The 141,553-nt window shown below is 40.1% G+C and overlaps 10 protein-coding genes and 2 long non-coding RNA genes across 20 annotated transcripts in view; 6 read left to right on the top strand and 6 right to left on the bottom strand.

Moving 5' to 3' along the window:
- Nucleotides 1–321, top strand: part of unc119a (unc-119 homolog a (C. elegans)) — a 19,508-nt gene extending 19,187 nt beyond the window's left edge. For both annotated transcript variants that reach the window (XM_031297308.2, XM_031297307.2), the window contains exon 5: nt 1–321. This exon is cut by the window's left edge and continues 670 nt beyond it. The gene's annotated coding sequence lies outside the window, so the exon portion shown is untranslated.
- Nucleotides 322–1,364: 1,043 nt separating this feature from the next.
- On the bottom strand, nt 1,365–18,222 carry foxn1 (forkhead box N1). 4 transcript variants are annotated; one of them, XM_036001393.1, is made up of 9 exons: nt 18,000–18,222; nt 12,062–12,200; nt 10,778–11,104; nt 7,658–7,753; nt 7,247–7,377; nt 7,016–7,112; nt 4,225–4,432; nt 3,552–4,004; nt 1,365–2,216 (listed from the first exon to the last, which is right to left on the bottom strand). In XM_036001393.1, the coding sequence occupies exons 2-9, from the start codon at nt 12,179–12,181 to the stop codon at nt 1,903–1,905; spliced, it is 1,746 nt and encodes a 581-aa protein (XP_035857286.1). In that variant the 5' UTR covers nt 12,182–12,200; nt 18,000–18,222; the 3' UTR covers nt 1,365–1,902. The 4 variants fall into 4 exon arrangements, with proteins under 4 accessions (XP_035857286.1, XP_035857288.1, XP_035857285.1 ...); XM_036001395.1 differs by having other exon boundaries at nt 10,778–11,071; nt 18,000–18,219; XM_036001392.1 differs by lacking the exon at nt 18,000–18,222 and adding an exon at nt 17,236–17,496.
- Nucleotides 3,569–10,945, top strand: LOC116048302. Of its 2 annotated transcripts, none has more exons than XR_004104604.2 (4): nt 3,569–3,755; nt 4,216–5,520; nt 5,801–5,879; nt 10,806–10,945. It is a non-coding gene; the product is annotated as an uncharacterized LOC116048302 (long non-coding RNA). The 2 variants fall into 2 exon arrangements; XR_004104606.2 differs by having other exon boundaries at nt 4,216–5,533.
- A 36,696-nt stretch (nt 18,223–54,918) lies between the features above and the next one.
- Nucleotides 54,919–56,175, top strand: LOC118495171. Its single transcript, XR_004897498.1, has 2 exons — nt 54,919–55,007; nt 55,870–56,175. It is a non-coding gene; the product is annotated as an uncharacterized LOC118495171 (long non-coding RNA).
- A 3,510-nt stretch (nt 56,176–59,685) lies between these two features.
- Nucleotides 59,686–68,586, top strand: slc46a1 (solute carrier family 46 member 1). The gene is made up of 6 exons (XM_031297312.2): nt 59,686–60,395; nt 64,149–64,540; nt 64,663–65,141; nt 65,881–65,964; nt 66,258–66,414; nt 66,583–68,586. Exons 1-6 carry the CDS (start codon nt 60,078–60,080, stop codon nt 66,635–66,637), a joined length of 1,485 nt encoding a protein of 494 aa, XP_031153172.1. The 5' UTR covers nt 59,686–60,077; the 3' UTR covers nt 66,638–68,586.
- A 553-nt stretch (nt 68,587–69,139) lies between these two features.
- On the bottom strand, nt 69,140–87,055 carry sarm1 (sterile alpha and TIR motif containing 1). The gene is made up of 9 exons (XM_031297310.2): nt 87,044–87,055; nt 74,236–75,327; nt 72,069–72,687; nt 71,759–71,971; nt 71,552–71,643; nt 71,146–71,472; nt 70,820–71,009; nt 70,372–70,493; nt 69,140–70,039 (listed from the first exon to the last, which is right to left on the bottom strand). Exons 2-9 carry the CDS (start codon nt 74,709–74,711, stop codon nt 69,928–69,930), a joined length of 2,151 nt encoding a protein of 716 aa, XP_031153170.1. The 5' UTR covers nt 74,712–75,327; nt 87,044–87,055; the 3' UTR covers nt 69,140–69,927.
- Nucleotides 76,251–83,412, top strand: vtna (vitronectin a). 2 transcript variants are annotated; one of them, XM_036001218.1, is made up of 9 exons: nt 76,251–76,514; nt 79,422–79,541; nt 79,629–79,945; nt 79,979–80,081; nt 80,189–80,328; nt 80,431–80,587; nt 80,728–80,880; nt 80,976–81,491; nt 82,087–83,412. In XM_036001218.1, exons 1-9 carry the CDS (start codon nt 76,457–76,459, stop codon nt 82,203–82,205), a joined length of 1,683 nt encoding a protein of 560 aa, XP_035857111.1. In that variant the 5' UTR covers nt 76,251–76,456; the 3' UTR covers nt 82,206–83,412. The 2 variants fall into 2 exon arrangements, with proteins under 2 accessions (XP_035857111.1, XP_031153174.1); XM_031297314.2 differs by having other exon boundaries at nt 79,629–80,081.
- Nucleotides 83,229–91,118, bottom strand: scarf1 (scavenger receptor class F, member 1). Its single transcript, XM_031297313.2, has 11 exons — nt 90,714–91,118; nt 90,336–90,397; nt 90,123–90,224; nt 89,174–89,714; nt 88,870–89,088; nt 88,406–88,534; nt 87,578–87,684; nt 87,292–87,403; nt 86,786–86,910; nt 85,779–85,916; nt 83,229–84,868 (listed from the first exon to the last, which is right to left on the bottom strand). Exons 1-11 carry the CDS (start codon nt 90,809–90,811, stop codon nt 83,748–83,750), a joined length of 2,754 nt encoding a protein of 917 aa, XP_031153173.1. The 5' UTR covers nt 90,812–91,118; the 3' UTR covers nt 83,229–83,747.
- A 1,136-nt stretch (nt 91,119–92,254) lies between these two features.
- Nucleotides 92,255–101,914, bottom strand: LOC116048307 (Rab interacting lysosomal protein). 2 transcript variants are annotated; one of them, XM_031297315.2, is made up of 8 exons: nt 101,301–101,914; nt 98,193–98,319; nt 96,171–96,292; nt 94,855–95,040; nt 94,340–94,509; nt 94,022–94,147; nt 93,841–93,939; nt 92,255–92,845 (listed from the first exon to the last, which is right to left on the bottom strand). In XM_031297315.2, the coding sequence occupies exons 1-8, from the start codon at nt 101,637–101,639 to the stop codon at nt 92,719–92,721; spliced, it is 1,296 nt and encodes a 431-aa protein (XP_031153175.1). In that variant the 5' UTR covers nt 101,640–101,914; the 3' UTR covers nt 92,255–92,718. The 2 variants fall into 2 exon arrangements, with proteins under 2 accessions (XP_031153175.1, XP_031153176.1); XM_031297316.2 differs by having other exon boundaries at nt 98,193–98,316.
- Nucleotides 101,915–102,513: 599 nt separating this feature from the next.
- Nucleotides 102,514–120,155, bottom strand: prpf8 (pre-mRNA processing factor 8). 2 transcript variants are annotated; one of them, XM_031297318.2, is made up of 43 exons: nt 119,912–120,155; nt 119,107–119,227; nt 118,817–118,985; nt 118,397–118,561; nt 118,028–118,246; nt 117,710–117,922; nt 117,316–117,441; nt 117,034–117,139; nt 116,447–116,637; nt 116,161–116,280; nt 115,850–116,039; nt 115,500–115,619; nt 115,097–115,231; nt 114,805–114,934; nt 114,479–114,675; nt 113,759–113,965; nt 112,827–112,990; nt 112,584–112,710; nt 111,986–112,178; nt 111,616–111,803; nt 111,194–111,432; nt 110,811–110,957; nt 110,467–110,677; nt 110,125–110,241; nt 109,767–110,014; nt 109,487–109,666; nt 109,207–109,342; nt 108,867–109,036; nt 108,554–108,683; nt 108,294–108,440; nt 107,979–108,139; nt 107,616–107,807; nt 106,840–107,077; nt 106,535–106,663; nt 106,101–106,214; nt 105,796–105,969; nt 105,438–105,631; nt 105,055–105,294; nt 104,749–104,890; nt 104,441–104,581; nt 104,154–104,293; nt 103,572–103,774; nt 102,514–103,185 (listed from the first exon to the last, which is right to left on the bottom strand). In XM_031297318.2, the coding sequence occupies exons 2-43, from the start codon at nt 119,213–119,215 to the stop codon at nt 103,031–103,033; spliced, it is 7,017 nt and encodes a 2,338-aa protein (XP_031153178.1). In that variant the 5' UTR covers nt 119,216–119,227; nt 119,912–120,155; the 3' UTR covers nt 102,514–103,030. The 2 variants fall into 2 exon arrangements, with proteins under 2 accessions (XP_031153178.1, XP_031153177.1); XM_031297317.2 differs by having other exon boundaries at nt 119,107–119,224; nt 119,912–120,152.
- A 1,452-nt stretch (nt 120,156–121,607) lies between these two features.
- Nucleotides 121,608–125,700, top strand: zgc:153372 (uncharacterized protein LOC767695 homolog). The gene is made up of 10 exons (XM_031297321.2): nt 121,608–121,877; nt 122,755–122,888; nt 123,511–123,661; nt 123,738–123,874; nt 123,986–124,055; nt 124,152–124,233; nt 124,323–124,454; nt 124,537–124,679; nt 124,894–125,016; nt 125,266–125,700. The coding sequence occupies exons 1-10, from the start codon at nt 121,842–121,844 to the stop codon at nt 125,341–125,343; spliced, it is 1,086 nt and encodes a 361-aa protein (XP_031153181.1). The 5' UTR covers nt 121,608–121,841; the 3' UTR covers nt 125,344–125,700.
- A 169-nt stretch (nt 125,701–125,869) lies between these two features.
- On the bottom strand, nt 125,870–140,846 carry aifm4 (apoptosis inducing factor mitochondria associated 4). The gene is made up of 19 exons (XM_031297319.2): nt 140,683–140,846; nt 132,810–132,888; nt 132,585–132,694; nt 132,372–132,481; nt 131,564–131,608; nt 131,226–131,307; nt 130,900–131,012; nt 130,681–130,767; nt 130,484–130,575; nt 130,201–130,331; nt 129,853–129,968; nt 129,661–129,732; nt 129,049–129,112; nt 128,868–128,944; nt 128,463–128,580; nt 128,199–128,297; nt 128,018–128,093; nt 127,830–127,934; nt 125,870–127,142 (listed from the first exon to the last, which is right to left on the bottom strand). The coding sequence occupies exons 2-19, from the start codon at nt 132,884–132,886 to the stop codon at nt 127,112–127,114; spliced, it is 1,605 nt and encodes a 534-aa protein (XP_031153179.1). The 5' UTR covers nt 132,887–132,888; nt 140,683–140,846; the 3' UTR covers nt 125,870–127,111.
- Nucleotides 140,847–141,553: the final 707 nt, after the last annotated feature.

The following is a 141,553-nucleotide window of genomic DNA, read 5'->3' as shown; positions in this document are numbered from 1 at the left end:
AATGATTCATTCTGTCGTCGTTTATTTGAACGACAAACAGAAATGTGTACTTTGTCCATGTGAACGTGTCATTTGTTTTGTTTGTATGTTTTCATGTAGTACTACAACTACTTCAGGAGTATTTTAAATAACTATCCACTTTGAAGTGTCAGAAAACCTATAGGCCTACCATACCAATTTTGATATCCAGTACGTTCTCTGTAGTACTGAACTCTGTGTATACTTTAGTTATGATAAATGTTTTAAGTATAAAATGAAAAGTATGTAAAGTTTTGACAGCTGAAATTCCATCACTGCAATAAATATGGGTTTTTATCGGAATCTTGATATCCATTTGGGTTTTTTTCCACAAAAGATGAAACTGAACAAAGTACTTTGTATGTAAACATTAACAGTAAAAAAAAAGATTGAGTAGACAATTACCAAAACAGTGACACTTACAAAGAATCAGAATTAGTACAAACTGAAGAGACAAAATAAAAGGCATGAAAACTAAAATAAATATAACCCAGAGGTAGTATAACTGTATTGTGTTCTTGTATATAATAAGATTTCTTTTGTCAGCCTTGTTTCCCTGAATTGTATTGGTGAGATGGAAAAGATGTATTCCAAAATGACGATGTTACCTGATTCACCAGTTTAAAACGGTATCTTCTTCTCTACAGTATTATTGATTTTCAGATTTTTAGGTGTGGAAATTAACCATACTCCAACACTTTAAGAGCACTGATAAAAAGAACCTTTCCAGACAAGATTTAAGGTGTGTCGGGTAAGGCTTTTCCACAAAAAAAAGTTACCAGTTACCTAGTTCAAAATTTATTTAAATATAACACTCTTTAATCAGTTTATGACAATGCTTTTACATAAACAGTAATTGTTGAAACTCAGTAACCCAAAGTGCTAAAATAATGCCGGTAAATAAAGTTTGCAGGTGGTCTATACTGTATTTTCCATATGTTTATCAGGCTACATAATGTAGAAAACAACTGAAATAGGAACAGGAAGTAAAATATGTGACTTACACAAGCTGCAGGTCATAAAGTATCTTTGCTGCCATCTTCTGTGATAACAGTCTTACTGCATTGTTGCCATGACACCACCTATCATCATCCATCAGGAAAGCATTGTTATTAGATGTCAGTGTAAACAGCTTTTCTTATGCTGAGCCAGTATCACAGTGGAGCTTATGACTGTAAAATATATAATACGCTATCTCACAGGTTGGTGTTTTTTTTTGTTTTGTTTTTTTAACCATAAAACACATTCAATAGTTGGAAAAGTAGCCAGAACTGAAAAGCACTAATTAACAGTGTGTGAGGTAACAGGCTCATTTTAGATCCACTTTAGTCAAAATAGAACAAAAACAGAGTTAAGTGAATTTTAATCAGTTCACATAAAACGGCAGGATAATCCAGGCAACTGTACATGTGTTTCAGGTTGCAGCCAGTTTAATGTAAGGTGCTGAAGCAGAGGACATCCTCCAACAATGTGTGTTTATATGTTTTACTCTCTAATATGGAGAAACCTAACCCTTGGATACTGAATAAAGCAATTCATCATCTGGTATTAACTGACTAAAATAACTGAAATGGCAAGAATGCACAAATATATTAATGCATCAATAAAATGAACAACTTATATATGTTTTATATTATACTTTTTATAACAGGAGCTCTTGCAAATAAATAAATGGTGGGAAAGACATGTGTATTGAAACAGCCAAAAAGGATATAACTGTTTCCACCACAGTTTGTCACACTATGGTAAACAGAGGATTTGAAGGGGAAAATAACCACCAAGCTAATAATGTGGCATGATGCTGCTTGCAACAATATTCCCCATTCAGGTTAATATATTACATTAATGGTCAGGGAGTGTGAAAGAGCCCAAACAGTCAGGTATTTACATTAAGGAGATGGATTTGGTACAGGAGGTCAGATACCCAGCTAGACTCTCCATCCCCGAATAAGCCACAGGATGCAGTCCATTTAAACAGCCATGCTGCTCAAAGTTTCTGCCTGCGTTCTCGTCCTCATACTCAGCTTTTCGTCGACCAACGGCAGTCACCTCTGACGTCTGACCGACAGGGGGCGTGGCCTGAAGGCAGCTGGTCTGGACGCTGTGGTCCTGCAGGGCAGAGGTCGTGGATGGGGTTGTGGTGGTAAATTGTGGATCAGACAGCAGGCTGTCCTCTTGTAACTCCTCCCACAAGTGACCTGAGGAAAAATGAAGACATATCTGTAACTCCATGATTAAAGAACAGACCTTTGGACATGTCACAGCAAGAAAAGCACAGGCGTAAATAATAAAAATAATGATGGCTGAATTTCTATTTACCTGCTTCAGTTTCTGGGTCCTGGTACTGTTCATGGTGGCTCACTGTCACACTGTCACGACCACTAGTTGGCTTTTTGTCAGTACTAGTTGAACACTTGTTTGTACTAGTTGGATATTTTGTCTTATAAGTTGAACAAAATGTTGTATTTGTCACTTTTTTTCAGCAACTGGTGGAACATTTGTCTAACTAGTTACAGCAGAAGCCTTATTAATGACGCCGGGCAGCGTACTAGTAGCACCAAAGTCCAAACTTTGACGCACTAGTGGTCTTGTGGACCGAACTAGTAACACTAAAAGCCCTACTAGTTAACTAGTGAGCTGCAAAAATGTTGACTAGTTAACACGTTGAATGTTGTCCAAAATTGCTTACTAGTTAACTAGTTAAGGCAAAAATGTTTACTAGTTAACATGTTGAAGCCTCTTTTTCTGTCTTACTAGTTAACCTCAAAATATTTACTAGTTAACAAGTGATGTCAAAAAACTAGTGAGATACATTTTGACTTTACTAGTTAACTAGTTGGGTCCAAAATGTTTATTAGTTAACTAGTGAAAGCCAAAATGCTTACTTGTCAACTAGTAGCACACAATGCTAATGAGGAGGTGGGGACAAGGGGCTTTAAGGCTTTCTATTGGCTCTCCAGTAAGAACGCCCTCTAGCCAAAGTTTAACCCTCAAAAGCCTGAAGAGCTTTCTGTGTTAATACCGCTCCTTAATACACTATCCAGAGGAAAACATGATTCTTTTTTATATTAACCACAATGAAAAAAACATAGAACATTGTTGCTCTGCTTGATACATTTTTTCACAGTAAAACACAAATAAATATATGCAATATTTTTTATTTAAAATCATGATCATGAATTATAGCATTAGGACAAAAATATCAAGAGTACCTCAAATTACTTCATTTTACCTCAAACTGCTTTTGTTTGGTTGTTTTGAAATGAATATGCTTATGCTGATATTGGCATGGCTCTTAAGAGCAACATTGACAAATGCAGACTTTGTACTCAAACAATATGATGCTACATTTTGACATCCAAGTTACAAAATGTGTGTGTGTGTGTGTGTGTGTGTGTGTGTGTGTGTGTGTGTGTGTGTGTGTGTGTGTGTGCGTGCGTGCGTGCGTGTGTGCGTGCGTGCGTGCGTGTCATTGATTCAGAACTTTCTCTCTTTGCACAGTAAAAAAAAAAAAACATGCCTGACTCTCGTACCTTGCAGCTGCAGGTCAGTCAGACTGGGGTTGAGCGTGTCGATGTCATAACTGGCGTCTCCCTCCAACAGCAAGTCCTGCATGTTCCTGGAGCTGAACTCAGCCTGTAGGGCGATGCTGTAAACAGGTGGCATCTTACCAGTCATGGGGGAGTGCAAGCTTCCAGTGGCTGATGGGACGCCAGCTGCAGGCAGCTGTCCACATGGTGAGTACAGGGCAAATGAGTTGCTGGGGTGAGCAGCGGCAGGGGGAAGGAAATGGGGCTGCTGAGGTTGAACTTGGGCATACTGTGGACGCTGAACGGGTAGGTAGGGTGGTTGGAGCTGGACTGGGGTGCAAGATGACGAGGTGGTGCCGTAGATATTGGCCACTCTGGATAAAAAAGCTGCGTTGGTGTAAAGTGGCACAGACCTGAACTTGTCCGGTCTCTCTCCCAGAAGCCGATCAAGGTCTTCTGTAGAAAAAGTGTGCATCAAATAAAGTTTGAATCAAATATATAGCCTACTAAAATTAAAAAGTACAGGTCAGATCAGCAAGAACTGATTAAAAGGGCAAATGTCTGTACAGTACATCTTTGACCTTTTAATCTCTTACTGTAATGAATCCATTCTAAAAATCAATCTTCTGTAAAAACATTATTTCCCACTTGATTTCCTCCCATTTAGGGGACCCACCTGGCTTCGCCATGCTCCTGCGAACAGTGACAGGGTCCTTGCGACGCCACTTGTGCAACTCCTCCTGCATTTTCTCCACCTTGGCTGGATTGAGAGCCCAAAGACAGCCTTTACGGGACGAGTTCCCATTTTTGTTCTCCACCTTCTCAAAGCACTTGTTCAGGGAGAGGTTGTGACGCACAGAGTTCTTCCATCCATCAGGAGCTGACTGACAACAGAGAGTGGTAGATAAATGCAGATGGAAAATAAAAGGTTTAAAGCAGCTGTTCTGTTCTCTCTCAGAGTGGTACAGGAAGAAAAGTACTGAGCACACTATTAGAGCTGCAACATCCTATCCACTGTGCTACCAGGATACTTCTTATCATTTTCTATATAAAATGCCAGAAAATTGTAAAATATTATCTTCCAGTGACGTCTTCAGATAGCTTGTTTTGTCTGACCAATGATATATGACATTCTATTACATAAGCCAAAGACAAGCAGCAAATGTTTACAAGATGGTACCAGTGAATGTTGACAAATGACAATGAAATCAAAAGTAGTTGGCAAATTATTTTATGTCAATCGACTGAATGATTAATCGACACATTTTCAGCTCTGTTACGCACTGTGTTTAGTTCCTTTGGAAAGTGATAAATAGCCCAGGATAATTCAACAAGAGTCTACAGCCACACCAGCAGCTCTGTGAGTCTGTCCTTAGGCACAGCAGTGCCTTGAGCTAAATGCTAACATGCTGATGTTAAGCAGTTATGTATTTACCATGTTCACCATCTTAGTTTAGCATGTCAGCATGCGGATATTTGCTAATTAGCACATAGCTCAAAGTACAGCTGAGGCTGATAGAAATGTCATGAGTTTTGCAGGTATGTAGTCATAAACCAAAGAATTGAACAAATACACATTTTGACCTGTTGATGGCGCTTAATGAAATGTTAAGGGACCACCAAAGTTATTACAATTCATCCTAAGGGGGACATGAATGTTTGTACAAAATGTCATGGCAATCCATCAAAGAGACAGTTTGAAGTTTATTTTGTCACATGCTCAACATATTTTTCCATCGTACAATGAAATGCTTTCTTGCCGCGCTTCAAATAAAAATACAATACCTGTCACCATGTTATGATGTATTTCTGAGTTTTAGGTGCAATCGTTTCCCAAAAGACAATGAGACTTTTACTGAAGTGCCCCCTGGAATATGTTCCCACATTCAAGACCTCTTTGACAGAGAGAGCCTTCCTCTATCCTCTATCTCTCTGTCATTCTGCCTCGCCCTCCAGGCCAGGGTTGTTCAAGGTATAGCAACAGAGTAAGGCTGCAACTGCTTAATCCTGGTTGGTTGATTGATTGATTGTTCAAATATATATCAATATCAAATATTATTATTATTATTATTATTATTATTATTATTATTATTATTATTATTATTATATATATATATATATATTATTGTCAACTTTATTATAGTATTTTAAAAATCACAGTTTTTGCAAAAATACTTTGACTTTCTGTGGAGTATCATTTATCATCTGCCTCATGTGTATTCTGGCCCTGCAGCCTGTGTTTAATGTTACAGGCAGCTGTTTGGAAAGCAGCCATCTATAAGGTCCCTTCTTGAATATAAATGGCAGCAAGTCTTTGAGCTCTTTCCAGAGGTGAGTCTGAACTTATTTGATTTGTAGATACCTGCAAACCTTTGAAGAATGTACAGTATTTGTGACGAACCAGGGTTCAAACAGAGGTCCAATCCTGCAGCTGCCTCACTTTATTAATATTAAAGAATATTTGAATTTATCAAGTACATATAATTATGATATCTCTTTGGTTTTACTTATTAGATTTGATTTACTGAATGGTGAAACAGTCCCTGCAATATCCTCTCACACGCACGCACACATGCACACACGCACACGCACACGCACACACACACACACACACACACACACACACACACACACACACACACACACACACACACACACACACACACACACACATAATCTCCTCATTAAACTGCCCATGCCAGCCTCGTGCCTCAACATGTTACCCCAGCTGGTCCAGGGCCACCAAGCTGCAGGTGTAACACATTGATTTTTTTTAGGGAGTAATTAAAGCTGGGGTGGCAGATTTCTGGAAAAGGCACAAACAAAAATCAGAATTTGAAAATACAGCCCTCCTCCTGCAGCTCTCCCCTCTCTGTCCAGAGCCCCTCCCACCAGACAAGCATGGGCATATGCACACGCTCAGTAATCTGTACCAGTACCAGTCATCTCTTTCAATCATCCTGCAATTCTATGATGATTACTGTCCTGCTTTCTTTTTAAAGCCCTTTGCGATGACATACTGTGATTCAAGGCTCTAGCTAGTTAGAGCCGCAGCAACATTTTTCTCCATCTCTGAAACGCTTTGCCGATATTGATGCATGTTTCAAACTCTCTTTTAGACTCTTTTTGAAGTCCATCTACCTTTTTGCTTTCAGTGTAGGCAGTTGTTGCCAATGATAGAATAGCAACTTTTTCTGCCATTGAATCAGGCTTTAACCATCTGAAGGGACGTGCACAACAAAACACTGGGTAAAAACCTGAAGGTGAATCCTTAAGCTACTAATCTACTACTGAAAGACTATCGATTGATCTATAGAGACTGCTGGAGCAGAATATTTGTATAGGTTGTTAAAGTGTACTTCACAGCGTCATTTTGTTTTTCAGTTCTGCTTGTGCTTCTGATGAACCTGGGGTTTTTTCAGTTGGCTAAAATCAGCATTTAATAGAGAAAACATTAATCCTGGTACCTTGAAATAGGGAAAGTGTTCAGTCATGAAGCTGTAGATCTCACTGACTGGCAGGCTTCCTGTTTTACTGTTCTTCAGAGCCAAGAAGATCAAGATGCTGCCGTCATGAAGGAAACATTTTTACATTGGAATTGTGGAATTCTGCACATTGTTGCTTTACATATGACTATGTAAAGGTAGACATAAATATGGATGTTGGCAAATACATGTTGAAATGTGATGCAATGTTACCTGTATGAGTAAATGGGCTTAGGGAAGTGGGACTGTGTGGTGCTCTCCTGGTATGATTGATTGGAGAGACTTTGGAGACAATATTTTGAGCTGTTGGACTGATCATTATTAGGATACAGTCTAGATGAGACCTGTAGAAGACACACACACACACACACACACACACACACACACACACACACACACACACACACACACACACACACACACACACACTTTATGACCTTTTATTTTATTTGTTTTGGCTGAGTCATATGTGCTGCCTGCTGCTTTTGAAACAAAGTGGGTAGCATTATCTTGGCTCGTATAGATTATTGTGGTACCCTCAAACCTAAATATTTCTCACTCACGTTTTGAATCATCACATACATCAAATCTTCTACAGTATTCCTTGATGGCTCACTCACTCACCTGTTGTAGAGGGCTCGATGAGCTGTAGGATGGATAGCTTTGAGACAGGAAGCAGGAGGGCTTTGCTGGTAGAGTTGGTAGTTTTGGGTAGGAACTCTGCAAAAATGAGGAAGTTGTTTGGAAAAGCCATCTAGACTGTATTCATTTGTAATAAACATAAACATGCCTATACATGCACTAATGGAGGGATGTCAGAGTGTCTAAAATTGACGTTAAGGCCTAATTTGACACCTTTAAACCAGCAATAACAGCAATTCTGTCTGATCACAATGTGCTGATAACCACATTCCATTGTGATATGTTAGGAGAAAGATCTAGAAGGTGGCAATTCAATAACTCCCTTCTCCAGAACACAGCTTTTGATACAGAGTTTAGAACCAAACTGGCTGAGTTTATATCAATCAATACTAACTCTGTTGTGGACCCGGCGTACATTTGGCAAGCAACTAAAGGATTTATTAGAGATTTCACATCTTCCTTTACGGTCAATTTGAAGAGAAAAAGAGAGGCAAGGATTGCGGAGTTGGAAGAACGTTGTAAATCCCTGGAGCCGTCTCTAAAGACGTATTTTTCTAAATCTACACATCTCTTCTAGTCACAAGTCGAGCAGAGCTAAATGATTTGCTAAGAAGGAGAGCTGAATTCATAATGCACAGAGTGAGGCAAAATTACTATTTTAATGGTTGTAAACCAAGCAAATTGCTGGCTCTGAAATTAAAACAAAGCGAGTCCAGAGCTGCTATCAACAGCATCCGCACGGACCCCATTCCCCATCGAACGGGGCTCGCGACAGGGATGCCCACTCTCTCCCATGCTATTTGCGATCTCTCTTGAACCATTAGCCCAAGCCATAAGGCAAAATAAAATATGTAATGTCCAGATTAAATCCAATAACAACTCAATATCGTTATTTGCACATTATATTTTGCTGTACTACTCTGACCTTGAGGACTCTGTTCCAAAACTTCTTAAGATCTTCAACGAATTTGGCTCAATCTCCGGCTATAAAATGAATTGGAATAAATATAATCTTCTTCTATTGAACAACAGACAGGTGACATCAGCTATTAATGGTACAATACCAACCCAAAGCAAAATTACATATTTGGGCATCACCATACAGACATTACTACTACAGTGAGTTGTCCAGGACAACTATGAAACTATATTAAGTAGTGTTCAAAGGGATCTGGCCAATTGGTCTGTGCTGCCAGCATCGCTACGGTCCAGGATTGCTGTCGTTAAAATGAACATAGTTCCTCGCGTGAATTTCTTAAGTACAATGATCCCCTTACCCCCACCAATACATTTCTGGAAGAAACTTGATACCGTAATTCGGCAGTATATTTGGAATAATAAACAACCTAGACTAAAATACTCTACCCTGCAACGTACCACAAACGTGGGAGGCCTGGCCCTCCCCAACCTTAAAGTGTATCATAGAGCCTTTCAGCTATGGGCCCTCAGAGTGTGGATGGACCCCTCATCTACAGTTCCATGGAGAGAATTAGAGCAAAACCTCACTGGAAGTCTAAGACTGCAAGACCTTGCCTTTGCAGGTGTGTGTCCAAAAAAATGTATGTAAGCCTATGGCCCTATTATCACCAACACACTGACCAACTTTAAACAGGTAGAGGAGCAACTACGCTATACCAATAAGTAGCATTTGAATACCCCAATATGGCACAACATACACTTAATGTCTGGAAACAAACCCTTTGCTTTTAACCAGTGGAGTTACAGAGGTATTTATACTTTAGACCAGCTATGCAATGAGAAAGGTATGTTGAGTTTTGAGGACCTGAGAGCTAGTTTTAAGGTCCCCAGGACATCTTTCTACCTTTATCTTCACTTAAGATCAGCCCTAAAATGCTATGGAGTGCCATGGGGAAACAGTCTTGAGGCGCACCCAATCATTAAATGGTTTGTTGATTTTCCTGTGAGAGGATTGGTGTCCAGGATTTATGCTAAACTGATGCAAGTATCTATAGGATAACTCCCAATAGTAAAGAAATGGGAGCGAGAGCTGAGCCCTGAGGGGAACGCAATTAATTTGGAGACAGTTTGGGACAACATTTTCCACTGTTCCAAGAACCCAAATCACCAGCAGATCCACTTCAACATATGCCATAGAACATATTGGACTCCTCAGAAGAGATATGTCTCTAAAGTCATTCCCACGCCCTATTGCACGTTCTGTCAACCTATACAAACTGGAACTTTCCTGCATATGGTCTGGGAGTGTGAACAGGTGCATGAGTTCTGGAATAAAACAACATCAATAATATCTGATGTGATAGGATGTCAAATTCCTACTGACCCGATTGTTTTGTTACTTAATGACGACTCTAAATTACACCTGCTTGGGAGACAGAGGAAAATTTGGCTAGCCGGCTCAACTGCAACTAAGAAAATTATAGCTCAACGCTGGCTCCCCCCCCCATTCACTTTGTATAAAACAGTGGTTGGCGTATTTTCTGGACATAGTTATGCTTGAGCTCTCTACAGCAAGGATTAACAAAGCCAAATCATTGACTATCAACCTATGGAAAAGTGCAGCAGCACAAATATCAGACCTAATGACCTCAGCGCCACAAGAACTAGAGGAGAGTGATTAGGCAAGGTGTGATTTCTGTTTGTTTGTTTGTTTGTTTTGTTTTCCTCGAGACCGCAGAGGGTGGGAGAGGGTTTGTGTTCCTGTTCAATTTGTGTTTCTTTTTTCTGTATGTTAAAGTTAAAAAAACAATAAAAAATTGATCTTAATAAAAACAACAAAAAAAAAAAACAGCAATAACAAGCCACAAGTTCAGCTGCAGATTCAGGTGATAATTCTCTGTAGATTTATCACTACGAGCGACCCCTTTCACATTGTCAGATGATACATCGTTACTATAAATATATTGATTATAGCCGCTTTTTGCATTCAAATGAACTCTCCTATGTTATTAATGAATACCAATGAGTTGATCACTGTGTGCAGGCATCTGTGCAATAGTCCTAACGTGAGGAACAAAGTGTAGTGCATCTTTAACACATTTCTGGTCATCAACTTGTTGTTTTGGATTGCACAAACTGAAAGAATAGGTGAGGATAAAATAAGTGTAACATAAATCTAGAAACCTGAACACTGCCGTTGTACTGGTCCCAGGATGTTGGTGCCTCGCTGCTTGACCTGTGTGAAAGAGTGTCAGAGCTGCACACCTCCTGCAGACAGCTGAAGGAAGACGAGCACTGTTGGAGGCAACCCGCAGCCGTCACTGCTCCATCGCTGAACTGTCGACGGTATGGGTGGAAACGGTCAGAGTCAACGGGACCTCGTCCCGGTGCTGATCCTGACCCTAAACCGATGGTCCCATCAGCGCTGTGCCTCCTGTTCAAAGCCGCGGTCCTCAAGCTGAAAGTGTTGCTGTCTTTCTGGGCGAAGCAGACATCCCTGCCAACTTTAGTCTGTGGTGTGATCAACATCACAGTGGATACAGATTATTAAAAATGCAAATCACAATAAATCTATACTAACTGTTGATAAACCCATCAGGGCTGGGTTCAATATTTGAATCATGTCTCCACTCCCATTTCTGGGCCAAGAAGTTGCCAAGATGCTTACTGGGAATCCCCTGAGGCCATTGCTAGAAAACTTCCTCTCTCATAGTATAAATAACCCACATGAACCAGAACAGCCTTTTAACCTGAATAAACATGTTTGCATACTTACATCTTGAGTTATTTTATTTCTTAACTTTCTGAAACTGTCTGACAGATTAAAGGAGTGGTTCAACATTTTGGGAAATATGCTTTTTAACTTTATTGCTGAGAATTAGACGCTACAGCAAGCAGCTGGTTAGCTTAGCTTAGCATGAAGACTGGAAACAATGGGAAAGGGCTAGCCTGGCCTCACAGCACAACTCACTGCACCCGGCCAAGAAATAGTGTGGCACATAACCCCCTATAAAATATTTTTTGTACAGGTTATACAAACAACATATAACATGTTATTTTTTTTTACTTTTAAGGTGCTAATAAACTGATTTCCTTTTACCGTTGGACAGAACCAGGTTAGCCTTTTCCCCTTGATTCCAGTCATTATGCTAAGCTAAGCTCATTGGCTGGTGGTTGTAGTTTCATACTTACCGACATGAGAGTGGTCTCAATCTAACTCTCTGTGAGAATGTCAATAAGCGTATTTCCCAAAATGTCAAACTAATCCTTAACAATTTGGTCTTAAATACTTTATGTCCCCCAGATGTAAATAATTTGCTTTAAAAACAATAGTCCTTGGAAAGCCCATGGAAAGCAAAGGCCTATTTGTCCATGTACTGTACAAGCAGGGTCACATTTTATATTTCCAGTGTTACACAGAAGAAGCTGTTTTGGGTTAAAACAGGAAGGCCTGAGGTGGCTCAGTACCTGTGATTCTGCCATCTGCTGGCAGCAAGTCCCACTGGGCTCACAAGTGTGTAGGCTGGCCTGAGGGGTTGATGTTTGAGACTTTGCCCTGGTGTGGGAAAATGTAGGGGAGTCTGACATTCTGCACCAAAATCTGCTCCTGTGAAGAGATGGAAAACTTAATTTGAGATGGGAGTCATCTATCTTTAGTCAGTTGCATTTTCTGGGGAATCTGCATAGTTTGCGATGGATGACCTGTTTCAGTTTTTAGAATTGTCATTTGCACACTTTGTTCACACAAATATTATGCTCTTAAAGAAATAGTTTTTTTTAATGTTGGGAAAATGTGATTGTTCACTTTGTTGCCAAGAGTCAGATCAGAAGATTGATACCACTCTCATGTACAGAAACACCAAACTCTAAATATGAAGCTATCACAAGCAGCTGTTTAGCTTAGCTTAGCATAAAGACTAGAAATAGGAGCAAGCATACAGAAAGCCGTGGCCGGGTTTATGGCTCAATGTACTGAGAGGTTTATGCCTCGACGCAGAGGTCCAGGGTGCGAATCTGCTCTGTGACGATTTCCTGCATGTCTTCTCCCTCTCTCTCTCCCCTTTCTCACCTAGCTGTCCTGTCAAAAATTAAAGGCAGAAAAGCCCAAAAAATAATCTTAAAAAAAAAAAAAAAAAGCATACAGAAATCCTGGCTCTGTCCACTGGTAAAAACATATGCAAACATCTCAGAGGTGCATTTTGTTACCTTCAGCTGCTGCCACCATATTTACAATAAGACATGAGAGTGGTAGCCTATTACAGTTTTTTTTTTTTTTCGATTGCTAAACGACAGTCCTGTTAAACGACTTGAGCCACATGTGCCAAACTAACTACAGTCTGCACAGCAGCAGTTCATGTGGACCAAACTCAAGTTTGTTTTTTATTGCTTGAACAGTTTTCAAAACTCTCCACACGTATCCCATGGCTTTGACCACAACCTGCACAACACAGTGGATTTACAGCACTTTGTTCAAATGCACTTTGTTCGAGTCTTGTTTTAGACTTGTTAGTGTAGTGAACACATACTGTGTATATATATATATATATAGCTCAGAAAGCCTGGTTTTGTAAATAAAGAAACACCAAATAAAAATGAAGCTGTTATTCACTGTACAGTTCAAGAGAAACAGTGAACAGGTAAAAGAACAAAGATACCAATATGTCCAGGTAAGATGTCTGAGGTTACATACACAGCTGTAAAAAAGCTGAAAAAAACACTACCTTTACTAGTAAAACTGCACACTTATTGTTGATGAAAATGTGTGGCCTGATGCTGGAGAGAGGCAGGATTAGCCCCAAAATTCTCTGTTACTATTACCAGGGCTTAATTTGAGCCGGAACACGCCGGAACATGTTCCGGCACCTCCGACGTTGGATCCGGAACCTTTTTTATTGGATCCAGCACCTTCTGTGTCACTATGAAAAATGAATGCCTAAATGAAAAAAAATAAACTACTGTTTGTGTAGTGTTCAATGTTATCTGTCTTGTTAGTCTTTATTCCCCATTGGAGTTCCACAAAAGTCTTGTGTTTGCATTTTCGATGCGTTTTGAGGTACATTTTCAGGGTAATACGGAGGGGGCAGAGGGACGGAGGGAGGGGAGGCAGAGGGGGGAGAGGGACGGAGGGAGGGGAGGCAGAGGGGGGAGAGGGACGGAGGGAGGGGAGGCAGAGGGGGGAGAGGGACGGAGGGAGGGGATGGCACTTCAACAGCGCGGCGCTGCACTTGAAGTGACACAGGCGGTTGTGCTGGTTGAGATTGCTGTTAGCCTCGTTTCACTCAGGGGAAAAATGTCAAAAAGACAACAAAGTTTGCTTAACTTTTTCAAATACGCTGGCCAGTCAGATCCCAAACAAGCAAAAATCGTTTCTGCTGATCAAGAATGTGGAGACCACGGTGGGTTTTTTGTTTTAATTGTCCGATGGATAATTGCTGCTTGTGAAAACGATCGTTGCAGTGTATCTATTTTTAATTTTTTTTTTACATTTCGCACCGATGCAGTGCACGTTCTGAAATAAAAAATAAACATTGCCCTGATGTACACACAGCGTTGTTTAGGCTTTTTTAGTCAGAGTCAGAGAAGCTACGTAGGCAGTGTAATATTTGTTTTTGGTTCCATTACCTCCAACCCCCGTTTTGAGTCGCCGGATCCACCCCCCCCTCTGCGCTCCGGGACCTCGCACTTTACAAATTAAGCACTGACTATTACATGTATACCTTTACTTTGTAACTTTTGTTCTAGTTATTACGTAAATTACTACAGACAAAATAAATATATACATAGTGAAGCAAACTGCTGATTTGAATTCCTTCTTGTTTGCCTTAAAAAAAATGGTATGTTATAAAATAAAAAAAGATTCATGTGGAAGTATGTCACTCTTCTTTAAATAAAATATTAATTGGTTTTAAGTCACTCAAATTATTGAAACTGTAAAGATGAAAAGTTTAAAATTCCTGTATTGGTGTTTGATGCTAGTGTTTTTACTCTCAGTGTGTTCTGAGTGACGGTGTGTGTTGTCTTGATGAGGATTGTTCAAAGTGTTTGGCTGCACTGAGCCTGTTTTGAGACGTGTGAAGGTGACTGTTGGTAATGCAGACTGTAGTTAGAGTTTTGCACATGTGGCTCCAGTTGTGCCCACTGTCGTTTAGCAATCCAAAAAAACCTGTAATCGCTTAGCTTAGTAAACACTTTAGCAAGAAAGCAAGTAGGCGTATTTCCCAAAACATCAGACTACTCCTTTGAATTTTGGATCAAATAAGATCAGATAAGATGGATCAGATAGGAGAGGAACATGCAAGTGGCAAACAAAGCAAGCTGTTTGTTTTTCTGACAGGAAGCGTATGTCAAGTGTTTTGACAAAGCACTTCTTGTCATTGATCCTTTGAGATCATATCTACTGAGTCATTATTCTACTGTAAATCTGCGAGATACACTATACTGTGTCCTCTGACAGTATGAGTGCAGGCGTTAGAAGAGTTCATTTTCAGTGTCAGTTTATTAAAACACCAAAGCTTGACATATGTGGATGTACATGGGGTAGGTTTATCCGGCTAAGTGTAAAGAAGTGTTATCTGATCCCAGCGGAGGTGACAGACACGTGGCCCAAGTTCCAGTAAAGGTAACCTCAACCCCCAACATAAACCAAGCTCATTAAAACTGCCAACAAACCATGGCTGTTAGGTCACGTAAAGCCAAATAATGCTGAGGCAGAGAGCTGTGTGTGTGTGTGTGTGTGTGCGTGTGTGTGTGTGTGCGTGTGTGTGTGCGTGCGTGCGTGCGTGCGTGCGTGCGTGCGCGTGCGTGTGTGTGTGTGTCAGAGAGAGAGAAGTAGCAATCAGGGCTTCTTTCTCTCTACATCAAAGTAGGCTAAAGTGTCAAGGTGAAAGTTGAGAGATTGCCTTTTAACAACTGTGGCACTAAATCCTCTCATCTGCTTGACAGACATGCTGCCACCAGCCAGAACGGATGCACTTATAGAAAGAGAAGTAGAAACTTTGCGTGCGTGCGTGAATAGGTTTAACATGTGCAGATTTAGCCCCAGTTTGGGTGCCTCTCTATTTGAGTCAATCATCAGTTTTTCCCGAAAATGATTACATGGCGATCTTTTAAAAAACTTAAGTCAATTTATATATTTTATTGTATTGCTACAGTAAATTAAGCCTACATGTTAATGAATCAATAATAATAATGACATTATCATATAATATATGATAATGTAACACTGACAGGGGCCATTCTCCTGGCTAATAATTACTCTTACCTTTGATTCGTAAGTTCATTTTGCTGATTATACTTTTACTTTTGAATTCAGGATCTTTACTTGAAATTGAGTATTTTTACTTTAGTGTTGTTGATCTGTATAATTTTTCCATACACTACTCCAAAAACCTCAATGAATATTTGGCTCTGTCAAATATCTCCAAAAATCAAATTTAACCTGTATTTAGCGTTTTTTAATCTTTGCTCAATTTTGTTCTTTAAACATGCAATGTTTTATTTACTTTAATCATTTAGTCCCATTTGAAGTGGTCTAGAACTAGATCTAGAACTAGTTTTTTTTATATACATATATTTATTCATAGAGCTCTATTTTATGACCTTGTTTTTAAAGGAGCCATGCACGTAATTTCATTCGTGCTTTACATATTTCTGTGTTTTGCTGAATGACAAAAGGAAACTCGAATCTTAAATTTTCAACTGCCACTGTGTATGAATAAAGAAAAGCTGGGTGTTGGGCCTGTATGATAATGTTTAATTACAGTACAGTATCAGCTGTGTCATGAATCACCTGCATTGGTGTCATGTGAGAATAGTTTTGCTGTGGTTCAGTAAATCTCTTATAAAACTCTTTATTTTCTATATTATCTATATTATGCAGTGAACCAGGGACAATGCATCCCATTACATTTATTACGTTACCTTATTTTGAATGAACTATTATGCTATATCAAAATATAATAGAGTTATATTTCAATTTACTTCTAAACTGTTTTCAAAGATGTCTAAAAAGTGTAAAAAAGGTTCGGAGAGCACACACATCTCATTAGTGACAATCAGTGGTGGAAGAAGTATTCAGATCCTTGACTTAATATAATATACCACACTGTGAAAATACTCCACTACAAGCAAAAGTACTGCATTCAAAACTTTCCTTAAGTAAAAGTATGCATTATTAGCGAAATTTGTGAGAAATGTAGTGGAGTATAAAGTACAGTATTTGCCTCTGAGATGTAGTGGAGTACAAATATAAAGTTGCATAAATAACTCAAATAAAATACAAGTACCTCAAATTTGCCCAAACTTTCACAAACTTTACACAAATGCTCATAATGTAGGGTTCTTTCGTGTCTATAGTAATAATAAATAAGACAAGAACCGGTACATCTGTTCGTCTAATTGTCAGGATTATATACTGACAGTGTTTTGTCAGCAGTCTTGACATGACAAGGCCGCCGCTCAAAGTTCACAGCGGTGAACCAGCTTTCAGCACCTACAGCGGAGCAAACAGCATCAGTGGAGTACTATGTTCTCTCTTAGTTACTACATAAACATGGAGGTAAAAAGAGTAAATCAAAGCAAAAAGAGCAAAATTGTTGCAGCAGTTTATATAAACACCAATTGGAAAACTGTCATTAACTCACCTAGCCTTCGCAAACAGTAACTGCGCCCTCTCTTCTTTGTCAATTTGTAGTTTCAGTCAGATTTTCTCACTCAGACCCTCTGTCGACATCTGAGCCCATTAACCCCTGAAGGATCTGTACACCTCACGTCCCCTCTTCCCTCTGAAGCACTTCGATTAGATTGACTGTCTACATATGTATGGAAATGGTTGATGGGCTGGTTTCAGATTGTGTGTGTGTGTGTGTGTGTGTGTGTGTGTGTGTGTGTGTGTGTGTGTGTGTGTGTGTGTGTGTGTGTGTGTGTGTGTGTGTGTGTGTGTGTGTCACCCGTCCAGGCTAGCCCAGCCGTAAGATGTACAGAAAGAAAAACCTGCTGCAACAGGTTCCAAAATGTCAGTCATTGGCAGCTGGCAGCACATTCTCTTCCTCCTTCCATCAGTCTTTCTTTGACTGACTAAATAGTTACTTGTCCAAACGGGACATAAGATACACTACTGATCACAGCCTATGGCAGAGAGTGGGCACAGTGCCCTGGTTTCTGAGCTCACCCATGGCAAAGGCTGTCTTAAATTTGATCCAGTTCTACTTGACTGTTGCGCTTTCAAACCAATGTGTGCAAGTAAATGCAGGCAGAATCATTTGTGCATTTGAAGCATGCAAGAACACACGCAAAGTTGCAGCTGTAGAGCAAAACCAAAAGCACTGGCTTCTCTGAAAAACAGAAGCAGTCAAACTGGAAATTTCTGTTTCTGAAAATGACACACATGATGAATGGACGTACCCACCAATCAGGCTCTTGTGGTCTGCAGGATGTGAAATCAAACTAACCATCAGGCATCTCTTACGCACGTTTTAAGATGCTCCCCAGGGACGTCTTCTCATTTTCCTTGAGAAATTTAAACTGGAGTTCCTCTCAGAAACTTTTGCAGTGGCAGTATGAGGCTCAAATAGTACTTGAGGCAGAGAAAAGAAGGAGAAAGTAAGAGAGGGAGGGGTAGGATTAGGGAGTAGAGGTATAACAATGCAGGTAGATTCCTATTCTATCCTCCTAATGAACCAGGAAAGCAGTTGCAAGCTTAGTGCGTTGCATGGGTGTCGGTCATATGAGAACATAATTTCCCACCCACCTTTTTAAATTATTAGTTTCGACCCCCCCACTTTTACCATGTTTTTGTTGAAAACACATCAAGAACTTTAGGTCCTGGTTAATCTTAGTAGTTGTAGAAATGACTGAAAGATAAATGTAGTGTATTTTGGAGAATGTATAGGGACAGTTTGACTTGTCCTTTCCTATTCACTCATTGTTATAACATTAAATTGATTAATTTAACAGAAATTGCAATTGCATGCAAGCATAAACTACAGTGGCCGACAGGGGCAAACGCCCTACAACTTAAGAAAACACATGCAAATAGACAAAACACAAGCAAATTAAGAAAATAACTTCATTAAAACACATGTGCAACATTTAGCAAACGCGCTGCAAATGCACACAACACAACCAAATACATAAACGCGCTGCAAATAAAAAACGATGCAAAAAGAAAAGCACACAAACCCTGAAAACAAATGCAACAAAAAAACGCTGCATCCAGATTATACAACGGAAGTTCCCCAGGCCTCTAGAGGGAGCAGCTAGTGGAACATCTTGATTTTCAACCCCACGGGGAGAGAGCGCTCTGCCTTTTTATTAAGAGTCGCGTATGGCTGCAGCCTGGAGACCTCCCGTCTCTTGCCTCCCGTCCATAGACTCAGGGCTGGACTGGGACAAAAAATCGGCCCTGGCATTTTTGGCCCAGGCGGCCCACACCCACCGTGATTGGTCAGACACATTCCCTGCAGACAGTCCTCTTAAAATATCGTACCGTGCATTCTCTGATATGGGTTGCCTAGTGTTTTGCGTTCATGTGATCGTTTTGGATCCTTCAAGAGGGCTCTCAAGACTTATCTGTTGATCTTACCCTTAAATAATTCATTCATTCTTAGAGTTATGATTTGTATATTTATGGTATTTTTATAATTTTTTATTATTGATATTTGATATTGTATTGCCATCATTGTTATTATTACTATTTTGCTTAATATTGGCTTAACAACTTTAAAAAACAGTTTACTGTTAATTTTAACTATTATAAAAAGTGTCTGCTAAATACAATAACCATAACCCTTCCCAAAAGCTACAATAAAGCTGAGAGTAGTATGCCCTGGAAAAGGGCACCAATACAAGAGAAGCTAATTAAGCAATTCAAGGAACACTGATGCTTGTATCAACACTGATTTTATAGAAAGTAAGCTTAAACCGTTAGGTTACCTGACAGCCACTAACTTTAACTGCTTGTTGTCGTTATGACGTGAGGCGCACATAACGCGCACACACAGCCTCACTCCCTTCCTGAGAGTCCCTGTTAATTTGCCTACTCCTCCACATCGTCATCTACTCTCTCTTTCATCTTTGCCTCACTCGCTCCCCTGGCCCTGTCATGGTCACTCTCCTCCTCCTCGGCTTCTTCCCTGTCATGATGTTGTTTCTGCTTCTCTGTATAGCCAGCCACCTCTCCTCCTCCTCGGCGTCAGGTAATGCTGATGTTGAAGCAGCTACTACAGCCGCAAACATGTCAGAAATGTTGGCACATTTTGAGGAATCCGCCTGTAGATTCTTAATCTTTTTCTCCCGTAATTTCTCTGCACCTCCCTTGCGCTTTGGTGGTCGTTTGTCAATTTTAACGTGGATGCTAAACTTCCAGCATAACTATTACAGCTTGTGTCTCAGGGCCGGGAGGCGTGGCCATAGTGGGATTCGTAAATTTGCGGCCCGGAGTGGGAAGGGGGTTCCTGGATTTGATTGGGTCAGGCCAGTGCCAATAAAGAAAATTAACCAATGGGCCGCTATGCATTCTAGGTCTATTTATATCGGCGATTCGGCCCAAAAGTGCGTCGGCCCCATCGCCGTCCCCGAGCTTCGACTTTTCAAAATAAAAGCTTGCGTCTGGTCCCTATGTCTTCGTAGCCTACTTTGGTGTTTTGGATGTTTTTGAACTAAACAGTACGGTAATCATGCTAATGAATACAATATTTTTTTCAGCAGATGTCTTACTTACAACACGATGGAGTTAGCAAAGCAGTTTTGTGTTTATATGTGCAGGCGGGGTTTATTCAGTTTGATAAATCCCACGCTGGTTTACTAAACAGGGATGGACTATAAATCCTGTCTGTTTTTTTGTATTTCGAGAGCGAATTGCTCCACAATATGAATACAGATTGATCACTTATTTTGTTGGTAACCGTTGTTGTATAATCACAATATTACACCTGAGAAGGCCTACACTTCAGTGATGCGCCTTTCGGACCTTAAAATTAAACCCTCTCATGTGGCTTAAACAAACGTCAACGTTAAACGCTGATGCAGTTTTAAATGTTTTATCACCACGAGTTTACAGACGTCTCTGCTGATTGAGTATCACCTGACCTGAGCCGAGGCACACCCACCAAACGAGAGAAAACATAACTCAAACATAGACTCAATATTTACTATCTATGATCTCAAAGCAGTTGCACACTGTTTCACAACGGTGCACACCGTTCTGAGATGGAACGTGTCCCGCCGGCTCTCTCTCGCTCTCTCACTCTCTCACTCACTCTCTCTGGATTGAAGGCACCCCTTCATTTGTACTTTTAGCTTTTTATATATATTAAAATATGTGATCTGGGGTCGGCCACTTCCTTTGTGAAATTAAGGTGAAACTACAAAATGTTATATTTTTCTCATGCTAGAATAGCCAGATAAAAGTATCAAACCACCTGTTAAAAAGCACCAGAATACAGAAAATTATATCTGCTCTGTTTTCTGGGGGAGGCCCTCTAGACTCTCTGTTAAGATTGTCCCACCCACATTTTCTAATGCTTATCCTTGAACAAACCCTGGCCTCAGAGAGAGGGTGAGGCAGAATGATATGAGACATGAAATAGAGGATTAATTACAGATTGAATAAACTCTTGTGTTACAGTGCAAGGCCTCTGCTGAGCGAAGCTACTGCCGAAGGGTCTTTCTGCCAAAGATGGAGTTCTTAAATGTGGGAACAGATTCCAGGGGGAACTTCAGTGAAAGTCTCATTGTCTAGGAAAGAATTGCTCCAGTGCTGGGTGTTCTCAGTTTCAATATCATGTTTTGCAGAGCTAGAATGTAATAATGTATAATGTTATTTACCTCTTTATAATCTTAAAAGAATAAAGCTGTGTTTGTTTATACTGCTCTAATCATCACCTGGCTGTCAATATGATTAAGCATCAGTCAAAGTTTTTATAATCCCAGATATTTTAATAATTTGATTCTTGATGACTGATGTTTTTATTTGTCATGGATGAAAATACAAGTAAAAACAGACAAGTTGTAAACATGCAATAAAATGTTACTCACTCTGAATCAGTAACATAGTACGTTGTGTCAAACTGTCAAAAAACAATTTTCAACAAGGGGATAATGTAGAGTGAGCCAGTCATTATTGCGAATTGAACCCCTTCAGGCTGATTTAAGAAGACACATCACCCTATCGAGGTTCTTCTCTTAATACATCCAGCATAGTTCTAATCCACAATAATGACCAGCTCGCTCTACATTATTCCTTAATTATTACACAACTTTGTTGAAAACTTGATTCTGATTGGTCAATCACGACATTCTACGGTCTGTTAAATCTGTACAACAGACCCTGATAATAGACTCTGGAGGACCATTTTTTAATCAGTAAAATTGTTTTTGAATCAATATTTGGGAAACAGGGATCGCTAACAGCACTTTGGCAAAAATGCAAACAGAGTATTAGTTTAGTAGATCTGGCTTTCGCCAGAGAACTGTGCTCATCAGTGGAAAAGTTAAAAATTGGGCAGGACTTCTCCCACCCTCATATAACGGCTCAGACGCCCATGGAGTGGACAAATAAATGACAGCATTTCATTACGACATAGCACCTGGATTGAAGTGTGTTGATTAGTTGTTCTTCTGAGCCACACCTGTGCAGTACTTTGACAACTTATTTTACCATTATCAGTCCAAGTGTTGGCGTAAGGGATAATGTAGGTTGAGCCGGTTATTATTGAGAATTATTAGATGGCTTGATGATTGGTCAATCACGGCATTCTGCAGTCTTTTTTCATCACACTTTAGATGAAAATACGGCCACTTAAGCCTGGACAGCTACGTTTGTTCAAAGAATGTACGGTTTATCAGACCAAAGTTTAGACTGAAGTAGTGGGACTGAGCGAATTTTGCCATTTTATTTAGCTAATTTAATGGTCTGCCTCAGAAGAACCCTAATCCTACCCTAACCCTAGGTCAGTCGTCTCTGCCACAGATTGCTGGGCTATCAGAAGCCAGTTGGAAAATGTAAACATATCGCCCAACCCAGTCCCTACCTAGCTCACCCCGCCTTCTACTACTACTTCACTGGAAGGAGAGCTGATGGCAGCTCCTCCAAAGATGGATATGCTAACGTTGGGGCTGGCTAGTTAGCTAGATGGCTTATTAGTCTCTGAAATCAGCACCATCTGCTGTTCACCAGTCGGCTGTTTGGCTCATTTTCTAAAAGCAGTGTAGCATTAAAACATGGAGGAATAAGCAAGCTAGCTAAGTAACTACCCTGTTATCCCCATGGATGCATTATAAGAAGGTCGTCCCCGAAATGTATGTATTGTGATAAACAGTATTCATTATTGTGCCGGCTGTTTTTCTGCCACCACAATGTGTGCGCAACTGCAGTGACGTAACATTCACCTTGTCTCACTTCACCAGCAACAGAAATGTTTAGTTTAATGTGAATTAAGTTCTAACGCTAAGTAGGCTATAGAGTTTACGTTTCTATGGACGCAGTGTTCCAACCGTAGAGACGGAACAGATTATTTTCTTTAGCGGAAGCAATACAACCATTTTTTAATCAATAAAATCATTTTTAAATTAATATTTTGTGTCAAAAATATTGATTTATTTGGTAAGTAGCCGTGTAATAAGCAGGATCATGTATAGCGAGCCGGTCATTATAGCGAATACAACCCCTCAGGCTGATTGTATCAATTTAAAAATGGTCTGCCAGAATCTATGATCAGAACTCTGTCCATGGCAACGGTCTGTTGTACTTAGCAATGGTCTGTAGCATACCGCAGAATGCTCACCAATCAGAATCAAGTATTCAACCAAGCTGTGTAATAATTTATGATAGCTCTTAAAGAAACCCTCGCTGTAACCTGTCTGTCCTAGCACATTAAAAGCATGAAGCAACATGTTTGTCGCTGCAGCGAGTTTTATCACTGAATAGTTCACTTTTTGGCTTCAGGGTGAGGTTATATAAATTCAGCAATGACTTTGCCTGTCCCAGGGAAACTTTGTAATAAAATGTGCAGCTGTCTCCCCAAAATGACTGTTCTCAGTATGTGATATTCACAATTTCCATTTTATTACCCACGCAGGAACCTTATTAATAAACAGGTTCATAAATGCTAAGTACAGTCAAGTGGTAGTAATAGTAACCTGAGACTTATACCAAATACTAACAATTCACCTGAGCTTTTACAAAGAAAATGTACTGCAGTATTATACATCCTGTATGCCCTTTTATCTATGGTATGTCACAACACACATACTGGGACTGGCTTACATTGGATCGTGATTGGGAAAAGACCAAAAGTTATCAAAATAAGAAAAGACAAGATATCATGAGAAAAAGATGTTGTCTTACCTCTGATAAAAGACATCCATCGCACCTTGATTAACTTCCATTCTGTGAGAACCAATTCAACAAGAGTGATAGTTTCCCTTTAAATGTTGCCGTCTTTCAGTCTTTACCAAACAAATGGTCACTAGATTAAAAAACAATCTTTTGGATTCCATAACTGCTTACTCATCTGACCTCTGTGTGCTGTAGTTTCACCATTTTTAAATCCCTTTTGCTCTTCACATACAGCAGATATACGGAGCACTGTCAGAGTTCAAAGAAATGTTTTCAATCAAGTGCCTACAATTGATTTCTCTTATCTTCAATCATTTATTTCTCCCACAATGACCCTTTGAAGGGATTTGCCTTCTATCCTCTTGACTCTATTTAAATCAATTGGAGGACCAAGTGGCCCTACTCCTATAGATGGTAATGAGATTTGATCCCAATCATTACATTTAACAGTCCCAAAAACAACAGTGAGCCCTTGATCCTCCAGCATCTCTATTCCAAAGATTTTTTTTTCTTGAAAGCTGAATATTCTGTTGTTGACAGACAACACAAAATAGTTTGAGTAACTACAGCATTTTCAAACTTTGCATGGATTACAGTGTGTATAATTTGCAGTAACTGAGAAAGTTATCATGATTATGGTTCTCTATATGTCAAGACTCTATCCACTCAGACAACCATGGTTATCAGGGCTCCAGACTAACTTTTTTTTACTAGGAGCATTGTAGCCCCTAACTACAAAATTTTAGGGGCATAGGCAGAAAATTTAGGGGCGCACACACCCCATTTTAACCGTTTTACTGATAATGCTTTGGGGATAAATACAGAAACTACAATGTGCTGTTTTATTTGAGTTCACAGTCACATTTTAATTGAATGGTGTTTAACAAATGCACATTCAGAGATGTAAACAAAGTATTATTATTGTCAATGTACTGTATTATTGCCTCAGCCTCATACAGGCTCCCCCTCCCACCTTTCTTTTTTGTTTGGACTGAAATAACAATCTAAGGTGATTCAACTTTCATGGAAAGGGGAGTATTTAACTATAACACCCAGTGTGGGGAATATTGAGTGATGAGGGAGCCCGAGAGAGAGAGGAGCTCATGAATACTCACACAATAACTATTTGTTTTTACCTGGTAAATAGTTACATATTTAGCAGCCTATATGTATTTTTGTTTTTATAGAAGCAGTGTCCGTTCTCTGGTGTCACATACCGTACCTCTCTCTAACCCAAGTGAGGGAGCTGTACCGCGGCGTGTAGCAAATGTTGGAGCTGACATTAGTATTGATGTAAAAATCCCATCCTTTTTGTCTGATACAGAGACAACACTGAGTAGAAATGCGGTTGATTTTGTGACGAGGCTGAATACTACAGCACTGCCGAGGTCTATCAACACAGCTCTACCAACCGAAAGTGCACCAAGCCAGTTGAGACCGTAAACAAAGAGAGGAGGGTTAGGCTAAGGCTGACTCCTTAGCCTAAGTTAACGTTAGCAAAATGCGTCCATCTGTTTGCAGTCTGGAGCCCTTGATACACATGCACTATGTTTTATAAGAACACTTCATGTACCTGAGTGAAATAGTAAAATACATAATGATACATTAGTATGCGAATATAAAACAAAACCATTGGTCTTTTCTTTATGTTGGTCATAGGCGCGGGAAGTGGTGGCGAAGCTTTAAAACTGTGATGACAATAAAATGATAGCTTATAAATATCTCTGGTTGTTGTTTCTGTTCCACAACATTTTGTATGTCATGTTTGGGGTGTTTGTGGCACTTAGGCCTTTTTTTGGCCGTTATGTGGTTTATAAACACTTAATCTACTTGTGGTTGTTTTAAAATAAAAATACATTGTCATCTAGAAAACCAATCGTGGTGCATTGAGCTCCTCGTTTTAACAGACATTTTGATAATGCATGTATTGCTAATAATATATAATTTACATTGGTTGCACTATATAAATAACATTTTAGTTTATATGCATGCATTCACACTGATATTTAGATAGGCATACTTTTTTCATCGCTGATTTTTGAAGTTCGCTGTGCAGTAGGCCCTATGGTGGGATATAGTTTTGTACACACCGTCAGCTCAGCTGTGCTTCGTGGAGGGGAGGGGCGAGTTTTAAAGGAGACTGTGTAACATAGTATCTTTAGACTCTACGTGGACGTGGACCCCCCCCCCCCCCATGCTTTAATTATTTCTTCAGGAACAACAGTTTATTTGTCCGCCCTTGGTTGTCTGGCAACCTCACAGTTACGTCAAGACTCCAGGAAGTCACTGAACCCTAGGCTATCATTTGGGAATGAGCATATTTCCCAAAATGTCAAACTTTTCCTTTAAAGATTGAGTGAGCATTATGTCCTGTCTCACCTTGTAGGCCAATATTGGCAGAAAGTGGGTGGTTGCCGGAGCATTCGGGGAACATGGCCACCAGCAGACACAGCAGGATGGAGATGGCAATCGAAGGGCTGCTCTGCAGCGGTGTGAACATCCTCCAGGCCACAAAGAAAGTCCAGATTTCTTTGTGCAAGGTTGGAAAAGATAAATCAGCGTCCAAACACTAATAAAAAGGATTATCTTCAGAAAGAAGAGGACTTGATGATCAACTGCATTACCTCACTTCCGTGTGCCAATGCTAAACCTCCACCCAGAAGCAAAAGAAGGTTCCAAGGCATCTTTTAATGGATGATGGCCCAACTAAGCAGGGGCCCCTGTTAGAATAAGGACACAAAGTAGACAAAGGAATCTTTAGAGCTGACAGTTTATTTTCCACTAATGGTTAGGACAGTCATAAATAATGATATATCCAACCTAACTATAGAAAAGACAAGTTTTTTGTCTACAGATAAGATGCTGTGACCATAAATGTGCTCCATAAAAATAAAGGTAAGCCATCAAAATCATAAATAAAATGTGGTGTTGTAGCTGGATTTATTCTTTTAAACTCGTTTGTTCTCTTTCCCATGGTGAGAAATGGACTTTGGTACCTTAAAGTACCTTTTAAACCAAGAGTGTGTGTGTAAATCATTGTGTCACTCTTCTGTGTACAAAACACAGGACAAGAGCAGGACATGCGTAACTTAAGTTACCAAGAGAGAAAAAAAAGCATTCAGTGATACAAAAGTGATCTGTCTAAGGGACAGCACAGCACGTACTATTGTACAGGCTTGACCTTGGGGCTATCAGGCTACAACTCGGGATAAGGTTTATTAGAAAGTACTGAATCAGCAGGATAAGTTGTCAAACTCGCAATAAAAATTGACTATATCTTTGTCCGTTATAGTACACAGATAGAGAGGACAGATAGGACATAAAAATGCACTACCATCTTCATGTGACAAACTTGCCGCAAACATAAAATGTGATGCAACAGTGAATGAACTCTTCCCATTGTGCTGTCCAGACGTGCACAGATAGAGCCGAAAAAGAGATCAAGTTGCTGCCTTCTTGCTTCAACATATATAGTCTTATTCCTCTTAAAACGTGGTAATTTATGTAGTTTTCATCACAATTTTATCAACATTGCTAAACAAATTGAGAGCATATATGTAAAAATAGAGGTATACTACTTAAAATGGGAACCACGGTCTTGTGAGTTATAAGACATAAGCAAGCCCTTTTATGTCATTGTTGAGATTCTCAAAAAAGTGCACAGTCAATTTGTGTATACATCTTTTTTATATTAAGATATCTTAATCATCTGTCGCACAAACAAAATTATCAGAAACATGCCAGCTGACCTGCTCTCTTTGTTGCACATGTTAATATCTCTGCCGTAAACGTAGTTAAACTTAACATGCATTGGCATTGTTTCCTTACACTACTTTCAGATGGTTCCATTTTAAAGATAATTTAAACTTCCTTCATATAGGCCTACTCCTTTTAATAATATTCAAGTAGTTCTATTTCGTATAGGCTTCGCTCTCTAAGAGCTATTGCTATTGGGTTAATCCCTTCGTGCATGCGCAGTCGTGAAGATTTCTTTCGCGCCCTGTGCCCCGCACGGGCCTCTCTTAGGTCCGCAGATACTGTATATTACAGTGGCGCGACCAGAGATTTGCTCCCATTTTTTCTTCAGCGACAAGCAGTTTGAAGACTTCAAAGAACAGCGGTGTCCGCCGTGTACCGACCACCGACCACCGACCGGCTACATCCTGCTGCCGGCCCGCTGGCACCCCGCCGGCCACCGGCAGTTCTGCGGTCGCTTAGTGTCGGAGGAACTGAAGCGGCAGACGATGGCAGCCGAGCGGATAGTTGAGTAAGGTAAGGTTACCGCCTGCGGCGCCACCCAGACGGTCGGGAAGGGCACCTCTTTGGCGGGCACGAGTCCGCTGACTTGATCCCCTGAAGACGGTTCCCTTGCCAACTCTCCCTCCTCCCTGCTGGGAGGACTGGAGCTCGTAACGGCGGAGGAGTCCCGCTACAGCGACTGTCTCCGTCCCAGGAGAGGAGCACCACACTGGCGGCTCTCTCCTCTTTCTCTCCTCCGCAGTGGGCGGGCTCCCTGCCCACCGCTAAGGTTCTTATTCTTGACCTGTGTGAATGCCAAGTAGCATTCCCCTAACCCGGGAAATGGACGGCGGTCCCACCACGGTGGCAAAGCCTGGCCTCCATCCCGCTTCCAACGGCCCCTTTTTTCGGCCGACGGAAGCCCACACCACCGTCTCCCAGAAACTAGGTCCATGCTCGCTTCACTGACCGTGCGTACCAGTGTACCGCCTAGGTGGCCGCGGTGCTGAACAATACCGTTTTTTTCTTCAGCATGACCGCTAGCTCTGCTGTCTTCACCATGACCGCTAAGCTTGGCTGTTCCCCACTGAGGCTGGGGCAGCCACGGGTTGTAGGTAGTGGAGGGGATGCGGTAACACACCTCCTAGAGAGCGGCGCTTCGGCCACAACAGTTGCACCGAGGTGTCGGCTCAAGGAGATGGCGCCCCACGGGCTGCGGTCTGCGCCTCTCCAAGCCCCGACTCCAGCTCCACCTACGGCGGCGCGGCCATGAGGCCCGGCATGCAGCACCCACCTTGCCGTTCCGCAACGGCGGCGGCGGCAGTGACGGTGACGGGGCACCAGGAACGCATGACTCACTCCAGCTAGAGTTGGAAACATAACGGCGTTTTTAAAGGCCACACAGTTCCCTTAAAAAGCAGGTTTTCCCTCTCAGTTAGTCCGCCTTGTCCCCCCTGGGCATCTTGCGCCTGCTGGACCTCATGTTTCACCTCACACACATGTAGACAGGCTGCCACGCCCATGGGCAGTATGCGGTCGGAGCCAGCCACACTGTGTCAGAATTGACAGGTTCACACATAGCCACTCAGAGTGCGTGTTTATAGCCTACTCAGTTTTTTTCTCCACCTCCCAGCTGATTACTCGGAATGGTGAGAGTGTTGAGAGAACGGCTTGTGAGAATCGAACTACCACCTTTTCGCAGCGGCGGGGAGGCGTGATACTCACTGCTGTGTCAACAGCCGACACTCGCCAGCCTTTCCCCAGCTCTTACCGGCGTGGTGCTAAGCCTGTACATTAAAACAGTTGACAGCAACAACAACAAAAAAACAACCACCATGTACTGAGGAAGTTAATCAGCTGATTGATGGGCGATAGTGGAGGTAAAAGCCTGTGTCGCGCTAATACATTTTGAAAGGGCAATGGCCAATGGGAAAAGACCAACACTCAACGACATCACACTCACTCTGACAAATGGTGGAACTTCATCACTTGGTGACAGGGCAACAGAGTTTTGAAGACCTAGGGCTGGTCCTTGCAGTCCAGCCAAAAAAATGGTGATTATTAAAAAGGCCTACCACCAACACATTACCACTATTTCACACCTACGGGTACTTGTGGAAAGAATAAAGCTTAACCACTGGTTGTCAAAGTGAGCAGGACCCATTACACAAATTTATGAAATGGCTTATGTCTTAAGATGTTTAACCCCAAAATAAACCAAATAAAATCATAACCCCTAAAATGGGCGATTTTAGACCCTTTTTAGGGGGCTCAATTTTTTGTTTTAATCAATTTTGGTGCTTCAAGTGAGAGTTTGCAAACTTGTCTGTTAGTGACAGAGGACAAACAATTACAGGTTCAAAGGGCTTGAAACAGGTTTAATATCCTGTGTCGCTGTCGCCAATGCTACGCACCTGTAACCCAGTCAAGGAAAAAGTTAACAGAAACGTAGAGTTGGCCAATCGGAGGTGGTTGTGACAGACTCCTGCCGTTGGCTGCTACTGTCACATTCTCATTAGGAGCTGAGCCCCCCTAAAGCTCTGATCCTAGAATTGCCCCTGACCCCTAACAATGCCTGATAGGAACAACGGAGTGCAATCTGAATTTTCAGCCCAACCAATGTTACATACCCTATTAGGAGACCTTAAGGAACAGTGTGAAATACCCTATATAATCATTCTATCACCCCTTTAACAAGCTCTGCTGGCCTAGAAATTGATTTACAAACATTATTTTTCACCAACCAATTACTACATTTGGAATAACAAGAATATAAATCAATATAAAAACAAATCTCTGTATTATGGAACAACTTCTTAATGCTGATGGGCAGTTACTAACGTACAATGAACTCCTCTCCAAATTCCACTTAACAGTCATGCCAAGAGAATATGCAATAACTTTTGGTGTTGTGCCAAGGGAGGTTCAGTAATTTAAATTTCAATGATCAATCCATTTAATAGTGGTATATTCCTTGAGTTGACATTACCAAGAATAAATTCTGTAAAAAAAAAAAAAAAGGTTCCACTAGATAACAGGGTTAATTGTAGCCTGGGTAAACCCTGACGAACTTCCGGCAAATTTGAGATTTGCTCTGCAAGTCAGTCTGCGAAGGGCCCATTTAAACCCATTTCCAATGTCCACCAATCACAACCGCTGAGGCGGGCTTTACACCAATCACAACCGCTGAGGCGGGCTTTACACCAATCACAACCGTTGAGGTGGGCTTTACTTTGGAAATTAACTGTCAATGAACCTTCCCCAGACCCACTCTCAGTTACAACTGAGAAGGGTCTGGTGTCAACCAGGCTAGGTTAATTGTATTGTAAACAAGTTGTGTGGGCGTTTCATGGTTGTGATTCCTTGGAAGAGCCTGCCACAAAGACTGACATGTAGACAAACTAGATCATCCTCCCACTGTGTGCATAGGTTTAAAAGGTTTTGAAAGAGAGTGATGATGATCATGATTTATGTTTTATCGCTTGAGGCAACCCTGAGTTTGTATTGCTTTACCGTAAAAGTCCCTGCCAGTTACTACACAGGAACTTACTTAATAAACATTTAGAGATTCAGAAAAAAAGAAATGAGAAAAAAAAAAGACTTTGAGGGCTTACCAAAATAGTTATACAAAGTAATTGAAACCAGTGTTTAAAATTCCTCAATTAGTGGTCATTAATTTAAAATGCCAGCCCAGTTTTTCATGTCCTGCCCATAGGGGCTGCCTAAGCAAGCACAGGGCCGTAGATCCTAAATCGGATCTGCTAGAACGATCGACGTAGTTAGGTTTAGGCATGGGGAGTGGGGATTGGTTAGGGTTAGAAGAAATGGTGGTCTAGAAGTATTCAGTTTAGAAAACCTTAAATAACACTTTCAAAGTGAAATGGTTAACTAATTTGATTAGAGCAGCATTTGGAATACTTTCTCTAAATGGGTAGAGTTAAATTTATGCTAAAATGTGATTGCAAAATTGATAGATTACCTTTAAAGTTATCAAGTTTTCATTAAAGGGGTGATACAATGCAAAACCGATTTTACCTTGTCATAGTTGAATAACGACAGTTCAGTGGGTAAATAGGACATACATAGAAGCTCAAAATCCCATTGATACCCTTTTCCTCTGCAAATCTCACATTTTGAAACTGCCGCTGAAAATGGGCGAATCTCAACAAAGCTGGAAGTTGACGTAAGCATCCCAACTCCTAGTCTTTGTCACGCCCCAACATTTGCATAGGCTACACCACTGACCTGAGGTCAGCTTAGTCTTCTGAATCTAGCTAGGTCATGCAGATCTCCAGAGGTCCGCTATTTAATTACTAAATTCACTTCTGAGACTTTTTTATGCGAGAAATCAACTATGTAGAGGTCAAATATGGGCAGTTTTACGAAAATTGATGGCTAATTGCAAATTTTGTCCGACTGTGTGTCGCAGTTCAGCAGGAGCTCAGCAGGCTACGTGACAGCGGCCGGTGCTGCCTCGCCGCCCGGCGTGTCCTACTTCATAGACTCCAGCTCGCTGTGAGCTAGCTGGATCTCCGTCACGAAGGGAAGCCAGCAGCGCTCCATACCCGCGCAAAGTCACCGGTTCTGGGTTACTGGACTACAAAATGCCGAGGCCCTGATGGAGCTCCAGGGCCTGCAGCTAGCCGCGATCTTTACCCATAGGATTGAAGGGACAGTAGCAGCTAACGAAATCCCTAATGTTCACAAAAATGCATTAAATTGAAATCGGACACCATTGTTAGCTTTATAAGACCTTGGGATATATGTTATATAAGTGGCGTGACGAAATTCAAACTAAATATACTCTAGTTATGCCGGCAGCTGGCAGCCAGCCAGCTCCGCGGAGCGCCTTAGAGCCCCGAGCCCCAGTAGTCCAGTAGTCGAGAAACGGTGACTTTCACTGGGTATGGAGGTTGCTGTTTTCTCGTCTGACTGTGTGGAGCTCCTAAAGTCCGACACGTCTTACCAAATTTGCAATTAGCCATCAATTTTCGTAAAACGGCCCATATTTGAGCTTTGTATAGTTGATTTCTCACTTAAAAAAGTCTCAGAAGTGAATTTAATAACAAAATAGCCTGACAAACAACGTATAACTTTGCAGTATCAGAAATATGAGACCTGCTGTCTCGTCTCCAATGTGTTTCTATGGGGTTCGCTCAAACCAATCAGCGCGCAGCTCATCTAAATATTCATGAGCATACCATATTTGGAAGAAAAGCTCTCGTTCCAAATAGGGCCATATTCACAGGGTAGTTAAGGGCCTAATAAAATAGCATTCGGGCAATTTTCAGCCCAACCAATGTTACATACCCTATTAGGAGACCTTAAGGAACAGTGTGAAATACCCTATATAATCATTCTATCACCCCTTTAACAAGCTCTGCTGGCCTAGAAATTGATTTACAAACAATATTTTTCACCAACCAATTACTACATTTGGAATAACAAGAATATAAATCAATATAAAAACAAATCTCTGTATTATGGAACAACTCCTTAATGCTGATGGGCAGTTACTAACGTACAATGAACTCCTCTCCAAATTCCACTTAACAGTCATGCCAAGAGAATATGCAATAGCTTTTGGTGTTGTGCCAAGGAATGTGCTGCAGCTCCTTGGAGGTTCAGTAATTTAAATTTCAATGATCATTGTAAACAAGATGCAACTCTGCCCTCAGGAAGATTCTTTTGGGCTTCACTTTATGGAGAAATGAATTGGTAAAAAATCTGGTTAACTGGAGACAAATTATGTCTTAATAACAAAGTTAAAGAAGTTTCCTTTAAAATATTGCATACAATATATCCAGCAAAAAAGACATTAGAGAGATTGAAACTTGATACTGAATATTCTTGCACTTTTTGTGAACTAGAAGAAGAAACAATCTGCCATTTGATCTTTCACTGTATGTATACTAGAATATTTTGGGTTGCTGTTCAACATCTTATAAGAAGGAAAACTGGGTAACCAATTCAATTTTAGGATAAAGACATTATTTGTTTTAAAGGCAATAAGATTGATAATTAATTTAATGTTGTTGTTGGGAAAATTCCACATTCACAAGAAGAAATGGGCGGACTCCAAACCAAACTTTGAACACTTTTTGTAAGAACTGCACCAATATGGCAACACTATAAGAGACTAAGAGATTAAGAAGAAGAAGATAATTATCGACTGTTAGCCTACTTTTATTTATTTATTTTTTTATTTTTTACATATGCACGTCTGGTATTGACTTTTTGTGTATATACATAGGCCTACTGACGATGTACCTATGTTCTTTAAATAAAAAGATAGTATAGGATACCAAGCAGTAAGAACTTGAGTCTCTTAAATTCCTGTGAAATGAGAAATGTTCGCTGATAAAAGGTGGTGCCTCTCCTGGGCTCATGGAGTGACCTTCCAGGGCGCAGACCTGTCCTTATCCTCGCCAACCTAGGCCTGGCCCTCCAAGCTGTGGTTTACCTAGTGGTGATGTACCTGAAGCTGCCTGTGGTCTACATTTTAGTAGGCAGGCTGCTTAGTGGCCTTTCAGGTGATTTCAACGCCATCCTGGCAGGCTGCTTTGCATATGTGGCTGATACCAGCGACAGAAGGTCCCGCACCTTCAGGGTGGCAGTCTTGGAGGCTTGTCTGGGCCTTTCAGGGATGCTAGCCAGCATCATCGGAGGGCAGTGGCGGCGGGCACAAGGGTAAGAAATGTGGCTTATTGCACAGTCACATGGCTAGAAAAGTGTTACCAAAGAATTTCTAATATGGGAAGAAGTTCCACTCTCTCGTTACTTCCGGCTTCTGAACTGGTTGCAGTTCCACCAGAGTTCCAAATAGGGGGCGCTCACAGGCCAGTGCAAAATGAATGGGACTCTATGGAGCTATACCCCTCAAAATCCACTTTTCTCAGGATATCATTTTTTGTCTAGTAATTTGAATGTTGCATTTGAAAGGGGAGGCTAAGAAAATACACACTGCTGGGTGTTAGATTTTTTTAAAGTGGCTTTTTTGTTCTAAAAAGCCTTTTAAAATGTCAATGACGTCATACACATATACGGCCAGAGATTCTGCTTTACGGCAAGCTCTGAGTCGCTTCCTTTTTTCTCTCGAGGCATCGACAACACAGCTGACAGGTTAGACTCTCCCTGTCAATACACGTGCTAGAAAGAGGTTTGTTAATGTTTTAAAGACCACGCCGAAATATTCACTCTGGCATTCTGGTTCTGCTTCGGATGCCGTCAAGCGGGATCTCCGATCGTAATCTGTCCTTCACTGACCAATCAGCATTCATTAGCAGAATGCTAGCGTGTTATGGGCAACAACGACTCAACCTGTAACAAATCGAAAGGGCATAAGTACTCGTTCATTCAACTTTCGACCTATAATCCATGTTGAACTTGCAAAAACTACAATCAAATCTGAGATTTCTCATCGACAATCAGGCGAAAGAGACAAATTTAGCCGTCTAGCTCCATAGGGTCCCATTCATTTTGCACTGGACCGTGATCACCCCCAGTGGAACTCTGGTGGAACTGCAACCAAAGTAGGTACAATGGGGCTTAATAGCGAGTGGAACGGCTTTCCGTAGACGGGCTTTGGTGTTACTCAAAATATTGCTATCTGTGGCCGGGTTGGATCAGTGGGTAGAGCAGGCGCACATATACTGAGAGGTTTATGCCTCGATGCAGAGGTCCAGGAAAAAAAATCTAAAAATATATATATATATATATATATATATATATATATATATATATATATATATTGCTATCCGTGTCACATTCGAGAGGGAGTTAGATTTTTAAGTATAATGTGACACGTGCCAGTGGCATGTACTTCCGTATGCCAATATTACGTGCCATATGCCATATCAGACTGATGTCATGAAGTGGCGTGTGTACGGTATGACACGCCAATTCATATGCCATTATCAAGACGCATACTTGTTTTTCAGCGTGTTTATCAACACCGTGTGGCCTCCATTGACTTACATTACCTTGCGATTGCGTGTGAATTGATGCCGTAGCGAGTAGCCTAGTATGAAAGGGCAAAAATACGCATAGGGAAAATTGTCGGGGTGGAGGATGGGTAAAACACAGGACTTTCACCCAGGAGAGTGGAGATTGCATCCAGCGAGTGATGTTTCCTTTCCACATTTGTTGCTTTCCTAAACCCAACCAGTTGTTCTTTTCCTAAACCCAACCCCGTTCTCCTTTTCCTAATCCCAACCGTTTCTTCTTTTCCTGAACCCAACCCGCGTGTGACGTAGCCTTGCAATAACACGCCACTTGGCTTTAGGAAAGTGGCACATGCCAGTGTAACGGTGTTAAAAATGCACTTTATTAATTCTAATTTCCAATTTATGTTTAATTTAATTTTAATCATATTTTAATAATTATTTAATGATTTGTTGGGTATTTGTGAATTTTATCTTATTGAGTTTAATTTATTTATCATATTGCTATTGTTTCCGGCGGAGATGTTGTTGCCACACTGTGCCTCTATTGTACCTCCTAAATTGCCGTAGCTTCCGTTTCCTCCTCACAATACCGTCTTGTATTGCTGAGGTAAGCTGCGTGTAAAATGCTGTTGCGCTATTTTATGTTTATGTTATGTTTTCTTTGAAAATTGTGTTGTGACCCTTCACTATTTAATGCATCAAAGCTAATACGATACTAACTAGAGTCTGTTTAGTGCCATTTTTTAAGGTTAAATATAAGTTTTAATGATGCTTTGTTTGACTCTTTTTCTTTTCGTGCCATTTTCGCGCTGTTTCTGTGCAGTGTGAATAACGGAGGCTCTGCAGCCCAGTTTGAGTGTGTAAATTCTGTTATTTAATGTTTAGGAGCAGAGGTGCAGATACAGAGGAAACAGTAGACCAGAAGCCAATTAATGTAATATTGTCTTCTGCAGGTATGTGTATTTCTTTGTTAGACGTTATACTCTTTTTGTTATCTGTGCAGTCACCCAAACCCACGTACTGTTTAACTTTGCCCACTGAAACTGTTACAAAAATATAAAACGTTGGTTCTCATGTTTGTCACATAGACTATTGTTATAATTCAAGTAAGGTTTTCCCAGAATATTCTAATTACTCCTGTTGGCTAGCAATGTGCATACTAACAGTTGAGTGAGATGCTATACTGTGATGGATTTTTGTGTATGTATGGTAGAAAATGAGATCACCCAGGCAATACCGTCTTGTATCGCTGAGGAGCAGAGGTGCAGATACAGAAGAAACAGTAGACCAGAAGCCAATTCATGTAATATTGTCTTCTGCAGAGAAAATAAAATTTGGGAAAACCGTCAGCTGAGGTTGTCTGTCTTCACACCCTAACCACATCGGTTACACCAGGACATGCCACTTCCGACTGCCACATGTCACTTAAAAATCGAACTGCTACTGTCACATTCTCATTAGGAGCTGAGCCCCCCTAAAGCTCTGATCCTAGAATCGCCCCTGACCCCTAACAATGATGGGGGAACAACGGAGTGCAATCTGTAAAGTAAAAAAAAAAAGTTTCCACTAGATAACAGGGTTAATTGCATTGTACACAAGTTGTGTGGGCGTTTCATGGTTGTGATTCCTTGGAAGAGCCTGCCACAAAGGCTGACATGTAGTCAAACCAGATCATCCTCCCACTGTGTGCAAGGGTTTAAAAGGTTTTGAAATAGAAAGTGATGATGATCATGATTTATGTTTTATTGCTTGAGGCAACCCTGAGTTTGCATTGATTTACCGTAAAAGAGTTAAAAAACAAAAACAAAAAAACAAGCAAATTTAAGTTGTGACTGTTACTTAATAATCATTTAGAGATTCAGAAAAAAAGACTTTGAGGGCTTACCAAAATAGTTATACAAAGTAATTGAAACCAGTATCATAACCATTTTTTTTTTTAAATGTGTAAATGTGATTAAAACAAAAATAAGAAAAGGATGTTTACTTGGGTGGGTTTGTGGGTTGTGACATATACAGAGAATATAGAGAATAGACCAAGTGACGGATCATTTATGCAGTATCTATTATCAACGAGAACTAACTATTATGATGATAATATTGTATTTTGGTTGATGTCTAATTGTTTCTCTGGTATATCCTCCACGGGACAATCTGTGCACATTATTTAAAGGAAATATCTTACATGACACACATCGTCTATTTATAAGATATGCTGTTTTATTCTATTTCTAGGGTGCCATTTTAAAACATCTAGCCAAGGACTACAGATATAAAAAAATAAAATGAAAACAATTCTAGGCCAACTTTGGCTGGTTGATGAGCATCAGATAAATCAATAAAAATCAACTTTTACCCCTACGTCTGTTTACACAATTAGAGCTTACAAGCACCTTCAAAGGATCAACTCATATATAAAGTCCAGATATTTTAAAGAGCCCCTATTATGCTTTTTTGGATTTTCAGTTATATAGTTTTTGTGTAAGTAATTATAGTAAAGTATTAAAAAAAACATACATTTCACTCCAAATTGAGCTTTCTTTCCCACAGACAGCACTTTTTCTCAACTGTTTAAAAACAGCTCGCCCACATTCCTGTTTAAAACTCCTCAATTAGTGATGTCATCAATTTAAAATGCCAGCCCAGTTTTTCATATGTCCTGCCTAAGCAAGCACAGGGCCGTAGATCCTAAATCGGATCTGCTAGAACGGTCGACGTAGTTAGGTTTAGGAATGGGGAGTGGGGATTGGTTAAGGTTAGAAGAAATGGTGGTCTACAAGTATTAAGTGAAATGGTTAAATAATTTGATTAGAGAAAAGGGCAGCATTTGGAATACTTTCTCTAAATATATATTTGGTTTAATGGGTGGAGTTAAATTTCTGCCTAAATGTGATTACAAAATATGTATATAAAATGTAAATTTATCAAGTTTTCATTAACAAGCTCTGCTGGCCTAGAAATTGATTTTCACCAACCAATTACTACATTTGGAATAACAAGAATATAAATCAATATAAAAACAAATCTCTGTATTATGGAAAGTGGGTTGATATTGGTATTGGATTGGTAAAACAACTCCTTAATGCTGAAGGGCAGTTACTAACGTACGATGAACTCCTCTCCAAATTCCGCTTACCAGTCACGCCAAAGATATGCAATAGCTTTTGGTGCTATGCCAAGGAATGTGCTGCAGCTCATTGGAGGTTCAGTAATTTAAATTTCAATGATCAATCCATTTAATAGTGGTATATTTCAGGTTGACATTACCAAAAACAAATTCTCAAATAAACACATAAGGAATTGTAAACAAGATGCAACTCTGCCCTCAGGAAGATTCTTTTGGGCTTCACTTTATGGAGAAATGAATTGGTAAAAAATCTGGTTAATTGGAGACAAATTTGTCTTAATAACAAAGTTAAAGAAGTTTCCTTTAAAATATTGCATACAATATATCCAGCAAAAAAGACATTAGAGAGATTGAAACTTGATATTGAATATTCTTGCACTTTCTGTGAACTAGAAGAAGAAACAATCTGCCATTTGTTCTTTCACTCTATGTATACTAGAATATTTTGGGTTGGGCTCCAAACCAAACTTTGAACATAAGAACTGCACCAATACGGCAACACTATAAGAGACATTAAGAAGAAGAAGACGATTATCAACTATTAGCCTACTTTTATTTTTTACATATGCACGTCTGGTATTGACTTTTTGTGTATGTACATTGCCTACTGGCGATGTACATATGTTCTTTAAATACAAAAATAAAAATTAAAACTTATAAATAAATAATATTTCATAAGCATATTTATGTATGTGTTTATTAATTTATCTAATATTGAATAGTGCGACAAAGAAGTGAGAGAGATGGCTGCAGACGGAAGAGGTCTCTACTTGGCATTTGTTTGCATTCTACCACTGGGCACATTTTACAACAACGAGGGCACGGTTTAAAAAAACTGTCCGCACATATCTTATTTTAACAGTCTAAGGCACAGATTTATGGAATGCCGTTTTATTCAATATTAAATAAATTACTAAATACATAAATAAATAAATAAATATTCCTTTGAAATACGTCATAAAATAAATAAATGAGGTAATAAATACATAAATAATCAAATAAATGTAAATATTCATATACAAATTAATCAATTAGTTAAATAAATATATTAAAAGGATTTACTTTTAATTATTTCATGGTACTCTTATTTAATAAATCCACAATTATTTATTTCTGTGGACTTTTATTTCCTAATGCCACATTTATTTATTTCCCTCTCTATTTAGTTCCAATTCTTATATGCAAATCAGGGGGCGTGGCTATCTCTCACATTCAGAACAGAGCCGTGTGCATGACCGCAGCAGCGGTGCTCTGTACCAAAGTGCATCTCGCTGCAGCCTGCGGGAAGGAAGGAACTGACATCAAAATCAGCCATTTCTCTTTGCTTATCATTCCCCATATGCTTGAACGGACCAAGACAACCTGGTAGCATTTTTTACTATGAAGGAAATTATTTGGATAAATGCTATGTTTTCATTTTGAATCTTTTAATTTTATTTGGAAAATTTTATATCCATTAATGCAAATGGTCTGAAAGACATGAAATTATATTTTTGAACTTTAAAAAGGACTGAGCATTTACAATGGCTTACAACCTCTTTAATGTAAATTTCATGCGCCCCTTTTTCGTGTTTGTATGTATGCATTTCATTTTTTCAATGTGTTCATGTATCTGTACTTGAATAATAAAGTTTTTTGAAGACAAAAAAAAAAGACAGCCTGGTCGCCAAGCTGATATAGCCTCTTGTTTCACATTTAGATGATAGAAACTGATGATGTAGGCTAAACACAAACGACATTTCATGTAGTTACTGTAAATGAGGCCGGTGTACTTTTTCGTTCATTTGATTTCCGATTTTGAAACGATATCCAAATTTGAAAAATGGGTCATTTTAAAGCTTGATGACAATGTGTTCAAACGAAAAATTTGCCATATTTCATTTAATTTAGCCCAAAAGTAGAATGGTGTGTTGTTTCGTTATGGACTTTCATTGTTATGTTGCAGGGAATAATTGGACCCAATTGCAGAGAGCAGGCAGGCAGGCAGGAGAAAGTGGAGTTGAGGATTTATTAGACCAAAACACAAAAATGAACCAAGGGAGTCCTGAGAACTGCAGCAGGCAAAAAACTAATTCCAGAATGAAGAAAAAGGAATCCAAAAACAAAGGAAAATACAAAAATAGGAAAATATAAGAAGCACAGAAACTGACTAGCTGACACGGAGAAACACAACAGGAACTAACACAAACACACACAATGATCTGACACGGGACAAGGGGAGCACAAAGACTAAATACAGAGGGTAACGAGGTAACAAGAGGCAGGTGACACAAGAGCTGGGAAACAGATGGAAAACATCAGGCAATCACAAGAGCAGGAAAACACAAGACATGAAGTAAAACCAGACAAGACAAGACATAAAACCAGGCTACCAAAATATGACCGGACGAAACACCAAAACCATAACATTCATATTAACAGCAAGAATTCAGTCTCCATTACAACCAAATGTACAAAGGGGCGATTTTGCTTTATTTACAGGTGAACCAGAAGCATACGGTGAAACTCGTGAATATCGTGCAAAAGTTCATTTAATTCAGTAATTCAACTTAAAGGTAAAACTAATATATTATATAGACTTATTACATGCAAAGCGAGATATTTTAAGCCTGTATTTGTTATAATTTTGATGGCTTACAGTTTATGAAAACCCTCAGAAAATTAGAATATTGTGAAAAGGTTCAATATTGTAGGCTCAAAGTGTCACACTCTAATCAGCTAATTAATCCAAAACACCTGCAAAGGGTTCCTGAGCCTTTAAATGGTCTCTCTGTCTGGTTCAGTAGAACTCTCAATCATGCGAGATGCTCCTCGGATATTCGGCTTCACTCAATGACTTGCACAGTAACGCACCTAATATAATGTAAGTATTTCAAAAGGTCGAACATACATACAGATGTTTATACAGTAAAATCGCTACATGATTACAGTTATATCCGAGGGTTGAAGTTGCATTTTAACGGGGCAGTGCAAGTTGCGGCTGTGGTTTAGCTGAAGCTAACGCCGCTTGAGCTTTCACATTACAATATAAAGGGTGTTGACCAGTCCTTCCAGAGTTTTTTGTGATTGTTGCGGGCAAAAATCCTTGATTATGCGGCACGTTTTCTTAAAAAATGCGATGGAATATGCGGGATATTTATGCAATTTTATGCGATGAAATTGCGGGAACTTGCAAAAACTGCGGTTTCATCATGGCTTCATCGCGGGGTTTGCAGCTTTTCAATGATGTTCACGTCGCGCAATTGCGTCACTTTGTAACGTTCCCATGGCAACAGGGGAAAATGGCTGCTCTTGTGTGAAGTAAACGCAACATTTTGTAACTTTCTGCTAAGATGTGACTTTTTTTGCAACAAAAATGCGGGGATTATGAAATCATGCAAGCCCCGCATATTTTGAGCGGAAATCGGCAATTTATGCGGCGAAAGTGTGGCGTATTTGAAAAAATGCGGCCCCCGCATAAATATGTGGACTTTGGCTGATTATGCATTGAATTGTGCAATTGCATAATCACGTTTTTCTGGAGGGACTGGTTGACCGTTGAATTAGCTAGCACGCAAACAGGTAATTTACATGTCTACGAGCATGTTAGCAAACTACACCAAGAGACAAATACCGAGGAATATTGATAGAAAGCAGGGGAAACTAGTACTTTCATACTTTTTAGCATTGGCTAATTAGCAACCTGCCTGCCATTAGATGTTAGCTTCCAAGCTAATTAGCAGCTAGCCCCAGAAGCGCATGAAAACAAGGCTTTCACCGGAGCAGTCTTACGTTATTTCCAAACCACTCTTTCAAAATGTTAGTGTTATGTTTCAAAATCGGAAATCAAATGAACGAAAAAGTACACTGGCCCAATTACAGTTCACTGTTGGTGCATGAAATGTTGTTTGTGTTTAGCCTACATCAGTTTCTATCATCTAATGTGAAACAAGAGGCTATATCAGCTTCGCTACCAGGCTGTCTTGGGCTATGTTTAGACGGAAACGATCTGAAGAGAAAACGCAAAAGTGGCGTTGCGTTCTCACTTTTTATTCCGCGTTTAGACGAGAGTTTTGGGGGGGAGATCTGCGTGCATATGGAGACGCAAAAGTGTGTGAAATTCGATGTAGTATGCACGCCAGGCGGCTAGGTGGCACTGCCACACAACACCACCAAGGCTGCACGCCTACGTAGAACATTCTTTCCACTTCTCTCCTTAGTAGCGCGAAACCAAAACAACAAAGCTTGTCTGGAAAAGACAAGGAGGTGGAGTTGCATGTTTGTCTGATGATGACTGGCACAGTCGACCGTGATAAGCCACAGCACAGCACCCACGGGAGCACTACCAATATCCTGAGCCTCGCAGCCCTTCAGCCGCTGCTTGAGAGCGAGAGGCAGCGGGCAGAGGAGGCTGAAGCAGACCCTCCTCTGCCCGCTGCCACTCACTCTCTCTCTTTCTCTTCATCCGCAACATTGTAGCCTACTCTGGCTCAAATGAATAGCCTACATATGGTCACCGAACTATAACAACCTTTTCCACATTGTCAAAATCACTTAAATATTGAGCCATTACATTGAAAATCTGGTAACACTTTACAATAAGGCTACATCAATTAGCATTACTTAATGCATTAATTAACAATTAATTACAGTGTCTATTAAACATTTATTAACAATGCTTATTTTTGTTCATGTTAACTAAGGTATTAATTCATGCATTATTTACCATTAGTTAATGCCTTAACTAACTGTTAATCTCAGTTAACAGGACTCCAGACTGCGACCAAAAAGTCGCATTTTGCTATCAAAATTTGAGAGTGTGCGACTGAATTTTACATCCAGTCGCACATGTGCGACCAGTAAATTTGCCCCCTTTTTTACACGTTAAACATCGAAATTTCGGTACCTGAGAGCATGTAAGCTCAAGCTTATCTGTCCTCTCTGAAAATTGACAGAGAGCGGAGCTCTGACACAAACACACACACTCGCATAGCTGCGGACGGTGCAAACTACGTCGGCTCTGCAGTATTGTTGAAGTCACAGTGAGTCACGGAAATGCCGATAAAGTGGTTTCAAGTGTGGTTACAGTTTTTCAAAACTTCACGCAGACAGCGTTTGCTGCGATATGATATAATGGAGAGCCGAAAGCGGTCGCGGTGCTGTTGACGTTACACTTCCTAAGCAGGCACAACAGTGGTTTCTGTGCCCTGGGGACTGACTGACAGGCTGAGGTTGTAAGGCAAAGCAACTTTATTTCTACAGCACCTTTCAGCAACAAGGCAATTCAAAGTGCTTTACATGAAACATTAAAGAGCAATTAAAAACGGTCATGAAAATAAAACAGGCTAAAAAAGAATATACAAATACAAGAATAAAAGTTACAGTGAGTAAGAAATGAATAATTATTCAATAGGTTGTAAGGATGGGTTTGGGAGGAGAGAGGGAGGGGTTTTATTTTTTTATTTTTGTTTAATTTATTTAGAGTGTAACATATTCTAATAAAATAACATAATGTTCTAAGTACATAGGATAAATAGGTTTGACAATATTTTTTACAACTGAAATAATTTTTTTTTTCATGACAACGATGGTGCTGTCGATTAACCTATGTTGCATCTTCAAAAGTGACACTAAATTTGAAACAGCACATTGTAATTTCTGCATCTGTTATAAAAGTATTTATTAGTAATACAGTGGAAATTTGTAGAAATGTGAATATTTGGTTAGCATGTTGATTTACGGTGTGTGCCCCTAAATTTTCTGGTTGCGCCCCTAAAATTTTCAGTTGGGGGCCACTGTGCTCCTAGTGAAAAAAGTTAGTCTGGAGCCTTAACTAAGGTGTCTATTTTACCATTAGTTAATGCATTAAGAAGGCTTGACTAACTGTTAACAGTTAATTAAGGTGTCAATTATATCATTAGTAAATGCAATATTAAGCATTGACTAACAGTTAACGACAATAAACTAAGGCGTCTATTTACCATTAGTAAATGCCTTGACTGTTAATAACAGTTAACTAAGGTGTCTATTTTACCATTAGTTAATGCAGTAATAAGCCTTGACTGTTAATAATAGTTAACTAAGGTGTCTATTTTACCATTATTTGATGCAGTAAAAAGCCCTAACTATTAATAACAGTTAACTAAGGTGTCTATTTTACCATTAGTTAATGCAGTAACAAGCATCACTTGCCAGTTAATCATACAATATTGAACATTAGGTAAATGTTAACAATAGTCTATTAATAACAAGTAAACCCTTATTTTATGTTAACTAAGGTGTATTTCATAATATTACTAGGTGGGTGATAATTATGTTTGATAGCATGCATGTCTTAAGGTTCACAGCCAAGCCATCTCATTATGAGAAAACTGTTTTTATTGTTTATTTAAGGGTTATGGTTGTCCACATACCTTTGTCCACTATATGTGTCCATCCTCCAACATATGACTTACTTTTGGTAGAGGGTGAGATCAGGGAAAAGACTCCATAGTCTCCATGCAGAGGTTTGCTTGTTCCTTTGTCTTCATGTAAAGCCCAACCTATATACATTATTGTGCATGCTATATAATCATTACTTAACCATAACTGTTCACTTGATTAATGTATAATGATACTGAATAAGCCTTACTAAACCATAATTAAACAGTTATTAATTCTCTTTGGTAGACTTATTGTAACGTTGAGAACATATGCACCTTAACTAACACTTAATTTAGTATTTAACAATACTGAACAAGCCTTACTAAACCATAACTAAACAGTTATTAATGCTCCTTGGTAGACTTATTGTAAAGTAGAGACCATATGCACCTTAACTAACACTTAATTAAGTATTTACCAATACTGAACAAGCCTTACTAAACCATAACTAAACAGTTATTAATGCTCTTTGGTAGACTTATTGTTAAGTAGAGAACATATGCACCTTAACTAACACTTAATTTAGTATTTAACAATACTGAACAAGCCTTACTAAACCATAACTAAACAGTTATTAATGCTCCTTGGTAGACTTAAAGTAGAGACCATATGCACCTTAACTCATACTTAATTAAGTAGGCCTATTTAACAATACTGAACAAGCCTTACTAAACCATAACTTTACCATTATGAATGCTCTTTGGTAGACTTATTGTAAAGTAGAGAACATATGCACCTTAAATAACACTTAATTAATGTATAACAATACGGAATAAGCATTACTAAACCATAACTAAACAATTATTAATGCTCTTTGGTAGACTTATTGTAAAGTTGAGAACATATGCACCTTAACTAATAATTAATGTATAACAAAACGGAATAAGCATTACTAAACCATAACTAAACAGTTATTAATGCTCTTTGGTAGACTTATTGTAAAGTTAAGAACATATGCACCTTAACTTACACTTGATAAATGCATAAGAGTGCTGAATAAGCATTACTAAAAAATGATTCATAGTTTATTAATACTCTTTGACTTAAACATTCACACAGCTTTTAAACATTAAACACTGTCAATGTGAAATCCAATCTTCATGACAACCTTCTGTTATGCACACATATTCAAAATGTTGTGGTATATTTCAGTTGCAGCACTGTGTTGCCATTGTATGGAGAAGGAACTTCGCAGACACTGCTCTTAGTATAAAAAGATTTATTACATCAGAGTTTTCAGCATCATTTTACAGACCCATGGATATCTGGAGAGACGACCGACCCAATCTTCAAAATTTGTCGCTCTGACTTTTCTTTGTGTGGACAACGTATATATCTCAATGCATTGTATCAACATAGGACGTAATTTTGTAAGTATATCATTGGACGGATAACTATCCAATCAATGCCTGTTATCTGGCACAACTCCAAAAAAGGTCTCTTCTGTCTTGGGGGGACCCCTACTCATGTTAACAATTTCCAGATGTTCTCAGTAAATGTAGAGTAAAGTTCATGCATCCTCCTTATACCAAAAACTTAGATCACAATGGTAAATAGTCAGATACCACAATGTAAACAAGGTTTTCATTTGATTCTTAGTTTTTAACTCAGTTCTCATCTTTCTTTCCACTGAGACTCAGATTACACCGGATATTTTCCCGCTCTTGTCATCTTCACCAGTGGCGCAAAAAGTGGGTATGCACTATATGCGGTGCATAGGGTAAAAAAATAAAATAAATATATATATATATATATATATATATATATATATATATATATATATATATATTTATTTTTTTTTGGGGGTATTTTCTATATGTAGCTGCTGTTGCACGTTTCTAAATCATTTCTGCATTTCCTCAATGTTATATAACATTTTAGAGGACTAACAGGCGCCCTAAGTAGGCGCCCTGTCTCATAAGATTCCATCATAGAATGTTGACATAGAGGGGAGCGGGTGGGCGCAGAGCAAGTAGGTACGAGCGTATGAGTAGTGAGTTGTCGGGGGCTAAAAATAGAAAAAGAAAGAGGGAAAAGCAGTTGGCATGATAAGGGATGCGACAGCAATTAAATAAGTGGATGATGAAAGGTAACAGGTAGGATTTAAAGTGTGACGTCTGTGCTTGGAGGCTTGCAAATATTCATGTTAACAGACTAGCTAGCGTTTGCTAACACTGGGAATGTAGCAGCCAAATGGGGGTTTACCATGGAATCATGAATTAATTTGCTACCAAACTTGGAGGCTTGCAAATATTCATGTTAACAGACTGTTGTCAGACCAGCTAGTGTTTGCTAACACTAGCAGCTAAAGTGGGGTTTACGGCTAGCTTAATGCAAACCAGTGTTGCTGATAGCTACGTTTAGATTTTGGTTAAACCCTATGGTACCAATCAGGGGCGCAACTACCCAGTGTCAGAGGGGTATGCAGCAACAATTTTGCTCCCAAAAAATTTCCCCCCCCAAAAAAAAAATAAAGTGTGCCAGACATCACCATGTATGGGCTTTAAATAATAAAGGTTTATTTTAAAGTATATCAGCAACATTAACGGTTGCCCGGGTGCCCTTGGCAACTAAATTGTGACAATTGGCAACCTAATCATCACTCCTGGTTGATGTGATTTGAGTGGTGAGTGGCTTTCCTTCTCACTATTTGTCCTTTTATTTTTACTTTTACTTTTGAATAGGTTGGTCAACAGAACTTCAAACCATACTGGACATTTAGTTTTGTGTGGTCTAACTAATAGAACTCCTACCTGATGTCATCACTGGTCTCATCTCTACTTGATGCCATCGCCGACCTCATGTCTGTCTCATTGACTCCTTGCCTGTCTTCTTCTCCACTAAGTAGAGTTTAGATTCTCGGCCCAAGCCCGAGCCCGACACGAGCCCGACACGACCTCGTTATTTTATCCTCGGGCCGGGCCGGGCCTGGGCCGGACCCTTGATCAAGCATTTTTTTTTTTTTTTTTTATCCATTACCTATTTAGCCTAATTGGGTGGGGAGAAAGCTATGCCATAATCAGAAATATTATAAATATGTATATATAATCTATATAAAAGTAACAAATGTGTACAAAATTTAGGCTGCAGTTACAAAATGCAGCACTTCATGCGCGGAGTCTCCTCCTCTCGCACGCATCACACCAGGCCTGCTGTGCTGTATTGTGTATCTTAAGTGCAACATGGAGCTTGAAGATGTAAAGAAAAAAAGAAAAACAGGAGAATTACATTTGAGCAAGTGTGGAGGAAAGTCGGAGGTATGGAAGCAGTTTAAACAAGTCGTGGGCAGTGACAACAATATGTTGTTCATCATTGTTTCTTTTTTTTACGTTTCTTCATTCAGATCCATTTGCCATCCGTTCCATTCTGAATAAACAAACAGCGCAGTTGACATGCTTCGTCCTTGTTGTATTATTCTAAACAGATTTCTGCATTTCAAACAACTCTGAATTGTAGTTGAACGTCAGTTATAACGGCCCACGTATTAAAAAAGTGTCGGGTTTAAATCGGGCTCGGGCTCATAATTACAGTTAATGTGTCGGGCCAGGCCGGTCTCGGACGCAACGTGCTCGGGCTCGGGTAGGTTCGGGCTTGATTTTTTGGGCCGATCTAAGCTCTACCACTAAGACATAATGTCAAACAAACATTATGTAATAGATTTTTCATTAGTTTTTCCATATTAATAATATTAAGAAATGAATCTGTTGGTATCAAGTGGCTCCCCCTACATTTCCACCTAATGTTAGACCTACCTGTTGCCTTTCCCCTGTCTTTCCTGATCCACCATCCTCACACCTAAATGAAATGAACTCACTGTTAAATATAGCAGATCTAAATTAAATTCTTAAATCAGCCTAGTGATGGCATCAGATAAGACAACTATTATGCAGTAAGGTTGTGCTGCTGTTGAAATTACATTCACATTTTGTATTTTAAATATATATTTTTTTTTTAAATATTTATTTATTTTTCTTGTCATTTATTGTGCATGCTACCTTATATTTACCAGTTGTTATTTGACCTTAATAAAATTGAGATATGTCATGCATGGGATTGGTACCATAGGGTTTAACCAAAATCTAAATGTAGCTATCAGCAACATTGGTTTGCATTAAGTTAGCAAACACTAGCCAGTCTGTTAACATGGATATTTGCAAGGCCCCAAGTTTGGTAGCAAATCTATGCATGATTCCATGGTAAACCAGTGTTATTGCATTAGTTATGTTTTCCAGATTCTTGTCATTTATTGTACATGCTACCTTATCTACCTTATATTTATCAGTTTTCAGCTCAGCAACCTTGGTTTTGCATATTCTAAGCTAGCTGTAAACCCCCATTTGGCTGCTACATTCCCAGTGTTAGCAAACACTAGCTAGTCTGTTAACATGAATATTTGCAAGCCTGCAAGCACAGACGTCACACTTTAAATCCTACCTGTTGCCTCTCACCATCCACTTATTTAACTGCTGTCACATCCCTTACCATGCCATCTCCTTTTCTCTCTTTCTTTTTCTATTTTAAGCCCCCGACAACTGTTTTGCTTTATACATCTTTTTCCATAGACGACAACTCACTACTGTACCTGCTCACTCTGCGCTCACGGCGTTCAACCGCTCTCCGCCCCTCCCCCCTCTTCTATGTCAACATTCTATGATAGAATCTTATGAGACAGGGCGCCTACTCTAGCCTGTTAGTCTTCTAAAATATTATATAATAACATTGAGGAAATGCTGAAATGATTTAGAAACGCACAACTGCAGCTATATAGAAAATACCAAAAAAACATCGCTTTGGCGCCCCCCCATAGTGCTGCGCCCCTATGCGCGAGGAGCATCTCGCTGCAGTCTGCGGGAAGCGGGGCTTGACATCAAGCCCCGCCCACATCCAAGTCAGTCATTTTTTTTTTTTTTTTTTTTTTACCTACGTCGTCTCCCCATACGCTCGAACGGACCAAGACGGTAGCAAACCTCATATCCTCTTGTTTCACATTAGATGACAGAAACTGATGTAAGCTAAACACAAACGACATTTCATGCAACAACAATGAACTGTAATTGGGCCCGTGTACTTTTTCGTTCATTTGATTTCCGACTTTGAAACGAAAAGAGTGGTTCGGAAATAACGTAAGACTGCTCCGGTGAAAGCCTTGTTTTCATGAGCTTCTGGGGCTAGCTGCTAGCTAGCTCGGAAGCTACATCTGATGGAAGGCAGGTTGCTAATTAGCCAATGCTAAAAAGTATGGAAGTAGCCTACTAGTTTCCCCTGCTTTCTATCAATATTCCTCAGTATTTGTCTTTTGGTGTAGTTTGCTAACATGCTCGTAGACATGTAAATGAACTGTTTGCGTGCTAGCTAAGTCAACGGTCAACACCTTTTATATTGTAACGTGAAAGCTCAGGCTGCGTTAGCTTCAGCTAAACCACAGCAGCAACTTGCACTGCCCCGTTAAAATGCAACTTCAACCCTCGGATATAACTGTAATCACGTAGCGATTTTACTGTATCTAAACATCTGTATGTGTGTTCGACCTTTTGAAATACTTAGATTAGGTGTGTTACTGTGCAGGTAATATCCGAGGAGCATCTGGCATGATTGTGAATTCTACTGAAACAGACAATTTAAAGACTCAGGAACCCTTTGCAGGTGTTTTGGATTAATTAGCTGATTAGAGTGGGACACTTTGAGCCTAAAATATTGAACCTTTTCACAATATTCAAATTTTCTGAGGGTTTTCATAAACTGTAAGCCATAGTCATCAAAATGATAACAAATACAGGCTTGAAATATCTCGCTTTGCATGTAATAAGTCTATATAATTAGTTTTACCTTTTAAGTTGAATTACTGAAATAAGTTAACTTTTGCACAATATTCTAATTTTTCGAGTTTCACCTGTATGCTTCTGGTTCACCTGTTAATTGTTAAAGCAAAATCGCCCCTTTGTACATTTGGTTGTGACTGAATTCTTGCTGTTAATATGAAAGTCCATAACGAAACAACACACCATTATACTTTTGAGGGCTAAATTAAATGAAATATGGCTCGTTTTCCGTTTGAACACATTGTCATCAATATTAACAAGGTTTAAAATGACCCATTTTTCAAATTTGGATATCATTTCAAAATCAGAAATCAGTAGTAACTACATGAAAACTTCACTGTTGCATGAAATATCGTTTGTTTAGCCTACATCATCAGTTTCTATCTAATGTGAATCAAGAGGCTATATCAGCTTCGCTACCAGGCTGTCTTTTTTTTTTTTTTTTTTTTTTTTTTGTCTTCAAAAAACTTTATTATTCAAGTACAGATCCATAAAGACATTGAAAACATTAAATGCATACATACATACACGAAAAAGGGGCGCATTAAATTTACATTAAAGAGGTTGTAAGGCATTGTAAATGTTCAGAGTCCGGATGGCTTTCTTATTTGTCAGTCCTTTTTTAAGGTTTTAAAATATAATTTCATGTCATTTTTAAATTGGTGACTAGCCTATTCGGTTTTCTTTCAGATCATTTACATTTATAGATATAACATTTTCAAATAAAATTAAAAGATTCAAAATAAAAAACATGTCATTTATCCAAATAATTTTCTTCATAGTAAAAAAATTCTACCAGGCTGTCTTGGTCATGGATGTATTAAGAGAACGGTCTTGGTCCGTTAGAGCGTATGGGGAATGACGTAAATAAAAAAAAAAAAAAGACTGACTTGGATGTGGGCGGGGCTTGATGTCAAGCCCCGCCTTCCCGCAGACTGCAGCGAGATGTACTTGCTATGCGCCGCATATAGCACATACCCACTTTTTGCGCCACTGGTATCAATCCCATGCATGACATATCTCAATTTTATTAATGTAAAATATCAACTGGTAAATATAAGGTAGCATGCACAATAAATGACAAGAAGCTGGAAAACATAACTTATACAATAACTCTGGTTTACCATGGAATCATTAATAGATTTAGTTTTCCCATTAACTGTTCATGTTAGCTGTGCTGTCAGACATACAGGCTATACATCTGTTGGGTGACATGGACGCTGTAATTACAGGGTCACATCTCTCTCTTTAAAGGTCTATGCTAAGTGGCTCTCCATATTTGTACTTTTTAAAATCCAAAATGTGACTGTAATTTCAACAGCAGCACAACACATAACACATAATAGTTGTCTTATCTGATACCATCACTAGGCTGATTTAAGAATTTAATTTAGATCTGCTATATTTAACAGTGAGTTCATTTCATTCAGGTGTGAGGATGGTGGATCAGGAAAGACAGGGGAAGGCAACAGGTAGGTCTAACATTAGGTGGAAGTATAGGGGGAGCCACTTGATACCAACAGATTCATTTCTTAATATTATTAATATGGAAAAACTAATGAAAAATCTATTACATAATGTTTGTTTGACATTATGTCTTAGTGGAGAAGAACACAGGCAAAGGAGTGAATGAGACAGACATGAGGTCGGCGGTGGCATCAAGTAGAGATGAGACCAGTGATGACATCAGGTAGGAGTTCTATTAGACCACACAAAACTAAATGTCCAGTTCAAGTTCCGAGGATTACTCTAATGCCAAATCAAAATAATTTAACATGTTTTGTTATATGCTATTAGGCTAATCTTGCCATTGTGAATGAAAAATGCATTTCTGTATCAAAACCCGGCACATGTGGGAAATATAACAATTAGCCTATGTCTGACAGCGGGGACGTAGTAAACAAATCAGAACGCATATGCTCGAATGCCATCAATGATGATTTATTTATTGTAATGAAAATAAAGTACATAAAGTGTGTGTGTGTGTGTGTGTGTGTGTGTGTATATATATATATATATATATCTCTCACTCATACAATTATTTATAATTATGCTAGACCTACAGTGGCTGATATACTTTAAAATAAACCTTTATTATTTAAATCCCATACATGACGATGTCTGTCACACTTATTTATTTACTTGTTGTTGTTGTTGTTGTTTGTTTTGGGGGGGGGCGCCAAAATTGTTGCTGCATACACCTCTGACATTGGGTGGTTGCGCCCCTGATCTTCACTGTCATGTCTTCTGGAGAGTTTTCCTCTCTTGAAACCTAACAAACCAAGTGGGATATATCAATTTATTTTTAAATGCATGCAAAAGCTAAGGATGCAAGAATTGATCGTTCACTAGATCAACGTCAAATCTTTACACATTTTGTACACTCAAATGACAACAAAACATAATAGGGCAGCCTTAATGGTACACACTCTACCTAGTGAGTGGTGAGCTACCTTGACGATCATGATTATCCATTCTCTAGATAGTGTCCAGAATATGAATGCATTGATGCATCTGACAGCCAGCAATCACAGCATTCAAATGTTTGTTTGTATAGATCACAGTATACTATGGACCATAAATAATCATTATCATATGGCGTTTTTCCATTACATGGTACCTGCTCGACTCGCCTCGACTCTACTCGCCTCGCCTCGACTCGGCACACTGTGCGTCCGTTTTCCATTGCAGATTTTAGTACCGCCTCAGCGTGGCTGGTCGTATGCCGGCTCGACGCACACACCAGCGCACAAGTATAAACATCAGGCCACTTGAGCTTGTTTTACAGTTCTGCGGAGGCTCCACGCAGAGCTCTCGCCGTAGCCTATGTAATATGTGGCCTGATGTATACATTTGTCAGCTGGTGTGTGCGTCGAGCCAGCATGTGTGTGTGTATGTAGGATACAGCGAAAGCTCTGCCTGGACTGGAGCCTCCGCAGAACTGAAACAAGCGGCGCCGCAGTAAACTGCCGTGACCTAACACAGAACGTGGAAGGTGTGTTGTTGTTGCCACAGCCAGAAGACACATTTTGTTTCAGAAGAAGCTGGAGGCAGCAACAAAAAACACAGCTGGCTAAACTGTTTAAAAATAGCGGGTTTGTTCAGGACACCCCGTCTGTCGCTTTCACGTCACCTTTTCGGCTTGCCTCGGCTCGCCTCAGCTCGCTTGGAACCTCGACTGAGGAGGTACTAAAAAAAGTACCTGTTAGCAGGTACCAGGTACTTTTTTTCGTAATGGAAAACCAAAAAAGGCGAGTAGAGTCGAGTCGAGCAGGTACCGTGTAATGGAAAAGCGCCAATAGTGTAGCCTTCCCGGCTGAAAGATGGTCTTCATGGTTGGGTAGTTTATTCACTCTCTATGCAGAAATCAACCTAAATTAAAAGCCTAATACAATATTAAATATAAAATGATTCTCCTTTGAACCTTCTGTCACATCCAATATACCGTAGTAATTGCATTTCTATCTCTCAAGTTACACCGTTTCATGTAGCTAAACAGGCTCATTAGCCTGGTAATTAACTGCAGGCTAAAATATGTTGACATGCTAGCTTTACTTGCAAATACTTATCTCCAAGTCCGTAAAACTATTAAACGGCATATCATAAAGTGACTGACAATACAAACGATATTAGAGTAAACACTGACACACCTTGTTCCTTTATCAGCCAGATGATAAACAAGATAAGCATACAACATGCTTTCTTTGGCAGAGTATCAGCAGCACATGTTGCCCGCGGCCTCAGCCCGCTTATAATACTTCCGGTTTCGAGCAAGTTAGCTAGCTTTAGGTAACCAAAATGACCCTGTTCTCTGGCAGATTTTTCTGCGATTAACTTATGTTAGAGCTAACTCAACAGCCAAGCTAGCCCTAAGTGACCCACATATTATTTTGTTTCAGTCATTTAATAATCTATAGCAGTTTCCAGTGTTAGCGTAGATCGAACCGGAAGTACATAGTTGTTCCCACAAGCGGGCAAAGTGTGCAGCTCATACAAGCAAAAAGTTTTATGTTTAACTTGTTTAGCACCTCGTTGATAAGGGGATAAGGTTGGCCATTGTTTCCTCTAATATTGTTTGTATTTTGAGTCACTTTATGATATGCTGTTTACGAGTTTTACGGACTTGGAGATGAGTAAGTAAAGCTAGCATGTCAACATATTAGCCTGCAGTTAATATTACCAGGCTAATGAGCCTGTTTACATAAAAGGGTGTAACTTCAGAGATAGAAATGCAATTACTACAGTATATTGGATGTGACAGAGGGTTCAAAGGAGAACCATTTTATATTTAATTGAATATTTAATTATAATTAAGGTTGATTTCTGAAAAACAAGTGAATAAGAATGGGAAGTAACACTCAATTTAAGCACTCAAAGGGTCATTTACAATAATATGTGTAAAAGGGGTTAAAATAAAAAAAATGGATATATTTAAACTAAAAGTATTTAGTTTTCTTTGTTTTCTCAGCTCTTACAGTGGTTAGATGCAGTGTGTTCAAGGCATGTTTGAAACTGCAAAGGAAAAATGAAGTCTTGGTGAACCATTAGTTAAAGAGAGCCAGACCATCTTTCAGCCGGGGAGGCTACACTATGATAATGATTATTTATGGTTCATAGTATACTGTGATTTATAAACAAACATGTGAATGCTGTGATTGCTGGCTGTCAGATGCATCAATGCATTAATATTCTGGACACAATCTAGATAATGGTTAATCATGATCGTCAAGGTAGCTCACCACTCACCAGGTAGAGTGTGTACCATTAAGGCTGCTCTATCAAGTTTTGTTGTCATTTGAGTGTACAATATGTGTAAAGATTTGACGGTGATCTAGTTAACGATCAATCCTTGCATACGTAGCTTTTGCATGCATTTAAAATAAATTGATATATCCCACTTGGTTTGTTAGGTTTCAAGAGAGGAAAACTATCCAGAAGACAGGACAGTGAAGATGACAAGAGCGGGAAAACATCCAGTGTAATCTCCATACAGGACTCAAACTATTATAGCGCTGAGTCTTCAGTGGAAAGAAAGATGAGAACCGACTGAGTCAAACTCAGAATCAAATGAAAACATTGTTTACATTTTGAATATGTGTGCATAACAGAAGGTTGTCATGAAGATTTGATTTCACATTGACAATGTTTCACTAATGTTTAAAAGCTGTGTTAATGTTTAAGTCAAAGAGTACTAATAAACTATGAATCATTGTTTAGTAATGCTTATTCAGCACTCTTATGCATTTATCAAGTGTAAGTTAAGGTGCATATGTTCTTAACTTTACAATGAGTCTATCAAAGAGCATTCATAACTGTTATATTATGGTTTAGTCTTATTCAGTATTGTTATACATTAATTAATTGTTAGTTAAGGTGCATATGTTCTCTACTTTACAATAAGTCTACCAAAGAGCATTAATAACTGTAAAGTTATGGTTTAGTAAGGCTTCTTCAGTATTGTTACACATTAATTAAGTATTAGTTAAGGTGCATATGTTCTCAACTTTACAATAAGTCTACCAAAAAGCATTAATAACGGTTTAGTTATGGTTTAGTAAGGCTTATTCAGTATTGTTATACATATAGCATGCACAATAATTTATATAGGTTGGGCTTAAAGTTAATGTCTACATGAAGTCAAAGGAAGAAGCAAACCTCTGCATGGAGACTATGGAGTCTTTTCCCTGATCTCACCCTCTACCAAAAGTAAGTCATATGTTGGAGGATGGACAAATATAGTGGATAAAGGTATGTGGACAACCATAACCCGTAAATAAACGATAAAAAAAGTTTTCTCATAATGACATGGCTTGGCTGTGAACCTTAAGACATACATGCTATCAAACATCTTTATCAACCACCTAGTAATATTAGGAAATACCTTCATCAACATCAACTAAGGGTTTACTTAGACACTTTAGTTAGCTTTTATTTCCAGTTTAGGCTTTTTAGTACATTACCTAATGTTAAAATATACACCTTAGTTAACTGTGATTACAAGTTAGTCAAGGCTTGTTACTGCATTAGCTAATAGTAAAATAGACACCTTAGTTAACGGTTATAAACAGTCAAGGCTTGTTACTACATTAACTAATGGTTAAATAGACACATTATTTAACTGTTATTAACAGTCAAGGCTTATTATTGCATTTACTAATGATATAATAGACACCTTAATTAACTGTTTTTAATAGTCAAGGCTTATTACTGCATTAACTAATGGTAAAATAGACACCTTAGTTAATTGTGATTAACAGTTAAGGCATCAACTAATGGTAAATAATGCATCAATTAATACCTTAGTTAACATGAGCATTGTTAATAAATGTTTATTAGACAATTTATTCAACTCTTAATAACGGTTAGTTAATGCTTATTAATGCATTAACTAATGCTAATTAATGTACCCTTATTGTAAAGTGTTACCAAAAATCTTTTAGATAACAGTAGCCTATAATTTCTGTAGCCTACTCCATAACAACAGACTACCTGGACGCCTTTTTCTCGTCTCTCTCCACACTGCTGTCTTCAGACTTTTGTGTTTTTACCCTTTTAGATGGTAACGCAACGGTGGAGCGTTTTTAAGATTTCCACTCTGGAGAGTGGTTTCACTTTTTTGCATTTTTAAGCCCCAAAAACGCCGTCGCCGTATAAACGAAAGGCACATCCGATAAAATATTTTTTCGTTTTCACCCGCGAGCGTCATTGTGTAAACAGGGCCTTGGTCCATTCGAGCGTATGGGGAGTGACGTAGGCAAAAAAAAATGCCTGACTTGGATGTGGGCCTTACTAACTGGACTGGATGCCTTCCCGCAGGCTGCAGCGAGAGGCTCCTCTCTGTACCCAGCACACAGTCACCTGTTCTGGTGGTAACTGAACCACCAATTACGTTAGCTAGTCGGGTATAGCTACAGCCTGGAAACCTCCCGTCTCATGCCTCCCGTCTCATGCCGTCCTGGCTGGTGCTGTCCCCGAGCTTCAACTTTCAAAATAAAAGCTTGCGTCTGGTCCGCTATGTTTTCGTACTTTGGTGTTTTGGAGGTTTTTGAACTAAACAGTATGGCAATCATGTTCATGAATTCCATTACTTTTTCAGCAGATGTCTTAGTTACAATACGATGGAGCAAGGAAAGCAGTTTTGTGTTTATATGTGCAGGCGGGATTTATTCAGTTTGGGAAATTCCACGTCTCAAATTGGCTGGCTGACTAAACAGGGAGGGACTAGAAATCCTGTTTGGTTTTTTTTTGTATTTCAAGAGGGAATTGTTCCACAATATGAATACAGATTGATTATCACTTATTTTGTTGGTAACCGTTCATAATCACAATATTACACTTGAGGAGGCATACACTTCAGTGATGCGCCTTTCGGACCTCGAAATTAAACCCTCTCATGTAATATGGCTTAAATAACCGTCAACGTTAAACACCGATGCAGTTTTAAATGTTTTATGATTTCAGAAAGGAGGAGGTTAACCAATATTTTATATTAATCCTAATTTTTGTTGTCAAATTTAAATTAAATATTGGTTAACCTCTTCTTATCTAAATTTTAGATATTAGATCCCCCTCTAATGGGAGGCATGAAAACCTTTTTATTGTAGCCTACTCTTCTGTGTTCTCATATGTTATAATTGTAAAAGAGTATTCATTTTAGTATTATGTGGGTGGCTTCATTGTTGAGCTATATGTATTTTTTACTGTTATGAATTTGCAAATAAAGCATTAATAAAAAAAATGTAAAGTCATCGCAGGTTTCATCAAAAAAACAACAAAACAACATTAACATCCACAAATCTGCCAACTATAGGCTATGTATGGCTATGTTAATTTAAGAGTTTAAACGGCATTCAATTAATTGCATCATGTTCACTAACTTAACTGTGACTTCATTTAGAAAATAAATCAATAATAATTGTATTCTGAATTTACCGTCATATTCTGAATATCTGAATTTACCACACGCCTAGGCATGAGACAGGAGTAGCGTGAGACAGGAGGTCTCCAGGCTGCAGCCATACACTCTTGACTGCAGCGGCTGTGCAAGAAGGAAACGAGATGAATGAGGACAGAAAAGGCATAAATAGCCGGTGTGGAGCTTGGTCAGGTCAGCGGTAGTTGGTGGTTCAGTTACGGCAGAATAGGTGACTGGGCATAGGGTACAGAGCCCCGAAAGCTGCTGGTCGTGGTGCTCCGTCAGTTGAGCAATAGTTGGTGGTCTAGTTAGCCCCAGAATAGGTGACTGTGTGCTGGGTACAGAGCACTGCTGCTGCCGTAGTGGTGCACACAGCTCTGTAGTGTTCTGAATGTGAGAGATAGCCGCACCCCCTGATTTGCATATAAGAACGGGAAATAAATGGAGAGGGAAATAAATAAATGTGGCATTAGGAAATAAAAGTCCACGGAAATAAATAAATGTGGATTTATGAAATAAAAGTCTCTTGAAATAAATAAACGTGGACTTATGAAATAAAAGTACCATGAAATAATTAAAAGTAAAACCTTTTAATATATTTATTTAACTAATTGATTCATTTTTATATGAATATTTACATTTATTTAATTATGTATTTATTGCCTCATTTATTTATTTCATGATGTATTTCAAAGGAATATTTATTTATTTGCTCATGTATTTATTAATTTATTTATGTATTTATTCATTTATTTAATATTGAATAAAACGGCATTCCATACAGATTTACCCATTGCAGCCCGACTTTGCTTGAGGTGGTCGGTTGACAGTCTTAGCAAAAATATGCAGTTCACCTCTTCGTCCAGATGGGGTTGCTGAGTTCACGCTTGTTAAACCCATAGACTGTTGTTAAACCTCAGCAGAGACAGTTTAGCTAGATCTTTGGCCTCAGTATCGCTTCCTTTATTCAGCTGATTTGATAGATAAAATGCTACCTTCAAGCTCGTTTTACTTCGCCTAGCAAACAAAAATACCAGCAGCGTAAACGAACTCCATAAGCTAGCTAGCTAGTTAGTTAGTTAGCTAACGTTAGCCTATGGAGCAACTTGACGTGTGTTCAGATCATAGACTGTGGTTCAGATACTGTTAAAGTAAAGTAAGTTACGTTACCACTGTTAGTGTTTACAGTTAAGTCAGTTCGACATGGACGAGCTGGACACCGCAGCGATCCTTCCCGGCGATGTGTTCAACGCCACATCCACTGACGGTGAAACCAACGACTCGTGTGTTCACAAAGGGGAGGCTGTTGTACCGACCACCCGCTCCGGACGACCCCCGTTTACATGCTGTCTGCCGGTTTCCGTGGAGCCAGTGTTGTTTCTCTCCATGTTTTCTCTGGCCTTGCAGTCGCCTCTTTCCACTCAGTATCTGTGGGACCGCATCAGCGAGGACCTCGGCTACAACGGATCCAAGAGCTCGGAGTGCAACAACGGCTCTGTGCCCCCTGATCCTCTTCAAACGGTAGTCAACGTCTTTTAATAGTTACTTCAAAAATACTCACGTCACAGTCATATTTTTCTGTTATATTCTGTATAAGTTAGCAGCAGGTTTGATATTCGCCGGATATTCGTTTTCGACTTACCCCCGATTCAGTTTCTTCAATAAAATTCCACTACATTACGAGTGTAGTATGTTGAGGACAGTTTAGGACACTGTATCAAAAAAAATGACAATGGTATTTCTCGTTGCTACCGATTTACGAGCGAAAACAGCGCTTCAATCTACGTTCCGGCTGTTGGCTGAGTTAGGGACCGTCTACCAAATTACAGTGCTCAGGCTGGTGACATATAGACTTATGGCATTCTTTCAGGAAAGAAATCACCAAAAATCATCTTTTGTAATTCTGATTACTGTAGTAGTAGCCAATGGTGGTCTGCTAGTTACTACAGGTCATATTTTTGTCATATGTCACATTATAGTGAAACAGGATGGAATTAAAAGTTTAAAATATTCACCAAAAATCAACAAAAGTACATTTCCTCATTCTGATTGCTGTAGTAGTTGCCAAAGGCAGGGTGCTACGTAATACACGTCATATTTTTGTCATATGTCACATTACAGTGAAACAGTATGCAATTAAAAGATTAAAATATTCACAATTCACAATTGTCTACTAATAAATTACGTTCTGTAGTAGAAGATAGAAGACTGGGAAAGAGAAAATCCGTGACGATGTAAAACTTTTGTGGGGCAAGGTTAGAGGAAAAGTCAACGTGAAAGATTCATTATTATATTATTTATTATGTTTATTTTTATTTATCTTTTCTGCCTCTTATTTATTATTACAGTATTTTTTATTTTTATTTAAGTGTCGCTGCCTATTATTTATTACTTTATTTATATCTTTATTTAAGTGTTGCTTATTATTATAAATATTATGTTATTTATATTTCTTATTTATGTTTTGTTAAGAAATACAAGTCTCTTAGCTATAGGCTATTCATGACAGATTTTGTTCTATGTTGTTTATTCTACAAAGTGAGATCATTTTGGGGTCATATTGCCCTATAGGGGTTGAATAACAAAAGTATAGTGAATAAGAAAATTAAGCTCCACAAAATGAAAGAGGAAAAAAATACTAATTAAGGGGATCTTATTCAACAAACAAGGAAATGAGGTAACCAAAACAGGAAAATGTCTATTCCATCAACTCCTTTTGATAAATGATCTGATAATGTCATCTGACCTGTAATAAGACATACTCTGGCAACTACATCCAAGAGAATAAGAACATGTATTTTTATTCATCACTGGGCTTTGTTTTTGTTTAAGAACCATGCCTACATCCACCCTTCTTTACTACTCTGTAATTAAAAAATGACTTGTTAACAATGCCTTTGGTGTGTTTTTTTTATAATTATTCCCGTCCTGTTACACTAAAAAATCCACCTACATTAAGTAGCAGCCTAGCAACAAGCCCATTACATCAAACAGAATGTGAAAATGTCTTTTCATTGAATTTTAAACAATTAATTCCATCCTGTTTCACTGTAATGTGACATATGACAAAAATATGACCTGTAGTACGTAGCGCCCTGCCTTTGGCAACTACTACAGCAATCAGAATGAGGAAATGTACTTTTGTTGATTTTTGGTGAATATTTTAATCTTTTAATTGTATACTGTTTCACTGTAATGTGACATATGACAAAAATATGACCTGTAGTACGTAGCGCCCTGCCTTTGGCAACTACTACAGCAATCAGAATGAGGAAATGTACTTTTGTTGATTTTTGGTGAATATTTTAATCTTTTAATTGTATACTGTTTCACTGTAATGTGACATATGACAAAAATATGACCTGTAGTACGTAGCGCCCTGCCTTTGGCAACTACTACAGCAATCAGAATGAGGAAATGTACTTTTGTTGATTTTTGGTGAATATTTTAATCTTTTAATTGTATACTGTTTCACTGTAATGTGACATATGACAAAAATATGACCTGTAGTACGTAGCACCCTGCCTTTGGCAACTACTACAGCAATCAGAATGAGGAAATGTACTTTTGTTGATTTTTGGTGAATATTTTAATCTTTTAATTGCATACTGTTTCACTGTAATGTGACATATGACAAAAATATGACCTGTAGTACGTAGCGCCCTGCCTTTGGCAACTACTACAGCAATCAGAATGAGGAAATGTACTTTTGTTGATTTTTGGTGAATATTTTAATCTTTTAATTGCATACTGTTTCACTGTAATGTGACATATGACAAAATATGACCTGTAGTACGTAGCACCCTGCCTTTGGCAACTACTACAGCAATCAGAATGAGGAAATGTACTTTTGTTGATTTTTGGTGAATATTTTAAACTTTTAATTCCATCCTGTTTCACTATAATGTGACATATGACAAAAATATGACCTGTAGTAACTAGCAGACCACCATTGGCTAATACTACAGTAATCAGAATTACAAAAGATGATTTTTGGTGATTTCTTTCCTGAAAGAATCCCATAAGTCTATATGTCACCAGCCTGAGCACTGTAATTTGGTAGACGGTCCCTAACTCAGCCAACAGCCGGAACGTAGATTGAAGCGCTGTTTTCGCTCGTAAATCGGTAGCAACGAGAAATACCATTGCCATTTTTTTTTATACACTGTCCTAAACTGTCCTCAACATACTACACTCGTAATGTAGTGGGATTTTATTGAAGAAACTGAATCGGGGGTAAGTCGAAAACGAATATCCGGCGAATATCAAACCTGCTGCTAACTTATACCCGCTAGTTTTCACTTGCAAGGAATTTGCCTTCGTGTATGGTACATACAATAAACATTAGAAAAGTAATAAATAATAAGGCAAAGTAACGTTATTGCTACAGTCAAGAACATAAATACAGAACAGATGTATTACAATAAAAGTATGTAAAAAGAAACTATGACAAAATAAGAAGCTATTTACAACTGTTTAGGGGGTCTTAATGTTTAAAGGCACCTTCGTAGTAGCTAGCTGTCAGCTGTTTACTCTCATTTATCTAACCTGCCGAACAGCCATTTTAACGGTTTTGTTGGTTAGCAAGGTAGTTAAGACAAATCCTGTTATCTCTCCTGATAGCTAACGTTAGCTATGTGGATCATTAACTCTCAGAGAGAAGAAAAAAAAGCCTCATAATAAAGTGTCCTAGTTACAGGGGCTGTAGACAAAATGATGTAAGCACCTCGTAAAATGGACTTAAGTCTGAAGTAAAGGATAACAAACACTACAACTGTAGTCCAATAGGCTGGATTTCATTTATTGGGTTGTTAAGAGGAACAGCGTCAAAATGTCTCAGGACAGGTGTTACATAGTCACCCTTTTAAAATAATCGTCTGTGCCTAAAATGCAGGTGCATAGACTAAAATAAGAACTGCAATGCTGTTTGAGCAATTTTGACAAAGAGGAACAGCAGTCACAAGTTGAAACTAAGCAACAGTGAAATGGTGAATATGCACAATTTAAATGGGTTAACTGACGCTTTAAATGAGAACCTTTAGAAGTGGTTAGTTGGAGAGATAGATCAGCAGTTTTCATTCCTGTTCACCAGATCCCTGACATATTTGTTGTACACATGTAGTTAGGGACAAAATAACACCTAGGATGCAAGGTAAATGTCATTATAGGTAGGATAGGATACCAAGCAGTAAGAACTTTAGTCTCTTAAACTCCTGATGTTCGCTGATAAATGTGGCTAACCAGGTTACACTCCACTTTTTGTTGTTGTTGCAGGAGGTGGAAACCTTGACAGCCCACTGGAACCTTTACATCAGTCTTGGGGGCTTTTCTGTAGGCCTGTTGGTGGTGCCTCTCCTGGGCTCATGGAGTGACCTTGCAGGGCGCAGACCTGTCCTTATCCTCGCCAACCTAGGCCTGGCCCTCCAAGCTGTGGTTTACCTAGTGGTGATGTACCTGAAGCTGCCTGTGGTCTACTTTTTAGTAGGCAGGCTGCTTAGTGGCCTTTCAGGTGATTTCAACGCCATCCTGGCAGGCTGCTTTGCATATGTGGCTGATACCAGCGACAGAAGGTCCCGCACCTTCAGGGTGGCAGTCTTGGAGGCTTGTCTGGGCCTTTCAGGGATGCTAGCCAGCATCATCGGAGGGCAGTGGCGGCGGGCACAAGGGTAAGAAATGTGGCTTATTGCACAGTCACATGACTAGAAAAGTGTCATTCACACCACTTCACTCAAAATATTGCTATCTGAATTGGTCATCATTACCATTATATTTGTTTGCTTGTATTTAGGTACATCAACCCATTCTGGCTGGTCCTGGCGACTAACTTGGCTTCGGCTCTGTACGCTTACCTGTTTGTCCGTGAGTCTGTCCTGCCAGACCCAAGTGCCAAGCTCCTCACCTCTCGCCACTATAAAGCCGTCTGGCGCCTCTTCGCAACAGGAGGGAGTAACAGTGAGGCAGATAGAAGATTTCACAGATGCAAGCTGTGCTTGTACACACTGTGTTTCTTTCTGGTGGTGACTGTACACTTCGGCAGCAGGGAGTTGTATGTGTTGTATGAGCTGAGCTCACCGCTGTGCTGGGGGCCGGCCCTCATTGGCTACGGATCAGCCGCTCAGCACCTGGCCTACCTTAGCAGTCTGCTGGGGCTGAAGATCATGCAGCGCTGCCTGGAAGACTCCTGGGTGGCTCTCGTGGGTCTGGCTTCCAATATCATCGGGCTGGTTGTCTTCTCTGTAGCTGACACCATCCAGCTCATGTTCACAGGTGAGAGAATCTGGAGTGATTTAGTGACCCCCCCCAGATGTTTTGTTTTTGACAGATGTATTTTTAAAATGATTTGAGTGGTTAATACTATGGTTTTCTGTCTAAAATATTTCTATTCATAAACAAAAGTAAAGTCAATACAACTGAGATGACTATATCTATGATTTAACTACGTATGTGTATATCAATTAATTATCCATTTAATGGCATTACACTGAAATTGAATATGCCCTTTTTACTTTCATTATCGGCCTTTATTTGTGCTTTCTCCGCTCTACCGAAAGGTTTTGAAAACATTCACGCTTCTTTTAGCCACAGGTGAAATGAATTTCGCACTATCAGGCAGATGCTGTGATGCTGTCATGAGTCCAGATCAGCAAGTGACATACTGGACAGACTATGTGTGAACAGGCAACCTTGGATACAAGGCAATAAAAAACTCAGTACTTCCTTTGCATGTAGCCTGTAGGAAAAATTAGCATCATCCCCAAAAGTTTAACGGTGCAGTGTAGTGAGGATTTTTAGATTGTACAGTAGTTGTACAATAATGTATGTGACATCTTATGACAGAACAAGAACAAATGCAGGAACATCATTTAAAATAATAGCAATGGTTACTATATTTTAATGTGGCGTCACTGTTTCACAATGTACAGTACAACACATTAGCTGATACTTAACCTGCTCGAGCTCTTCTTTGTGTATCAGAGGTCAAATTTGTTAATTTGTTTGTCACCAGGTTATGGTCTGTGTTTCCTCTTCATGGCTGCAACGCCTGTGCTCAGGTCAAAACTTTCCAAGTTGGTGGGCCCATCAGACCAAGGTCAGTTACTGAACATGCACAAATCCTACTCATGTTTTAAACAGATTGTTTTTAACACAGCAAACTGTGCAATGTTTTTAAGATGTGAGGATTGTATTTGTACCAAATGGTCAGAATACATCTTGAAATGAGAGCTAGCTCTGTGTGTCAGCTGTGTAGTCAATGAATTTGAATTGTTATACTTAGGGCAGTATTATAATGCTACGGTGCAGTTGCACATGTGCCTTTGTCACGAGGGACTGCTTGTGTCCTGCAGGTTGTATACATAATTGTGTGTTTGTACTTTCTCCCAGGTGCCCTGTTTGCGTCTGTTGCCTGTGTGGAGAGCTTATGTTTTCTGGTTGGCAGTGGCATCTTCAACTCCCTCTACCCAGCCACACTGCACTTTATGAAGGGCTTCCCCTTCCTCTTTGCTGCCATCATCCTCTTCATCCCCGCTGGAATAATTGGGTTAGTGTTGCTCTTGCCTCATTGGCGTAATCAAACTTTTGTTGTTGTTTTCTTATTAGTTAATTCTAGTTACAAAAGCAAGACATTTCCAATAAGCACATTACAAAAAATCAATATCCACACCTTTTAAGATGAGCTGAATAATTGATTTCATGTTTGTCTTTCTAGGACCCTGCAATGTTTAGACCAGAGAAGAGACCACAGAGACTCCACAGCATCCTGACCTGCTGAGAGGTCAGAGGGCAGGAACCTGTCAGAGAGTTAAAGTGCATCCTGGTGTCTATGAGGGGAGCAGCACTGACACAAAGACAGCCATCATGTCCATGTGTGGTGCTGGGAAAGACCTTTTGATCTTAGCACAGTTATGGCACAGCTGACTGTTGTTAACTAGCTCAGCAATAGAATTCTTCCTAGTCACACCAAAGTAATCAAGACCAGAGGATGAAGAATCAACGTCCTGACTGACATGACAGTTAAACCTTTTTTTTTGTCTTAATAATTAGATAATGGAGACTTGGGCTTTGTCAAATCTACGCTGGCCCTAAAAACTCACCACAAGCTCGGATGTTTCATCACGACATTCATACAAATGGTGTAACAAACAAGGTTCGATAACATGCTTTCCTTTTTTTGAGTTAAAACATTTTCAATACAGCGTATTGAGTGCCAAAGAACGTACCTTACATTTACACTTTGAATGTATTAATTTCAATAGCTCTAATGGCACACTACATGTTAAGGTGCTAACCATAAGAGGAAATCCACAAACTCCTCAGTTGTTCCAAAACATATCAAGCATGGGTGCAACATAATGTGTTCACAGAGGGTCAAAAAGGGAGGTGAGAGATATAACCTAGTTTTGATTTGAGAAATTTTCTACAAATATCATTCATTGATATTTCACATGATCACAATGAACCATCCTAAACTTATTACTTTTTTGGAACAAAAACAAATTGGGAACCATATCTGTGTCAGGTAAATTGGTATACAACAGTATACAAGATCAGTCTATTTTCAGCCACCACACCCTTATCCTATCTATTCACTTCTGTGCAGTCTTTAAAATTTCTTTTACTGTATTACAATTCAGAGGCAAATATTGTATTTTTTACTAATTGTTTACATAAGTTACTAATTAAATTGTGTTTAGTGTGTTTTTTTTTTTTTATAGGTTCAGATTAGATAAGACTTACTCTAACCCCATGGGGAAATTCACAGGCTACCGAACAGTACGTAAAGTAGTTAAACATTTCTGTGAGTGATTTGTATGTATGTGAGATATATGTGTGTATGTGTGTTTGTTGTGTCATGGTTGTCTAAGCTCCTGGATGCCTAAAATTTCCCTTGGGATGAATAAAGTATCTATCTAGCTATCTAAAATGAGCCCCACCTTTACCAGCTGCAGCATAAAAGGGATGTACACTGTAATGCGTCTATTTTTAATCCAATAACATAAGTACATTTACTTTTGGTATTTTAAGTATGTTTGTACTTTTACTAGAGTAACATTTTAACTTTAACATTGGTACTGCTACTTTAGGTAAACATTTTAAGTACTTCTTCCACTACTGTCTGTTCGCAGGGCTATCCTAAATCTGTTAGTGGAAGTTACGTAGAAACCCTCAAACCATGAATTTAGTATCTGAGATTCATGGTATCACACTATGCAGAAATATCATCTGTTCCAAACATGTCCAAACACAACTATCAGTAATCCACAGCAGAGAGTGAAACTGTAGTGGCAGCCAGGGACTACCGAGTTACACCTCGACCCTCCTCCTGCCATAGCCTAAACTCCCTGAGGAGTCCCCACTCCCACCACCACAAACAACAGTGGATAGTCCCAGAACAGAGACCACAGCCAACATACACACCGGGGTCAGGTCCTAGATCTGCAGTGAGGGAAGAGCTGCCAAATCAGATTTAAAATGCACAAAGGGAAGTTTAGAGGTTAAATGAAGTATTAACTCAGTTTCTATGAATTGATCAGCAGATTACTTTCTAAAAGCCATTCTTCAAAGGTTTTGTGTAACAAATCCTGACCCACTGTCCATTCTTCGTCATCATCAGTTGTGCAATATTTATGAGTTGCAATCATTTTTATTTATTGGATTACAACTGGATCGTTTTGGATAGTTTGTTATGAAGATGATGGTTCAATTTGTTTCTGTTTACATGTCACATGTGATTAAGTGAAGTTCAGACAAAGGATTTCACTGTTAAATTCTTTACATTCTTACATTTCACCATGTTTCAAAGAAAAGGGACTAAACTATGTTTGTTTTACACTGAATACATTAAAAAAACATGATAAAAATGAAATCCTGTGTTACTATTTGAAATTTGAAAGTTGATGTCAATTACACATTTTAATAAATGTTATGAGGTTATTAGAGGCAAACAATATGAAGGCAAGATCAGCTAAAACCCCTGCAGAACAGCGGTTGCATTCAGGCTTTAGTAATATAAATGTATAGAATAATATGTGAGCCAATGCATCTTTTGATTGAATTTTGAATTTACACGTTTAAACGTGATCTGTCACTTTTCTTTTATAGTTTCACAAGCCTCTGTGTGTCTTGTATATTGCTGGATATCTTTTTGCTTTTACTTTACTGCTTCTATTAAAATACACTGAAGGAACAAGGATCAAATATCCATTGCAAAGCGAACAAATAATTGCTTATCAGACTTAATACTGTGGTCAATGAAACCTCAAGTCAACAGTATAAAATGAAAGTTTAATGTATTACACTATGTTATAACAGCAGTCTTAAAGACTTTTTTTTGACTATGGTAAATTCATACGTGTAAATTAATTATACAGAAGGAAGGAAACGTTTGATACTACATGGGTGTTTTTAGTTGCTTGTATACTCCTTTGACCTGTATTTGGTTAAATTAGGGGTGCAGTTATACAGCATGTAGCATTTATTTCTGTACAATATGTCATGCCTTCAGCTTAGATTATGCCCACTGTGGATACTCTCATTATGAACAATGAATGCATCTGCTAGGATAGATTTCTTTTCCAAACATAAAAAACACAAATGTCAGTAAGATCAGAGATCTGCTTTGGTCATATGTACAGTATATGAACAGAAAAGATGATTGCATATCATTTTTGGGATTAGTGGATCTTCAGAAATTGCTATTGATGATTTTGCTGGGGTGCCAATAACGGCTGATCTATCACAGTTATTTTCCTGAGAGACAGAAGGCGTATACTGTACCTGATTACAAATATACAGCAGTATGAGGGTACTATCATTAAAGGCTTACAGTTTATTATATACAATCTAAAATCCCCTTTTAATTTTAATTTATTGTTTGCAATATATTAGGTCAATTTATATTAGGTCTTCGTGTGAGCATGTAAGCTAAACATAATCAAATTCACTTCATATGTATTTGGACAGAGCAGGGAAAGCTGCCGGCCTGTTCACCATATGCCATGTAGAATTGGCATAATTTAAAGTTATCATAGCTGAGATCAAACTGTTTGTCAGTTTATTTCTTTTTCTGCCCTTTGGAGGCGTCTGGGCCGTCAATTTGGTCTTGGTGTCCATTCAGAAAGCGTAGGATCTTCTCAATCGTGGCTTCCTGATATTCATGGGACCATCTGTGTCAAGAAAAAGGCAACAGACATACGATGACGTGCATTATGAGCACATCAGTTGTCTCTAATGGATGTTTTACAGATCTCCTAAACACAAATCACAAATGATAAAAAGTTTACCCTTATATTCATAAATTATTCATTACAGAAATAAAAGAGGGTTTTAAAAGATTAATAATGTTAGCATTAAATTTTACTGTATGTACACCACACAACCATGTGGTGAATGATGTGAAAACGTCCTGCCCCAATTACACAGATGTGCTAATCAAAAATAACATGGTTTTTCACAGCAAAGCCTGGTTTATTTGAGTTTACAGTATACAGTTACTCACTTGATGCCATTGAAGTTAAGAATTGCTCTCATGTCCTCCGGCATAGACGTGGGGTCGGGCCACATAAAGTTATCTGTGACAGGAATTATGTTCTTCTTACCAGCCAAGGCTGTGACTATCTCCTGGAAGATTAACAAGACTTCTTTTGAGTCTATGAAATATTAGAAATGTCCAGACACAAAAAGTAAAAGCACAGATGTAAAACATCATCTGACCCCTCGTTTTAGCTGCAATAAGTACATGACACATAATTTTAACTGATAGCTCAGACAGGGAATATGAATGTGACAGGACTAATAACATTCCACAAGCAGCTGCTGTATCGATATAAATGTAGAATATCTTGATAAGGGTATAAGGTGCAGTGGAGTGAAAGTCTTAAGCAAAAAGTGAGACATAACATTTCAACATGAAGTCCCTCACATGCAGAGAATGGAAAACCTCCGACCTTATGCACCCAATCCTTCATGTCAGTGTCACCCATGCACTTGTCGAGCGCATTGGCAGACAGGACCAGGATGAAGTTACGCGCCCGCTGTACGCTCTGGATCAGTTTGTCCTGGAATTTACCAGCCTCCAGCTTCTCCACATCTATGAAGACGCTGTATCCTCGAACCTGCAGGTGCACCTTCAGAAGGCTTGAGACAGGGAATGAAACGAGAAAGTCTGTGAAAAATGTAGTTTTAGTACACATGCCTAATGCCCTTGCCCTGGTTCTAATTTAACGTATTTCTTCTTCCTGAATTCTTCCACTTATCCTGTTTCAGTTCTGACCTGGCCAGCTGGGAGCCGGTAGTCCGACGGTAGCTGATGAACACGTCGGGCCCTGCAGGCTGGGCATCTGTGTGGCACGGTTTTAAGGCCCTGTGGTTGGCAGAGAGTATCTTGGCTCTGTGGACTCCATTGTCTATGTGGCAGTCATTCTGGAGCTGCAGATCGGTCAAGCTCTGGACATTGTTGCTATCCACTCCTGACTGGACAAGGCCATAGGTGTACTGACGGAAACGAGGGTCCACCTCAACTAACCAGTCAGCCATATTGTTTGGGTCACATGTGGAGTAGTTGGCATAAGTCTTCAACACACGTAAGTCTCTCAAAAACCTGCAGGATGAGACAGAACAGAGGTATTTGTTAGACTGGTGTTACATTGCTCATGTGTTGAAAGGTTTGTACCACTTGCCTCTTGCGAGTGAGGCCTGCGGTCATGCCCAGATCAGCGCTCAGTTCCTGGTCTGTGATGTTCAGCAGGAGGTCTCCATCCACCTGGAGCTCCTATACAGCAAGATAGTTAGAAATGTAAGACATAGCCTACTGTATAATAGGTAGATCCTTGTGCCTGTATGTATATGCTCTGTGCTTTGTTGAGTAATAACAATGTTAAACATACCTGGAAACGGTCACAATAGGCACTAAAGCCAATCTGCTGCAGCCAGGTCTGCACTTCAGAGGTTTTCCAGTTGGGCACACATGACAGGATACGTTTCGGCACTTCTTCTCCCATCATGCTCAGAGCCCGCTTGGCAAGGGCACAGGCTGTGCCATTACTGGAGTACATGACCATTCTTTTTAGGCTCTGCACCGCTCCGATCTCTTGAAATATCTTGAAAGCAGCACAAATTAAAACTCAGTCACAACAAAGCTACCAGACTGTATTAGCTAAAATGTTTAACTACATGGAAATTGGACAGTGATTGTACCTTAGTGTTGCGCTGACGAGACTTGATGCTGGTCTCTACACAAAGGTAAAAGGCTGCAATGCACTTTCCCTCCACTCTTGTGCCATCCAGTAATGGCAAAAGATGCTGAAGATCAGCTGCTGTCTTACCCTGCATGCAGTCTGCACTGTCCAATAAACTGCGGGCAAAGTCATCTGGATCCAAAGATGCAATGAATGGCTCCACCAGCTCCAGGGTTCCAGATTTCACCACCTCTTTCTCAATTTCTCGGTTTGCAGCTAACACAGTCACAGCCAGACATGCGTGGAAGCGAATGAGTTCATCCTCTTTAGAAAAAGCCAGTGGGAAAAGCCACTCAGCTGCCTGTTTCTCAATCATCCATCGCTGGCAGCGGTGGCCTCCGTACATGGCACAGTTTGCTAGTGCCACAGCACAGTGACGCAGCACAGTGGGATCTGTACCCCGGCACCAGAAGAGGAGGGCATCAAGGGCACCGTTAGAGATGAGGTGGACAGACGTCTCCTCTGTGTGTTTGAACATGTGCTCCAGGATCCCCGAGACACTGCGAGCCAGCTGTGCGTCTTCCTGATGTCGAGTCAGGTTGAGGATGACCCCCAGACCCATTCGTGCTACATAATCTCTGTCAACAGAAGTTTGTAAATAAAAAAACTTGACTCATGCAATCAGATAGCTAGACTGACTGCAATTCAAACGTGAACAGTAAACAGGTAGGCTTCTGAACAAGTGAGGCACAAACAGGTGTGTTTGGTAACACAAAGTTATTAATCAACTAGGGCTAAAACAATTAGACAATTAGTTGATTAACAGAATTAGTTGATCAATGTAATGGACAGTTTTGACTATTGATTAATCATTTAAGTCATTCATCAAGCAAAATTACTAAACAGTTTTCGGTACCAGATTCTCATATGTAAGGATGAGATGTCACCGTAAATTAAATATGTTTTAGTTTAGTATTATAGATATATATATACAGTCATGCGAAAAAATTAGGACACCCATGCTAAAGTTGACTAAAAAGAGGAATAAAAAAAAATCATCTTTTGCAAATTGATCTTAATGCCTTAATTAAAAAAAATGAGGAAAAATCCAATCTTTAAGGACACCAATTTTCTTTGTGAATGAATAATGTATCATAACTAAATAAATGTTCTTCCTTAAAACACAGGGGGCATAAGTAAGTCCACCCCTATGTTAAATTCCCATAGAGGCAGGCAGATTTTTATTTTTAAAGGCCAGTTATTTCATGGATCCAGGATACTATGCATCCTGATGAAGTTCCCTTGGCCTTTGGAATTAAAATAGCCGCACATCATCACATACCCTTCACCATACCTAGAGATTGGCATGGGGTACTTTCCATAAAATCATCTCTCAATGCAAATCAAACCAGCTATTAGGCTAACTGAAATAAAACCATGCCAATCTCTAGGTATGGTGAACGGTATGTGATGATGTGGGGCTATTTTAATTCCAAAGGCCAAGGGAACTTTATCAGGATGCATAGTATCCTGGATCCATGAAATAACTGGCCTTTAAAAATAAAAATCTGCCTGCCTCTATGGGAATTTAACATAGGGGTGTACTTACGTATGCCCCCTGTATTTTAAGGAAGAACATTTATTTATTTACGATACATTATTCATTAACAAACAAAATTGGTGTCCTTTTTTTAATTAAGGCATTAAGATCAATTTCCAAAAGATGATTTTTTTATTCCACTTTTTAGTCAACTTTAGCATGGGTGTCCTATTTTTTTCACATGACTATATATATAATCAGAGTAATCAGAAATATACCCTAAAATCAACATAAGGAGTGGACACATTTACAAGCCAATAAAAACAGCTCTGATATAACCTTAGTTGTAATGAGTAGTTGATCATATGGCAGAAACACTTTGTATTTAATTGTATTGCATGATTTTGTAAGTTGCTCATGTTTTTTTTGTCTATCCCTGTACAAAAACAAACTGCAATGTGATGCAATTAAGGACAAACAAAGTAAGGCCTCGAACCCACATGAGAATAATAAACACTCAATTTCAACAGGAATTGAACACTTTAAAATCTTCAATAGGGGGACAATTTTGTTTGTTGCAGAGCTGCTGTCTGTATCTACTGTACAAGTGTCCACGTTATTTTGTCCACCCCCGTACACACTGTACCTGTTCTCTGAGATCAGTATCTGCTCCAGCAGTTTTGCAGACTCATAGGTGATCTCCACGGCAGGTGTCTGTTGAAGCTGCAGCAGCAGCTCCAGACCTCCATCCAGCCGGATCCGGTTGCAGATCTCTTCGGCCACCTGACGGCCTACAGTGGGCAAAACCCAGGCCTCCTCCACCAGCTGAAAGAGCTCTGCGATGGCACTGCGGGTCTCATCGGAATCAGAGGTCTCCTTCGATGACTTTAGCCTCCTGATGGCGGAGCGCAGGGCGGGGATTGAGATGTCCAGAACCGCCTGGACGTCCGCACTGACGCCCGGAGAGACAGCTTTGGGGTCGGAGACGGAGACGGAGCCGGAGCCGCTCCTCCCTCTCTGCAGCCGGCTGACATATTCCGGGACTGTAAGCCTGTCTGAGCTGAACATGATGAAGAATTGTCGGTAGAGCCTCCACAGGAAGAGCGTCAGAGACAATAGCATCTACCGGCAGAGACTCGTCAGCGTCTGTGGATGTTGAAATGTGTGTGTTTACAAAGGCCTCTCTTATCCCTCTCAGAGATGTCCAGCCTGATGCCTACAGATGCGCCAAGCAAGGCCTATCAGTTGTTAATTAAAAGTGACAGCTTTCACCAAATTGCATCACCTCTCTCTAGTCGATGTCCTCCCTGACATTAAGCCCATAAAGACTCATAAGCAGATCTTGAGCAGGTCACAGTATGTCTGCCATAGTCAACAGCTGCTGCTTTGTCTCTTTTATCCCACCGACCAATAGATGACTTAATGTCTGAACAGAATCTGTTTGCTGAAGTGTCCTTAAAGAGGCAAAGTCTCAGCACACAGGGCCTCAAACTGAAAGAGTAGAGAGCAAATCCACTTGTTTTCCGGACAAGAAAACAGACTGTTGTTGTCTGTGTTTTGGAGACAAAGAAGATCTTTGTCGACTCACACTCCTTATCTGACGCACTGTAGCGGTTCGTCTCCCTGCAGAAATACAAAATATGATACCGCTCTCCAATATCAGCCTCCCGAGCTATTGCATCCTTTGGTCAGCATCCGCAGGCTCTCTGTATCTTCAGGGGTCTGCACCGCCCACCGGCTCCGCCCCCCCCTCCTGTCTTTCGTCCCTGCATCATCACAGCCGGTCAGAGCTCATCATGCTCAGGGATAGTTGTAAACACAACACTGCATGCCCTCTGCTGGAGGAAGAGGAGAAAAACCGCTGAGCAACACCATCAATGTTTCTTAAAATGTGTTGTATACAATGTATGTGAAAACTGTTAGCATATATAATGAATGTATTAAGGGGGAAATCTATGCAAACTCCACCCATGTATTTTGATCATGTGAAATGTAAATATCATAGTGTATTGGTGTTAACCCATTTAAAGGGGAAATAAAAAGCATTGGGAAATTTTCAGTTGATCCAGATTTATTTTTTATTGTAATGCCTCATGGAATAATGAATAAAAGGGATAATATTTAGCTTACAATATTAAAAATAACTTCTAAAAAAACTAGTGTAGCAAATATTGTTTAGACTTGTTTTGACAAAGACTGTTTTGAAACAAGATGTGTAGCAAACTCGTGGTAGGTATTTCAAATGCTGATTCCAGTATTTTTACACTCAATATATTTAAATGTGACTGCCTTAAGTCAGCAGACAAACAAATATTTTATGGATTCAATATAACTCCTCCAAAATGTTTCTTCATTGCAGTGTGAAGTTTTTTTTTGGGGTGGGTGACATATTTGACATATTTGTCTTCATGTCTTTTCTGCAGTTGTAAAATCTTTTCTAACGCGTACCCGTTGTGTTAAACTGTTTTATTAGACGACACAGCAGGCCGCTCCTTCACAATGACTCAAGGTTACAGGTTACATCCAGGTCTAGTCTTGTCCTGAATTAAACAATACATGATGATGCTGTCGATCAAGTAGCATTACTCAATCTGCAGATAAAACCATTGCCCTGGGATCACTAAATGATCTTTAGACTGCAGTAAAATTGCAAAAGCAACATGGTCTGAGGTCAACAGATGGACACAAACTTTTGTTTCCTATCGATCTCTTTCCGTGCGTCTGTTTTTTTGCTCAAGTAGAAAGAGGTTTGCAAATAAGGTTAAAGTAAACAAGGAAGCAGGGTGACTGACACATGTTTCCAATGATTGTGAGCACACGCTCCGTCATTAGTTTTTCAGTCTGTCCTCTCACACTACAGAGGCAACATGAGGCTGTGGGCTGTCCTGCTGCTCGCTCTGCTCGCTCAGACTTTTGCTGTAGATGGTAAGTACAACATTTAAAAATCACTTTTAAAGTTCAGAAAAGTATTTGTATAGTGAGCAAATAGAGTGTTGCTAGTTCTTGTTAATCCTTCAGTATAGTGTAATAGTGTTTCAGTAAAGACTTGATAATGGGCCTACTTTGTGTCAAATGTACGATGTCCTGCTTACCACATAAAGCCATTAACATTTAATAACATATACTTTCATTTCATTCTTCATTTATTTAACCAATCAGAGGTATCAACTCTGGTTGCCCTGTCTACACAAGTAGACATATGTATTATAGTCAGGACTGCTACTAACAATTGTATTTATTTTAAATGAATTTGATTGGTTTTTATAATTAGTCAATTATTTGTTTAGTCTATAAAATGCCAGAATATAGTGATGACCAGAATAAAAAGTGTCTTTAAATAGCATATAATATATATATATATATTAAATGCTATTTAAAGACACTTGATTGAAAACATATGATAAGCAGGAATTTAATATACAGAGATAGTTAAAATGCTAGAAAAAAATCAAATCACTATTAATGATAAAGAACGACAAATCCCATGTGCCTTTTCCAATGACATGCTGTTGAAGCCTCATGCAGCAGCAGTGGCAACAAAAACTGTCCTGTCCTGTTAGTAGTGTCCTGTACACTGTCCTGTGACTCCATGACTGTCCTGGGACAGTCAGATACTGTCCTGTACACTGTCCTGTGACTCCCATGACTGTCCATGGACAGTCAGACACTGTCCTGTACAGTGTCCTGTGACTCCACGACTGTCCTGTACATTGTCCTGTGACTCCCAGACACTGTCCTGTGCCTCCGTGACTGTCCCAGGACAGTCAGACACTGTCCTCTGACTCCCAGACACTCTCCTGTGACTCTATGACTGTCCCGGGACAGACAGACACTGTCCTGTACACTGTCCTGTGACTCCATGACTGTCCTGTACACTGTCCTGTGACTCCCAGACACTGTCCTGTGACTCCATGACTGTCCCGGGACAGTCAGACACTGTCCTGTGACTTCCAGACACCGTCCTGTGACTCCATGACTGTCCCGGGACAGACAGACACTGTCCTGTACACTGTCCTGTGACTCCCAGACACTGTCCTGTGGCTCAATGACTGTCCCGGAACAGACAGACACTGTCCTGTACACTGTCCTGTGACTCCCAGACACTGTCCTGTGACTCCATGACTGTCCCAGGACAGTCAGACACTGTCCTGTACACTGTCCTCTGACTCCCAGACACTCTCCTGTGACTCTATGACTGTCCCGGGACAGACAGACACTGTCCTGTACACTGTCCTGTGACTCCATGACTGTCCTGTACACTGTCCTGTGACTCCCAGACACTGTCCTGTGACTCCATGACTGTCCCGGGACAGTCAGACACTGTCCTGTGACTTCCAGACACCGTCCTGTGACTCCATGACTGTCCCGGGACAGACAGACACTGTCCTGTACACTGTCCTGTGACTCCCAGACACTGTCCTGTGGCTCAATGACTGTCCCGGAACAGACAGACACTGTCCTGTACACTGTCCTGTGACTCCCAGACACTGTCCTGTGACTCCATGACTGTCCCAGGACAGTCAGACACTGTCCTGTACACTGTCCTGTGACTCCATGACTGTCATGTACACTGTCCTGTGACTCCCAGACACTGTTCTGTGACTCCATGACTGTCCCGGGACAGTCAGACACTGTCCTGTACACTGTCCTGTGGCTCCATGACTCTCCCAGGACAATTAGACACTGTCCTGTACACTGTCCTGTGACTCCCAGACACTGTCCTGTGACTCCATCACTGTCCCAGGACAGTCAGACACTGTCCTGTACACTGTCCTGTGACTCCATTACTGTCTTGTACACTGTCCTGTGACTCCCAGACACTGTCCTGTGACTCCATGACTGTCCCGGGACAGTCAGACACTGTCCTGTACACTGTCCTATGACTCCCAGACACTGTCCTGTGACTCCATGACTCTCCCAGGACAGTTAGACACTGTCCTGTACACTGTCCTGTGACTCCAAGACTATCCTGTACACTGTCCTGTGACTCCCAGACACTGTCTTGTGACTCCAATGACTGTCCCGGAACAGTCAGACACTGTCCTGTACACAGTCCTGTGACTCCATGACTGTCCCGGGACAGTCAGACACTGTCCTGTGACTCCCAGACACTGTCCTGTGACTCCAATGACTGTCCAGGAACAGTCAGACACTGTCCTGTACACAGTCCTGTGACTCCATGACTGTACCGGGACAGTCAGACACTATCCTGTACACTGTCCTGACTGTTCCGGGACAGTCATTGGAGTCACAGGACAGTGTCTGGGGGTCACAGGACAGTGTACAGGACAGTGTCTGGGAGTCACAGGACAGTGTACAGGACAGTGTCTGACTGTCCCGGGACAGTCATGGAGTCACAGGACAGTGTCTGGGAGTCACAGGACAGTGTACAGGACAGTCATGGAGTCACAGGACAGTGTCTGGGAGTCACATGACAGTGTACAGGACAGTCATGGAGTCACAGGACAGTGTCTGGGAGTCACAGGACAGTGTACAGGACAGTCATGGAGTCACAGGACAGTGTACAGGACAGTGTCTGACTTTCCCAGGACAGTCATGGAGTCACAGGACAGTGTCTGGGAGTCACAGGACAGTGTACAGGACAGTCATGGAGTCACAGGACAGTGTACAGGACAGTGTCTGACTTTCCCAGGACAGTCATGGAGTCACAGTTTTTGCTGCCACTGCTTCTCGCCTCATGGGAGCTATAATCAATCAAATCCAATTTTACTTCATTACCCGGATGAGAAAGGAAATGTATTTAGTCAGAGGTGCAAATACAATAAAACGATAGACAATCAATTTTCTTGATCTGTGTCGTTTTATCTTCAGAGTCCTGTATGGGTCGCTGTGAGAATGGCTTTAACTCTCAGAAGAAGTGCCAGTGTGACTCGATGTGCAAGTATTATAGGAGTTGCTGCTCTGACTTCGAGGTCACCTGTGGCATGACGAGTAAGAAACCGTTCTGCTCAGAAACGTTGTGAGACAGTCTAAATGGTGCAGGGAAAGATGGTCATTGATCTCACTTTTCTCCCTCAGCTCGCGGAGACACGTTTGTGTTTGCAGAGGATGATGATGGTGAGCTGTTTGAAGGTACCACTCCATCGCTTAGACGTTCAGCCCACGACCAGTCTTTCACTGTTATCAATCGTCAGCTCCCGCCCACACAACAGCCCATCTCAGACTTTGATCACAGACCACAGCAACATCCAGAAACCACACTAGAAATGAACAAACCCCCTCGACTGATGGATACCATACTTCAGAATATCCCTGTTACACAAAAAACACCCATTTCCCAGACAGTCCAACCTACACAGATGTTCCCTAGCACAACTAAACCCTCTCAGACTGATGCAGCAGCTGAGACGACCACTGTTCCCGTCACAACAGCCACCACTGAAGCCCCCGACCCAGACGCTGTGGCCTGCAGTGGGAGGCCTTTTGACTCCTTCATGCGACTAAAGAATGGCTCCATATATGCCTTCAGAGGTAAGTCATCACCTAATTTAAAAATATTTAATAAAGAGCAGAACTAGAAGTATAAGATATTTCTGTTGCAGGGGGGACATGCTTGTGAACTTCTGTTTTTTTTCTAGGGGAGTACTTTTTTGAACTGGACCAGAAGTCAGTGCTTCCTGGTTATCCAAAGCTCATAAAGGACGTGTGGGGCATCAGCGGGCCTATTGATGCTGCCTTCACCCGCATCAACTGTCAAGGGAAGACTTATATCTTTAAGGTGGGGACACAGTACGTGATCATGTATTATTAAATCATGTATATATCAGACTGCTGCTGTAATAACACTTTAATGTTAAAAACGGATCAAAACCTTCATTAGGGAAACAAGTACTGGAGGTTTGATAACGGTGTGCTGGATGAGGACTACCCTCGAGATATCAGCGTGGGCTTTGACAAAATTCCTGATCATGTGGATGCAGCTTTATCTCTGCCTTCTCCTGGTCACAATGGAAAAGAGAAGGTCTACTTTTTCAAAGGTACAGCCAGACATTACACAATATATCCAGATATTTCTATAGAATATTTTGTGTTTTGAACATGCAATAATGTGGAAAATACTTAAAGATAAAAGTTACTTAACAGTTTTTAATTTGGGGCATCTTGTTGGTTTCTCCAGCGGATCAGTATTACACGTACGAGTTTTTGCACCAGCCGTCCCATGAGGAGTGTATCACCATGTCTGAGAGGTCTCCATCCACACTGTTCAGGAGCTACACTGACGTGTACTACAACAACTATGAACGTGTTATCAGCGAGCTGTTCTCTGACTGTGAGTTGTGGCATTACAGATCATTTGTACTTGTTTTGGGGGTGGAGGCTGGAGTTGTCACTTGTACAGCTAAACGTTTTTCTAACCTTCTTAAGTGCCTCAGCATCATGACAAACACCACTTCATTGATAAGGACTGGAAGGGCCTCAAGTCTCCAGTGGATGCTGTCATGGTCGGCAGAATTTACGTCCCTCCTCGGAGCTCCACACAACGCCGCAACGACGACCAGCCTGAACAGCAGTGGGGTCAACAGCAGGGCCAGCAGTGGAACCAGCAGCAGTACCAGCAGTATGGACAGCAGTGGGGTCGTAGGAGGCAAAGCCGTTCACCCTACTGGGGATCCACGGCTGAGCGGGGGATGAATATGGGCCAGGACTTTGCAGAGATGGGGATGGAAATGGGTCTGAGGTTAGCAGAGAGGAGGATGGAGATGGAGGAGAGGCTCAGACGAGACTGGGACAGACGGTGGGATCAAGACTGGGACCAGGACAGACGGGGAGATGGCTCCCGCCAGAACAACAGAGGCAACTATGACTCCAGAGGTGACAGGTCGTACTGGGCGTCCATCCAGAGGAGTCTGCCCATACAGAGTGTCTACTTCTTTAAAGGAGGTAACATATCAGGGACAGATTCATTAGCAGTGCAGTTTAGGCTAATAATAGTCATACAAAACCATTTAACAACATGAATGCTAACATATTATCGTTTTATCTAAGTTCAAAGGGCAAGGTGGTCAAGGTACCTATTTAACCCCAGAAACATGTTTCAGTTTTTTCAGACACACTGACCTTTGTAGATGTCGAGAGCAGCTGGGAGAGCAGACAGGAACTCATTTGAACTAATTTCATCAAACTTTCCCTTAGCTCTGTCGTGCCACAGAGGGCTTATTATAACTAGTTTCACATGCTGTGTACTAGTCCACATGACAAAGAGACAGATGCCTACAATTACTGCAGTTCTTGTGTATTTCTGCCTGTAACTTTAATATGATATTTGGTGGTTATCTGGTTTAGGATTTACCAAAGACAAGACAAAAAAAGACAAGAATAAAGATGTGTTTTGATGAATGCTGATGCTGATGACGGGTCCAAACTGCTGTTGTGTTTATCGACTGAGAGTGAGATTTGCTTCACACAAAAAGGACATGCCTGGCATGACAATGAGCTGCTCCAGAGAAGAAATAACAATGACTGTCTTGTTTTCTAGATACATACTCCAGAGTGGACCTCAGGACCAAGAGAGTTGACCATGCCACGCCACCGTATCCCAGATCCATCGCCAAGTACTGGCTCGGCTGTTCAGACACCACTGGGGCAGAAAAGTAGTTATATAAATGTATTTATAAAGTTATATACAGTAGTTATCATTAACATTTGCATAACAGATCATTAATTTTACCTGAAACAGGCAGTGTTGGCTGTTGAAAGTGTGACACACTTGCTCAGTGTAACACATAACTAACTGCTCTTCAACTTAAGCAAATATTGGAGATCAATGCAAGTCCACACACTGCTGCTCTCCACAGTAGTTCACCTCAACATGGCCAAAGTTCAATTGGTTGATTTAGGTTAGCTCATCTGTCCTCAACATCAACTGACCTACTTAAATAAATACAACTACAATGAAAATAAGCTCAAATGAGAAAGCCAGAAGCCAGAAACCATATATATATATATATATATGTTTTCATATCAAATGTTTTCCAACTTTATAGCTTCTCATTTCTTGGTTTTCAGTGTCACAAAAATTAAGGAGTTTGTTAAATTGCATCCATTTAGAGATCCAAATAGACAGTAATTCAGTCAAGTTTTCTTCATGTGTCTACACATTTTTATTTTTTCCTTCCTAATCATAAGCATATATACAGTGAATTACAAAATATAACACAGGGTTGATACGACTTTTTATCCATCAAGGGGTCATAAAAATGTGCGGTGATGTGGTCATACAGATTTCCCCTAAATGTGCAATAATGGGGGTTTTACCCCCCGGCAGCATCATGTATCTGTCACAGCAGAGGTCAGAGAGCAGTGACAGGTGGGACTTTGACTGTAGGTCATACATCTGAAAACATTCTTACAATGTTTTCTGATCTGCTGACTAGTGTACGAGAGCAACATATAACAACGCACTATAATACACTGACAAAGCAACCTTGTTGAACTCTAGTGGTTTTTGACAGATGTTTAAACAACGTACTGTGTTACTGATTAAGATGAGTCACATTTGATTGCATGTTTACAACCTGTAACGCAACAGTCTGTTCTTACTTATTATATATATATTATATATATTTTCATCCATGTAAAAACATCAAGAACGTAGCTCATGATGCTTTATAACCACTATGACATTTTTGCAGATGTTTACTCTCGTCTTCCTGGTACAAACCAGATGTTCAATAACGACCATTCTCCAGTCTTTATGTCTGTTTATCCCCTCTACAGGCCCAGATATTACAGTACTTGTACAGTATGTATACAGGTAATACAACATGAATCACTTGAGGAAATAAAAACAAGTCTTGCTCAATTGTCCCTATACTCGTGTTCATTTCAAACTGGAGATACTGAATGTACCCAGGGGTACTGTTATGAGTTACCAAAATACGCATGATATTTTGTAGTTTATTCTGTAGTTTCATTTATCTTTCAATCTAAATAATACATTTTACACACTATTTATCTATATTTTGTAGAAGGTGAACGTTGTTTTTATCACAAATCACCCAAGCTGTACTTGTACATAACTGTAACAAATAACACCATAATTCAAGAATTTCTTTGTGCCTGTAACAGTATAACTGCAGCGTAATACATATGCAGTTGTGTTTGAATCAGACCTGCTGATGTGAAGTTTCTCAGAGGTTATGAGTGTTTAATAATGACATTTTCATAGCAGGGTTCATCAATCACACTGACCACTGCACCTTCATTGGCGATGACCTCAGTGAGACTCACAGTGTCTCCGGCTGGTCCCACAGTTAGGTATGTGCCCTCAGTTTTTCCTGTACTGAGGTCACCACCCTCAGCCCTCAGATCTGACCCTGAATCAGCTGAAGCCAACTCTAGCACGCTCTGCAAATTGGACGACAGAGGCCTTTTTGGAGTGCTGCTCTCTGATGATGGAGTGTCATTAGCACCAACTGTGTCAGAGGAGTTGAGAGAAGCATGCTTTCTCCTGATTGGCTTACATATGCCAACTTCGCTTCCAGGTGTCCCTCCCTCCTCCCACACACTCGCCCGAGCTCCGAGCTTCCTCCTGGGTGGTTTGGTAATCCCTTCAGCTCCTTTAGGCTTGGGCCTGCCAGACTCCTGCTCCCTTTGTCTCTGGAGGCTGCCGAGTCGCCGCAGCATGGCTTGGACGGGGCCTTCAGAGCTCGTCTCCGTCTTCGACACAGGCCTACCTGCTTTACCCACAGTCACATACACTGTGGTGACCTTATTTAAGACCCCCACCGGAGCATCAGAGGCAGATGTTGGCAGCTGGGTCCCTTTATGAGCAGCTGTGTTGGACATAGTCCGCCTTCGTCCTGATGCCCCAGGGACCTGGAGGGTGGCCCGGGAAGAGGTTCTGTCTACTTCCTGGTCCCCTGCCTCACAGCTTGATTCCTGATTGTCTGTTGCCTGCACATCCACTTCATCTTCCCCCTCCTCGCCCTCGGCTCCATCTTCGTCCCCAGTTCTAGCTGCACTTCCCTGACTTTGGAGGGCAGACAGCATCAAAACTCCCCACGGTGACTTTGGTTTGTTGCGTGAGTGTCCAGGGAGAGCGCTTGGGTCCTGAGCCGAGCCACGCCTCTCCTTGGGGCTAAAGCGCGTGCCCTCTGCAAAAGAGACAGACGGCCTCTTGGACTTGGCGATGCTGGAGGTGCGAGGGATGTTGAAGGCCGAGGTGATATCCTCACTGCTGAAGCCAGATGGGTCTAAGAACATGTTACACTTCGAGCTCATCTCGTGGAACTCGCCGCCCGCCACCGACGGGATGTCTGCCAAAGAGACAGAGACAGAAAAGTGTTCACCACCAAAAGAGGGCAGTGTAAAGTCTGACTGTATAATATTAATGGACAAAGCAGCCGTTTCGGCAAAGTGCTGCAAATGCGGACGTGCCTTAAACCTGCATTCTATCTGAATTCCAACAGGGGGCGACACGTGCGGTTGCAAAAGGAGGTTGGTTTCTGTAGAAGTCTATGAGAAAGTGACCCACTTCTTACTTGATTTATTACCTCAGTAAATGTTTTCATAATGAGTTTATATTCTCAATCGCTACTTTTAAGTCTTCTGCAACACAGAATGATGTTCATTTTTTGAATTATGGTCTCGTAGATTTTAAAACTGACGATAAAGCAGGGGGTGTTTTAGGGCGTGGCTATCGATGTGATTGACAGTTTGCAGCCTGTCAATCATGACAGAGGTTTAGCAAAGCTTATACGTACATGGCAAGTGAACTTCATTTTTGGGGGTTGACCACGCTTTCGTCGTAGTGACTGTGACACTTTGGTCGCCTAATAATGTCTTGTTCAGCGTTCGGTTGTACGACAAAACACTCAAAGGAGTCGGCAGTATAGTTTTAGAGAAGCTAAATCTTACCTCAAATTACTGTATGTAGGCTAGCTTTCAGCAGCAGTTGCATCTAGATTGCCAGTGAAAGTGTGTAACGTAGAGTGTAAGCAGCGTTGCCAACTCTCAGCTAACGTCACAGTCAGATACCGCCCAACAGTCTATGGCTCCTCCCTCACTCCTCCCTCTCGTCTAAAATCATCACATCCGCAACCAGGATGGCTGCGCCCGTAACAGCAAACTCAACGACTCATAGTAGATCTCCACAAACCAATGGGTGACGTCACACATTCTCTGTCCATTAATATTAACAGTCTATGGGTGTATCCCTGTTCCTACCTTCTCTTGGAGGGACACAGTAGAGCGCCTCTCCCTCCTCCTCATCAGTGTCGAAGGACGACCCCTCAGTCACCCAGCCAGAGGAAGGAGGCTCAATGAAGCTGTGGTTGAACGTCAGCTCTGGGTCATGGTGAGACACTGTGTGTGTGTGTGTGTGTGTGTGTGTGTGTGTGTGTGTGTGCGTGCGTGCGTGCGTGCGTGCGTGCGTGCGTGTGTGTGTGTGAGACACATGAAAAATAGATTAAATAATAAAACATAATGTTAGTCAAAGTGATACAAGGCTTGTTCTTTATTAAAAAGGTTTTAGGTTATTAAGGTTTTAAGAGACATTTTTATTTTGCACTAATGCTATATATTTGGTTTGATGTAAATATGTTCCATTCTGAAAAGTCTATCCATGTTGAGGGATATGTTGAGAAGATTTTTGTGTTTTTAGCTCCGTTGTCTTGCATTAATACAGAAGAAATTCCTCCTTCAAATATTTCACCAATCCAAACACAGATGGGGGTGCTTTTTGAATTAAGAAAGGATACATTTCATGATAAATGTATCTATTTAATTGAATTCCCAAGAAGCTGTATAATCAAACTTGACTGATTTCATAAATCAGGAATAAACCATTGTATTTTAGCATGAGGTGCAAATTGGTGGTCAAGATAGCGCTGTAAACCTGAAAAACAGGTGAGCTGCTGATAAACAAGTTGAGTAACTGGTTGAGCAAAGTGACTAAACTTTGACATTTCACGCCGCCCTACCCTTCAGCAAGTTACCTAAATATTACTTAATAATTCCTGCAGCCATTCCTCCACAGAAAGTAAAGGTTGAAAAGCACTCAACTAGTTCTCAACAACTGAACTCTTCAATGGGGTCATTGATGGTGAATTTTAAAATGGTCTATCTTGTTCTTTGTTATCCTTGCATAGATGTGCAACTACACAATCCATGAATTACAACGTATCACTGTTTTATGCAGCATTATACTAGAAATACTGTGTTGTCAGACTGACCAGTGACACGAGGCAGGCCAGAGGACCAATCAGAAATACAGGGGAGGGCAGCACCGATGTTAGCCAGGACGCTGTAGACGTGATATTTCATCCGAACTGACAAGCCGCCATCAGCCACAGTCGCCCTGGAAAAAAACAGATTTATATTGTAAGAATTTCACACTTTTGCACAGTGCCATAGTTGAATCTTTCCACCAACGGAAATGTCATGATAATACCACAATTGCAAATGTTAAGGAAGAATTATTAAGTTAATACTTCCGGATTCTGGGTTGTTTCACATAAATAATGTCCTGTTCTTTTCTGTAGTAGAGGGAAAAGCTCACAGCTTGTCTTGGCTCAAAATCCAAGTAAAAGCCTTTTATTTTCACAATGGACAAATAAAAGTAATGTTTTCCAAGCCCAAACTGCCTCCAGCCCGGTTCAAGGTAGTCCAGTAGTATTTTGGGGCTTATACAGTATGCTAAGTGAACATAATATCGATAGAGGGAAGTAGAAATACAGACCTGTCTTTGCCATCAACAGGACCTCCTCCACAACATAAACAGCAGCAGAGGACAGCAAGCAGCAACAGGAACAAAGGAACCAGCACACCTGCTAGTACTGCAGCTCTGCCACCTGAAACACACACAGACACAGACTCCATGTACCAGCATACAACTACATATGGATGGATGGATGGATGGATGGATGGATGGATGGATGGATGGATGGATGGATGGATGGATGGACGGACGGATGGACGGACAGATGGATGGATGGAGGGATGGATGGATGGAGGGATGGACGTACTGTTGGGGCAGACACCAGTGACTGGGTCACAGCCGCCCCCCTCACCACAGTCACAGACGGACGAACAGTTGAGGCCAAATTGCAGGGCAGGGCAGCTGCTGTTACAGCTGGAAAAAAAAACATAAAGTCATGTAATTACATCACAACAGTAAACTATGATTCAGTGTATGAACACTGAATCATAATCTATTTTAAGTGTACAGTGGAAATGTACTGTAATGACTACTGTAATAAACATTGCTGTGTCATAGAGAAGAAAATTAAAGGGACCATAATGGAAGTTATGCACGTTTCAACCTCAAATTGCATATATATTATACGACGGTTTGAAAAGTCCCCATCTTCAGGTTTAAGAAACAAAACCAAATTCATATTCATTCATTTTCCTGTTCTGTTTTCCTCTGGGTTTGATCTTATGAGAAGGTGTGTGAGCCTGCATTACAACGCAATGGTAATGTAAGTTTGGGGAAAAAAAACGTAATGTAAGTTTCAGTTTAGTAGTTAAGGGGTTAAAACGTGCAAAACCTTTTAAAACAAAACTATAGTGTATGTATCAACTGGCAGCCTAGACTAAAGTGACGTTTGTTTTTGAGTTGGCCTAGTTAGGTCTGTTCAGCTATCAATGTGGTTAAAACCTCACACTGTATGCTTTGAAAGCATTTCTCTCAGTTTAAATATCTGCAAACAAATGTATTATATATGCTCCAGGATCAGCCAATCAATCTGCGGACACTACGGCTGTTTTCAGGTTTTCATAACACGTCTGTTAACAGTCATGTCTAAAAACCCAAAACATAGAAAGAAACAGTTTCAACGCTTTAAGCTCACCTCTCTCCCTGAAAGCCTGGCTGACAGACACATCTTCCTGTCACATGATGGCAGTTACCATGGAAACAAGGGCTACACAGGAAGCTGCAGGCATCTCCAAACGTCCTGTTAGAGCAGGCCTCCTCACACCTGGGCGACAGAGCAATGACCCAAAGACATAAATAATCATTTCACATTGCTCCTAAACCTTAAAAATGTTTTCATTCATAATCATTTTCACAGTCTAAGGAGCATTTAAGATCAAGGAGCATTTTCACGCAAACTTACCAAATACTTCAAATGTCATACCATTTGTTTTACATGTTAGCACATTCACTATAAACTGCATTAACTTTATGTCACAGCCAATCTTTTCCAAAGCATACCGTAAACTTTGAAAAACCCACAAATGATCCGTTAACCTTAAATGGGACTTATGCACATGATCAAACATGCTCATGTATACCAAAAACACATATGCACACCTCGGTCCAGTCCATCCAGGGTCACACCTCCAACATTTCCCAGTTATGGGGTCACAGAGTTCGTTATTTCTGCAGCGCGGACACTTCTCCTGGCAGCCGTCACCATAGGAACCAGCCGGGCACGGGTGGTCGCATCGTGTACCGTTCCAGCCGGACTCACAGGCATCACAGGCGCCATCAGTGGCAGAGCAGAGCTGGTTGTCTTTACAGTAACCACAACTGAGGACAGGAGACAAAAACAGAAAGAGTTACCAGTTACACACAGGTAGGCTATTTAAACAAATCTGTATCTACTGACACCTACCTCATTTTACAACCACTGCCGTACTTCCCAGCTTCACAGGGTTGGTTGCAGAAGAGACCCTGGTACCCTGCGTGGCACAGGCACTGCCCGTTGGCCTGGTCACAGCTGCTGTGTGTGAGGTCACAGTTACATCGGCGGTCACAGTTGGGACCCCACCAGCCTGACTCGCACTCACACACACCAATACGCTGATTACATGGCGACAGATAGCAGTTGCAAGTGAAGGGACATTTCAGCCCCCAGTGGCCGCTGTTGCACTGACACCGGCCTGTTAGCTGGTCGCAGCCGGGGCCCACAGACCCCCCGCTGACGCACTGGCACGGCTTGGAGCAGGTTGACATCCACCAGCCCTCGTTGCAGGTGCAGTTTCCATGGACGGGGTGGCAGTGGCCGTTCCGGGCGCACTTGCAGGCGTACTGACACAGCGGACCCCAGCGGTTGGGGTTGCAAGTGCACTCACCGGTGACGGGGTGACAGCGGCCGTGTGGGAAGCACTGACACACCTGGCGACAGTCTGGAGCCCAGAACTCAGCAGGACAGCCTGGTACCAACCAGACAAACACAGGGAATACAGCTATAGTTACTGGTTACTTTTCAGTTTAAGATTTTTCATATAAACATATGATAATGTTTATAAAATACAATGTAAGTATTGTTGAAGATTAAACCAGTGACTCCCAATCTTTTTGGATTGTGACCCCAAACGGTGTCTAGTTGGGGCCCCATATCACAATTTAAAAGTTCTACCAAAGCACTAGTTTACTAGTTTATGCTGTCATTTCACGTAAATACATTATTAGTTTCATCTTAAGTTACCCTAAATACGGTAGTCACTTTTACAAAATAAAACATAAAACATGAAATATTTAGTGCATTGTAAATCGAACTGGCAAAACAGACACATCAATAAATTGATGCTAAGCAGCTCCTGTTATTTATTGTAACTCACGTGTTTTACAGTGAGCTCCATAGTAGCCAGGTGGGCAGCGACACACTCCAGGATACACACAGATCTCATCCTTCAGACAGGCCTGCTCACCCTCACACACAGCTACACACACACAGCATATTAGTGAATGAATGAGACATCAGGAAAACAAAACAAATATGAAGGCTGTAAAAGTAAAACTCCTGCAAATTGCTGTCCAATAGTTAAACTCACGTGTGGTGCACTCTTTTCCCTCTTGACGCCACCCAGTGCAACAGACCAGGGTGGAGGGGTCCCTGAATATAAAATAATCAAATCAGCCTGACAAATCTGAAACTTAGCAAATAAAACGCTGCAGGAAAAATTGAACTACAAACGCTAGCAATAGCCTCAGAAAATAATTAAAAAGAAATGAAGACATAAAATAGCCTTTATTTAGATGAAGGAGCTCTGCAGGACAGTCCTAAACTCCTAGAGAAGGTGGAGCTCCTTGAGAAATACCTTGGCTCAAAGGAACTACAATTAGTTACAGGAATACTACTAATATTGTGTTGTTTTTTAAATAATGTTACAATCCAAACAGGTGTAAGTGAAGGTAAAGTAAAAGTGTACCTGATATTGTGGCAGACGTTCCTCCCATCAGGATCCAGTGTTTGTGAGGACAGCGAGAAGCAGAGCAGAGCACTCAGAGCTCTAAGGAGAAGCTTCATCTCCACGCAAAATCCAAAACCAAAACCAAAAACCCCGGGACCAAATATCTTTCTGTCTCACGTCTTTATGTCCAGTCTGTTCCTGACTTTCCTCTCAACTTGTTCTCCTTCCAGTCAGGGGGAGCACAATGAGAGGCAGTATCTCTCTTTCTGTCTACCCTCCACCCTTCCCTCCTTCTTTATCTGCTGTGAGCCGTCTTGTGGCTCCACAGCAGCCAGAGAGGTCGAAGCCCCCGGCTTTCCTCTCTCCATTTCCTGGGGAAGTCAGAGCCACTTCCTTCTATTCAGCCAGACACAGAGCTTTTTAAAGATGGTTGAACACTAATGCACAAAACTCGCCGCACACACTGGTGGGACTCGACCAAACGAAAACACACACACACACACACCCCCGATGTTCACCTTTTTCCCAGAATCTATTGTCTTCCAGGACATGATGAAGAACCCCTTCGTCCTCCTTATACTGTAAGTCTTGAAAGCCAGTACAAAGATGTTTTCATTCAACAGCAGCAACATTCGGTGCACATTGCCTTTTTTTTAATCTAGTCTTTTTTTTTCTTGAATCATAGGAAAAAAATGCAGCAACATCATTTCGATTTTCAATACAATTATATATTTAATGGATGTAATTGAATCTTGAAATGTCAGTTTCACATAAAATCCACATTTCTTTTTATTGATTTTAACACATTTCATCAAAAATATTCACTCACATGGCAATTGAAATCCTAAATCTGTTTTGTCAGCAAAAACATGCTTACAAAAATAAATTTTATAAAGTACTTTAGGAAAACATGATCTGATTGGAAGGTCATACATTGTCTCTCAACAAATACATTACTGGCCTGTCATTGTCTGAGTAGTGTTATGGTCAGACATTCAGAGGGGTCAGACAAAGTGAATGTGGCGACTTTATGGTAACTCGTCAGCTAATGGTGGTGGGAACCAAAAAAAACACGCCATTTCTCATTTCCACAAGGAAGCTCATTGCTTCCTTTCAAAGTAAAGTAACCAATCTGCAGAGGCTAGTACACCAGCCAGAATACATTTGTGTATCAAATACACACCAGTCAAAGGCTTTGACTCTGTGCAATGACTAAAAATTAAGAAAATATATTTTTAACAATACAAGCTGTAAGTTAAGGCTTAAGGGGTTAAAATGCTGTAATATGACTTCAATTTTCTTTTTTCTGCTTTACGCATAAAAGTGCTTTGATTCATGAAAAATACATGCGTAAACACATGGCTTAAAAATTCCCCTACTGAGGTAAAAGTAACATGATAGATTTTTGGTAAAATCTTGATTGATTTAATTTGATTTAAAATTAACCAATGCCCTGTTGTGGAACAGAGGTGAACTTATTATACTGCTTTCCATATTACTAGAAGGGAGAGTTTATTTTCAGAATATATACCTTTATAATGTCTTTGGTTTTTGTTAAAAAAGTTTGAGGTACTATATAAATATCTAGGCGTAATAACCCAGTTTTTTCACTTTCCTCACAATGAAGGATAACATGATTGTTGTATTAAAACTTAAATCATACAAAAGGAAGTATCTTTTTTTTTTTGGTGAGTTGAAACTATCCCTCTTAATACTGCAATACATTGTACCATATATACTGTATATACTAGAATAAGGGGACATAGGCCATGGAGAAATTAACAAAAAGGGAAATGAAAGTATTTGTGATTGAAATAAAGCAAAAAAAAAAAAGTTTGTTTAAAAACTTTCACATGCTCTCTTTCCTCACACTTACATTGTGATTTTGGAAGTGCTGCGTTCAAATGTCCTCGTAATATTTTTCCTGAGCCAAAACCACTTTTTCTGTTACAAGCTGAGGAAGAACTTGTGACTGAGGGAAGAAGGGTGTCTCACAGTGTGGACTCTGTGGTCAGTACCAGGCTCAGGGGGACGGTCGCTGCCCCGTCTCATCAGCGGCCTCTGAGTCTCCGATGATCTCCCAGCTGGAGGCGGAGTTGCTGATGTGGGTGGGGCTCCGGCCGCTGCCCGACCGCGTCAGGAAGCCAAAGCTGCAGCAGACAGAGTAGAAAAGACAGGCTTGAGGTCAGATCTGCAGTCAGGGATTACAGCTAAACATAGTCCCGGATTGATGAGGATGTTAGGACAGCTACAGCGTCAGCAGAAAGAGAGAGAGAGAGAGCTAAAATCAATGCTTTGATTCACAGATGATATCTGCTGTGTTGTGTCCTTGCTCTTGCTTTGCATTTAATGAGAGTTATAGTGCAGAGTGCTTTAGTTGTTAGAATTGAATAGATCATTCTTCTACATAAATGCTGTCTAATTGTTTCCGTTTGGAGACACTGGGCTAAAAAATATATTCTTTTTATGTTTCTTATTTAATTTCAGATAGTCACTAGCAGAAGTGACCATGCAAAAAAAAACCTCAATATATACTGTATATATGTAATAAAGCCCCATAACACATCTTGACCCAACTGTATTTTTAGTCCTGGCCAGAGAGGAGTTATCAAACACATTCTTCACTTAATAAGTAATAATCCTGTGCTTTCCTGTCAAGAGAAATATTAGTCAATATTGATCTCTGTGTTGTACGTACACAATTACTAGAAAAACTAAAACAAATCTATTGGCCTATTTAATGATGAGCTTTTCTTTGGACAAATCATTGAAGAGAAGCACAATGTCCCACATACATTAAAGATAACCAGAAAAATGTCTGGTCCAGCATTCCAGACACTGGAATCATGAGAAAATACAGACCTCTTGACAGCTACAAACATTGTAGTAAAGGTAAAGAGGTAAACGCAAACAGCTTATGGCCTTTTGCAGACCTCAGTTTACTTCAGTCCTTTTTTCTTTGTTGAATCAACACTGTAAAGCATTACAAGCAAGGAAATCAACTTATATTTTGCCAACCCACCACTACCAAAAACCCCAGGTCAGAGAGCTAAACAAATGAGGACATCATCTCTGGCTTTTCGCAGAACCAGCACATGGTTCCAAGTCGGTGCAGTGTAGCAGTGTTGGTCGAAGTTGTACTCACAGGTTTCGAATGCGTGACTCAGCTGGTTTGGTAGTACCGTCAACTTCAGTGCCATCTACTTCTGTCTGCCCAAACAGAGAACTCCTCTCCTCCTCGTCACTGGTAAGAAGACAAAAACTGTAAACAACAGGCCCATTATTTCTGGATATCACAATGTGTGTTGAGTGTGTTCAAGAGAGACCTGCTGCTGCATTCGTTTGCTGGAATCCCGAGCATCTTTGCCTTGATAAGCTTTCTCTTTTTTTTGATGGCAGAGCGGACAGCTTCTAATAAGAAACCTGGACACCTCTCCTCATTCAGGATCTCCCTGCAGAAACACAATCATTTTCATGTACATGTAACATCACAGGTAAACTATATCACCCACATACCCACAGTCACTGCATCTGGATTTAAACTGACCTCAATTTGCTGAAATGTGCAACAGGACATGTTCAACTAAAGCTTACTCTCAGAAGGGTGGCAAAATAAGACATGTCCACACAGACAGTAGACCCACCTCTGATAGTAGCTGAGCTCCTCCTGCACCAGGAAGAGGTTGGTTTTGAGCTCGTTCCTCTCGAAAATGATGTCCCGCACCTCCTTCTTGGTGAAGCACGGCTGATCAGGGTCCTTCTGGTCAACTGTCCCCTTTTTCTTGGACTCACAAGCTGTTTGACTTGGACTGAGCTGATGGGAGATCAGAGAGACATCGGGTCATACAGTCTACAAAAATACATCAAACTTTTGGTTGGAGTAGGTTTGAAAGCAGCTGTCATTTGATCAGTAGTACAAGCTTTCCATTTACTTTAGTCCAGAACATTTTAAAATGAGGGAAGCAGCAAAATAAGGTAATTGTCCAGATTAATTTTGCAGCTCAGTGAGTGTTGATTTTTAATACCATAAATAAATGTAAAAGCATCTCTGAATTTGAGAAGCAAACACTTTACTACACATGAGAAGTAGGCTAAAAAATGTTTAGACATGAAACAAAGTAAATAACGAATGAAGTATATATATAAGGGTCGTGCATACAGGTCCGTTGCTGTTGGTTTTGTCCAGCTGTGTTTGGAGGTTTTCTATCTCTTTGCTTTTCTCCTTCAGGTCGGCCTCCATGTCGGCCTTCCTCTCCACGGTGCTCTTCAGCTGGGCCTGCAGCACGTTCTGCTTGTGTCGCAGCTCCGCATTCATCTTCATAAAGCGCTCCAACTGCTCCTGGAGCTGCAGTGCACGCACATGCGCACGCACACACGCACACACACACACACACACACACACACACACACACACACACACACACACACACACACACACTACAATTTATAATCATGAACCAGCAGCAAATAGACCTACTAAAAAGGTTTTCATATTTACCACCAGGTATAAATATAGTTAAACCCAAAACCAACAAGCCGGGGCTAAACCAAAAAGACAAACTTTCTGCATCTGAGAGTGGGGTGAAAATGTCTCCATGCAATAGATATGGACCAAAGGTCTGGGGGAAGGAGAGGGCAAGGAATGAAACCACACAAAGTGTAGCATTCATTTTAAGGATGCAAAAACATTCTAGGCATCCATTTGAGCAAACAGAGAATGAGCCGTTTTTTCAGACCCAAGTCAACTGACTCGGAGCAAAAAACAAAGCATTAACAAACACACACACACACACACACACACACACACACACACACACACACACACACACACTAAGTTATGGCTGCTATTTAAATCACGTGGTATCCATGACTTATCACACATACAGGCACACCCAATCAAGAACACACACACACACACACACACACACACACACACACACACACACAATGGCTGTGTGGGGGTGAAAACTCTGCCTAGACTTGTGTGTTAAATGCAGTTAAATCCTGAACCAGTAACTATGTGGATAATCTCTGCACCCTTCCCTCTTTCCCCGACACACTTCCTGTCTTTCAGTATGTTTATTGGTGTAATTTACATGATGTAACTTCTCTTTTGATGCTGCATGTGATACATTTAATTATTCATGTACAAATATAAATAGTAATACATGTATAATAAACACTATTGTTTCTATGAGAAATGCAACATGCCTTTAAGGAACCAACCTTTGAAATAAAAATAATAAATAATAAAATAGTGTTTGTGTGTGTCCAGGTGTCATGCACTCCAGCAAGGATGAAAGCTTTCTCTCTACTTTTCTCTTCAGGCTAGAAACCCAGTGACAGCCAGCTGCCAATTGTTTCATCAATTAAATGATAAAAATGATGATGAAAAATTAGTTGAGAGCCACTGTTGCATGAATGTATGCGTACGCAAAAGAATGGTCATACACATTTGTGTTTGTGTCTCCTTACCGCCTCTGCCTCTTTGGAAATGGTGGTTATCTCCTGGACTTTAGCCCTCAGCTCATCTCTCTGCTTGTCCACCACCTCCTTCAGCTTCAGCATCACCTCTCGCTCCTGCCGCTGGACACGGTCTGCACATATAAACACAAACATAAAGGGTCAGGTAAAGGAAACAGTAGCCCTAAACATTCATCTTGTTTGTGAAACCTTTTTAACACTGCTGGCTATGACTCTTGTTATAATACATTTAGAATAAAAATCATCAATCGATGACAAAGTTCAGGTATAGAATAGGTTGTGTTATATTGTTAGATTGTGTACTTAATAGATGGCTAATAGATCCACTTTACTGATCTGTAGGGTCGAATAATCTATCATGTAACAAACTAATCATGGGAAATGCAGAAAGTAGAGTGATGACTGCATACAGGGAGTTAAAAAATACAAAAAAAGCTGGATACTTTCATCCTATGAAAAAATAGAACCATCTTGATATGTTTTACACAGACCTAAAGGTTCAGTTCACCCAAATCACAAAAAACATACAGTATCTCTGGCTTACTCCAAGTGTTTTCTTGACCTGCAGAGTTTCAGTTTCATGTGTTTAGAGATATTTATCTCTAAAACTATGCCACCATCCCAGCATATAGAGGTAAACAGAATTAAATTTAGCACAGCATTGAAAAGAAAAAAGATTCAACATCTTTGGATCTTTGGGAACATTTTTTTCACTAAAAAGTAAACAGGTTCACGGTGAGGTCTGTGGATTATCTAGAGTAACATAAGTAACTGAGACATTGTGTTCAGAAAGAAAAGATGTATTTCTTTTCTCCATTCACCTCTATTGTATCGGAGAGGAGGGAGAAATCATTGACGGAGATATCTCAAAACCTAGGCAAATAAAACCAAAGCTATTCAGATACCATTCATGGCAAGATGTTTGTGTTTTGTTTTATGATTTGGTTCAACTGACCTTTTAGACATACTGGCGCTGCAGCAAAAAATAAGGTCTGTCTTTTAAACCATGCTGGGGATTTAGGAGGCACAGATTACAACCGTATACTTAGTCCCTTAAAATGTAATTCTTGTTATTAAACTGAAATAATCGACAGCACATTTCGCGTCAGCTGAGTGACGTGTGGGAGCCTAACAGCAGTCACATTCATCACATAAAATACATTATTATCACGTTCATCTGCCACATGGCCTTGTCAAATAAACCGGTATTAAGAAATTTTGCTTTTCCTGTCAGTACAAGACAAAACAAGAGTCAGCTAGGTGAATCCACCCTCAAGCTCACATTACTGTGGTGATCACAAGAGAAGAAGTAATGATATCTTTTCTGTTTCACTTTACTATTAAAACTAAATTGATGAAGTAGTGTCAAATGTAAATTATGTGCACCGACAAATAATTATTCAGCCAGTTAGCATTACATTTATTTTTCCTATTTTACAAAATATTGACTTTTATTTACCAAGTGAAAATATGATAAAATGTTCTTTAAAGGAAAAACATTATAATAAACATACTCTGCACATATAGTATACATATATATATAATTCTATATTTTTATGTTAATTTCTTTGTTTTTTATCAGTACAATGTCATCATTTTACAGGGTAAACACAGCCCTCTTCTGAGTCATCTCCTACCTTAGACTACTTCTGCTGCTTCACCCCACAAAATAACTGCACTATTAACATTGCAACGACCAGTTTGACAGCTTTCAGCCTCAGCACATACAACTGTTAACCCGCTGCTTTGAATATGCAGTCATTGAAGTATTTTCATGAAAGGAACTACATTTGCATTCTTGGACTGGAGTATTCAAATCCAATTCTCAAGCAATGAGGTACAAAGCATGCTAGATTGTTTTTGTGATATGCACATGTATTCATTTTATATTATCTAAAACTTATTATAACCTATATGTAGCGTGGAACAGGGAAAGGTTGCTTTTGGAATTAAGTACTTTGGAGCTGATTTAGGAAGTCATCTCACAAACTATAAATTTTTCTTTGGACCTACCTTCCTGTGCATGGCTGCCCTTCAGCCTGCTCTGCAGCTCCTCCCTGTCCTCCTGGAGCTGCTGTACGTGTGCCTGCAGCTCCTCACACCTCCTCCTCCACTGCTGCTCCTTCTGCTGCAGCTCCTGCATGAGAGGATGGGAGACTGACTGTAAAACCATAGCAAGATCTGATGTAATTTCCCTTTGCCCTCTGCAAAATAGGTTGTGTCCAAGCGGGTGTGTCATTTTGTTAAGTCATTACAGATGTCTTGTTAAACGGCACAGAACAAATACATTTGTTAAGACTTTATTAGTATGATCAAAGTATTGAAAAACAAATAATTGATTTTTCTTAACAAAACCATTTGAAAGATTGGTTGTCACACAGTTTCACAAAAATGAAGTTACTTGGCTTGTTATTAAACCATAACACTTATGGTACAATCTTTCCTTTGGCTGTACAGTAACCGTTACTTCTGTCACAGCAGCATTCATTTTAATGTCCCATATGTACTAGTTCAAACTGCATGAATTTCACACTGCATATCACTGTAAAACTAGAAAATGCATTTCCTGCAGAAAATGCGTGTGAATACTGAATAGCTAAATTGCTAAAGCTAAACTGGATTAATAGCTTAAATCTGTAAGTATAGTTGAAGTAATGATAATAGTTGGAAAAGTGGGAATTGTTTTAATTGGTATGAATATCATTGACAAGTTGAATAACACCACTAATGTAAAAAAGATGTGGAATAATTAAAGGTTTTTTTGAAAAACTAATGCTAAAACTAAACTGGATTGCTGGTTAAAATGTGTAAGAAGAAGGTGAAGTTGTAAGAAAAGTGATAATTGTTTTAATTCATATATCTTTAAAAGTTGAATAATAGCCATATTGTATGAAAGCTGTAGGTGTTACAATAGTGGCACAACAGTGGCACAGCAGTGGCAAGCGAACGACATACTACTGTCTGTAGTTGCAATTTGACTGTCTGGCGAAAATGCTGCGTTATGCTTACTAATCAGTGGCCATGTTTGTAAACACAGAGGCGATCGCTTTGATCTCTGATGTTTGTAATCAGCTAACGACCTATCAGCTGCGTCAGGCTGCTGCCATTAAGGGACACTGAGAGCGACCTGTGAAAGTAAGGCTCAGACAGCTAAACTATAGGTGACATAAGTTAAATGACCTCATCTTCAGCGCCGCAAGTCCTTTGGGAACGTATTGATATGAAAATGTATGTGGAAAAATTTAAAAATGTGGGCATATCAGCGATTAAAAAAAGTGGTTCGCTGTGCCTTTACGTAGACATGTCACGGATGTTTAACATGGGCAGCGAATGGAGGAAGATTTGGAACTGTTGTCATTTGGAAGCTCACCGAGCAAAATGTATCCTATTACTTAAATGAGCAAATTGGCTGAAAGTAGACAAGCATACCTACGTTTTGATGTATATATGCTGTATGTCAAGGAAAAATTGTGGGCGTGAGAGCAAGTTATAGAGAAGGGACTAAGATAATTTTTTTTAAGGCTCTGTGCTCTAGCGATGACATTACCCACTGTAAGTCACGCAATACACACTCATTATAAACTTCCTGAAAGGAACACTATACTGAAACTTAATTTTCACAAAAACTGTTATCAAACTGCTGAGATAGAGCCTAATAGCTGACCTTTTTGTGAAAGGTTTAAAGTTTGATTGGTGTCTGTAGGTGAAAGTATTAAGTAGGAAATAGATTTTGAAGTAGAAGAGGATTTGAAGCCTGCTCTCACTGACTTTAATTGTAAAAAAAAAAAAAAAAATGTAAAAGCTTAATATTTTAAAAAGTATAAATGGCAGAACAAACGTTGAAGTCCCATCATATGTGCTTAAAGAGCTGAACATTTTGATATTTTAATGTTTTTTGTAGCTGAACGAATGCAGAAGTTAGAGGCGACCAAACAAAGTTGAAGAATGAAGAATCGGATAACATTACTGTGAATGCTGCTGAATCAGCATTCACACAATAACTTGTATGCAACATGACCAGAGATGGAGAATGGGGAGTATGTTTGTTTACATTGCATAATAAGGTTTTACATAGGCTATGTGGAACATACAGACGACTGGATTAACCTGCTTGGGGCCCTCAAGCAAAACTGAGCTGCTGAGGCCCTTTTAACCCCTGATATCATACTTTAGAGTGGATATTCCTATTTAAAGTTTCTGTTAACTGAATATCCACAAACTATACTACCCAGTGGCCCACTTTGTCCTGTTGGTAGTCCAAAATACAACATGCTAAAATAGTTAATGCTATAATACACTAACTCGTTAACTATTGTTTTTTCATCATCATTGATAATTGTTGTACATCCACATTAATTAAAACATGAGTAGTCTGCATTAAGTTTGATAAATAACACCAAGTAGCCTACTGGTAATACGCAACATAGTCCTCCACAGCGCTGAGAAGGAGGGTCTGGCTAGTCCAGACAGCATTCCGGGATGGGAGAAAAACACGCTGCCGCTGCAAAATAGCCTCGGGAAGGAAGTGGAACACCGTGGATATAGAATAGCAACACGGTATAAAAAAATGTAAACGTAAACATTGTTAAATCCCAACTGTTACAACGTTCAATTACAACACCGCATTTAGCCTGTCATGCCGCGGTCGCCTTGACGACACAGGGGGGCAGGGCTGGCCAGGTTAACGTTGTCGGATTCCAATTAGTACTACTCAAGAACATAATTGACAACTGACACTAATACAGTAGTCAGTTAATTGAAATGACAGCCACCATGAGAAACAGCAAGGTAGTAGTACAGTTTATATTAAGACAACGTCAGGGCCCAGACAATCAAACATATACACTCCATACGAGCCTTCTGTAACGTTAATGTTGACGCTAGCTACATTTGGGAGGCGTCGGCCATGTAACGTATCTACAGTAGTGGCTCCTCTGGCCTGCCCGTCAACTATTGATGTTTGTCCCGACATAGAACACAACCGTAACGTTAAAGTAAAGCAGTGTTACACAGTTGTAACGGTTGAATAACGCGCACAGTGGGTGAAAATACTGGCGTTTATAACGTTAGCTAGGTTGTTTACGAAATGCTGGGAGGATTAAAAGCTCCCATGTCTCTCACCCGTATTTCATTTTTATCGTTGCCCTCGTCGCTTTCTTTCCCCACGCGTTTCTTCTGCTGTTGCAGCTGTATCGTCTCGAAGGTCTTGAGCAGTTCCTCTTCCTTTAGTTTGTGAGCATGGTTCCTCGACGCGAAGCTCTCCAGCAGCTCCAATACTTTCACTATTTTTGGCACCAGACCCACGACGCTCTCTTTGCCACAGCCATCGATAAGTTTCTCCACCTCGGTGCCGATCAGTTTAGCTATTTCATACACATCATCCACAGTTAGAGCTGAGAAGGTCCTGTGAAAACAGCCCTCTGTGTTTCTGGTCTCCGAGTGTGCTTCAGGTGCCTCCATGTCTGAGTCCGAACAGCTCACTTCACATGCTCTTTATCTGCTATCGAAACCGACAGTGGCTCGTCAGCGCGACATGACAGCCAGCCGTAAAATAAAAGCGATTAGAAATGTGAAAGTGACGAATCATACAGGTGTGAAGCTTAAAGTGCGCACATTGTTAATGTTGAGCCCACGCAACAGACACGCCTGAACTTAATGTGCTCCTCTTCCAACAACACGTCATGCATTTTCAATGTTTCAATAACAGTCTACCAAAAAAAAAATACAAGAACATCGAGTACTCCGCAGTGAACTATAGTACAAGGCTAGCCAGTCCAGGACAGTACTCCTGCAGGCTACTCGTTGCAGGATCCTCCTACTTTTTTGACCAATGTAATTCGAGTATACACACAACTACACGCAGAAACTCGCCTGCCAGGTCAAGCATACTGATGCATGCATCAGAGCGTGAACATTGAATTTCCTCTGTAGATGTGCAGTCAGAAATGCTGACCTATAACTATCCCAATAAATGTCAATCACATAACTATAATGCAAAGTAATGAGGCAGAAAACTACACCCACACAGGCTCAGCAGTACAGTGTAACTTATTATACCAGACTTAAAGGCAGTAAGGAGACAATTATTTAATACCAGGCCCTATTCTCAAGTCCAAATTGCTGAAGTGTGCTTTAGCAGTTCTCTGTAACCAAACTAAGCCAAGCGCTTCGCTGTAGGCGGTGTTGAGTGTTGACCTCTGGCTTCTCCAAAGAGGGAAGCAAGCCAAATAAGTTCCCCTGCACAGGCAAAATTAACAAACGCTTCACTTCTCTTCTGGTTACACAGTTTCTTCTAGCAATTAGAATAACAGCACATTAGACTATCACATCACAAATGTTTATAAAAAATGGTGATCTTTATTTAAACCCAAGCTACAATGTCACAGGATGTACAGTATAACATAGTAACATGGTATTACTGGCATTGTTTAAAACTTTCAATTTCATTTCTTTAAAGGGCTATGGGGAAATAAAGTCTTTACCCTTTTGAAACAATGTTTATCAAATATTACCAATGTATTGTGTACTGAAAACTACACACAAATGCACATATGCTTAGATGTATCAAACCACAAAAATCAAAGATTGCATCTTTTTCAAGAAGCTTTACTGTAATAAAGGGAGGTAAGAGAGTGGGGAACAAATCAAAACATTTGTAGAAAATACCAAAAAACAAACAAAAAAAAAAAACATACAGGTTCCTAAAAAGGTCCTAAGCCTTTAGATGAAAATTTCCAAAACATCACAGTTACATATGTTCGATAGAAATATTACAATGGCTGTTCTGGACTGGCTCCACATGATTCTGGCAGAGCTATCTACAAAATGTGTGGAGAGCAGGACGTCTGCTCTCAGGCATACATGTCCTCACGGTCTGCGTTATAGATCTCACCCTCCTGCAGTGAGGCAAAGTTTAGGAAGTGCGAGGGCCGGTGGACTTCATGGTAGAACTCCTTGGGGTTGGCCAGCTGCAGGTCGTACTTCATGTTGGGGTCATGACGAACACCTGGAGCAAGACGAAAAAAATGGTTATTTAATAATCACCTATTCTGTCAATCCTATGACATGCATTACTTCAGTATAACAGCCCTACCATAATAAGCCATTGTTTAGAACATTTAAATGAGATACTGTGTATTAGTCTGAGGAATGAAGTTATTTGCATAGTAAATCAGTTAAATTGACACAGGGGAAGATATCGGAAATATCAATGTATGGCACCGATTTCTGTCACAAATGCAGTATGGAGGATATGACAGAAAGCACACAGGTTCAAACTGTTTTAAAGCAGAATCATTTAGCTCAACTAATACAAGTAGAAAACAAATGCCCATCTTAGAAAAGTAGAAAATATAAAATCCTCTATTAAAAATAAAAACTATAGCTACTGACCCATGAAGTTGTAGTTCCAGGACACCTGGCCAGGCACCATGAAGAAGCCCAGGAAGCGATCAGAAAGCAGCATCTGCACCCTTTCATAGTGAGATGGCAGGTAGCCTTTAGGGTTGTTGCCCTTGTCGGTGTTCTGCCGACCCCACTCATAGCCACTGGGTGTTAGCTTGTAGGCTGTTAGCGTGCACGAGCCTGGGGTGAAGCTAAAAACAGAGGTAAAACGCATTTAAGTACCATTCAACAACCATCACTTTAATATGCGGTTATAACTAACACATCAGTAAAAAATAAAAAAATAAAAAAAGGACCACAAAAAGGAGAACCAATCACTGTTTTTTAAATTTCCTGAAGCAAGAAAGTCTTCCCAGTCATCTTGCTTTCTATCCGACTATGGAAAAGCGTAAGCGTACCAAAGACAAGGCAAGAAACAGTGCACAGATGAAGGAGCAGAGTGTCCCGGTCCCACAAAGCATCATTGGTTCAATGAGCAGGATAACTGCAGTGAGTCAAGTATGGAACCTATGCAGATCTGGACTATGGACTTCCAAATTCACTTACAACAGTCGGTCATGGAACACGTACCTGCAAGTGATGATGATGGTCTTCTCGCCGTCCCACGAAGGGTTGTCAGCCATGACCTTTGCATGGGTGGTGACGTCCTGTGGGGACAGCTGGGGCGACTCATTAGGCTGGGTATGGATCCAGCCGAGGGGCTCCATTTCCTGTTTAAGGAAAGAAGTTAAAAATAGCTGGTACAACAAAAACACACTATAAAACTGTTACAAAGCAGCAAACATAATTAACAAGCATCCATCATAACATGGTAAGAATGAGCTGGAGGATTCTCTCAAACTGCACGTTTGTCTTACTTTAAGGTATTCATGACCAGGCAGCTGGTTGGGCAGGTGGACCGTCTGGTGTGTCCCCCACTGTGGTACCATGACGATACAACGGATCTCCTTCACCTGGGGGTTGTCTGGTGGACTGGTGCCATACAAGTAGCCTGCAATCTGGAACAACACAGTGGCCCGTCAGTATATACAGACAGTTTGATTTTTTTTTTTTTTTTTTTTTAAGGTGATGAGGGACCCTCAGGTAGAGATGTCAAGGTATACATCAATATAATCAAAGGAAACCGTTTGTCTATAAACTGCAGTACTATGAACCCGCTACATACCTGTGCTCGCAGATCTGAGATGCAGATAAACTTCTTGAGGACATTCTTGGGCAGGATGTAGGTGTAGCCCGTCTCCTTGATGTCGTCAGATGACACGTAGATGTGGTTGGTTCGGAGGTGGAGGTTGGCAGCAGATATGGCCCTGACAGATGAGGAACAAGGACATTAAAGCCAACTGAGATGGAAATCAAAAGTCAGGACTGCTTAGTTACCCATGTACTACACTAAAGGTATGTTATATTTCTTTATGGGTCATAAAGTCATTCCTAAGTGGAAAAAATGCCTCAAAACAAACCGTCTGCTTACCTGACTCGCCACTCTGTCTTAGAGGAGAAGGTCTGGGTCTCATAGTTGGAGGTGGTGGAGGTGATGATCTCGTCGCCGTGCTTGTTGACAGTTCGGGTCTGCGTGGCCGTGAGCTGCGACTGCTCTTTAGTCTGCTTCTCAATCTCAGCAATCTGCTGACGCTGCTGTGACGGAGCGGAGATCTCCATACCCAGGATGATGTCACGGATCTCAGACTGGGTCAGTGAGGCCACATTCACACTGGACGAAGACAAACGAAGCATTGAGTACTAAATACAAGTCTGGCTAAATTAAAATTAAAATCTATTAAGTTACGAGACAGAAAATTAGCAACATATTGTATTTATTTCAGGCAAATATTCAGTCCATGAATTAATACTTACTTGTTCTTTTTCCCATAATCTGCCAGAATGAGATCTTTGAGTTGCACTTCCACCTTGATCCACTCTTCGTCAGTGAGCGTGGGCCAGATGTGATGGGGCTCGGTGATAGTCGTCTTGTCAGGTTTCAGGATCACCTTGGCCCGGTCATTGTTGACGTGGAGCGCTCTGAGGATCAGGATGAGTCGGGAGAAGGCCTAGAGATTGGGAGAGACCACCAAACAAACTATTTACACAGGGTGATAAGTCAGCAAAAACAAATGCAATCAGCTTGGATCAGCTCATACGATACGGTGATATACATCTAATACGATCCATTTCATCCTGGTCTGAGGCTCTGGTGGGACAGAGTGAAACTCACCGTGTAAGACGAGATGGTCTTGAGCCAGTCGTCGTAGAGGTTAAACAGCACCATCTGAGGCTCTGTAGCCTTCAGGATCAGGTCTCCAAACTTCTCCACCTTCAGACAGGCCTGGAAGGGCAGCTGCAACTCAGACCCTTTGATCACGATGTTGGGGAAGTCAAGCAAGTGGACCTGCAGAGAGAACAATGGCATTAGATCTGGAAATTGGAGTATATAGTATTTCCAACTTTCACGAATTACACTGGGATTATCCTCCAAGGCTTGTAATTATTAAAGCAGACATTAGCATGCAAGAGTCTCACCTCCAGAGGGTCCAGCATGCCCTTCCTGGTTACAATGATCTGTTTAGGTTGCTCCTCCACAGGGAGGGAGCGAATCAGGGCAGCCACTTCTTCAGCTGTCTTCCATTTGGCCAGCTACAGAGACAAAGCAAGAATAAAGTTATACACACAGAAAGGAAAGTAACAACTTGTTTGTGCCAAATATCTATGTAACCACTTCAAAAGGGGGTAGGAAGGTCATTTTGGCTATATTTCCTATTTATCCGCATTGTTTCTGTAGTACAAGAAATTAGTAAAAAAAAGTGAGTCCTTTTTCCTTAACATACAATTAAAAAATAATCACGGTAAGAGTCTACTAGGAAAACATCACCAAACATAATAGAAATCGGAATAATTCAAAACAAAAAGCAGAGCTGGTGATAATAAAAGTGAGGAGTGGTGGAGCAGTACCGTACCTGTCCCAGACGTTTCTGTCCAGCCCACACAGATGTGTGAATGATCTTGAGGAAGAGCTGACCAGTCCTGGGGTTGAAGATGAAAATAGCTCCATTGATGGGCTTCGTGGTCAAGTTACCCTCAAAGGTCTGTTGAGATAGATGGGGAATACGTGTGACTAAATTTAAAAAGATAGGTTTTTTTATATTCCTATGCCAAAGCAACATATTTAGGCTATTTATTTACAACATTAAGAAGCATTCCAAAACAAACATTGTTGGGCCAAAACGACTCTTCATTAAATTACTATCGGGTCAGCCCTCACCTTGTGGATGGTGACTCGGTACACGTTGGTGTCATCTACAAACCAGATGATCTGGTTGGAGAAAAGTTCTCCATAGTTCTGAGAGGACAGGTAGGGCTCAGTGGGCTCAGAGGAGTACAGCTGCAGACCTTTGCGGATGCGCTCCCTGAGCACGTACAGGGCAGGGTTGGCCTTCATAATCTTGGCCATGGCCTGCTGGATCAGAGGCTTGCTTCCAGGGAACCAGTTACCATAGGCACTATGAAGGAGATAAAATGACAATGAAAGTTGAATACTAACTTGACATTGTTTTCTTTTTCATCAATATTTCCTCTGTTGATGCCCGGAGACATACACTTCAGGGAGGTCACAGTACGTCTACCAAACACTTATTTACTATTGCAGACAGTTAAGTTCACGTAAAACAAGTTAGGAAGCTAGTGTGAATAATTCCAAGGCTACTGATGAATATACTTGTTGACATGAACAAGTAGGTGCCAAAATGCAGCCAATGCTGTCAAGCATTCGCTGAACAATTTTCTGATTTTTTTTTTTTTTTAACACCTATAATATAGTAGGGCTCACTTGAATCAGGAAGAAAACTATGCTTTGCCCTCTCAACCACCAATCAATGTTACTTTCTTACCCGTACCCAAGACAACTATGTTAGTTCATAAGATCACACAATTGCGCTAAATTAATTATGTGGCACCCTATTTTTATGTTTCCCTTTTATATCAATCAGCTGATATCTGCCACCATACTGGTATTGTATCCATGTTTATAACAATCCTAACCTGTGGAGGTTGTAAGCCAGGTCGATAGCAATGAGCACCCCCGTGGGGGAGGGGTAGATACTCATGTTGTCGGTGGTGTAGTCCAGGAACTTGGCCCTGGCGTAGCGCTCAATGTCATGCGAGTCATAGTCACCCCAGCGTAGCTGGATGTCGATCCAGTACTTCTGTGTGGTGGTGCTGTCCATCACGTCCCTGTAGGAAGAGGTGCACATTTTAATTCAAAGAAGACTACATAAAAAGGACCACTTTAAAACACTTCCATGATGAGTTTACAAAGCACCTAGTGTAATTTGAATATATTCAGTGACATTTTGAAAATGAAAATATACTGAGTCATGTAGATTATAACTTCCAAAGTCATACTTGGAGTCAGCAAGCAGAGACGGTCGAGAGACGTTCCACTTGTATGATGCAAAGAGGAGGATGTCTGCACAAGATGAGTTCATCTTGTATGACTTCCTGGGATGAATGGTCTCCTTCTGCACCGTCTCAATCTCAAGAGCATCCAGCTCCTGATCAAACACCTGAACACAAAAACAGAAAAAGTTATTGTGGAAAGAACAATCACTAATAAAGCAGGTAAAAAGTCATTTTACCAACAAACTTCAGTGTGCTACATTTTTGCCGTTATGCCGAGTGAAAAGCTACTCCCTATCAAAGAAAGAAATCAAACTTTACCTGACAGAGATCCATGACAATGCTCTCATGAATCTTCTGCCACAAGTGAGCCCTAAAGATCTGAATGAGGGAGATCTTCAGTGTGGGGATCTTGCCGTGCATAAAGATTCCCGTCAGGTCGAGTTGTACCTGGAAACCCACGTACACCTAAAGACAGAAAATGTAGGCCAAGACAGACATTTAGACAGTTCTTTATATGGGACTTTTTTTTTTTTCTACAGGAACATAAAAATACATTTACAAATGTTGGTTGTACTAACGTTGGCTCTGTTGATGGTGGGTGACCACCAAAGTGTGAAGCGACGGTTGGGGATTTGGTTCAGACCAGACCTCTGGGCATTGGTCAGCTTTTTCCATTTCATGGACTCCTCAAAGCCACTCGCCTTTTCCCTAAAGTCCAAAAAACATTTCCAAGTTAGTTAACATTTGGGGAGGAAAATAGAAAACAAAAACCTACAGCAAGTGTAAAAGTACATTCTTCTTTTGTGAGTTGTTTGAGCCCAAAAATAATTAAACTCTTATTTCTCTCATATTCCTGCAGTATAAGCGTTCTTAGTATCAGAGTGCTCTCACCAGAAGAGACCCTCCCAGGTGGGAAAGTAAGTGCCTTTGAAGAGTGTGTGTTCCAGGATGCCCTCCACACCTCCTAGAGCCTGGATCATGTCTGTGCGGTAGTTGTTCAAGTTCCACAGTTTGCCATCGTGCCTCTGGTGGGTCCACCAGAATGGATTCTGCTTCAGCACCTGCACTCGGGCAAAACAGAGACAGTAAAAATCTGTATGTTTACATGCAAATTCTAAGGATTTTTGGTACATTCATTTTAGAATTAAACTCGAAACAATTGCTCCATGGCACATCACTTCACCCCAAGACATTTTTGCCCTTCAACCTATCAGTAGTGTCGACATCATACCTGGTACTGTTTGAAATCGGTCCTGACTCTCCAGCCTTTGTCATAAGCCAGCGTGTGTCTGTCCTTCTGGAAAAGGGTGTTGATACGAGGAATTCCTCTGTCCCACGAGTCCTCCAAATCTTCCAGGGTCAGACGCCTAAAACACAGAAAACACACTGCTATTTGCCTTGCTAGTTTTAGCTCACATTTTTAAAAAATACACATTTGATCAGCATAGAACAGCAGATCGTATGTTTCCAAAAATGTTAGAATTGACAATCTACCAGGATTAAGACAATACCTGTTCTGGGCAATGGCTTCTTGTCTTTTGAGGGCATACTCAGCCCAAACCCTCTGGGAGTCAATGAACTCGCTCTCCCACGGCTGAATGTAACGATACAGGTTAGGAATCAGCTGGTCTTCTTCATGGCTCATTCCAGACCTGAAGTGGGTGATACCCACATCTGTCTGCTTGGACCACCTGGAGGAGGAGGAGGAGGAGGAGAAGGATTAAAGCCCAGTTTGCTAAATTAATTTACTGTCAAGAGATCCAGACAACAGCAGCCTGCATGCCGACTTACCGCAGGTCTGACTGTGGAATAAGCACGTGGCCCATAGACAGCATGCCAAGGCCGCCCAACTCTTTGGGAGTGTAGAAGACTACAGGAGGGAAACGGCTAGGCATTTTGGAGTTCAGGCCGATCTTGATACGTGTCTGGATCTTGTTCTCACACTTCACCAGCAGGTCCAGGAGCTCCTGGGTGTTGACCACAGCCTCACGGAAGTACGTCATTAGACCGATCAAAGCTGTGTTCCATTTGTTCACAATCTGGAGGTAAAGACGGGTTTTACTGAAATATTCTAAAATTACAGGAAATATTACTTTACATATATTAACATTATATGCTTTAGTTTTTTAGGGTAAGGTGGTCAGCTGACCTTGGTGAATGTGGTGGATCCAGAGGCCATCAGGATTTGGCGCACCCTGTTGTGGAAGCGCTGCATCGATTCATCATCCACACGCAAGAAACACTGGGCTGTCCTCTCTTTGGTTACCTACACATGCAAATACAATACAAGAACTTACAAATTGGAATGTGAGCATGACCACTTTTAAGACAGATAGCAGTTATGCTGTCAAACTTTTAAGATGCAAGTGTCAGTACTTTAATGAGATGTGTATAAAAAATAAATTAGTTGTCTAAAAAACACTGTTGTCTCAAGCTGTCCAAAGCGAAGTCGTTAGCATTACAGACACTTTTTCAGGCATCAATTTCTCACCTCGTTCTGCAGGTTCCACACACCATCTTTGTGGGTAAACTCCTCATAGCTGGTGCGACACTTTGGCAAGATGCGGCACTCAAAGCCACACATGTTGAAGAGCAGGTTGGGGTTGTCTTTGCTGTAGACCGAAACAAAGCTGTTCTCCCACTGGACAGTTGTCACTGATCTGGGCAGGCGGTTCTTGATGTCCCAGAACACAGCACGTCCACTGGGAAAAATAGGGGGGGAAAGTTATGGCTATGTCTTCAAATCTGGTAAAATAAGTATAATGACCAACATAGAATAATACTTAATACAATAAACTACTAGTTTAACAGTAAAAATCACAAGGTGGAACTTACAGGTTGACATCGTGCTTCATCAGTCTCATGCGGGCATCACGTGGCCAACACTTCTTGTTGTTATAACCCACTATGTTTTCATTGTTGGGGTCTGGGTGCTCCGTCAGGTACCTCTGAATCAGATCTCTGGCCTCGTCAGCAGAGAACCTAGTGGACCCATGAAAAAGCCACATGACTTTAATTTAACAAAAACCTCCTTTTTTTCCCCCCATTCAATCTGTACTGCAAAGGCAGAAGCTATTAACTGCCTTACTTCTTTTTTTTTTTTTTTTTTTTAAATCAAAATCTTGGTTGCAGTTTGTAAAACTTGTGCTGTACGTTTTCCAAAAAGCATTTACAAAAGCCATATGTTAAGATCATCAATTTTGGTGATTCAACGCTACCTGAAAAAGATGTGGATGCGGTCGATGTAGCGGCAGTACAGACGAATTGGGTGGGCGCTCTCCGTTGGGGTGTCTTGGAAACTGAGGAAGTCATTGGGCATCTGAGGTGGGCCGGCCATCTCACTGGCACGGTGCAGGCCCAGCACCAGCAGGTCCATCACCAGACCGTAGTACTGTACAATGAATGAAGCAAACTGGAGCCCCCTGATGATGCCGTAGGAGTTGGTGTGGTTCATATCCTAGATAGGCAAGAGAAAATGAGGAAAACATTTAAATGAAATACCAGTAAAAGCTTAACCGCATCAGTAGGTTCTTATAAAGAGAGAGAGAGAGAGAGAGCAATCCTTATGAGAGTTTTAAGGAATTATATATAAAGATCATACAGAAATAAAATCTGATTTGAAATGAATGAGCGTGTTTACCTTATAGTTGATGACCACGTTGTTCTTGGCTGTCATGTAATCAGCGATGTTGTGGTCCACAATAAGACGCAGCAGCCTGTTGAGCAGGGTCAGATCAATCTTCTCATACATCTTCTCGTAGCGGGACTCGAGCATCACGTTGCACTCTCCCTCCGCGGTCTCCCACACGTCCTGCAAGTTGTTGATGCCTGAAGATAATTTACAGAAAGCCTTCAGATAATGTTTGACTTTTAGTCCTGCTAACATAACTGGAGTAATCAGATGAGATGCATGTTATAAACACAAGTTTAATTCCACCTAAATGCATGTTGAGGTATTAAACATTATGATCAGATTTTAATACAGTAAACCCTCTATTATTGGTTCTGACCTTGGCACCACTTGTAGACCAGCAGTGGTGGTGGTTCAGTGTCAGCAGGTTTGATCCAGGGTGGGAAGAGGCGTCTCTTGTCCGCCTCGTACCACAGGTACTGGTCAAGGTAGGCATCCGTGATCTTCTCCAGGGGCTCTACATCATACACAGGCACCAGATGACTGTACAGGTCCATGAACTCGATACCCACCTGCAAAGGAAATAGTATTTCTGAGACTGACAGGAATCGAATATGATGGGTAAGACTCATGTTTACAATAGCAACATTACATTCAAGGCTTTGACAGCTGGCTTATAGCAAACATTCCCTGCAGTGGTTTACAATAAATAATATTCAGGTCACTTTTTCCTGCAAACAACCTAATAAAAAAAAAAAACTGTTAAGTAAAGAGGTTTTCATCCATGGACAAGAAATACTGTGCAACATTTTCCCCTTATAACTTATGCATACACCTGAGCTGTTTGTGAATTGACCTGAGGAATATACAAAGAGAAATACAATTTTAACCTATGCTTTATCCTTAAAATACCACATGATGTTTGACAGCAGAAATGTCACAGTTAACTAAAAGTATCTGCACATTTTGGTCCTGACCTCTTTGAAGGCTCTCTGGGTTAGCAGGTGACGTTTGATCCTGGACAAGGCCTCGTGAGGATTGTCGTAAGCCTGCTCAATCAGCCCCAGCTCCTCCCTCTGACTCTGGTTCAGACGCGACTTCACACTAGGGGACACAGAGACACAAACTAATTATGTAAAACACAATATTCGGGCAGGATGTGTTGCCTGGTATGAATAAACATTTGCTAATGAAGTTGTTCATGTTGAAAATGTGTTTACCTGTACGCCTCCTTGAGCCTCTCCAAGGCCAGGATGAGCAGCTTGGTGTCATGTTTGTAGGACAGGGGAGGGAAAGGGATGGGCGAGAAGCGCCGACTCTCCAGCCAGTGAACAGTGGTGGTGTAGATGGCTACCGCCTCTTCAGCGGTGATGTAGGGTCCATCCTGTAGGCACAACATATTCACGTCATTAAAAACATGGCAAAATGTGAAGAACCTGAGCTTTAGTAGCTTGTATGAGGAGATGTAATGGCACTACTTTTTATTTTGAGTATTTAGTTTAGTGTTCATGTTATGTTTTTATTAGCAAATACAGAGTGATTAGAACAGCTTAATGTAAAGAAACACAAATGTTAAGGCAGTACAAATTAAGTAAGTCGAACGTCGTGCTTGAGCTATGTTACTGGTTACACGGCGTTCGTCGTTCAACTGGTCATGACGAGATGGCGCTCGCATGTATACGTGAACGTTACCGTCTTTATAAAACTCTTTTTAATAAACTGTCTATACACTTACAAAGTTCTCAATGCTTCGGTTTACATGTAGGGACCCTCATTATGCTACCGTGGAAGTGTGGTGCTATTTTGAGCCTTGTTAGTGGTATAGAAATAGCGATTTCTTTTTACTTTACCCGTGCCCCGACTAGCTTTATAAGCTAATTAGCCGTTTGCGACAAAACTGGTCACATTCGATTAGCATGAAAACATATCCCAGAGAACGGTCAAACTCGGTACATGCATTATTAACCCCTAGGTTCATTTTGCGCCGGAATTGTCCTTTAAGGTCACTAACCAAAGAGCACTGAAATATAACGAATTAATGCAACAGTTTATAAATATTGAGAGTACAATAATAAAAAAAAAAAAAGCTTGGTGTCATCTTTTAAAAATTCTATGGAAAAGCCCTTTCAATATTTCCTTTTTCCTGTGTTACCTTCAGGTAGTTGTGCTGTCTCTCCTGCTCAGCTTTCAGGTACAGACGGGTCAGTCTCCCCAGGTTCTTCTTGCATACCGTCTTGTCCACTGTGGCTCCGCGGCGGATTCGCTCACGGTTGTAGTGGGCAGTGTTGGTCCACCAGTCAGCTTTAGCCTTCACGTAGCGCAGGATCATGTTCTCAATGGGAGTGGGCAGGCCTGGCACCTGTAATTACAGCAAGAAATGAACAATCAATATTGCGTTCATTCTTGCACAACTTCAAGTGGCACAAATGTTTTAAACCACTCTTGACACCACGGTTTGTTTTTTATCTCCTCATTGTGAACTTGTGTTATAATAAAAGGAAATGTTTCCCATATGGGTCTTAAAATAAGGTCAATATTTCTAAGCACAACAAATGCATATGCCAAGACTTCAGGATAAGTTGTCCACAGTGCATACATTATCTGAATAACCAAGTGTAAGGCAAATACAACTTGAAGTGCTGAAAGCTTAAGCAGTCCAAGCAACATTACACTTCAATCCCTTGAACTGACTCAAGTATTTTAGGCAATTGACATTTTACTTGAGACACTGGAGAGTCAGACAAACCCTTAATTGAAATGGAGCAGCACGTTAAGGATTCTGTGATTAATCCTAGTCTCTTTAAACAACAAACCATCCCCTCTCCCTTATGGTACTCAGCCACAGTGGAAGTGATCTCTGTAATGCACTGACCTTCCAGGGGATGTTGGCCTTCCAGCACCTCCAGGACTCACTGAGGTGCTGCAGAATGGTTCTGGCCTTGTTCTGTTTGATGCCCTCAGGCATCATGTCCAATATGTCATGCATCACAGCAGCACGCAGCTCCAGGTCAAAGTGAGACTCCACACGCTGTTTGGTCACCGTCTTGGCTACACCCTTGGAGTGACGTCCTGTTGGGGCAATCGAAAACAATTGTTGGGTTTGTTAGTTCCTGCAGATGCAAACCTCTGTGCATCATACCATTTTATTTTGAAATAACAGTGGTCACGAGACAAACCTAGGAAAGTGTATACGCATACCTTCAAACTGCCTGGCCAGCAGATTCCCCAGCCACCTCTCCAACAGCGGAGTGATCCCCCTCATGAAGAACAGCCACACTCTCCAGCCGGGAGCCCAGAAGCCACAACCTGGACCCTTGCCCACAGGACCCTGATGAAAAATAAAAAATGCACAGAAAATCATAATGAATTTAAACTTCACATGGCAAGCTAAAGGCAGGTTGTGTAGTAGTAGGGAAGTTCCTTCTGTGGACCCCAAACATGATATTTCCAATACACAAATTGGAAGATCAAATACAGAGTGTTTACTTACAGTGTTGAACCGGTAGTAGATGAGATGCTTCAGATCTTTGCACATCCGGATTTGTCTCATCAACTTGTACTTGTAGCGGTACATGCCTGTCAGCTGACCCACATGGGCGAAGATGTACTGCAGCCCATCAGACAACTACAAAACATTGGCAAAATTCTAGGATTGGTTAAGTGTTAAATTACTGTAAAATAATCTTACCATTTTTAAAGAATGTCCTAACAGAACACCCTTATTTTTAGTTAAGCATTGTTAGCACCCTTGCCCTGAAGAATAGCCCTTTCCCTTTTACTGCATCAGACAACACTTGTCCAGTCAGTAAGGTTGATCAAATTTCTCTTCCAGAAGAAAAGTGAAGAATGTAGGGAAGTGTAGATCAGATACAGATGGGCTGTGCTGAACTAACCTGGAAGGCATCAACATTTCCCAGTCTGTACTGCACGTGGCTGTCCACCACCAGCTTGCTGAGACGCAGCACCTCTCTGCACAAGTGAAAGGCATTACCGAATCGGGACTTCTTTCTTTCCTGGGGGACAGAAACAAGAACACAGCTGTAGGTCAACACTGGAGCACTTGCAGAAAATGTGGACTAACGAAATTTGGAAATTCAGATTTTACGCATTTGTGTGCATAAGGCCTCCAAAAAAAGGATAATGAAAACATTAAAAATTCAGAGTAAAATTTAACCTACATTTTATTTTTCATTTAGGCACGATAGAATGTCAACAACAGGTGGATCTGCCCTGGAGATTGTACCTTTGTAGTCAGTGTCTTGACAGGCTTCAGGTTGAAGTTGTAGTCAAGATGCAGGTAGTTGAGGTTCTTACGGTGGATAAGCAGATTGAGCATGTTGTAGCCCTGTCGGCAAACCTGTAGACCCACCTCAACCCAGTCCAGCTTGGTGGACTGAAAGAACTTGGTGGCCTTGAAGGAGCGGAACAGATACCTGAGAGACAACAGGTGGAATATCTTAACCGAAAAACAAACTCACTGATGAGCAAAACACCAGCTACAATTAGAAAGACGGGTTAACAGGAAATCAAAACAAAGTCTTCAATGATGCTCACCTCTTCTTCTGGGCCTTGGGTGGTCTGTGTTTGAGAGCATTGAGCACATAGTACTTTAGCAATTTCTGGTATGACACACGCACTTTCACTGGCTGTCCTGCAGGGCAGTGCTCACGGTACCTGTAGAATAAATAAACACCTACCATTTAGAATTTCTCAAAAATGAACATTTTACATCTGAATGAGATACACAAAATAACCTTTTCCACAAAGCCGACCTATCTGTTTGCAATCAATAAATTAGGAAACATTTAGTCTCATTCCAACATGTTGGTAATTTGCTCACCAGTTCTTGATCAGGGGGATATCAATGGCACGCCTTGTGCGGCCAGATCTGAGGTTGAAGGGTCTGGGTGCCCACAGCAGCGCAATGCCATTAGCTGTGTTGTCTGTGTAGAGTGGGGTGTCCTTGAGGAAGGGCTCCACATATTCAGGAAGCTCAAACTCTTCATCGTCATCAGGCAGAGGCTCCTGACTCTGCAGGAGCAGGAAATGTCAATAAGAATTTAAAAGGCAAGTTAAAGAATATTGAATTGTAAATAGAACCGCTGAATGTAGAGACAAGGGATCTCAATCATTATCATTTTTGCTGGAGTTTTTACCCTGAATCAATTTGAATTCTGCTTTAACTTTAAATAATTAAAAGCAATGTCTGAATGATGAAGGGCCAACTGCTACTGCAGCCAGTAATAAAAGTCACCATTCATTTCAATATTCCTCCAGTTCTTACGCACAGGCAAGCAGACCAATGCAAGTGCGCCTTTGTAAGAGGACAGTTCAAGAATTCACATGTGATTTGTTGTGAGGGAATTACATTTATCTTTTCACAGCTGCTAAAAAGATGAATAATCATCCACAATCATCCACACTAACCTTGACAGAATGTCTGTGTGAAATTGGGTTGATCAGCGGGTCAAAGTAGAACGCTGGGAGATCTGGATCCTCTGTCTTGATAAACACCACGTTGGGTGTATGATACCTGCAGGGATAGAGTCATAAGCATCTAATTTCTTACAGCCAATGTGAAAAATATTTGAGCAAATTTAGGCATTGGATGACAAAAGACATTCAGGGACATTTCACACGAGTTACACCTGAATATTTTATTTGAATTACTTTTTAATAAACTGCAACTTCAAGAAATATTTTTTTTACCAGGTGAGGTGGACATGGTGCGGCAAGTTGTTGTACAGGTAGGGGAAGGCGATTTTGTACTCTGTTCTGATAGGCTGTCGGATGATGATCTTGTTGATGTCATTGAACTCATTCCAGTCTTCATCCCTGCAGAAGACACAGATAAGGATCACCTAAGGAAAAATCTAGCATCTATTCTTACTTTTGTTTGGGGTAAAACAGGATTAACAATCAAACAGTTAAAAGAAACATGCAAATTCTGAAAGCAAAATGAAGAAAAGGTCTAACAAACGTGTTTACATTTATAAGCATGCAAGTGGTAGTCATGCCAAGTGACCCCTACAATCCAATAAAAAAAAACTAACAATGTAAAGCATGTAGGTCTGTCATTTATTAAAAGGCGGGAGGTCCTTACTGGAGGTTGATGTCCCTGACCAGTGGCTCAAACTTCGGTCCTCCAGGGATGGCCATATTCAAGGCCTTGGACGTAAAGAAGGCCTTGAGGTCAAACAGATAAAAGTAATTGAAATCCACCAGGTCCGTTAGCAGCTGATTGGCCAGGCGGTACAGTGTGGACATCATGGGCAGTGTGAACTGCCAGCGACGGTAGGTGGTGCCATTCACAAACCTGAAGAGGACACAAATTAATTATGGTTTGAGTCTGCTAGCTACACATCAGCTGAATATATAAAACTTAAAATGTTTGTCTTTAAAGAGTGATGTGCAGACTTACTTGGCAGAGTCTTTGAGGGGTTGGTGCTCATATAACCACTCAGCAACTGAAGAGTCCTCCTCAGAGTCCAGCTCCATCTGGATGGCCTCCAGTGGTTCCACATCAAGGATGTTGTCAGCGTAGTCCAGTGGCGGCTCCTCATCATCAAATGGTGGAAAACGCATCCGCTTGAAGTGCCGGCGATCACGCTTCTCACGACGCATCATGATCCACATGGTGCTAGGAGGAAGAGGAGGAGGATAAGGAATACCAAGGATTAGAAATATTTTAGAAATTAAAATAAGTATAATGCACATGATGTGCATTTCTCATACGTGTAAGTGCCATGTACCACAAACAGCATCCCCCAACATCACACTCTCGGCTTACCCCCACTGGGCGATGTAGACCGGCTCTATGACCCAGGGGATTTCATTCACAAAGGAAATAGCTCCGGTGATGTGGTAGAGGACAGGCACGTCTCTGATCTGCTCCCAGGGCATAGGCATGTTTTCAAGCAGCTTCAGTACTGCATGGGGCATGTACTTGAGGGCACTGTTGAACAAAAAGAAAGATACTGGATGAGTTATGACAGTGGTAATGGATCTTCTTAACCAATTAGTAAACAATTTAAAATGTTTTTCTAAAAACCAGGGAATTGTGCACAAAGACATTCCGCTTTAAGCTTATATGTGCATTACAGTATACTTAAAGTATATCTGAAGATGTTAGTCAGCTAAAACAAACACACACCAACTTCTATTTTGAATTCTAAATTGACAAGTTTACTACGGTAGGATTCATTTTTACCCAAGGTACACCCTCTTGTCATGGCGAAACTTTCTATTGGTCATGTCTCCATGGTCCCTGATGATCTTGCGTACATGCTCAGGTGGCATGTCTTCCTTCTGAGCATCCACAAAGCCAAACTTTCTCTTTTCTGAGTAGCGCTTTGCCTGCAAGTGCTGCCATTTTCTTGCTGTAGAGTTGGAGGACATTTAAAACAAAATGACAAAATGAATCACGTTTACTTGTGATATCACATTGTAGTTGTTGTAATCACACCAGGAATGTGCTGCATTGAGTGAAAGCCAACATACCTTTCTCTTGCAGCTTTTCCTCAGACATGTAGTCCGGGACGGGTACAGGAGGGGGTACACCTGGTGGCATCCCTGCAGGGACACCTCTGTAGGGGAAGGTAGCTGCCATGGCGCCTCCCTACTGAAAACAAACACCAAACAATAATTTCAATAAAAATGAACCCTAAATGTGTTACCTGCCTTTAATTTAATGGCTCTATGTTATCAAGGAAAATAAAAGTTAAAACAGAAGAAACATTGCATCTACATTTTTTCACCTAAAAGCCAAATTGCTGGGTAACTCTCCATTACATTAGAACACTTGAGTTATCTGGCGAATAAGTCACGTTATGACGTTACATACTCTACAAGCCATGAAAAAAAACACAATTTGAGAAATCAGTACAGATTACACTGAAATTATTCTTGTTGGTTCAGCATAACCTGGTACTCATCTCTTGGCATTTTAGAAAATATAACATTATTAATTTGGCTAACTAACGTTAATGCTAACATTAACGTTACCAACATGGCTTCCCATACGGCACGAACTGTAACGTTAACGTTATTCATAACTTTAAGAACAGCAGACTTGGCTCATTACCCGTTCAGTAAACTTTACAGTAACGTTACAAATTGCACTTACTGTATTCTTTAGTAAACGCTACCAAGTTTGCAAAATATTAAGTCGACGTTTGCATTCTATTTGTTAATTAGGCCAAGCGTGGATAAAGCGGTAAGCTAGCACACTGCTAAACTAGCATAGCAGCAGCTAACGACTGAATGTTGAGTAAAAAAAAACGAAAATGCTTACAACACCACACACCTCGCTACCTTTACTCCCCGTGTAAGTTCTTAACGTTGAAGACCGCCGTGTTCCACAAACAATCTGCTAGCACAACATTTCTCTTTCAAAGTTGTATTGTCCTTTTTCCGATTCACTGTTGTGTTGATTTGTCTTCCTAAAACTGCATCACGCACGACGGCGGCCACACGATGAACGCAGTTCAGTGGAAATCACAGACAAAAGGTACGCCGGATATAAGTATGTTTTTACGCTAAACAGTTAGGGCTTTACGTCGAAAAAAATACGCAAACGTTGGAGAAGCGCAATTGTGCAAGTACCCGGATGATCACGTTTCCGGCGCACTATTGCCCCCTGCAGCTTTGGGGTGAAGCCCACCGTCCTATAATTATACATCCATGGTTTCAACCTCTTTTTTTTTCAACAACTAACATACAGATCTTAATTTACCTTCGTAGTTACTTACACACGGTAGGTATTTCCTTTTCTAGACTAGTGGATCGAATAATCAATTGATTTACAAAGTAGGATATCAAATAAAGATTATAGCTGACATTTCCCCGTAGACTGTAGCCTATAAAACAGCATTTTCCTTAGGTTATTATTATTCCTTACTCTCAGCCAACATGCTGAGATGTTTGATTTCTTGTGTCGTTAATTTTTGGGGTAGTCTACGCTGATACCGCGCTGTCTTGATAGGTCTTGCAATGCGAGACTACTTTTGGGGTGTTTACTGGCTAGCCCTGCTAGAAAAACCAGCATAGACCAGCATATGTTGGTGACCACCAGCATATGTTGTGTTTTGGTGCTGGTATGCTGGGATGCTGGTGATCAGCATCCCATTATCCCATTATTATTATATTATGTGCTGTTGTATCATGTTCAGAGGTTAATACCCACTTACTGTATACAGATGTACCACATACCAAAGCTTACATTCCTGGCCTTGTTGAGCTGAAACACAAAATTTGAAAAAATATCCCTGCTGTAATCTTGCAAAGTCTTTTTAAAAAAAACCTTTTAATTGTTTGTGAAACAGATTCCAAGCTTGTAGTAGTTCATGTTAAGTCACATCCTCAGATCAACCCTTCGAATTTGAAATGTGTCATCCAACTGCAACACCTTTAAACTGCAAATATCTCAGACATTGGGTGAACGTCTTTTTTACTCTGCTGCAATAACTTAATATAGCAACCTCTGTAGATCCATGGGTTATTTCGACACAATTTGATTTTGAGCTTTTGCCAACCAGTATAGAAAAATCTAAATCCCAGCTGTCTGTATAGGCTACTGAAAACATCCCCTGAAGACAAAATTAAGGCTGCAGCTGTGTTGCGTTGGCTTACATTTTAGTGTACAGACCAGAAGCGTTACAAAAACTGTGCAGTGTCAAATGTATTTGAAAAGTAATAACTAATGTGATTATGTAGTTTTAGCTTTTTACATTACTTTACATTTATTTAGCTGACGCTTTAATCCAAAAGCGACTTAATAAGTCCATTCAACCATGAAGATACTGACCAAAAATTGCAAGAATCATGCGAATACATAATATTCATCATATAAGCAAAGTGCTAAATTCTCTAGAAACAAGAGATAAGCTGGAGATTATTTTTTTTTTTTACAATGATCAAAATAATACATAGAATAAATACTTTGCTTTTGTTTCCTAAATTACTTTTATTGTAGGTTGTAGCCTATTTAGGTGTTTTCTTTATCGAAGTTTCCATGCTGGACGCTTTTATTGTGAAAAATAAAATTGTCCGGAAGAGTAGAGTGCACTGATCATAAAAGAGTTCTGATAATACATATAGACAGAGCATGGATGTATATTATTGTCATTAAACGGCTCTGTGAAAGCGGGCAGGTCTGACCCACAACTGACATTTCTACTGTAGCACTGCATAGCTGTTTACATAGTCTGGAGCCACTTTTTGTACTTTTGTACGCGATGGCGACTTGTGACGACGTGCGGGAAAATGTGAAGGTAAGGTTTATTTCGGACTCTGTTAGGAAACAACCCGATCACGATTGTTTTGTCGTTAGTAGCCTATCATGTCATCTACTGGCTTGACCTCTCTGAGTTCTGAAAGCAGTGGCGAGCTCGGAGAACAAAGTGACACGAAGCAGTTCAGTTCACACATAATGTTCTAAAGGTTTAATAACACACAAGGATATACATTTTCTAACAATATAGATACTCCAGAGGACAGGAGGATTGGTTCAAGGTTGGTTCACACAGATACATATTCAAGAAGGAAAACAATGTTACAATTTATCATATTCAATAAAACAGACGAGAGAGGCTTTGTTCAGAATTTTCACAGAATGGAATGTAATTCCGTTCAGTTTATCTTCAGTTCAGAGTTCAGTTTTTCTTCAGAAGCACTTCTGACATTGCATAATAGTCGCTCAGTCATGTATGATACCCCACTGAAGTTGAAAATACCATTTCTCATGTGTTTATTATTTATGGTCTTTATGGTATTTGATTATGTTATCTCTGTCAAATCATTATAATCTTAAAGGTATTTATATGTAATGGAGGATGTGGTTTTTGTAACACAAGTTTCCATTAGTTAGACCTGTAAAGCAATGTCAAAGCATGTGTAAAGACGGTTGTTGACCATATAACTTACCTCATAACTTTGTCTTTAATTGCTCTTGTATAGTTTATTTATTTTATTTACTTCTACTTGTATACTAGTTGTATATATCTCTTTATTTTATTTATTCTTATTCTTTTTTTTACTTCTCTATCCTGACATATTTAAAGTCTTTGTGCTGCTGCAACACCTAAATATCTCCTCTGGGGACCAATGAAGGTTTTATCTTATCCTACATGTAAACTATTATGTGTGCAGAACTACTATGGCAGTCGACTGGAGTCCTCTGGGGATTTGCAAACAAGTGCTGCCTCCTGCAGTTTGTCTTGCCGCCCAGTGCCAACAAGTGTCACAGATGCACTGAGCCAGGTTCACCCGGAGGTAACCAAAAGGTACGGTGTGCAATATTGTCTCACCTTTACTTTTGCATATATGCATTTTGCAGAAATAACAAAAAATAAAATAACCTTTTTTGCATAATTCCCACACACAACTTTCTCACACACACCATCAGGTGGTCTCATTGGTACGAGAGGTGCTAAGTAACTTGTGTCTTACTTGTGGGAACGGCAGGAATGGACTGCTTTGTGGCAGTGCTTCTTGATTACTCAGCCACAACAAGAGCACGAGAAACACAGACAGGGCACTTACACATCAAACTCATACACTGCAGCTATCGACAGGTCAGGCAAAAATCCATTCATGAGCATGCCACAGCTTCACTGACAAATGACTTATTGAACCTATCTGTAAACACATTGGAAAGCATATTGCTTAAAAAAGCCTCTGTAAACATCATCCTGTATTGTACAGGGTGCTAAATTTAAGACATTTCTCAAATATTTAACAGATTAGCTTAAATTTAGTGATTGAAAATGACATCCAGCAGAGTGACTAGCTTCCTTTCTGGTCTTTCTTAGTTTGTTGTCATCCTTTAAAGCACAGGACTATCTTTATAACATCTGTATGCTTGCTATGCTATGGACTGTTGTCATTAATAATACTTTTCTCCAGATTCTTCGGCTGTGGCCTTCCCTTTCCAGCGAAGCTTGAGGGCTGCAGAGTCCTAGACCTCGGCAGCGGTTCTGGCAGAGACTGTTATGCCTTCAGTAAACTCGTTGGACAGAGCGGACATGTCACAGGGATCGATATGACGGAGGAACTAGTGATTACACATGCATGTTCACATGTTTGATGCTTGATTTCTGTGCTTTCCACTGATTTAACTAGCATTTCTTTAGATCACAGCGTCTCGTCAGTACATCGAGTATCATCAAAAGAAGTTTGGCTATGGGAAGCCCAACGTCTCATTTGTCCAGGGGTACATGGAGAAGCTCAGTGAAGCTGGCATACAGAGTGACTCAGTGGATGTTGTGCTGTAGGTTGAAAGCATGAATTCTACATGATCTGTCAGTGGACACTATCGTCTGTTATAATAAGACGGCTTTGATTAGTTGATAAACAAAACTGTTTTCCCTCATATATCCAGATCCAACTGTGTAATCTGTTTGTGTCCTGATAAAAGGGCAGTTCTACAGCAAGCTTACAATGTCCTAAAGGTTAGTCTGAAGAATTTCTACCAACCACATTAATGTGTAAAACGAAACATGTAGAGGAACACACTGTTAATGGGTCTCATCACTCATGCTACACAGGAGGGAGGTGAACTGTATTTCAGTGACATGTATGCCAGCAAAGTCGTTCCTGATCACATGAAGGAAGATACAGTCCTGTGGGGTAAAATAACATTGCGTTATCTAAAATTGGATGTATAAGAGAAGAATCCCTGCATCGCTCTGACTGTGACCTTTTGATTTCTGGCCTAGGTGAAGGAATGGGTGGTTCTCTGTTTTGGCAGGATCTCATTTCATTGGCACACAGCGTAGGTTTCAGCACTCCATACCTTGTTTCAGCCAGCCAGATTGAAATCTACAACAGTGAGCTCAAAGCAAAAGCAGGTAACAAAAAGGCAACATTGACTTTTGATGACCTGCAAAGATAATATTCACTCTACAATTGAGCCAGATCTTCATTTTGCAGGTGACGTCAGCTATGCTTCGGGCACTTATCGGCTCTTTAAACTGCCCCAAAGTCAAGTCGTGTCTGAGGCAACAGTGACATATAAAGGAACTGTGGCAGATTTCCTAGATCAGCTGGACTTTGATTCCTCCCACTGCTTCAAGGTATAACTAAAGTCCCACCAGAGAAGACCAATCAGACAAATACTGAATTACTTTATCAATGTTTACACAAGGGATTCTACTAACCTGTGGCTTATTGTTCCAATAATAGAAAACGTTAGTCTATATGTGTTATACTTTTATAATTTCAAAGAAAAAAATATCCTGCATATGTTGTTGGAAAGATTAGGTCAATGTCTTCTTTTGTGTTATGCAGAAAGATGTGGCAGTGGAGGTAAATGGAGAGATGGCAGCAATCCTCCAGAGATCCCGTTTCTTTCCGGATTTCAAAATCCAGATATCGGATAAAAAATGGTCCAGCTCAGAGTCAACACCACAGGTAGCTCATTTTCTGGGTTTACTGTGGCTGAAATGCTTTTTAAGGGTTAACTGCTGACTGCCTTCAGAGAGAAAGTAAAGTTGACCCACGTTTTGCATTCAAAAATCAAATGAAACACAGGTTGCCTTAAGTTTTTACAGAAAGAATAACTCTTTGTAGCAACTGCACAATGAAACCTTTGATAGTAACCAAAGATTTGTTTCAGTCTCATCTGAAAGTGACCGTGAACGTTCTTCATTTGTTCCTCAGTACTGCCACCTCAACCCTTTTCTGCTGGCTGACAAACTGGGATCCTCAGTGAGACAATGCTCCAAAACAAGCAACTAAAGATTAAGCTGAATCCTGAGGAATCCTTCCTGAAGACTAAGTAGAACCGCTGCAGTAAGATTGTAACACGTTTTTAAGAGTTTATTTGAAGTCCAAAACATTGAAGACTAGGCTAATCATTTTATGTGCTAGTCGTCATCTACCTCTTGTGATATAGTTAACATCATGGTTCAGTTGTTGACAAGATAATGCTGTCACAATAATATGATAATAAGTGTCCAGATAGTAAAATAACATTTTATGTAATTGTTGTAACTTTCTATGTTTCAACCTACTTCAGTAACGTCCAAGTAAATGGACAAGACAAATGTTCTGTGTAAAAGTGACAATAAAAGCATCTTGCCAGTGTTAATGCTTGACTGTATTCTGCTGCCAGTGTGCAACATGAGAGAGGAACTTGTACTGAAGTGTATAATTATAAGTATTTGCAGATTGATGCAAGTATGCAAAGAATCAGAATCAGAAAAAGCTTTATTGCCAAGTACGTTTTTTTACACATACAAGAAATTTAGGAGACTACTGAGAGTGGACTGCCCTGCTTGCAGGTAATGGGTGGTTTATAAAATGTATAAACTCACAAGAGCACAAAAAGGCCAGTTTGGCAGAAACGGGGACACAGACTCAAACCAGCAATGAATAACAAAAGCAGAAATAAAAATCCAAAAACATAACTGCACCTGAAGATTACACCATTGCAAAAGCACCTGTCAGACTGTGAAACTCTAAAACAAATAAAGTAGCAAAGGTTAGCTACAGATGAGCAATGATTAATTGTAGTCAATGTAACAAACCATTTCAGGAAAAGTATCCTGACAGAAAACACATCCTCAGGCTGACAACAGTGAGTATGATGTGGACAATCAGTGGTGTTGAAACTCCCGAACAGATCCGTTCAATACCTGAGCTTTAGCTAGGGACCACAAAGCATATAATTAAAAAATAATAATAATAATAAATAATAAAAGCGCTTAAGTAAGTAAAAGGTCAGATTACACAAAGTGCTTTCGTATTCTCTTCATGTGGATTTAAATTCCAAGTTGTATGATAAAGACTAAACAAGTTAAATGTCTGCTGTAAACATGTATGATCGATTTAAGCATTGAATTAAAAATTAAACTGGTATTGACAATAAAAGTTAAAAAAAAAACCAAATTAAATTGTTTACAAACATCACCATATTTGGTGAGTGCAGCATTTAAACTGACCTTTGTATTTTAGATTTTTTTTACTCATTAAGTTACTCAGAAATATATTTCAACTAAGACAAGTGGAGTGATGTGTATTTTCTGAATGTTTTAAGTGGATAAAATGACTATTATTATTTTACGATGACTACTACAAAATACTATTAAATTAATATTTATGGAATCTTGGAATTTCAAGTTCACAAAAATGTTTGGATATATTTATGTTGTGTAGCTAATATTAACCAGAGACTGACTATTGAGATCAGGACGACCCACTTTTAGTACAGCTGTAGTTAAAACTTGGAATGAATACAAGTAAAACTGCTGTGTCATCCAGACTGTTGTGCTCCTTACACAGAGCTCAGATTATTCCCATTGCACTAAGTGCATAAAGCTTTGCATGCTGCTATGGTAACAGTGCTCTGCATAAGAGAAGAGGTCTGATTGGCTTTCAGACACCCTGAGGCAGTAAATGGAGCAATTAAATTTGGTACTACTTGATGGAGAGAAGAACAATAAGGAGAAAGACGAAGTCCTTCGTCGCTGAGAAGTGTTAACTCCTGGATACAGCACACCTCTGGTTACATCTGCAGCCAGCTCAGGTCATCAGCCCTGAACAGATGAGGAAGTAAGAAAACAAATATTCAGAAAAGAGTAGTATCCAGGTTATGAGTCACCCTGTGACTTGGGATATGATGTTTACATATAGAACATAAAGTAGCCCAATGAATTATACCCGTGTAGTGTTTACATGACTTTAATGTAGTCCAAGTGTAAACATCTCACAAGTCTCTGTCATGTCTATACCAACTGAGTTACAGCATTATAGTTAGCTGCTGTAATCTATATTGTTCAATAAAAAATGTTAAACTAGCTCTTCCCAGTGAAAAGTTCTAAAAATGCACTGTACGCTACCGGTCACACACAAAATGGCAGACAGACAGTTAGTGACGAGCTGGTGAACATAGTGCAGCTGCAGCATTTAGGTAAAGGCAAAACAGAGCTAAAAGGAAAGTGAATATTGGATTTTAATTCACCAGATGGACACAAACACGACACAGTGTAAATATACAACATCTTTGCTTACAGGTTAGGGATATTAACTTAAAAGGTTGATGTGGTCAAAGCTTGTTTCCGCTGCCCACAAGTGGCCAAAATCAACAATAAGAACGACATTTACTCCCTAATGACATAACGCAGCTGCAGAATTCATTATAATTTAATGTACCGTATTTAATGTGCATACAGTATATAAACACGGCAGCCCTCTAGTTTTTGTAAAAGCAGGATGCCACTCACTGAGCCTGTGCCTTTGTTAAGATCTGGCCAGTAGCCATCAGCTCTGCAAGACGAGCCACAGCAGGGTCAAACATCAGGCTGGCCGCAGCTACCACCACCTCATCTCTGTTAAAGGAGAAATGAAAGAATTCAGCACAAAGCATACAATCATATCCAGCTGTATCAGGAGTTATTCCCCAGCTGCTCACTTTATGTAAAACGCCAGGAACTTCCTTTCTTCCACGTTGCCTTTGAAAATTATTTCTGTGAATCCTTCTCCATAGCCTACAATGAGGAAATGAAAGGGGGAAATGAGACTTGGTATAGTGGGTTTATGTGGGTTAAAATATTCTTATGCAAGAGTGACATTTGCCTCAATAAATACTCTACCTGTGTATCGGATGCTCTTTCCAAGTAAAACAGTCCAGAAGAAAGGAACAGACTCACATCTGGTGGGTGTCTTCAGCATGTTCAGGGCAGCTACTCTTCCTGAGGGTAAAAAAAATACATGCATGATAAGGATAAATCCAGCTTTCAAATTATTTTGGATTGAAAAGATGCGTGATGCAGAAATACCTAAACTATAACTCAGCCTTAACGGCTACATGCAACACAATATGAAGCTGTGGTCCTTTGAATCCGTCAGTCTCTTACCTTGAGCTTGTGACATTTGCCAGTGACCCACGTTGACCCTTTGGTCTCCACGAATGGTCAGAGGGAAAGAGGTAACATCTCCAGCACTAAAAATATCTGGTATATTGGTCCTCATGAACTGTTAACATAAAGGAGTTTACAGCAGGAGCCTTAACATTAGGCTCACAAAGACATGTACTGTATATACAGGATATTTACACAGCTATTCATTTCAGTCCCCTGGACACAATTAGCGGAGGTATTAAGGTTAGGTATTAAGGTAATATACAATATTAATGTTTGGACAAAAACAAACAATTAAAATGAACCGTAACAGTAACCGTATCAGGCTAGTCATAAATCTTAAGCTGTAAAGCCACGTTTATGATTCATTAGTTTGGATATGTTATCTAGCGTGTTAGTTACCTTGTCAACAATCACAGCTTTCCTTGAATCCACTTCCAACTTGCTTCCTGCCAAGAAGTCTGAATTGGGGATTACACCTGAAAAACAGAAATCTGTGTGTTTGATTTTTGCAGAACTGCAAACTTGATTTTAATAACAAAATATTATATTCCAACACTTTGAAGTAGAATATTAAAATTACCAATTCCAGCAATTACCACATCTGCTTCCAGGACTATACCAGTCTTCAGCACCACCCACTTCACCTGGGGGAAAAAAGACTAATTTAGAGATCTACAATAAAATATACACTACTCTATTGTTTCAGTTACAACAAGCTTTTCTCACTGACATGTTAACATGTCAAAGTAGGAAAAACACAGGTGTAAGCAATCAAAATTAATGATGGCTGGATTCCATTTATAGTAGCTGCTCTAAGTGTCAGGTAACATTATTTAAACACGTTTTCAGGCTGCTCAGGCCTGAGAGACATTGTTGATGAGCTTCTGTTTCTGTGGCTGTCAAGGACGCCATAGCAGCAGAAATGATACCAAAGAGGAGTAAAGTCTCATGTTTTCAGTAGAAAGAAAAATAAGGCTGGATACAGCTGCGGAAACCATTTTCAGGTCCATTAAAAAAACATGATTAACGGTTCTTTGTTGATTCATCTGCCAATTATTCCCTTAAATAAATAAAATATTTTTGTAAATAATTCCATTTACAGTAGCTGCTCTAAGTGTCAGGGTCCTGGTATTGTTCATCCTACCATGATATTAAAACAAGGTATATGCTAATAGAGTAAAAGTAGAGTTACCTTGCCATTCTCCCCTTGGATCTCAGTGACTCCATCGTTCATGTAGAACTTTACATTTTCTTCCTCCAACATCTTAAAAGAAGAAGCTTTTAAAGTGTGTTCGATTTAATAAAAGATAATAAAAAAAAAAATCTAAAAAAAAATCACATTTAGCGATGACAGAGACAGACTACCATCATTATTGTTTCTTACTTGCACACACATTTTGCCGATCTCTGGCCCCAGAGATCGCTCATACGGGTATCTGGATGTGCCAACCACGGCCACACTGGCAGCTTTGCCTGATAAGTAGGATGCCACCTCCATACCTATTGTGTATGAAAAACACTTCAGCTGCAGTCTGCAATATTGGTGTGACTACATGTGTTGTAAAGTAGCTTTATCTTGCACAAATATTTACATAGCAGATTTAATACTGAGAGAAGTGGCTATGAACAAGATAATGTCACCCTCAAAATGAAGCATCATGTCAACATAATAATTAAACACAAAAGCAAAGATGCACATCCTGCTATGTTGAGAGAAACTGAATCTGGTAACCTATGAAGGAGGCTCCGATCACAACAGCTTTCTGGCCCAGACAGGAGTTGTGAATCTCTTTGGCGTCTTCATATCTCTGCAGCAACTTTACTCCCTTCAGGTCCCAACCAGGACAGTCAAGTGACCGTGCTCTGTGAACCAAACAAAGACTTCACTGCATTTTGCTGTTGTCAGAGCAATGTTTCCATTGTTTTCTATGTGTTCAGCAGGCTAACCCAAGTGTGACAAAACAACCTAAAAATGTGCTGCTGTTTGTAGAAGACTTGAGAAACAGGATTCTAACCTACAACCAGTTGAGATCAGAAGCTGGTCGTAATGCTGCAAAGTGCCGTCACCCAACTTCACCACCTTATCAGCTGGGTTCACCGACATCACCTGCAACACAAAACACTTAACACTTAACATGACCAAAGAGAGGATCAGTTTTTCCTCAAGGCAGTGAGAACACATCACAAATAAATTGTCCTTCTTGCTTCTTACCTCCTTCTGTGTCCACACCTCAATCCCATACTGTTGATAGAAGTCACTTGGTCGGAGGAGGAGGCTGCTGCTGTCCAGATTCATAGCCTGAAAGAGGCAATGCCATTTGCTAAAAACTTACATCCAAACACAAACACTTACAGAAGGATCTACTTACTCAAAAAGACAAACGAGGAAGAATGAAAACCGGTTACCTCTCCTCTCTGATTGAGTTCTCACCTTACTCAGTTTGGGCTTGTCAAATGGAGGCAGGTTGTCTCTGGTTACCATAATGATTCGACCTTGGTAGCAGTTCTGCCGCAGTGTTTCAGCACAAACCAGGGAGGCAGGGCCTGAAATCACAACATTTATATTCAGTGTGTAATGTAAAAGGGTACATTCAGTGATGGAGCTTATAGCAGGCACACTAGACCACCAAATTTACTTGAGCACTGGTCTCTTTTTTTAATCCTACTAGGAGGGATTTGTGAAACCCCCCCCAAATACATACTTATTATTCTTTTTTTTTTATGTATCCCTTGTATGTATTAAATCTAGTTCCTTACCTCCTCCAATCAGCAGGATAGTGTGTTTAATGTCTGGCACCATGCTGCACATCTCCTTCACCCGCTTCTTCAACTTCAGAGACTGAGAGACACAAACCAACAAGGGACAGTTTAAAATAGTGTATTTTAACACAAAATTAAAGGAAACATTGTGACTACTTATCTATTGAACATGTTAAAAAGAATTACAAAAAATAAGTGTACATGTACATTTCAGCACAGGCAAGAAAACCAAGAAAAACAAAGTCCCCAGCACACACATATATTCCAAAATAATTGTAAATGATTTAAATAAAGATTCCCATGTTCAAAATGTTATTTAACTTGCCATCACTTACATTTTTGTTGATGGAAACATACACCTTGCCATCCTCAACGTTTACCTGTAAAATATTTTTTTTAAAATGAAAGAAATGAGAAAGAAGTAATAGTTAAAATTATACAGATCAAAACACAGTGGGGGTCATTTGTCTACAAGGCCAAAATCAGTGTTTCTGGACAATGATCTTTAGCAAATGAAATGTTGGCACCCATTACCAAAAAAAGGAATTGTTTTGAAAGAGGCAGGAGGTACTCTGAACAATAGTAACATCTGGTAACGTTTAAAATTGCATACATTATGGCAGAAGGCATAAATGTGTGGTAAGTTAACAGCTGAAAAAATATTCCTCCGTTTAAAGAAAATAAAAAGGTAAATGGTTTTGAGCTACCTTCCATCGAGAATCTCTCATCTATTAAATGACTGCATGTTTTTTTTTTTTAAGATTATTTTTTTGGGCTTTTCTGCCTTTAATGGACAGGACAGGTGAGAAAGGGGAGAGTAGGGGGAAGACATGAAGGAAATCATCACAGGTCGGAGTCGAACCCTGGACCTCTGCGTCGAGGCATAAACCTCTAAATATATGTGCACCTGCTCGACCCACTGAGCCAACCCGACCACACATGACTGCATGTTTTTGTTTAAAATGACAGCTTTCAAGTTCAAATCCATAGTTTGGACAAAGTGTTTTTGTACCAATTACAGTGAAATAATGTGCAAGTAGACCATCTCAAATGTGACTAAATTTTAAACTGGAGAGAAACTCTCTTCTTGATTTCATTAATATTAAAAAGAGCAGTAAATTGCTCTCTACCGACATGTTTTACCTTATAACTAGGCAGAGAGTCCAGACCTGGATACTCTTCGATATCTCCAGTTCTGACATTAAAGCATGCACCATGAAAGGGACATCTCACCCTGTCACCAACAAGTGCTCCTGGATTATTAGAGAACATGCAATTAACACTTCTGAGATTCAATGCAACACATTTAATAAAGCTATTATTTTAGATATGGGTATATAGAGATCGAAGGTTTACCTTTGATAAGAGGAGCATTGTAATGAGAGCACTGGCTTCCAACAGCACTGTACTGACCCTGAGTACGGACAAGCAACACCTTCTGGTCCCCCACGGTCACTTCCTTCATCCTTTGTAAACACAAAAGGGGGGAAAAGAGAAATTGTGAAGAAAAAAAGCTTTAAGAGTTCCAGAAAAAAACATCTTCACTGATAGCAGTAGCTATACCAAAAGTCTTTGACCTACTGTCCATCTTTCAGATCAGCCTCCTGACATACCATCCCAGTCACCTGCTCCTGATACTCATCTTGGCCCTGATGCATTACTGCAAGACATGAGCCACATTAAAAAAACATGGCTATTGTTAGGCTGACAGGCTAATTATAACTCGAACAGGCTCTGCAAATGAGACACATGATACAGATGTCATTAATCTTTGTTTTCTTACTCATTATTTTAACCATAGGGTCAAAATAACCATAGATTAATTCCATGGATGAGCATTATGTGTTAGTAAGATACTATAAACTGACGCCTACAACATTTATTTAACTGTTGTTAAGCCTGTTTGCTGTGTTTTCTTCTTGAATGCTTATGTTAGGCTATATGGTGTGGTCGTTGATCTACTCCTTTAGTACGGTGGCCGACAGGGGCAGACGCCCTGCAACTTAAGAAAACACACGCAAATAGACAAAACACAAGCAAATTAAGAAAACAACTTCATTAATTTGACAACATATGTGCAGCATTCAGCAAACGCGCTGCAAATACCACAACACAACCAAATACATAAACACTCTGCAAATATGAAACAATGCAAAAAGAAAAGCACACAAACCCAGAAAACAAATGCAACAAAAAAAACGCTGCATCCAGATTATACAACGGAAGTTCTCCAGACCTCTAGAGGGAGCAGCTAGTGGAACAGCTGGATTTTCAACCCCACGGGGAGAGAGAGAGAGAGAGAGAGAGAGAGAGAGAGAGAGAGAGAGAGAGAGAGAGAGAGAGAGAGAGAGAGAGAGAGAGAGAGAGAGAGAGAGACTGTAAATATTAAATCTATGTTTGAGAGAGACTGTAAATATTAAATCTATGTTTGAGATCTGTTTTCTCTGGTTTGGTGGGTGTGTCTCGGTTCAGGTCACAGGTGATACTCAATCAGCAGAGACGTCTGTAAACTCGTGGTGATAAAACATTTAAAACTGCATCAGTGTTTAACGTTGACGTTTGTTTAAGCCATATTACATGAGAGGGTTTAATTTCGAGGTCCGAAATTACTGAAGTGTAGGCCTCCTCAAGTGTAATATTGTGATTATACAACAACGGTTACCAACACAATAAGTGATCAATCTGTATTCATATTGTGGAGCAATTCGCTTTTGAAATACAAAAAAACAGACAGGATTTCTAGTCCCTCCCTGTTAGTAAACCACCAACATTACCGTGGGATTTATCAAACTGAATAAATCCCGCTCGCACATAAACACAAAACTGCTTTGCTAACTCCAACGTGTTCTAAGTAAGACATTTGCTGAAAAAGTTATTGTATTCATTAGCATGATTACCGTACTGTTTAGTTCAAAAACATCCAAAACACCAAAGTACAAACACATAGCGGACCAGACGCGAGCTTTTATTTTGAAAAGTCGAAACTCGGGGACGGCACCGGTCGGGAGGGCATGAGACGGTAGCATAGACTGTATATTAATAATATATTATGTTATTAATAATAATAATAATAATAATAATAATAATAATAATAATAATATGAATTTAATATCGGTTAATAACGGTCGAAAATCCAGCTGTTCCACTAGCTGCTCCCTCTAGAGGTCTGGAGAACTTCCGTTGTGTAATCTGGATGCAGCGTTTTTTTGTTGCATTTGTTTTCTGGGTTTGTGTGCTTTTCTTTTTGCATTGTTTCATATTTGCAGCGCGTTTATCTATTTTGTTGTGTTGTGTGTATTTGCAGCGCGTTTGCTGAATGCCGCGCATGTGTTGACAAATTAATGAAGTTGTTTTTCTTTTTGCATCGCTTCTTTTTTCGGGGTTTGCGTGCTTTTCTTTTTGCATCATTTTTTATTTGCAGTGCGTTTATGTATTTGGTTGTGTTGTGGTATTTCCAGCGCGTTTGCTGAATGCTGCACATGTGTTGTCAAATTAATGAAATTGTTTTCTTAATTTGCTTGTGTTTTCCCAGTAAGCACACATACGTCGCGGCGACGTATTGGCGATGTAATCAAAATACATCGGGGATATGTAGTATTTTGGTAGTTTGCTCACTGGCACGACGTCCCCGCGACATCGCTGCGCTACGTTTCAGCGACATATAGCCGCTCTCTCCGCGACGTATACATATATACATCGTTCTAACGTATGCCATACGTCGTAGAGATGTAGGCTTATATACATCGTTCTAACGTATGCCATACGTCGTGGAGATGTAGGCTTATATACGTCGTTCTAACGTATGCAATACATTGTAGAGATGTAGGCTTATATACATCGTTCTAACATCTGCTATACATCTTACAGATGTGGTCATCTTCCTGTTATAAATAGTACAGATGTCAGGCTCTACATCCACAAGATATCATTTATACAGTCTGCAGATGTCAGGCGCTACATACCGTATGTTATCCTAACATACCTTTACTCTTTAAATGTTGATAAAATAAATTACAAATTACTTACCTTAGTACACCGAGAATATTTTAGATAGGGGGCCTAATTAACATTTTACTGCTATAACTACTACTACTTTATAATAAACTATAGCTACAGTCCAATAATACCAGTCTAATCTGTAGAAATCATAGTCTAGAAGATGACAAACAATTATTAACCTAATTACTTGAAAACATCTTAAATCACTCTGTAGGATCGCTGGTATAAACAAGACCAGTAAACTTCTCACTTTTTGCTGAACAAACATTTATTTTGAACTATATAATTAATCAATAAACATAAAAAACATTAACAAATATTAAAACATTAAACATTAAAATAAAGAATTATCTAGGAGAAACTCTTTGATGGCCTTCTCGGCCTCCGCTTCCGTCGGCGCCTGGAGGACAGGGTTCCTCATTACTGCTGCTGTAATAAAATCGTTGGATTCGAATTATTATCATACTATTTATTTTATCTAGTCTTCTCAGTTTTCTATAGAGGTAAAATGGTATAGAATGGTTTCTGCACAGCAAGTGAATAAGAGACTGGTTTAACTTAGTGGAATATATATATTTAAAAAATTTAATAATTCTGGATTCGCTTCTAGTGAATGTTAAAAATGTTAAAAACGTAACGTTTTAACCAAGGACCCTTTCAGTGTTCGGGCTGGTAAGTTGATATACCCCGAAACAAATTATCCGCTGAAATATAGACGTTTCTTTAACCATTGCAAAGTCTATGTGAAAAGTCTTTCTGGGCCATGGGGTGCAGTACCACCGTTATCCACTAAGCCCATGGTGGCTTTTAGACTTGGCGCTCTTCCTGGAGGCTTGGCCAGACCACATCAAGATGTTGAGTCTGGGAACTCTCCATTGACAGGGCTCAATCCGAGGGGCGAGATAAACGGTTGTCTTTCAAACTCCCTCTGCATGCAATAGGATAGCGCTACAACCAGGCTGATCCTGCAAGAGATCATAAAGTAGTATTCACTCAGTTAAATTGTAGAAATCTACCACAAACATTCATAAAAAACAACTGTTCATATATATATATATATATATATATATATATATATATATATATATATACATACACACACACAAAAACGTCTCCGGTAAGTAACAACCTTAACCATCATTTAATGGCCTATCAAAAGACTACAACATTTTTTGTGAAATCAGAGATCTTTCTTACTGTGCATGCATTTTTTTTTCTCCATATTTAGCTTTGCGTTCCCCCATGTCCACACCAAGGCCCAGTACTGACAGCTAGAAACTTTGTATTATGAAATAAGACATCCAAGGGATGCATATAATTCTTCCAGTCTCTGCGTGAAGTAATGTAAACAAAAAATAAGTATACGCAAATTACACACCTCTCCAAGTATGATGAGAATGTCATTTTTCTCCCTGAACAGGATCGGCAACAGCAGGATTGCAGCTCTGAAATCAATCCCTGAAAAATAAGTAAAAAAATAAAAGAAAGTGTATTAGGTGAATGTACAGTGTATTTTGGTTGGTTAGGCCTTATCTTGTCTGAAGACAAATAGAAAAGAAATTAAGTTTAAATGGCTCCACAACACTAGGGGTGACCACGGCTGATCAGTGAGTCACTTACCAGGGACATCTTCGGTGAGGGCAGCCTCTCTTTCCTCCAAAGCCAGATCTGCAAGGGGAGATTTCCTTTGAGTCAGTCTAAGCACTGTGGGTACTAGGATCTTAAAGCCATCTTAAGATCTTCGGCAGATATTCATTCTGCAACACAGCACAAACAGGAAACAGGAAACATGTCACAACATTATCATAGGATTTTAAAATTAAATTTCAAAGAGAGCCTTTAGTAATTTAATATGAACTCCAACACAAATATAAGGAAAAAAAACATGTAGACAAACCCTGCATGGACTCTTACAATAAAACAATAGTCTTAAAATGTATGGCAAATTAACCATACTGTAACAATACTGTTACAGTAAAAGTCCTGCAGTGTAAATGTTACTTAAACAAAAGTCTGTAAGTATTATCAGGATAATGTAGTTAAACATTAAAACATGTTAGAAAGTGTAAAGGATCCAACCAGTTGTGTGTTTAATGGACTAATCATCTCAGTTTACTTTAGAATCAAACATCAGATTTTATAAACTACATGTGTTCTGTGAGCAGTAATCTTAATGTGTAAAGTAACTAGTAACTGTAACAGATGAATCTGTAACAGATGAATGTAGCGGAGTAACTAAAGTAACTAGTAACTAAAGCTGTAACAGATGAATGTAGTGGAGTAACTAAAGTAACTAGTAACTAAAGCTGTAACAGATGAATGTAGTGGAGTAACTAAAGTAACTAGTAACTAAAGCTGTAACAGATGAATGTAGCGGAGTAACTAAAGTAACTAGTAACTAAAGCTGTAACAGATGAATGTAGCGGAGTAACTAAAGTAACTAGTAACTAAAGCTGTAACAGATGAATGTAGCGGAGTAACTAAAGTAACTAGTAACTAAAGCTGTAACAGATAAATGTAGTGGAGTAAAAAGTAGAAAGTGGAATGAAAAGAAAAGACTCAAGTAAAGTACAAGTACCTCAACATTTAGACTGAAGTACAGTACTGGAGTAAATGTACTTAGTTACATTCTACCCCTGCATTCGGACTACAAAGACTGTGCAAGATTATGCATTACAGTGTGTACACCCTAATGCATAATGTTACACTACATAAACTACCGGAGCCAGGTGAATTCAGATCCAGATAAAAACTTCTTCAGTAGTAACCTTTACATTTTATATTATTTATATGTCTATGAGATTATAGAGTTATTTTCCATGGTTCTACTTGGGCCTAATGTTATAACAATCGCATAACATTACTGTTACCGGTACCTTGATTCCACTGTAGCCTTCTCTGAATGTACCGGGACAGGCTCAACGGTTAGTGTCATGGTTTCTTTCCACTGCTGTACAAATCGGTTGAATTTGGCTTGCTTCTTAAACGATCCTTCAAAGAGGTATGAAACCATCCTCTCAGTCAATCCATAGTTCACTGCTTCTCCGTCAACTTCATTATCTAACGTACAATACAGAAAAGAAAAACAGCAATGTTAACCACCACTGTGGTAACAGCATAATGTAACGTTACCACATTTAAAAAGCACATTATGCAATCACGTTTCTCTATCATTCTCCGTTTGGTCCGGACCTAATATCCATATAAAAACACAAAGTAGGGTGCCCAGATAGCTCAGTTGGTAGAGCGGGCGCCCATATATATAGAGGTTTACTCCTCGACGCAGCGGCCGTGGGTTTGACTCCGACGTGCGGCCCTTTGCTGCATGTCATTCCCTTTCATGTCTTCAGCTGTCCTGTCTATTGAAGGCCTAAAATGCCCAAAAAAATAATCTTAAAAAAAAAAAAAAAAAAAGTATTTAGGCGTACCTCATTAGAGACGCTGGAAAAGTGTGTCTCTGTCTCTCTCTCTCTCTCTCTCACACACACACACACACACACACACACACACACACACACACACTATATTAGTATAACGTAACGTTAGGACTATCTTACTTTTTTATTAATAATGATAATCGGGTTATTTTGAAAACAGCAGCTAGCTAGCTAACGTTAAATGTTAAGCTTAGCTAGCTACTCGAAAGGGAGGTTAACCATTGGTTAACCGTTGGTCGGTTCTGTCAGTTAACGTTAACGTGACTGGTGTTGTAACTTGACGTTAAGTCTTTGTAGGTTAATTAACGTTAACATTACATGGTTTTACGAAAATGTTCTAAGACAGTTTGACGACAAAATAAAGAATAAATCATCATTTCAAACCCTCCCTGGCTACCGATAGTCACATTCCGCCCAAATGGCTTTGCTTTACCATTAACATATATTTAAGAACAAAAGACTTTTAGGCGGCAAAGACGCTTTTTATTGTTCTCCTCTGACGCAGTCCAGCTAACGTTTTATAGCTAGAGTTAACGTAAGTCAGAAGAAAAGACTTTTCGGCGGCAAAAACGTTTTTTTCTCCTCTGACGCAGTAGTTTTATAGCTAACGTTAATGTTAGCTAGCTATCTCGATGGTCAACTGTAGCTAAGTACCGTTAGCTAGCTAAGTACCATGTCGTAACATGTAGAATGGCAATATGGGACATAATACTGCTAATGTTTTAACTAACTAACCTGTAAACGTTAATAATGGCAATCATCAATGTCGAGTGTAGCTAGCTAATGTTGACAGAGTATGAACTTGGCTAGTGCTAACGGTAAAGTTAACTTCCAACTTTGAATATTAACACCACAAACACAGATTAAAAATGCACATAATTTACCTTTGAATTTACTTCGCTCCTCTTCAGTGACCTTTATTCCAAAACGAAGTAAGCCCGTGATTAAATCTTCCGTTGCTAAATGTCCAAGCGCCATCCTCCCGACTTTGATCGACACTGACGGAGACTGACAGTTGGATCACTGTCGATTCACTCATGTATCCTTCCGCGCTGAAGTATTTATGCTTCCGCCGAGTCGAGCTCTCGTTAGCATGTAGCTAGATCCTTTCAATAGAACACAACTTAATTATTTGTCTGTTTCATTCTAATATAAATAGGGTAAAGGGTTTGAAAATTAAATTAAATAGGCTACTGTTTGTGAATATAAATATAAATTATTACATAGGCCTACTCCTCATTAACATGATTAAAAATGATTCAAAGGGACACTTTATGATTTATTTTGCCATTGTCTACTACGTGAAGACATATGGCTACTCAAAGATAATTTACACAAGTTCAGATTATTATAGAAAATAGCACACTAACACATTAAAAGTTGCTGGGCAGAATTCAGATTCACTGTCCATCACATCAACAGTGTGTGTAGTAAAGATGTCCAGACGCTCATTAAACGATGCTTCCAAATGACCCGCGAACAACTGAGGAACTTTTAATACATCGTTCCGACATAGTTAATACGTCGCTGCGATGTATAGATTGCGATCATAATAAGACCTCCAGACGCTCAATAAACGATGCTTCATTATTCTTCTTTATGACCCGCGATCAATTGCAGACGAAGCGATCAATTGCATACGTCGTGCCGACGTATGTGTGCTTACTGGGTTGTCTATTTGCGTGTGTTTTCTTAAGTTGCAGGGCGTTTGCCCCTGTCGGCCACCGTACCTTTAGGGACAAAAGACAAAACATACAATACAGACAAATATGATCATGTAAGATAAACAACAAACATGCAAATAAAAAGCTAACACATTTCGCACTGTAGGCTATTCTTTGTCCACGCATGAAGTGGATATTGCTGAGAAGCTGACAGAATAAAAACCGGCTTTTCAACAAACTCCCATTCACCTTTAGCACAATCCTCTCTTTTCATGTAATACTGTACATGTATAGCTAGGCTACATTAATTACTAAAATGAGAGACCTCCATACATGTATAGCTGTGCTGCTCACCTGTTCTCTTCCGCCACAACAACCCAGTCTCACGGCAGTCAGAAATGATGCGCCTGCCTTGGATCCTCGGCAGTGTTTTCCGTAGCAACAAACAAACGTGGGTCGTATTGTCGTTAGGAGCGAGCGCAGGAGAACTGCCCGCGTGACAGCCAGTGACAGCCAGCCGGAATCACATGCTATCCGCGCGCTCCTCCCACAACCTACCCACCCACACCCATGGATAAACTGTTAAAACCATGATTCAAACACTCACCCTCACGGATAGTCTATAAGATATTATAAGTATAAGTTATGGGGAATAGGCCTAACTGAGGAATATCTGTAGATTGATGTTGTGCCGATGAGGAGGAAATATGCATTTATTTTGGTATTGTTCAGCTGTTGCATCCTTTTGGCAATATAGGTGGCAGATTGGTTAGCTGAACAAGCAATCCTATTAGGCTATACCTTTATCCCCTCTTAACATTATTTGGGGTTTTCAAGATGATCAAAATACATTATTGAACACTGTTGTGTTCAATGTGCTTAGCAAAGTTTATATAGGCCTGTAGCCTATTTGATACTCCAAAAAAGCTGGTTTTGAGTTCCTTCATTTTTGTTCTCCAACATTAGTTTACAGGAAAAGATAATTAGCCTACTAAAGACAGAGCAAAAAGCTCAGAATAAATAAATGGGAGATCCTGACAATATAAAAACTTTTAGAATTATTCTATGACATCATAATCTAAAATGATCTGTTTTTTGTTTGATTTTCCTGATAGGCTATAAGATGAAATATTTATTTGAACTGATGTAGAAGTGATTTGTTTTTGTGTTACAATTAGGCTACATATAGTACTTGACATGTATGTACAGTATATGTGTGTGTATG

This window comes from Sander lucioperca, chromosome 5 (genome assembly GCF_008315115.2).
Source record: "Sander lucioperca isolate FBNREF2018 chromosome 5, SLUC_FBN_1.2, whole genome shotgun sequence".
In the NCBI taxonomy this organism is placed as follows: domain Eukaryota; kingdom Metazoa; phylum Chordata; class Actinopteri; order Perciformes; family Percidae; genus Sander; species Sander lucioperca.
This window is presented reverse-complemented; position numbering and strand designations above follow the sequence as displayed.

Excerpts from the sequence above, each read along its gene's own strand:
- foxn1 (XM_036001393.1), bottom strand. The coding sequence starts at position 12,181 with ATGTCAGACTCCCCTACATTTTCCCACACCAGGGCAAAGTCTCAAACA. Across the intron at positions 11,105-12,061 it reads AGCAGATGGCAGAATCACAG|ACTAAAGTTGGCAGGGATGT; the intron begins GTACTGAGCCAC and ends ATCACACCACAG. Across the intron at positions 4,005-4,224 it reads CAGGAGCATGGCGAAGCCAG|AAGACCTTGATCGGCTTCTG; the intron begins GTGGGTCCCCTA and ends CTTTTTCTACAG.
- slc46a1 (XM_031297312.2), top strand. The coding sequence starts at position 60,078 with ATGGACGAGCTGGACACCGCAGCGATCCTTCCCGGCGATGTGTTCAAC. Across the intron at positions 60,396-64,148 it reads CCCCTGATCCTCTTCAAACG|GAGGTGGAAACCTTGACAGC; the intron begins GTAGTCAACGTC and ends TTGTTGTTGCAG. Across the intron at positions 65,142-65,880 it reads CATCCAGCTCATGTTCACAG|GTTATGGTCTGTGTTTCCTC; the intron begins GTGAGAGAATCT and ends GTTTGTCACCAG.
- sarm1 (XM_031297310.2), bottom strand. The coding sequence starts at position 74,711 with ATGCTATTGTCTCTGACGCTCTTCCTGTGGAGGCTCTACCGACAATTC. Across the intron at positions 71,972-72,068 it reads CTCGTCAGCGCAACACTAAG|ATATTTCAAGAGATCGGAGC; the intron begins GTACAATCACTG and ends GCTGCTTTCAAG. Across the intron at positions 70,040-70,371 it reads CTTAACTTCAATGGCATCAA|ATGGTCCCATGAATATCAGG; the intron begins GTGAGTAACTGT and ends TTCTTGACACAG.
- vtna (XM_031297314.2), top strand. The coding sequence starts at position 76,457 with ATGAGGCTGTGGGCTGTCCTGCTGCTCGCTCTGCTCGCTCAGACTTTT. Across the intron at positions 76,515-79,421 it reads TCAGACTTTTGCTGTAGATG|AGTCCTGTATGGGTCGCTGT; the intron begins GTAAGTACAACA and ends TTTTATCTTCAG. Across the intron at positions 80,588-80,727 it reads GAAGGTCTACTTTTTCAAAG|CGGATCAGTATTACACGTAC; the intron begins GTACAGCCAGAC and ends TGGTTTCTCCAG.
- scarf1 (XM_031297313.2), bottom strand. The coding sequence starts at position 90,811 with ATGAAGCTTCTCCTTAGAGCTCTGAGTGCTCTGCTCTGCTTCTCGCTG. Across the intron at positions 89,089-89,173 it reads GGCAGTGGTTGTAAAATGAG|TTGTGGTTACTGTAAAGACA; the intron begins GTAGGTGTCAGT and ends TCCTGTCCTCAG. Across the intron at positions 88,535-88,869 it reads CCTGGATGGACTGGACCGAG|GTGTGAGGAGGCCTGCTCTA; the intron begins GTGTGCATATGT and ends TCTGTCGCCCAG.
- LOC116048307 (XM_031297315.2), bottom strand. The coding sequence starts at position 101,639 with ATGGAGGCACCTGAAGCACACTCGGAGACCAGAAACACAGAGGGCTGT. Across the intron at positions 95,041-96,170 it reads TTTCCAAAGAGGCAGAGGCG|CTCCAGGAGCAGTTGGAGCG; the intron begins GTAAGGAGACAC and ends CGTGCACTGCAG. Across the intron at positions 94,148-94,339 it reads GAGCTCAGCTACTATCAGAG|GGAGATCCTGAATGAGGAGA; the intron begins GTGGGTCTACTG and ends GTGTTTCTGCAG.
- prpf8 (XM_031297318.2), bottom strand. The coding sequence starts at position 119,215 with ATGGCAGCTACCTTCCCCTACAGAGGTGTCCCTGCAGGGATGCCACCA. Across the intron at positions 117,923-118,027 it reads CCCCTCAAAGACTCTGCCAA|GTTTGTGAATGGCACCACCT; the intron begins GTAAGTCTGCAC and ends TGTCCTCTTCAG. Across the intron at positions 110,958-111,193 it reads CGCATCCACATCTTTTTCAG|GTTCTCTGCTGACGAGGCCA; the intron begins GTAGCGTTGAAT and ends TGGGTCCACTAG.
- zgc:153372 (XM_031297321.2), top strand. The coding sequence starts at position 121,842 with ATGGCGACTTGTGACGACGTGCGGGAAAATGTGAAG. Across the intron at positions 121,878-122,754 it reads ACGTGCGGGAAAATGTGAAG|AACTACTATGGCAGTCGACT; the intron begins GTAAGGTTTATT and ends TTATGTGTGCAG. Across the intron at positions 124,455-124,536 it reads TGAGCTCAAAGCAAAAGCAG|GTGACGTCAGCTATGCTTCG; the intron begins GTAACAAAAAGG and ends TTCATTTTGCAG.
- aifm4 (XM_031297319.2), bottom strand. The coding sequence starts at position 132,886 with ATGCATCAGGGCCAAGATGAGTATCAGGAGCAGGTGACTGGGATGGTA. Across the intron at positions 131,308-131,563 it reads ATGTTTCCATCAACAAAAAT|TCTCTGAAGTTGAAGAAGCG; the intron begins GTAAGTGATGGC and ends TGTGTCTCTCAG. Across the intron at positions 129,969-130,200 it reads GATCGGAGCCTCCTTCATAG|GTATGGAGGTGGCATCCTAC; the intron begins GTTACCAGATTC and ends CATACACAATAG.